Source organism: Nicotiana tomentosiformis, chromosome 9 (genome assembly GCF_000390325.3).
Source record: "Nicotiana tomentosiformis chromosome 9, ASM39032v3, whole genome shotgun sequence".
NCBI lineage: Eukaryota > Viridiplantae > Streptophyta > Magnoliopsida > Solanales > Solanaceae > Nicotiana > Nicotiana tomentosiformis.
Genome location: NC_090820.1, coordinates 51,779,371 through 51,923,549, shown reverse-complemented (window position 1 = coordinate 51,923,549; position 144,179 = coordinate 51,779,371). Strand labels below are relative to the sequence as shown.

Below are 144,179 nucleotides of genomic sequence, written 5' to 3'. Positions count from 1 at the left end.
AGGAACTCCTTGAAAAGGCTTTATTAGGCCTAGTGTGTCACCTTGGGGTGCACCGGTTCTGTTTGTGAAAAAGAAAGATGGTACTATGCGGATGTGCATTGACTATAGGCAGTTGAACAAAGTGATGATCAAGAATAAATATCCTTTGCCGCATATTGATGACTTATTTGACCAGCTTCAAGGAGCGAGGGTGTTCTCAAAAATTGATTTGAGATCTGGGTATCACCAGTTGAAAATTCGTGATTCAGTTATTCTGAAGACGGCATTTAGAACTCCTTATGGACACTATGAATTTCTTGTGATGTCTTTTGGGATAACCAATTCCCCAGCAACTTTTATGCATTTGATGAATAATGTATTTCAGCCATATCTTGATTTATTTGTCGTAGTATTTATTGATGATATTCTGGTGTACTCGCGTAGCCAGGAGGAGCATGCACAACATTTAGGTATTGTATTACAGAGGCTGAGAGATGAGAAACATTATGCCAAATTCTCTAAGTGTGAGTTCTGGCTTAGTTCAGTGGCATTCTTGGGACATATAGTGTCTAGTGAAGGAATTAAGGTGGATCCGAAAAACATAGAGGCAGTTCAGAATTGGCCTAGACCATTCTCAATTACTGAGATTTGGAGTTTTCTCAACTTGGCAGGTTATTATTGTCATTTCGTGGAGGGTTTCTCGTCTATTGCATCACCTATGACTAAATTGACCCAAAGGGTGCTCCGTTCAGGTGGTCGGATGAATGTGAAGAGAGATTTCAGAAGCTTAAGATAGCTTTGACTACAACTCCAGTATTGGTGTTTCCTACAGGTTCAGAGTCTTATATTGTGTAATGTGACGCGTCACGTATTGGTTTCGGTGCACTGCTGATACAAGATGGTAGGGTGATTGCATATGCGTCCAGACAGTTAAAGGTATATGAGAAGAATTATCCAATCCACGATCTTGAGTTAGTAGCAGTTGTTCATGCCTTGAAAATTTGGCGGCATTACTTGTATGGTGTACAATGTGAGTTATATACCGATCATCGGAGTCTACAACACTTGTTTAAACAGAAGGATCTTAACTTGCGGCAGCGAAGGTGGTTGGAGTTTCTTAAGGATTATGATATCACCATTCTCTATCATCCCGGAAAGGCCAATGTAGTGGCCGATGCCTTGAGTCGTAAGGCGGAGAGTTTGGGCAGCTTAGCATACTTACCGGTAGCAGAGAGGCGTTTAGCATTGGATGTTCACGCCTTGGCCAACCAGTTTATTAGATTGGATATTTCCGAGCCGAATCGAGTTTTGGCTTGTGTGATTTCTCGGTCTTCTTTATATGATTGCATCAAAGAGTGCCAGTATAATGATCCACATCTGCTTGTCCTTAAGGACCCAATTCACCATGGTGATGCCAAGGACATCACTATTGGAGATGACAGTGTATTACGGATTCAGGGTAGGCTATGTGTACCTAATGTAGATGGTTTACGTGAGCTGATTCTGCAGGAAGCTCATAGTCGCGGTACTCTATTCATCCAGGCGCCGCGAAGATGTATCAGGATTTGAGACAACACTATTGGTGGAGGCGGATGAAGAAAGATATAGTTGGGTTTGTATCTTGGTGTTTAAATTGTCAACAAGTAAAGTACGAGCATCAGAGGCCGGGCGAATTGCTACAGAGACTTGAAATTCCGGAGTGGAAGTGGGAGTGTAGTACCATGGACTTCGTAGTTGGACTCCCACGGACTTTGAGGAAGTTTGATGCTATTTGGGTGATAGTAGATCGGTTGACCAAATCTGCATATTTTATTCCAGTCGGTACTAACTATTCTTCGGAGCGGTTGGCTGGGATTTATATTCGCGAGATTGTTCGCCTAAATAGTGTGCTGATGTCCATTATTTTAGATCGGAGTATGCAGTTTACCTCACAGTTTTGGAGGGCAATGCAGCGAAAATTGGGCACACAGGTTCAGTTGAGTAAAACATTTCACTCTCAGACGGACGGACAGTCCGAGCGCACTATTCAGATATTGGAGAATATGCTACGCGCTTGTGTCATTGATTTTGGGGGTTCTTAGGATCAATTTCTGCCACTCGCGGAGTTTGCTTACAATAATAGCTAACAGTCAAAAATTCAGATGGCTCCGTATGAAGCTTTGTTTGGGAGACGGTACCGATATCTGGTGGGTTAGTTTGAGCTGGGTGAGGTTAGGCTATTAGGTACTTACTTGGTTCAGGATGCTTTAGAGAAGGTCAAAGTGATTCAGGAACGGCTTCGCACGACACAGTCTAGGCAGAAGAGTTATGCCGACAGGAATGTTCGTGATGTTGTTCACATGGTGGGGAAGAAGATTCTGCTCAAGATTTCACCCATGAAGGGTGTGTTGAGGTTCAGGAAGAAGGGCAAGTTGAGCCCTCGATGTATTGGGCCTTTTGAGATACTTAAGAAAATTAGAGAGGTGGCTTATGAAATTGCGTTGCCACCTAGTATATTAGGTGTTCATCCAGTGTTCCATGTATCCATGCTCCGAAAGTATGTCGGGGATCCGTCTCATATTCTGGATTTCACTACAGCACAGCTGGACAATAATTTGACTTATGACGTGGAACCGATGGTTATATTAGACCGGGAGGTTAGAAAGCTGAGGTCAAAGAGCATAGCATCAGTGAAGGTGCAGTGGAGAGGCCAGCCAGCCGGAGAACCTACTTGGGAGATTGAGCAGGAGATGCAGAGCAAATATCCACACTTATTTGGGACTCCAGGTATTGTTCTAAACCCGTTCGAGGACGAATATTTGTTTAAGAGTGGGGAATGTAACGACCTGACCGGTCGTTTTGAGTATTATAACCCCGTTCCCCCATTTACTGCTCAATTTATGCTTTATAGTTGCTTTATGACTTACTGGGTTAGTGAGTTCGGGTCCGGAAGGAATTCGGAGTGAATGAGACACTTAGTCTCATAATTGAAATTTTAAGTTAGAAAAGTGGATCGGATATGGACCTATGTGTAAACAACCCTGGATTTGAATTTTGATGATTCCAATAGCTCTATATGGTGATTTTGGGCTTAGGAGCATGTCCGTAATATTATTTGGAGGTCCGTAGAGGAATTAGGCTTGAAATGCCAAAAGTTGAATTTCTGGAAAGTTTGACCGGGGGGTTGACTTTTTAATATCGGGATCGGAATCCGATTTTGAAAATTTGAATACCTACGTTATGTCATTTATGAATTGTATGAAAAATTTGAGGTCAATCGGACGTGAATTGATAGGTTCCGGAGTCGTTTGTAGAAACTAGAAATTTTAAAGTTCATTAGGCTTGAATTGGGGTGTAATTCATTATTTTAGCATTGTTTGAGGTGATTTAGGGGTTCGACTAAGTCCGTATGATATTTTAGGATTTTTTTGTATATTTGATTGAGGTCCCGAGAGGCTCGGGTGAGTTTTGGATGGTTAACGAATCATTTTTGGCCTTGGTGAGATTGCTGATATCAGCTGCTACATTTTTCTAATTTTCTCTTACGCGTTCGCGAGTGGGCCCTCGCATTCGCGAAGAGTGTTTTCTGAGTGTGAGGTTTTGTTCTTCGCGTCCGCGAAGGGGAGAACGCGAACGTGAAGTTTTGGTCTGTGTGTGCATCGTGAACGCGTGAGAGGTGTCGCTTTCGCAAAGAGGAGTGAGGCTATTAAGGACCCCCGGGTCTTTGTTCTACGCGTTCGCGAGGTGGCGTTCGCGTTCGCGTTCGCGAAGGTCTGAGCTAGTAAAGCTTCGCGTTCGCAAAGCTGTGGTCGCGTTCGCGAAGCCGTGGTCACGTTCGCGAAGGGTTAAATTTGTGGGCAGTCGAGTTGTGCTTCGCGAACGCGAGAGACCTGTCGCATTCGCGAAGAAGAGAGGTTTGGACAAAGAGTTTAAGTTCTGAACAGTTTTTGACGGATTTGAGCTCGGGAAGAGGCAATTTTCGGGAGTTTTTCAAGGAAAACAACGGGGTAAGTATTCTTAACTCAATATTGGTTAAATTACCCAAATCCATAGTTATTTTTATCATTTAATTGGTGAATTAAGTTGGAAAAGTTTGAAAACCCTCTTAGTTTAAATTGAAAATTTAAAGGTCGAGTTGGGGTCGGATTTTGATAAAATTGGTATGGTTAGACTCGTGGTTGAATGGGCTTCCGGATTTTGTAACTTTTGTCGAGTTCCGAGACCTGGGCCCCACATGCGATGTTTGAGCTAAAATTCTGATTTTTATGGAAAATTAGTATTTTCTTATGGAGTTAATTGCAATAAAATTTATTGACTAAAACAAATTATTTGTGACTAGATTCGAGGCATTTGGAGGCCGATTTGCGAGGCAAAGGCATAGCAGAGTAAATAATTTCACGCTCTGTGGTAAGTAACCGTTATAAATCTGGTCGTGGGGTAAGAAACCCCAAATTTTGGTATCATGTGATTATGTTGAAGGTGACACACATGCTAGGTGACGGGCGTGTGGGCGTGCACCGAGGGAATTGTGACTTGGTCCATCCCGAGAACTGTAAAGTTGAATAATTTATTGTTAGCTATATGCTCTCTATGTGTTGATAAAATTTGACTGTAAATCATGTTAGAAATCATGCTTAGGCTATGTAATAGTATTGTTGGGACCTATAGAGGTCGCGTAATTGTTGAATTGCTTGTTAAATGCTATATGTACTCAGTCTCAGTTTTTACTTGCACATTTTATCTCAGTCTCTGTTATTATTATTGATACATCATATCATTGTTGTTTGGGCTGATTTCATGATTATTGAGAGCCCGAGAGACTGGAGAGATTTATGACTAAGTGAGGCCGAGTGACTGATTGTGAGATATTGATACTATAGCACGTGAGTTGTCCATGCATCACGTAAGTTGGCCGTGCAGATCCTTATATTATACTATAGCACGTGAGTTGGCCGTGCAACACGTGAGTTGATCGTGCGGATCCTTATATTATACTATAGCACGTGAGTTGGCCGGGCAGATCCAGATATTTATATTATGGCACATGAGTTGTCCGTGCAGCACGTGAGTTATCCGTGTAGATTATAGCGCTTGAGCTATAGGAGCTCCTTCAGAGTCTGTACACCCCTAGCAAGCGCGGGTACCTATTGAGTGTGAGTGATGAGGGCTGGGAGTCCAATGAGTGATGAGGGTTGGGAGCTAGTGAGTGATTGTTGTCCTCAAAGATTGTACTTGATTTCCGTTTGTTGTTGCACCTAGTTGCTATCTGTCATTGTTATGAAATCTCTGAAAGATTTTATATACGGATTACATGAACATGAACTGTATAAAAAATGATTTGACATTAAACTGCCAGATTTGAAAGCATGTCTATTCTTTGCTGGAACTACTGAATATGAACTGTAGTTCTGTAATTCGTCACTATCTTCAGTTCTTTATTTATTATTGTTACTTACTGAGTTGATTGTACTCACACTACACCATGCAGTTCGTGTGCAGATGCAGGTGTTCCCGGACATAGCGGGTGTTGATTCTTCCGTACAGTTGATTTTCAGGAGATTTTGAGGTAGCTGCCGTGTTTTGCAGACCTTGTCTCTCCTTCTCTATCTCCTTGTTTAATGTATTTGGTCTCAGACTATTATAGACCGTATTTTTCAGACTTGTATTCATATTAGATGCTCATGTACTCAGTGACACCAGGTTTTGGGGAGTATTCGTGTCAGTATTTATGGGATTTTGTATTGTATTAAATTATTGTATTTTAAAACTTAAGAGAAATTGTGGTTTATCAAGATTATCGGCTTGCCTCGTATTGAGATAGGCGTCATCACGACAGATTGAAATTTTAGGTCGTGACACAACTATCGACAAAATTGCACACGTTCCATCTCACTGTAAGAATATCCTCCAATTATAATCCAAACTGCTTGATATCTATCTAGATTGTATTAAGTTACTTGTCAAATCTTTCCAAGAAGTTCAATGAGAAAATTGTTGCAATATTTTGTTTTCCTCGTTAGTGCAGGTATGGTAAGATACAACCTTTTAGGAGGGGGAAAGAGAAGTAAGGGTCACCTGCAAATCAAATTTTATACTCCTTTTATTTGAATTTGTTTGAACCTTTTCGGCATGCGAGGATCAAATAAACTATTTTTTCATATGAATCAGTACATAAATTTTTTTAAGTTTCTTAAATAAACTTTACATATTTAGAAACTATATAAAAAATATTATATGTCACAAAAATTAACAATTCAAAATATTTAAAAACTATTTGTATAAACCATAATCAAAGAAAATATTATTGACTCCTCAAATAGCAATATGTTTATTTTTTTGAACGGGGAGTATATATAATCAATGCAGGTCTTGTAATTGAACGAGGGACAAGTCATCTCAATATCTAGCTTCATTCCAGTTAAAGGACAAATGAGTACCTCCTGGAATAGTTATTCTCGGCTTAGTACGTCACCATATGATTCTACCTCCCTTACGTAAGATTAAGTTTCAAATGATTATCTCAGATTTCCAACATCATTATTTAGTATTTTCTTACTTTATGTTTCTTTTTTCGATAGTCCTATGCAGTTGTTGGAAAATATATGTCAAGTTTCTTGACAAATATTTCCAAGATGAACGATGGGTATTTAAACTATACCATAAAATTAGAATGAAGGATTCGGTGAAGGTCCATCAATGGAGCTGCTAGTCAACTTTAACTTATATTATCAGAAAGCTGAAAGTAAGAAACAATTTATCTTTGTTATTTGAATTCCTTGCAGATTTCTTTTCCAGCAGGTACCTAGGTGTTCTTGTCTCCTACGAAATTATGGTGCAGTTGCCAAAAAGACTCAGGTTTGAACTTACGTCTTATTCAATATATTTCGTATAGTATAATATTTGTGTGGCTATCAGTCCTTGTGGTATTAATTATTTCATAATATGTGTGGCAATAAAAGTTTCTCATAAAGGTAATTGTTAAATTGAAAAGTTTAAGGTTATTTTTTCCAAATATAAATTATGTCTTTTTATGAACGAAACTTTCCTCTAATACGAAGAAAAAATAATTAAGTCTTTGAATTAACTAATTAGCAAAAAATTCATTTTCATCCTCTTCAAGTTCATCATATAAGTAGATTTATTTTGCAATTTGAGAAAACTCTTAGGGTACATAAATTTATTTTTATCAATAGCGTTGATAGTGGAAAAATTCAAAAAATAGAGCCAAATTGGTTATAGTATATTATTAAGAGTTAATTGAAAAAAAATACAAACTTGAAGCAATAAGAATGAATAAATAGAAGACAAAATCTATTTTGGATGAGTTTTCATTAATTATTATTTTTTTCTTTTTACATTTATTCCCACAAATAATAGCTCCTTATATTTTTTAATATATTAAGTTTTATTGTAAAATATTAACTCAATATTGATCAATTTTATACTTTTATACTTTTTGAGAATTATATTATATTACGATACACTTCATGTTAGATAAATATTATAAGCATAATTTTCTACTTTATTTTTTATGACAATCATTTTACATATTTCTAGAAACATATTTAGTTGGGTTCAAATATTCTTCCTATGATAATTAAACCTAACAATATAGAGTCTCTATTTGTTTTCGTTTTTTTCGATTTAAACTCCAATAGGAATAAGATAAAATTCCTATTAGTTATTTGAGCAGATAGAATTTATTTTTAATGCCACTGAGATCATCACAGAAACTCATCATCTTACGTGAGTGAGGAAATTAGAGAATAACATTTAGTTTACGTACTAAGTCAAGATTTAACTAATCCGGGATAATTATTGATTTGTTTCTTAGGTGGAAGGAAGATGGTCTTCAAATCATGGTAAATGACTTGTTACAAGAGGTAAAATTATATTGATAGTGTGAAAATATTTCACATGATCGATATATAAGTTACTCAAAAAGAGCACATGGGCGCAATATGAGGGCTGATGTTTGGCTATAGATGTATATTTTTAGTACATTACTTATCTTATATTTTAATATTTTAATGATTAAATGTGCGACGTTTGAACTTAATTGTGTTGTTTTTATGTGTATGATTGTTGAAGGATGAAAATGCGTGAAGGTTGCACACATGGATGTCAAAGATACACAAAAAAGCACGAAAAGGCAAAAAAATGGACCAGGCTCCAGAGTGGGCAACGCTGGCTCCCAGGCGCGTTCCAACAGGTGACAGAGTGGGCGGCGCCCAGCCAAACGCCCAATCCACACCAGGCATCGCGAGTTCTAAGGCCAAGTCCCTTCCCAGTTCATGCATTAAACATTTTCTACTTGGATTTGGGCTTGGGACTCCGACCTTAACCTATAAATTCCTCCCAAATCAACCAAACGTGATTATTAAGGGGTTGGCCAATTTTGGAGGCAAGAAAATGGAAAGGAACAAAAATAGAGCACGAGACTCATCAATCTTCCATCTTTCATCTAGTATTCATAGCTTCTATATTTAAAAACGATATTTTGATTATTGTCATGAACATGAGTGGCTAAGAACCTCATTATTCTGGGGTTATGTGTCATTATTGAATATTATAGTTTGATGGTTGATTGTTTTGCTTGAGTTATCATATTTATTTTCTTATTCAATCTTGCACTTAATTACTTCCTCTCTTCAAATTTATGTGAACCTGTTTGACTAGGCACGAAGTTTAAGAAAAAATGAAGACTTTTGGAATTTGTGGTCCTAAACAATTCAAAAAGGGGCCCAGAGTATTTGTATGGTTATAAAAGCTTCTCATTAAGGGTAGAATTGTAAGTTTAAGCAAAATTATTTCCAAAATTGTATGAGAAAAGAAGGATAGCAGCGATGACAACTTGGGTAATCTATATTGGAATTATATGGACATGGTGTCTAGACGAGTCATATTGAAAGAAATACCAAAGCATACAGTTTCAGTTGTTTGTATTGATCTCCTATAGGCATAATATCTAGGTGCAAGAAGTCCAATTAAGATCCTATAGGCATGCTATCTAACCATTCAAGTCATCATATAGACCCTAAGTCATCTTTTCTAAAGGGATAACATTGTGTGCATATAATTCCAGAGGATGAGGCATGATGAACAAACGAACAATTAAGATCCTATAGGCATGATCTCTACCCATTCATATAAAAGATAAAGTATCCCAGCTCTCCCTTTTCACTAATTTCCCCATCATTCAGTTTTACAAGTTATTATAGACCATATTGAACAGGCATAGACCCAATTACAAATATAGAATAACCGAGTAATACATATGGGCCTTCCAATATGCTTAGAACTTTGCACGGAGAGAAGGCCTAAACTCCAAATGCGAACATTGCATTTCAAACCTCTCGCACCGAAGAAGGCCCAACATACCAGGCCCAAATGAATAACTTACCCAAAGGGATGCCAAATTCAGCCTTACAAGTGACAAAATACTCATGGGATTGATTAGCAACTTTCCCACTTAACTTCTAAAGCTATAACTCAGCAATTCTAGCCGAAACACATGGGCAAGAATACACGAAATACAGACAAGTTCACAAGGCAGACTCATGTTTGCATTTTCGGAAACAAAGCTAAAGTAACATAATTGACCATCATAGGATAGTGAATTATTTCAAAAGAGTTGAAAAAGTAAACTGATTTAGAAGACCGAGAAACTACTGACGCTCTCTAATGCGATCATATAAAGAAGACCGAGAAACTACACAGGCCAAAACTCGATTCTGCTCGGAAACATCCAATCTAACAAACTGATTAGCCAAGGCCTGAACATCCAAGGCTAAAGGCCTCTCTGCTAACGATAAGTATGCTAAGCTACCCAAACTCTCCGCCGTACGACTCAAGGCATCGGCCACCATATTGGCCTTTCCGGGATGATAGAGAATGGTGATATCATAATCCTTTAGCAACTCCAAAATCCTTCACTGCCGCAAGTTAAGATCCTTCTGTTTAAACAAATATTGTAGACTCCGATGATCGGTATACACCTCACACTAGACACCGTACAAATAATGCCGCCAAATTTTCAAGGCATGAACAATAGATGCTAACTCAAGATCGTGGACTAGATAATTCTTCTCATGTACCTTTAGTTGTATGGACGCATAGGCAATCACCATACCGTCTTACATCAGCACTGCGCCAAGACTAATACACGACGCGTCACAATACAAAGTATAAGACTCCGAACCTGTAGGCAACACCAATACTATAGTTGTAGTCAAAGTTGTCTCGAGCTTCTGAAAGCTCTTTTCACATTCATCCGACCACCTGAATTGAGTACCTTTCTGGGTCAATTTAGTCATAGGCGATGCAATAGACGAGAAACCCTCCACGAAGCGACGATAATAACCGACCAAGCCTAGAAAACTTCGAATCTCAGTAACTAAAGATAGCCTGGGCCAACTCTGAACTGCCTCTATTTTCTTCGGATCCACCTTAATTCCTTCACTGGACACTATATGTCCCAAGAATGCCACCGAACTAAGCCAGAACTCACACTTAGAGAATTTGTCATAAAGTTTCTCCTCTCTCAACCTCTGTAATACAATACCTAAGTAATATGCATGCTCCTCCTGGCTACGTGAGTATACCAGGATATCATCAATAAATACCACGACAAATGAGTCAAGATACAGCTGAAATACATTATTCGTCAAATGCATAAATGCTGCTTGGGCATTTTTTAGCCCAAAAGACATCACAAGAAATTCATAGTGGCCATAACGAGTTCTGAATACCGTCTTCAGTATATCCGAATCCCGAATTTTCAATTGGTGATACCCAGATCTCAAATCAATTTTGGGGAACACCCTCTCTCCCTGAAGCTGGTCAAATAAATCATCAATACGTGGCAAGGGATATTTATTTTTGATTGTAACTTTGTTCAACTGATTATAATTGATGCACATCCGCATAGTACTATCTTTCTTTTTCACAAATAGAACCGGTGTACCCCAAGGTGACACACTAGGCCTAATAAACCTCTTTTCAAGGAGTTCCTGAAGTTGCTCTTTTAATTCTTTTAACACAGCTGGTGCCATACGATACAGGGAATAGAAATGGATTGAGTTCCCTGCACCAAGTCAATACCGAAATCGATATCCTTGTCGGGCGACATACCCGGCAGGTCTGTAGGAAATAGATCAGGAAAATCTCTCACTACCGGTACTGAATCAATAGTAGGAGTATCTGCATCAACATATCTCACAAAAGCCAAGTATGACAAACACCCCTTCCCAACCATATGTTGGGATTTCAAATAAGAAATTACCTTGCTCGGAACAAAATCTAGAGAATCTCTCCACTCAACCTTTGGCAACCCCGGCATGGTCAACATCACGGTTTTTGCTTGACAGTCTAGAATAGCATGACAAGGAGACAACCAATCCATACCCAGGATTAAATCAAAATCAACCATACCTCTAGTTCCCCAATAGTTACCACACACAACCGATACGCATGATCCACAGTAATAACATCACCCCACCGGTGTAGATACACTAATATGTGAAACTAAGGACTCACAGGGCATATCCAGATAATGAGAAAAATATGATGATACATATGAATAAGTAGAACCAGGGTCAAATAATATAGAAGCCTCCCTGCAGCACACTAAAACAATACATGTGATCACTGCATCTGAAGCAACAACATTTGGCGTAGTAGGAAAAGCATAGAATCGGGCCTGACCGCCACGTGATCGGCCTCCCCCTTTTGGGCGACCCCTAGCTGCCTGACCCCCACCCCGAGCTGGTTGGGCGGGTAGTGTAACTGCTGGTGCTGGTGCCGTTGGTCGAGAACTCTACTGTGGAGCCCCACTCAATAGCCTAGGACAATCTCTCTTGAAATGACCCAATTCTCCGCACACGAAACAACCCCTCCTCTGAGGAGATGAGGCACGATGAGAACTCTGCGCTGGTAGTGCACTGAATGAAGACTGGCCTGAGTGAGCACTGTAAGAACCATGGCTAGCTGATACACCACGATGAACTGGATGACCCGCCTGAGCGTGTCTGTAAGAACGACCCCTACCATGGTAAGACCGACTCCTTGAAGGAACAACGCTGTAATCACCCATACCATGAGGCCTCTTAGCCTCTCTCCACGTTCCTAGCTACGAACCATCTCTATCTGCCGAGAAATGTTCACTACCTCATCATAAGTAGCACCAGATACTCTCTCCATAGTCATAAGTAATCGCAACTGATATGTGTGGCCATCAATTAATCTCCTAATCCTCTCCCTATCAGTGGGAACCAACCAGAATGCATGACGAGCCAACAAAATCTCATCTCGTATCGTGTCACGGACATATCACCCTGCTCAAGAAAATCTCATCTTCTCTGCGGGACTGAGTATGAACTTCTCCAAAAAGACCACGGAGAACTGATTCCAAGTAAGGGGTGTTGTGCCAACATACATACATCTCTCGTAAGTCTCCCACCATCTGAGTGCAGATCCAAAAAACTGAAAAGTAGTGAATGAGACCCCGCTGGTCTCCAAAATACCCGCTGTCTGAAGCATCCGTTGACACCTATCCATAAAATACTGAGCATACTCTGACTCAGTAGCACTAAATGGTGGAGGTCGAATCCTATCAAATCTCTCAAGCCTCCTCTGCTCATCATCTGCCATAACAGGAACTACCGGGGCCTGAGCAGCTACAGTCAGTTGGGCTGGTAGCACTCCCGGTATCTGAAGTCCCTGTACTACCTGGTCTAGAGTACGGGAAAAAGGGGTGTGAGTACCTCCCCCAGTCTGAAAAGTGGCAGGTGCGGCCTGAGCCGAAACTACCTGAGCAAGACCAGTGCAAGCTGCCAATATCTTGGCCAAAGTCTCCTGAATGCCTGTAATCTCAATGGGCACAACTGGTGCGTGAGCTGATCCTGTCAGCTCAACTATATTTGGAATCTGCTCCTGAGCTGGAATAATTTGTGGTACGAGCTACACCTCGGCCTCGGCCTCTACTACGGCCCCGGAATCAACAAATTCGCACGACGGAATATAAGAAAGTGAAGATTTCCTACGGTTTCTGCAGTCTCTCAAAGATAAGTACAGACGTCTCCGTACCAATCCGCAAGACTCTACTAAACCTGCTCATGACTCTTGAGACCTATGTAACCTAGGCTCTATACCAACTTGTCACGACCCAAAATCTCACCCATCGTGATGGAGCCTATCTCAATACTAGGCAAGCCAAAAATGTCAATAAACCACAATTTCTCTCAAGATTGAAAATATAATATTTAAATACAATACAAACACTCCCCAAAACCTGGTGTCACTGAGTACATGAGTATCTAATATGAATACAAGTCTGAAAAATATAGTCTATATTAGTCTGAGACCAAATACAGTGAACAAAGAGATAGAGAAGGAGAGACAAGGTCTACGAAACATGGAAGCTACCTCAAAATCTCCTGAAAATCAATCGTGCGAAAGGATCAACACCCTCTATGTTCGGGAACACCTGGATCTACACACGAAGTGCAGGGTGTAGTATGAGTACAACCAACTCAGCAAGTAACAATAATAAATAAGGAACTGAAGATAGTAACGAGCTACACAGTTATGGTTCATTTCTAGTAATTCCAGCAAAAGAATATACATGCTATCAAATCTGGCAGTTTAATGTCAAATCAATTTTTTTATACAGTTCATGTTCATGTAATCCGTATATCAACAATCTTTCAGAGATTTCACAACAATGACAGATAGCAACTAAGTGCAACAACAAATGAAAATCAAGTACAACTTCTTAGGACAACAATCACTCATTGGGCTCCCAGCCCTCATCACTCACTCTTAATGGGTACCTTCACTGGGGGTGTACAGACTCATGAGGGGCTCCTACAGCCCAAGCGCTATAAGCACGGACAACTCACGTGCCATAATATAAATGTCTGGATCTGCACGGCCAACTCACGTGCAATAATAATATAAGGATCTGCACGGCCAACTCACGTGCTGCACGGCCAACTCACGTGCAATAATAAGCCATAGCAGGAAATTCAACATGTACACGACCTCTGTGGGTCCCAACAGTACCATCACATAGCTTAAGCATGATTTCTAATATTATTTACAGTCAAATCTTATCAACACATAGAGGGCATATAGCTAACAAAAAATTATTCAACTTTACAGTTCCCGGGCGGACCAAGTCACAATCCCCTCGGTGCACGCCCATACGCTCGTCACCTAGCATGTGCGTCACCTCCAAAATAATCACATGATACCAAAATCTGGGGTTTAATACCCTCAGGACCAGATTTAAAACTATTACTTACCTCAACCCGTGTAATTATTTATTCCGCTATGCCCTTGCCACGAGAATTGGTCTTCGAAAGCCTCATATCTAGCCACAATTAATTCAAATCAGTCAATACAAATTATTGTAATTAATTCCATAAGGAAATACTAATATTTCTAATAAAATCTGAAATTAACTTCAAAAATCGCCCGTAGGGCCCATATCTCAGAACCCGACAAAAGTTACGGAATATAAACGCCCATCTAACCACGAGTCTAACCATATAAATTTCACCAAAATCCGATACCAACTCGACCTTCAAATCTTCAATTAAAGTCTATGAAAATTTCTACCATTTTCAACCCAATCCTTACCCATTTGAACTTAACACTCTTTCCACAACCTTATTGGTATGTATTTATGATACTCTACACCCAAGAATCATACTATTAATCACCAATCTTTACTCCAAACCCCGAAATTGAAGAATTAGAGAAAGAAATTCTTACCTCTTTGAAGCCCTCGCAAGATCCTTGTGAAATTTTAAAACCTTGAACAAGAATTGATGGATAAATGACTAAGTCTTCACTTTATCTCTCTAAAATGATCTCACCTCTCTCTAAAATATCAGATTTTGGTTAAAAAAATGAGCTTCAAGGGCTATAAAATGAAGTTGGGTCGGGTCAAAAATTAGAAAGAATGGAAGCTCCGACGCAGTTGTGCGGTCGCATATGCAATCACATAACAGGTATATGGTCCGCATACCAACCGCATAATTTGGCCTCCAAAGCTAGGCGTTACTGACCTGTTCTGCGGTCGTTATGCGGTCTGCATACTTGTTCTGCGATCGTATAATGCACCGCAAAACAGGTCTGCGATCGCATAGTGTACCGTAGATTTTCCTCAAATCTTCCCTCCTCCTGCTCCACTTTGCGACCATTATGCGGTCCGCAGAGTGATTTTGCGACCGCATAGTGGTTGCAAAAAGGACCATTTTCCGACAAAAGTTTTCTTTACACATCGGTGCATTGTTCAACTCAAAAAGTCCGAGTCACGGCGAGCAAGCTTTAGCCTTATGCAGTATGGAGGAAGTGTTTATCCTCACGCAAAGAATGGAGACATTGCTTAGTCTCATGCAAGGAGGGCAGTGCTTTAGCCTTATGCAATATGGAGGCAGTGCTTAGCCTCATGCAAAGAATGGAGACAATGCTTAGTCTCATGCAAAGAAAGGCAATGCTTGGCCTTACGTAGTGTGGAGGCAGTGTTTAGCCTCATGCAACGTAAGGGCAGTGTTTAGCCCTATGCAAGGAGTAGAGACAATGTTTAATCTCATGCAAAGTAAGGCAGTGCTTAGCCTTATGCAATGTGGAGGCAATGCTTAGCCTCATGCAAGGTGAGGGGAGTGTTTAGCCCTATGCAATGATAAGGGCAGTGTTTAGCCCTATGCAAGAAATGCAACAACTAAGTGCGAGAGGATAAAGCATTTCTTAGTTTGACGTGTTTGCATTTGGTGACTTTTGTCATCATGAGGATAGTGATCTTGCTGTGTGTATGTATTTGCGGCCGTTCCTATTATGTTCATTGTGCTACGTCCAAAGCAAAATCGTGAGTTTTGCGGGGAAAGGCTGGTTCGTGCTCTCGATTTGCTTTGCTTTTGCTCTTGTCTGGAGGTCTTGCTTGAGTAACCCCGGGTAGCGTCTGGCTGCTACATATAAAAATAAAGTTATCGAAAAAAATGCATTTGTGATAAACTGCTTGTATAAAAATGTAGTTTTTTTGAAATATGTGATAATGCATGAGAGCAGATAGTTTGTTGAATTGATGACTGTGACACGCTTTTGAGACATTGCGACTTCCTTAACTCGGAATTTTGAGTATCCTCCTCAAAATTCTGCCCCTGTTTGAATGCGTACTTCTGGAAATACATTCCTTGGCGGTTCCAAGAATGATGAGATCGGGAAAACTCGAGTTTTTGCCCCAGTTTAAGACCATAGGGGGAATAAAGCTTTTATTATGATGTGACTGAACCCACAGGGCTGCCTACGTATCCCCTCTTAAATAGGAATCAGGTCAAGCGTAGTTCTGTTACATCAAATAGAGAATACAAACATAATCTTAAACATAGTATCTCTTGGCTGCGTCCAAATTGATAGGTTTTGGCCAAATCTCTCCATCCATTTCGGCAAGTATAAATGCTCCTCCTGTTAATACCCGGCGAACCATGTAAGGGCCTTGCCAGTTGGGTGAGAATTTCCCCTTTGCTTCATCCTGATGCGGGAAGATCAGTTTCAACACCAATTGCCCCAGTATGAATTGCCTTGTCCTGACCTTTTTATTGAAATCCCTTGCCATTCTGTTCTGGTAGAGTTTAACGTGACACACCGCATTCATTATTTTCCCATCAATGAGGGCTAGTTGTTCGTACCGGCTCTGTACCCATTTTTCGTCGCTAAGCTAGGCTTCCTGTATGATTCTTAAGGAAGGAATTTCTACTTCAGCAGGAATAACAATTTAAGTACTGTAAACCAGTAGATAGGGGGTTGCCCTAGTGGATGTACGAACTGTGGTGCGAAACCCGAGCAAAGCAAACGGTAGCTTCTCGTGCCATTGTTTGTAATTGTCTACCATTTTCCTCAATATCTTCTTGATGTTCTTGTTGGCAGCTTCTACGACTTCGTTTATTTGCGGCCTGTATGATGTAAAGTTTCGATGCTTGATCTTGAATGCTTTGCATATGGATTTCATCAAGTCGCTATTGATATTGGTGGCATCGTCAGTAATGATTGACTCAGGTACTCCAAATTGACAAACGATGCGATCCCAAACAAAATCTGCTACTACCTTTATAGTTATAGCCTTATAGGATGCGACTTCAATCCATTTCGTGAAGTAGTCTATAGCCACCAGAATGAACTTGTATCCATTTGAAGCAGCGAGTTCAATTGGTCTGATGACATCCATACCCAGGCCCTCCGCCTCAACTCAGTCATCGGGACCTGATGACTTGTCCCAATCTATTGCCCATATTGTTTATATTTATTCCTGTAAAGTTGTCTTCCAACTGCTTCCTTCGTTCTTCAGTAACTATAGGTGCTTGTCGAACCAAAAAATTGTTAACATGATCTTTTTCCTTTCTACTTGTGCCCAACAGATTAGTGTAGAACTCAAAAAATACCATGGCAATTCCTCCCATGTCCGTGACATTATTCCCATGAGAGTGATTTATAGAGAATATTATGTTCATATTTCTTCTAGATTTCATCATGCTATGAAAAAACTTAGTATTGAGGTCCCCTTATGCCGGCCATTATGCTTTTCTGCTTCAAGAACTGGTCCCTAGCAACAGTCAATCTAATACATTTTCTAGACAACCTTATACTTTCTTGTAATAAACTGAGTTAGTAGGACCTCTCTGAATAGTACCTTGAAATTATTTAAGCTTTCCCATCGCTTTGTTTGCCAGTATTTCAATATCACTGAATCTTTCTTTATTTAGCTCTTTCAGTGTTCTCTTGAGCTTGTTCAGTTTTCTTACTAGCTCAAATATATTTGTACCCTTCCTATCAATCTTCCATCATTTTATTACTTTTTAAAGTCTGTATCAAGCTCTACATGTTGAAACATATGAAACTTTTCTTATTCTGCTTGTTTTCTTCATCCCATCAGATTATTGTTAGGCAATGGTCAAATGGCCCTTTACTCATATAATGTGCTTCTGAGTTAGGAAGTATTGTTACCCAATTGTTATATACCAGTACCCTGTCTATTCTACTACATACTCGGTCTCCACCACTCTGCTTGTTGTTCCAAGTGTAAAATGCCTTAAAAGGTTGCAGTTCATGTGTGCAATCTTCAACACACTGCTTGAATTCCCTTATTTTTGACATTGTAACAAGACAGGCAATTATTTCCTCTCTATTAAATATACAAATTGAAATTACCCATTACTACCAAAGGCCCAACCGTTTGATCATGAATACATTTGATATCATACTATAGACTCCTTCTTAAAACAGAATCATTAAATCTATAACCCATTGTGACATAGAATTGTCTTCCTGTCCTCTTATGTTGTACCCCATAGTGAATGAGTTGCTCTGTAACCTTACTAATATTAGCATCAAAGATCATTAGCTTCCATATCAACCAAATTCTCTCCCTCGATACTGGCTTAAATTTATACTATACGACCACCCATTACATAGGTTAAGAGTAGCTCTTTGATCTTAAACTCTCTTAACCTTAGTTTTCAAGAGACCAAACTTGAGCATTATGCATAAACAAATGTATTTCCTTCTTTTTACCTAGATTTTTAGTCCCTTGGTGTTCTAGAATCTGATTCTATCCATGTGAATGTAGGGTTTTCTCACCCTTATCCTTTCCTACAGCAGTTACACCTTCAGGTTCATCCCCTAATTAGCTAGATTCCGCTTTGTAATACTTGTACTTCTACCCTCATCCCTCTGTTGTTGTCCTAATGATGCAAAAGTGTTGCCAATCTTGATAGAATTCTCTTGAATCACCACTCCTTTCTTCACATATTTTCCAGTTCTATAGCCATTATTATTGATGTTATTCCCAAGCCTTCCCGCCATATATTGTCTGTTCTCCCCACCTTTATCCTTCTTTTGTTTTTCCTCATCCTATGGAATGGCTTTATCCTTTTGCATATCTTTTCCCTCTCTTTGCTTAGCCTTCAGCGTAGGAACTGTTTTCTCTTATTGTTGTTCTTTCTTCAGATTTTCGTCCTTTATGTATTTCCGGCATTCAGTTATTGAATGCCCATAATTCCTACACTTTATACACAGCACATGTTTTCACTCATAGTGGACTTCTAGATCTATGTTTTTCTCACACTCATTATCAAATCTAATAGATGTCGGGTACGTTTGATTCAATTAAACTTCAACATGCACTGTTGCATATGTTAGCCTCTCCCTCTTTGTTGTAGCAGTGTCCGCCTTAATAGGTTTTTCTATAAATTCAGCTATTTTTGTTAGAGCTGATTGGCCCCAGTACTTAATATCCAACCCTCTCAGCTTTATCCAAATCAAAATTTTCTCCATCAGTTCCTTTATAACCTCCATTTCTGACTTCCATGGCTTCACAATCACTGCTTTTCGATCAAACATTTGGCTTCCTTCTTCCACCATTTTGCTTCTACTCTCAACACTATGGAACCTCACAAGGAACACGTCTATTAATTTGCGCTACTTTATCAATGCCCAAAGAACCCCATTTTCTTTTAAAATACCCATCCATAACCGTCTGTGATGGATTACATCCCAGGAGATAACACACCACCGGCGATGCCCAATATTTCACTTTCTCCTTAATATTTTCCATTAAGATTTTAACATTCATTTCATTATTAACTTCCTCATTCAGGCAGAGCGGATCCAAGATTTAAATCTTATGTGTTCAACAGTTAAGGTTTTTAGCATTGAACCTATTATACTTTTAAAGTAATGGGTTCATATCTACTGTTTATACAATTTTAATAAATTTTTGCATACAAAATTTTACTCCGCGTCGAAAGTTATGGGTTCAATTGAAACAGTCGGTTCAACGCTACATCCGCCCCTGCATTCAGGTCAAGCCCTTCCCCTACCTGAATTGCCCCCACACTATTACTCCATGATTTGGTACTAGAATATAGGGTATTAGTTGTTTCCCTCCATAGTTTCCTCTTCCACGAGATCAACCCACGATGCCTTATTTGACTCATGCACTTCACTATTTCTCTGATTCCTTGTCGACGGTGTTAACACCAGAGCTTTCGAACTGGACATCTGATTTAGATCCAAAGGAATAATCCCCTGAATCGCATTGATGTTTCACACTTTCTTCGCATCGCCAGTTTATGGCAGTTTCCTTTTCCCTATATTCACGATCTGATTTCCTCGGATCTTCTGATCTTCCTCTCCGGTCTTTAATTTTCTCGTCATTGTTTACCCAAAAAATCGGATAACGTTAAATTTAGATATGGTTCTAAAGGTATGCAAATTACTTTGATACAAAATTACAATACAAGTATTTTTTCTATAAAATGTGAATGATGGACGGGAAGGCTGAACTGAATTTAGAAAAAACAAGTACAGTGAAATATTAATGTATCTTGGAGGACCTGTGTCTATTGCAGTCTATCTCCCTTTTTATAGTAGAGGGTCACTGCTTTATCTATAACAACATAATAAAATAATACATATAGTGGAGAACCCATGATGGTTTGTCTCTTCCTTGATTCTCACCAAGATTCTCTCCCTTGGTGCGGTTGTAACGGCTCTTGTCTGCGAGCTTGGCACTGACTCGAGCTCGGTATTAGATCGAATCCAGAGTTTTGGTTCGAGCTCGGTTCTGCCTTGGGGCATAGATATTCGGGGCCTGTGTCGATCGGTGTTGTTCCGTAGTCCGATTCGGACACGGGCTCGATAATGATATCGAGTTTTACCGTTGATTGGTCTTATAGTTAGAAGCTCGACGTCTCTATTTCGGAATTCGTTCGAGCTTGTTATGTTGATACCCTTCGATTGAAACGTCATTGTCTCGATCGATCCTTATGAATGGGAATCGATTTTGCCCGTACACAGATAGTCCCCTCGTTTCTAGGAAAGGATGTGGTGAGGAACGATATGATTTCCCGCTCGATCAAATTTATGCTGACGTTTCTATCAAACCCGATCTTGACATTTGTTGTAGCTGTCCCATCGGCTCGGTTTTACCGAGGCATTTAATGTGTGTCAGACGGTGGTCGGCCATCTCTGATACCGAACCGTTATGCCTTAGTTTATAAATAGTCTTTCCATACAACCTTTACTACTTTTGTGCCTTCTCTTCTTCCAAACTTTCTTATTCATCCTCTCTACTTCGCTGCTACGGGGCCGCCCATACCAGAATTTTGGTGCTGTCTATTTCTTCACCTTCTTTTGCACTCTTTCCTTTCATATCGATGGCGAAAACTTCCAAAACCGTACCTCAGAAGGCAAAAGCTTCTTCCTCACGGCCGTCTAATAATAAGGCGCCGGTGGAGCCGTCAGTTCATGACTATATTCCTGGCCCGTGCATTTTGAAGACCGATTTTAAGGTGGAGAACCCTTCTTCCATTCCGGGTCGATGTGAACACGTACCGATGTATATGTGCTCTATAATGGAGGATCACCTTGAGGCCGTCATAAAAGACTGCAACTGGGGTTCGGAGCTCGTGTTGTAAATTTCGTCTTCCGATGAGAATGTTACCACTTACGTGGAGGAGTTTTTAAGTGTTTATACTTATCCTTTCACATTGGGGCCCGTCGACCCGGTGATTATTCATTTCTGCAAAAGGTATCAAGTCACCCTTGGCCAAATTCATCCCTCTTTATGGCGTATAGTGATCTTATCGCGCTTCTTCTCTATCAAATCCGGGGGGTTGGAGTTTTCTCTGAACCACCTCATACGACTGTATCGGCCTCAGATCTTTCGAGGACTAATCAGACTTCATCGTCGGGCATCGAAGGCATTGATGTCGAGCATCGATGAAGACAAGGATCGGGGTTGGATGGGTCGTTATATTCGAGTAAGGACCCGTGATCTCATTCTGGAGGAAAAGATGTCGTTCCCTGAAGAATGGAATTTTGACCGTAAGTGATTTTTGTTCACTTTTCAAGTACTTTTCCGATTTTTTCTAATGTCTTTCCCTGATGTTCAGCTGCCCCTTGGATGCCACAAGCGGTGCCTGACCTCGAGGACTGGGTTCGGAAGTTGGCCTCGACCTCCTCTTAGGCCGAGCACACTTGGCGTGATTTGGCAAAAGCCAGATGGGAGGCCAAGAATCATGGTGGGGTTTGCTTCTTGTTTCCTTCGAAGTATTCGTTGCGTTCTATTCGTTACCGATTTCCTCTTGTGCAGGCGTAACCAGGGATGCCGCTTTGAGGACTTCGAGCGGTGAAGAAGGAAACAAGCCCATGGTCGCTAAACAGGGGGAAGATAAGAAGTGAAAAGCTTCCTCTCTGTCAGAGGACCCCAAGCCCAAATCTCAAAGGGTGAGGAGAAAAGCAATTACCCTTTCGATTGACTCGGTCCAACGACTGAGAGAAGAAGAAGAAGAAGAAGAAGAAAATAGCTCCTCGACTTTGGTAGTCCGATCTACGGAGACCATCGAGGTTGCCAGAGCTCCCGAGACGATGGCGGTTGTGCCTGTTGGGGTTGTTTCCGAAGATCAGAATCTCGACCGGAGTACTCCAAGCAATTTGCTCGGGGCTATGACAATGGGTGACTCGCCTTCTCTTCCATCTTTTTCTGAGGAGGCGCTGAAGGAAGCTCGAGAGTTGAAGACTCCCGATATCGGCGCAGGCTCTGGTGCAGGGGATTCTTTTAGGGGTTGTTTTACTGGAGTCGATGATGGTTCCGATATCGGTGACGCTTATCTTTTATTAAAGGAGGCTCAGCATTTCATTACCCGGGTAATGATTCTTCCATACTTGGTTTCTTTGTTCTTTTATATACTTTACTCGTGTTTCTTACTGTGCAGGCCATTAGTAGGTTTTGAGTCGATCTTAGCCAGTGTGAGGCTGAGCTCCGGAAGGTCGCAGGTGAGAGAGATGCCCTGCGGCTTCTTTGCATCCAAAAGGATAAGGGTATAAAGGACCTCCAAGCGGATTTGGCTAAGGTCCGTGAAGAAGGGATCAAGCTCGATAAGCAGGTGAGCCTCGTTTTGTTAAAGTATGCGTCTGACTCAACCGTGGAAGTTAACCTTTCATTGTCTTAGTTGCAGTAAAAGATCGAAAAGATCGGGTTACTTCAAGAAGAAGTCAATCAAATTCGAGCTGAATGCAATCGGTGGAAGGAGACCCTCGACCGCCTGGCAGCAAAAAAAGAAACCATCTTAACAAAATTATTATCGGCCGACGTTCAACTTTGAAGTGTCAAGCAAAAGGGGTCGGTTCAAGCTAAGAAGATCGTGGAGCTTGAAACATGACTTGTTGAGGCTAAGGCGGAGGTTGAGTCGTCGAAACTCTTGGCGGATAAGTCCATTGCTGTATATCAGGCTGATGCTGAGGCTGCTCAGATGGAGGCCCGGGAAGCAGCAAAGACCGTCGATACTCGAGCTCATTGGTTGTCGAACTTGCTAAGTGTAGGTCTCGGAGGAAGACCCTCGAGGAGATACACGCTCGAGGTTTCGATCTTACCGAAGAGGTAAAAAAGGCAAAAGAGCTTGAAGCGGAAGCTGAAGATTTGGCTTCTGATGATGATGATGATGGTAGCGAACACGGATCCGAGAACGGGGAAGAGCTCGACCAGGAAGCTTCGTTTCTGAGTCTTCATGTTTGTATATTAATCTCGTAGGCAAGTTTTGTATATATATGTGTAATCAGATCGACTTGTTTTTGTTTTGTGAAGACTTTTAATCGAATGTTGACATTGTAGTCTCTCTGATCGATCAGATTTATAGCCCCTGGGTTTGCTTGTTGAGTCGATGATTCAAACTTTGAAGGAACATAATCCGTAGGTGTAATGTAATCGTTGAGTTAATGTAAACTCAGAGTAAAAGTAGCTATTTAGCCGTCGAGTGAATGTTTTGAACTTGAAATATATTAGCCCGTAGGCGTAATGGTTGAGTGAGTGCTTGCTCGAACTCGAGATAAAGGTAGCCTGTAGGCTTAATATTCGAGTGATTATTTCGAACTCGGTATGTAAGTAGCCCATAGGCTTTAATGGTCGAGTGAGTGTTTGCTCGAACTCAAAATAACAGTAGCCCGTGAGCTTAATAGTCGAGTGAATGCTTCGAACTCGAGATAATGTGGCCCGTAGGCGTAATGGTCGAGTAAGTGTTTCGAACTCGAGATAAAGGTAGCCAGTAGGCTTAATATTCTAGTGATTGCTTCGAACTAGGATTGTAAGTAGCCCGTAGGCTTAATGGTCAAGTGAGTGTTTGCTCGAACTCGGAATAACAGTAGCCCATAGGCTTAATAGTTGAGTGAATGTTTCGAACTCGAGATAATGTGGCCCGTAGGTGCAATGGTCGAGTGAGTGTTTCAAACTCGAGATAAAGGTAGACCGTAGGCTTAATATTCGAGTGATTGCTTCGAACTCGGATTGTAAGTAGCCCATAGGCTTAATTGTCGAGTGAGTGCTTGCTCGAACTCGGAATAACAGTAGCCCGTAGGCTTAATAGTTGAGTGAATCTTAATTCTGGTTGCACAATAAATCTCAAGTCATTGCACATGTGTTTATGTTTGGGCCAATATATATGAGCATGATTCATTTTGACCATTTGGCTCTTACAATTTTTCCTGTTGGAACCCTATTGTTGTGAGATGACTTTCTTGCATCTGAACTCGATGTATTTGATCTGAACTCAATGTATTTGAGGGCCCTGATGATCCCCCGGTATTCGAGGTCTGTCAGAAACAGGCCTCAAATATTGTTTAAAGTGCAGCACGATCGATGTTTGCCTCATTAAAAACCTTACCGAAAAACCCATTTGGGAGAAAACCGGTCTAAGGGAAAAAGAGTGCAACGCGTGCTCTTAATCGAAAGATCTTCTTTAGCTATTGTTCGGACTTCTGCATGCGTCAGTTAGATGAATATGTAAAGGTCATACCTTAGCAGTAGTACCGTTTTAGATGTGATACATTCCAACTGCTTGATAGTTGTTTGCCGTTTATGATGCCGAGCCTGTATGATCCTTTTCCAACGTTCTCTAGCACCTGGTATGGTCCTTCCCAATTTGGTCCTAATTTTCCTTCGTTTAGGTTCCGAGTATTGATGGTGACTTTTCTTAACACTAAGTCCCCGGGCTTGAAATGGAGAAGTTTAGTTCTTCGATTATAATACCTTTCGATTCGTTGTTTTTGGGCGGCTAATCGGATGAGGGCAGCTTCTCGTCCTTCGTCCGATAATTCAAGGCTAGTGTTCATAGCCTCGTTATTTGATTCTTCCGTCGTGAATCGAAATCTAGGTGTAGGTTCGCCGACTTCGACTGGTATCAATGCTTCGGAACCATATACTAAGGATAATGGGGTCGCCCCCGTACTGGATTTTGACGTTGTTCGGTATGCCCAAAGGACTTCGGGCAGGATTTCTCTCCATTTTCCCTTCACGTCGTTCAATCTCTTCTTCAGGTTTTGAAGATTAGACTTGTTAGTTGATTCGGCCTGACCGTTCCCACTGGGGTGGTATGGTGTTGATAATATCCTCCTTATTTTGTGATCTTCGAAGAATTTTTTGATTTTGCTGCCAACGAATTGCTTCCCATTGTCGCATACTATTTCGGCGAGTATACCGAATTGGCATATAATATGATCCCAAATAAAGTCTATAACTTCTTTCTCTCTTATTTTCTCGAACGCCTGCACTTCAACCCATTTAGAAAAATAGTCAGTCATAAATAAAATAAATTTAGCTTTACCTGGGGTCGATAGCAAAGGGCCGACGATGTCTATTCCCCATTTCATGAATGGCCATGGGGATAGGACCGAGTGAAGTTGCTCTCCGAGTTGATGGATCATTGGCGCAAACCTTTGATATTTGTCACATTTACGAACAAATTCTTTCGCATCTTTGCCCATATCGATCCAATAATACCCCGCTCTGATCACTTTTCGAACTAATGTGTCAGCACCGGAGTGATTGCCACAAGTGGCCTCGTGTACTTCCCGAAGAATGTAATTGGTATCTCCCGAACCCACGCATACCGCCATCGGTCCATCGAATGTTCTTCGATATAGTGTTCCGTCCGCAGCCAACGTGAATCGAGCAGCTTTAGTCCGTAAGGCCCTGGAATCTTTAGGGTCTGAAGGGAGCTTTCAGTTTCTTAAGTATTCAATATACTTGTTTCTCCAATCCCAAGTTAAGCTAGTAGAATTTATTTCGGCGTGCCCATCTTCAATTACCGATCTTGAAAGTTGAACGACAGTCCCCGAGCTCAAATCATCTACCTCGACCGACGATCCCAAATTTGCAAGAGCATCGGCTTCATTATTCCGTTCTCTTGGAACATGTCGTAGGGTCTATTGTTTGAAATGGTGTAAAGTGATAAGAAGTTTGTCCAAATACCTTTGCATCCTACCTTCTCGGACATCGAAGATTTTGTTTACTTGACTCACCACTAGCAAAGAGTCACAATGTGCCTCAATGACTTCTGCTCCTAAGTTTCTAGCTAGTTCGAGACCTGCAATTATGGCTTCATACTCGGCCTCATTGTTAGTTAATCTGATAGTTTTAATAGCTTGCCTAATAATGTTACCCTTGGGGGGTTTCAAAACTATGCCTAACCCGGACCCCTATATATTCGAAGCACCGTCCGTAAAAAGGATCCATACCCCGGACGATATACCCGATTTCAAAAGGAGTTCCTTTTCGACTTCGGGATGAGGGTTGGTGTGAAGTCGGCCACGAAGTCTGCCAAAATTTGAGACTTGATGGTCATATGAGGTTGATATTCGATATCGTACCCACTGAGTTTGATGGCCCATTTGTCCAATCGGCCTGATAGTTCGGGCCTATGTAAAATATTACGGAGTGGGCAGGTGGTTAATACGCTTATGGGGTGACATTGAAAGTATGGCCTTAGCTTTCTAGATGCGCTTACCAGCGCAAGAGCCAATTTTTCTTAGTGCGGATACCTAGTTTCCGCTTCTCCTAAGGTCCGACTTACGTAATAAACGGGAAATTGTGTACCTTGATCTTCTCGAACTAGGACACTGCTTACGGCGACTTCCGATACCGCCAAGTACAAGTATAGTTTTCTGTCGGTTTTTGGAGTGTGAAGAAGTGGTGGGCTCGATAGATATTGTTTCAAATCCTGTAACGCTTGTTGGCATTCCGGTGTCCAAGCAAAGTCGTTCTTCTTTTTGAGTAGGGAGAAAAATTTGTGACTTCGATCTGATGATCTTGAAATGAACCGGCCTAAGGCTGCAATTCTTCCCATTAACCTTTGTACAGCTTTCACGCTGTTCACGATGGTGATGTCTTCGATGGCCTTGATTTTGTCAGGGTTGATCACAATTCCCTGATTTGACACCATGAAGCCGAGGAACTTGCCCAAACCGACCCCGAAAGCACATTTTTCGGGGTTGAGCTTCATGTTGTATTTTCGCAGAATCTCGAACGTTTCCTGCAAATGGGCCTAATGGTCCTCTGCGCGCAGGGACTTAACTAACATGTCATCAATATAGACTTCCATTGTTTTACCTATTTGTTCTTCGAACATTCTGTTTACTAGGCGTTGATAAGTAGCTCCTGCATTTTTTAGCCCGAAGGGCATTACGTTATAACAATATGTTCCATGTTAGGTCACAAACAAAGTGTTTTCCCGGTCGTCCGGGTTCATCTGAATTTGATTATACCCGGAATAGGCATCGAGAAAGGTGAGGACCTCGTGGCCGGCCGTGGCATTGATCATGCGATTGATGTTGGGCAGTGGAAAGGAATCTTTGGGGCATGATTTATTCAAATCCTTATAGTCCACACACATTCTAAGTTTGTTTCCTTTTTTAGGTATTACAACTACATTGGCTAACCATTCGGGGTATTTTACCTCCCGAATGGATCCTATCTTGAGAAGTTTGGTTACCTCGCCCTTTATGAATGTGTGCTTTTCCTCGGACTGGGGCCTTCTTTTTTGCTTCACTGGTCTGAAACTAGGGTTCAAGCTTAGCTGGTGCGCTGTTATGTCTGGCGGGATCCCTGTTATATCTTAATGGGACAAGGCAAAACAGTCGATGTTATTGATAAGAAATTGAATGAGTTTCTTCCTGAGTTTGAGGCTCAAACCCGTTCCCATGTATACCTTTTGTTCGGGCCAGTGCTCGATCAGTATGATTTGCTCCAGTTCCCCAATTGTTGATTTGGTTGCATCAAAATCATCGGGGGTTACAAAGGATCGATGGATCCATCGGTCGTCATCATCTTCTTCAATGTTCTCCTTACCTGGCTGGGTCAAAGTCGATGTCTGTGATTGCTATTTGGCGCTCTGCTCTCCGATTGTGTCTCCTTCTGAACCTGATCCTTTTATCGGTGAAGACGAGGATATTGATTTTTCTTCTTTGACGGAGAACATTTCCTTTACGGCCGGTTGTTCTCCTTACACTATTTTGACACCTCCCGATGTTGGGAATTTGAGGACCTGGTGTAAGGTCGAGGGTACGACTCTCATGTTGTGGATCCACAGCCTTCCGAAAAGGGCGTTATATCTCATATCACCTTCGATCACATGAAACTTTGTTTCTTGGATGGTTCCGGCCACGTTTTTAGAACTAGAGTTGCGAAGTACAAATTGATCTTGCAGGCCGAGCTGTTCTACGACCATCGATCTGATGATATTAGCCGAGCTACCTGGATCAATTAATACACGCTTAATCTTAGTTTTATTCATGAGTACGGATATTACCAGTGCATTGTTATGGGGTTGGATGATTCCCTCTATATCTTCATCACTGAAGGACAAAGTCCCTATGGTGTATAATCTTGAGTTCGAGATGGCTTTTCCCTCACAATCGATGTTTTAGCGCATTTAAGCATCGGTCCCTGAGGGGCATCGACACCGCCGAATTCCTTGTTCCTAAAATGGTTCTTCGCCCTATCACTCAGAAATTCCTGAAGGTGTCCTTTGCTAAATAAGCGGGCCACTTCCTCTCTTAGTTGCCTGCAATCTTCCATTCTGTGGCCATGGGTGCCATGATATTTGCACATTTGATTAGGATTCCTTTGGGCAGGATCAGTCTGCATGGGTCGAGACCATCTGGTGTCTTTCATGCGTCCGATGGACGATACGATGGCGGATGTACCAATGTTGAAGTTATACTCTGATAATCGAGGGACTTCTATAGGATCGGCATATTTATCAAAGCCGCTCTTACTCATAAGTCCCCAAGAATTTTGTCCTCGATCAGTCCTTCGATTGTTTCGAACCTTATCACGTGTTGAACCGTTGTTCATTCGATCTGTGTCGTACGGTTGGTATCGATCTCTGTTTGACCTTTGTCCTCTATTAATTTCCCTATGGTTTTTAGTGGTTGTGTGGTCTTGACGTACGGGCCCATACGGAGCTCCCAATTGATCATCTTCAACCCTAATTTTTGATTGGTACCGGTTGTGTACATCTGCCAAAGTTATTGCTGGGTACTTGATCAAATTTTGTTTCAGCCGACGTGATGCTGTCGAACTTAGGTTGTTCAGTCCTTGGGTGAAAGCTTGTACGGCCCAATCGTCTACGACTGGTGGCAAGTCCATACGTTCCATTTGAAATCGGGATACGAATTCCCTCTGCATTTCGTTACCCTTTTGTTTTACTTTGAAGAGATCTGATTTCCTTGTTGCAACCTTTATGGCACCAGCATGTGCTTTTACGAACGAATCTGCTAACATGGCAAAAGAATCGATGGAATTTGGTGGTAAGTTGTGATACCAGATCATTGCTCCCTTTGCGAGGGTCTCTCCGAACGTTTTCAACAACACGGATTCGATCTCATCATGCTCCCAATCGTTGCCTTTGATGGCATGTGTGTATGAGGTGACGTGTTCGTTAGGATCGGTCGTACCGTTATATTTTGGAATTTCGGGCATACGGAATTTTTTGGGGATTGGTTTTGGGGCCGCGTTCGAGGGAAAAGGCTTTTGAATGAATTTTTTCGAATCGAGCCCTTTTATCATTGGCGGAGCCCCCGAGATTTGATCGACCCTAGCGTTATACATTTCTATTTTTTTGTCATTGGCTTCGACTCGTTTTGTGAGTTCCTCGAGCAATTTAGCAATTTCAGGAGCGGTCCCCGATTCCTTCTCGTTTGATTTCACTACGGCGGGCTCCATTCTGGGGGTGGCTTCTTGAGGAAGCGGATTGGAGTTCGGCCCGCTTTGCATATGAGTTCGGCTCTACAACTGAGCTATCGCTGTTTGTTGGGCTTGTAACATTTCGAAAATCATACGCAAGCTGACCCCGATTTCCCCTGTGCTGTAGGTGTCTCAGGCTATGGGTCGAGCACCGCCCTGAACGCTTCTTTCTGGTTCAGAACGTTGATTCGCTTCTAGAGCTATTTGTGAATTGATATCCAATGGTACTTCGGCTCAAATTTCGGGTTCTTCGATTCGAGCCTCGTTGCCGTCGTCAAGTGGCCTTCCGGCCCCGGGCGCCAAGTTGTTGGTTTCATCTTGAAGACCGGCTTCGAGGTCGATAGGTAGAGCCATTTTGAAGTTGTAAGCTGGAGTGTACTGTAGATTTATATCAAACAATCACTATTACCCTTAGCCCCACGGTGGGCGCCAAACTATTTACCCGAAAAATCGGATAACGTTAAATTTTGATATGGTTCTAAAGGTATGCAAATTCCTTTGATACAAAATGACAATACAAGTATTTTTGCTATAAAATGTGAATGATGGACGGGAAGGCTGAACTAAATTTAGAAAAAACAAGCACAGTGAAATCTTAATGTATCTTGGAGGACCTCTGTCTATTGTAGTCTATCTCCCTTTTTATAGTAGAGGGTCACTACTTTATCTATAACAACATAATAAAATAATACATATAGTGGAGAACCAATGATGGTTTGTCTCTTCCTTGATTCTCGCCAAGATTCTCTTCCTTGGTGCGGTTGTAACGGCTCTTGTCTGCGAGCTTGGCACTGACTCGAACTCGGTATTAGATCGAATCCAGAGTTTTGGTTCGAGCTCGGTTCTACCTTGGGGCATCGATATTCGGGGCCTGTGTCGATCGGTGTTGTCCCGTAGTACGATTCGGACACGGGCTCGATAATGATATCGAGTTTTACCGTTGATTGGTCTTATAGTTAGAAGCTCGACGTCTTACTTCGGAATTCATTCGAGCTTGTTATGTGGATACCCTTCGATTGAAACGTCATTGTCTCGACCGATCCTTATGAATGGGAATCGGTTTTGACCGTACACAGTCATGTTCAACTGCCGCTGAGAGAAAGTCTCATTCTAGAGAGAGAGAGTCTTTTAAATTAAGCATATGCTTTGGGCCAAGTTAATATTTGATTTTCTTATCCTACCTTATTCTACTCTAGTAAGATAAAATTACATCACTAACTTTTTACATGAGATATAACATCTATTATATTATTAGTTATACTTTATCTTGATTAGATTGTGCTGTTAAACATTGTCGGCGAAATGAAAATCAAAACATAGAAAAAGGCAGCTTTCCTAAGAAAGAATAAATTCATATTCATACTTAATGGAACTACGTACTTATCGAGCGACTTTGAAATTCATCTCTTTCATGCAAACAGGCCTGGCTCTGCGTTAATTCATACCATACACGGATACACATTGTCGACACGACTAATTTTCATTAATGAGAAAGAACCATGTATCAATTAGTTATCTTAATAGCTAAGTTAATATATACTACTACTACATATCATTAAGTGAATCTTAATATATACAGCAGTAGTTAAGTTAAAAACATACGTTTGGCTAAAACTTAGCTTACTAACATTTCTGTTCCATCAGTCCCATCGAATTAATACAAGGTCATAGTCAAGCAAGAGATCATCGTTTTTCCTGCGCTGTTAAATCCAAAACTAGAGAAGAGTTGAGTTGCAGAAGAATAAGCTTCTTAATTTACTCTTTAATGAAATTTTAGGGCTATTCTTAATTTCTTAGGTAAAAAGGAACATGACTTGCACATACACACGCAAACAGTAGGAATTTCGAAGTATAAACTTATTAGGTTTGAAGTATCATGTACTTCAATATTAAAAATAAAAAAGAAGGCAATTACTATACGCGCAAGGCATATATTCGGACTACGTTTTTAGTGCAGGAAAGTATACAAGAAACTACGAACGAATATTAAAACTTCTTTATATTTCTCTTCTTTCTTATAGATTCTATAAACACATCGGATCCACACAATTTCAGATTTGGTTGGGACGTTTTAAGTAATGAACTTTTCAATAGATAGATCATATAAGCAAGCACTTTATTAGTTTCTTTCTTAAGACCATTTTCAATGATTCGGTTGTTAAGAAGGCGAAAAGAAAAGAAAACACAGTTAAAATGATGAAAATTGGTTTTCTCTTGGACGGGTCGAAAGAGACTACAAAAAAAAATCGAACTAGCTACAAAATTCATTGCTAGTTGCTAAAAAGCCCGTATCTAACAATTATTTTTAATAATTTATCATCAATCAACTGTTAAATATGATTAGCGATGAATATTCACTGTTTAGCGACATAATTTATTCATTGCTTATTTCTGTTTATTTTGTAGAAACATAACTTGTCTCAGACGATGAAGTTAGAATTTGAAGATAAAATTTAAATAACTTTACTATACTAGTATAGCAATACTGTAGGTAAGATCTCAAATTTCACAATTGGAAAAATAGCTTAATCACTTTGGTTATAAAACTTGTGCACACCTGTTTTAGTTGTCTAACTAGACCGTTGTCTCAAGTTAAATACCCTATTATTTCTTTTATTTTTTATTTTCTTTTAAACGTTGGAGTAGGGACCCGGTCTAGGGAAGAGAACGATATGGTAAAGATCAAATCTTGCAGGCTTGCAGCTATAGGATATAGTTGATTTCTAAATAACAAAGCATTAAAATTCTTTTAGAGTGTTTTTATTGTTCTTAATCCTGTGGTGGATCATTGGCCCGCAATTTTTTTCGTATATATACGAAATTTTAAACTTATTTATTCGATTTATCTAAGTTTTCCTATTTACAAAAAATAACTAAACTATTTTATAATATATATATATATTTGGTCAAAATCTACAATTTCAATACATATTTTTTGTACGGAATCCGGTCAAAAACTATAATTTATATACAATTATATTACCAGTTGTATATATTTTGTATGCCGTTTCTACACCCTATATACAAAATATTTATAATTTGTTTATGTCTTTTTCTTCGAGTTTCAATCTAAAATTCCAACAAAAACCACCTCGAATCTTCACCAAATTCTTTCAAAATTGAGATATAAACTTCAAATGATATTCCCAATCATTTGCAATAATACCCAATCCAAACAAATAATAATTTCACAAAATTTAATTTTCTAATTCAAAGTTTCTAAGCTTTCTAATGATTGCCAATGGAGTTTAAGCTCATGTATACACGATCTAATTTAGTTTAGTTTCGATTATACCGTCAATTAGTTTCAATTTAGTTCCAAGCGCCACTCCTGTAGACAATGTCTTGGTTTATTCATTAAAAAAATCTAGTAACCCATTTTGATGCTTCATGTATGTAATCTATGGCTTTGAACCAGTTGAATCATTTTTCTTCACCATTCTTCAAAGCTCCGAGCATGTTCATCTGCAAAAACCGAATCGAAGAAGAACTGAGAGAGAAATTATATCTATACAGAGAAGAAAAAAATAAAGAAGAATAAAACCTAAAATGGATAAAATTGGAGTCTAATTTATTATTTTGTATATAAATGATAAATTGTGTATTCTAATGTAATTAAGTAATAACCTCGCAACGATGGGTAAATAAGTTTATAATGTAATGTAGGTATAAATTCCCGCAAGGATTGTTGATATTTTGTGCTATCTTGTGCAGTCTAGAACTTGCCTGTGTGTTAATCAACGCGGAATCATTAAGTTGTGCTAGTCTAGGAGATGCCATAGGCGTTTCTTGCTTGACCATAAAGGTGCTTGTCACTGACAAATAAAATTTTCCCATTGCTAGCCCCTTTGAGCCTATAGACCGTTTTCTTGGCACCCGCATTACAAGTCGTACTCCTACTTTGCTCTTAATGTGAGATTGTTGAACCTTTACCTCCTAAGGCACTTAGTCACTAGAAGAAGTAAGGTGAGAGATTGGGAAATGACTTTTGAGTGGAACCATGGAAGGGCCCTTAAGGTGCACTAAAATTGTGAATAAAGGTTACTGCCTTAAGAATTCAATGTATGGAGTGTGTAAAAAAAAAAAAAAAGAGGAATTTTTTTGCAAGAAAGAGCAAACAAAAGTCCAAATAATGTAGAAAGACATAGCTCCTAATCCTTCTCACTCGTGGTAGTGAAACCATAGATGTGCTTGATGGAAAAGAGGGTTATGTTGGTTATGGTGTATGACAAGTGAATAGGTTGAGAAGATATTGCGCTTGAATTGTGAGTGTAGTGTATTAAAGTGCTTAGGAGGGTTAGTTACTATTTCTAAATGTATCATACCCGTTCTTTAGCCTACATTGCAATCTTAAAGTCCTAATTGATCCTAAATTTAGCTAGCTTAGATTAGTAGAGATATACACTACGGGCAAGCTTATGGTACGACCACGGGATGCACATGAATTCTTTGCGACAGTGAGTAAATGTTGTTCAATTGTGTGATGTCCTTAATTTATGTTCAATGGCATATTTAAATTTGTGGACTACTTTGATATTCACTCTTTTGCTTGTGGTGAGGGCACTTGATCTCATGACGGATTGGTGATATTGTACACTTTCTTGTGTCTGGTGAGTGCGTGAGTTGAGGATGCTTAGTGGTAACGAGTCATCTCTTGAGGTAAGGTGGTTGTGGAGAGGTTGATTGAGTTGGTTGAAAAACATTGAGTATACTTGGGCTATTTAAAAATGGGAAGAATGTGAAATTTGTATGTTCATGCTTAATTGCCGACATCGATCATAGTCAAAAGGTAGGGTGTTTGATTGAGTTAATTGTGAGGTCCTCTTTCATAGTGCTAAGGACGTTTTGGGGGTGCTAATATAGTTCCATTGCTCGAGGACGAAAAAAAGTCTAAGTGTGGGGTGTTGATAATCGGCTTAATATATACATATTTTGATATATATCGCCTCACATTTTGCTCATGTCTCGACGATTTGAGATGTTTAATATGATTATTTGTGCTAATTTTTGGTATTTCTATGTGTAGGAATCATTCGGATACAATTTGGGACGAAAGGGCGCGAATTGGAGCAAAATTGGGACAAAATCGCAATAAGGGAGATTTGAGGGCCACAGCCAGCGTGGGGCGCTGGCTGTGGCGCAATTTACAGAAGCCAAAATGTTTGAGCGCCAGGGCCAGCGCCCCACGCTGCCCTGGACGCTCAAGACGGGAAAGTGTCCTTTTTCGACTAGGACTCGGTTATTTCGACCCTTAGACGCCCCCAACTCATATAAAAGCCAACCTAAACCTATTTTTGAGGGGAGGACGTGATTTAGAGAGAAGAGGGAGGCGCCAAACACTCGGAAGCAAGGATTTGATCAATTCTTCTACCCGTTCCTAGTATTCATTGAGTTTATGTTTGAAAACATTATTTTTGATGATTGTATGAACATGAATGGCTAAGAACCCTATTGTTCTAGAGTCATGGGTATACATGAATGTTGACGTTTGAAGTTTAATTTGACGAAGTTGATTTTATCATATTGGGTTGTTTATTTAATTCTGTTTTTAATTATTTTGCTGAGTAGCTAACATTGAAATACTATCTACGAATCTAGAGTTGAACTCGAAAGTGGGAACTCTAGATTGCATATAGAATTAAATAGAGCAAGTTTTTAAACCCGAGCAGAAAGCTTAGATTGGAAACTTAGAATCTTAGCTTCCAATCAAGAGAAAATAGAAAAGGCTCATATTCCATAATTACTTGGAAAGAAGTTAATATGTTTGTGCAGGGCGGCATGTGGAAACATCCCAAAAGTCAATAAAACAGTCATTCAACTAATTCCGAGGGGCATCGGGTACTATATAATGGAGCTAACTTTGTCAAATCAAATTCCAAACACAGTTCAGCCTTTCCAACATTTGTTCCTTTCTTTTGTGTTTTTCTTGATCATCATCCTATAAACACAATAATACCGTCTTTGCCTTATTTGTAGTTAAGGAAAGACAGCCACTCCATGATGTTTCAAGAAAACTTGCATTACCTCTGCATGAACATTGCAATTGATTTGCCAGCAGAAGTTGATGTCTCCAACAAAAAGAAATGGCACTTAGCTTTTGCTACCATCTATTGTTCAAGAGCTTTCAAAAATAAGACCAGCACAAAGGTACTATCACCTGTCCTTGTGCCATCCTACAGTCCAAGAAAAGTCCGCGTATCAACCGATACAATCGCCATTGATGTAGTTCAAGAACATCCTTTATTCTCAGGCATTGATCAGTCAAGTCTAGCTAAGCTTGTCAAAGATAAAAGTGCTGACAAGCTAGCTAATCTTGGAGGTGTACACGGTGTTGCTATTTCTCTCATAAGTGACACAACTAATGGTATAAATGGAGATCTAGAAGACGTTTCACGTAGACATGAAGCTTTTGGAAGCAACACGTATCCTAAGCCACCTACTAAAAGTTTCTTCATCTTTGTCTGGGAATCCTTCAAAGATCCTACCATCATTATTCTTTTGCTTTGCGCTGCTTTGTCTCTTGGATTTGGAATTAAGGAGCATGGACCAAAAGAAGGATGGTATGATGGAGGGAGTATTTTCGTCGCTGTGTTTCTTGTCATCGCTGTTTCGTCTATCAGTAATTTCAGACAAAACAGACAATTTGATAAGCTATCCAAAGTTAGCAAAAATATTCCAGTAGAAGCTGTTAGAAAGGGGAGGCGCCAACAGATATCTATATTCGAAATTGTGGTAGGAGATGTCATTTGCTTGAAGATTGGAGATCAAGTTCCTGCTGATGGGATTTTGGTAGAAGGTCATTCTTTACAAGTAGATGAATCTAGCATGACAGGTGAAAGTGATCACGTCGAGATTAACCTTAGCCAAAATCCATTCTTGATTTCTGGCACTAAGGTTGTCGATGGCTATGGCATGATGCTTGTAACATCGGTTGGCATGAACACGACCTGGGGTGAAATGATGAGCGAAATTAGCAGCGATTCTAACGAGCAAACACCTCTTCAAGAGCGACTCAACAAGCTTACTTCATCGATAGGTAAAATTGGATTGCTAGTTGCTTTCTTAGTTCTTGTTGTCCTATTGGTACGATACTTTACCGGGAACACACGAGATGAAAATGGGAACAAAGAATTCAACGGGAGCAAGACATCATCGGATGATGTGATCAATGCTGTGGTAGGAATTGTTGCTGCTGCAGTTACAATTGTTGTTGTGGCAATTCCTGAGGGCTTGCCTTTAGCTGTTACACTTACTCTGGCTTATTCGATGAAGAGAATGATGGCAGATCAGGCAATGGTGAGGAAGCTCTCTGCTTGTGAGACCATGGGCTCTGCCACCACAATTTGTACAGACAAAACTGGTACTCTTACATTAAATAAGATGACTGTCACAAAATTTTTCTTAGGCAAAGAGCACGTAAAGGCAAAAAATCAGACATCAATTTCAGCCAAAGTTCTTGAATTATTCCATCAAGCGGTTGGATTAAACACTACTGGTAGTGTTTTCAAGTCCTCCGATTCAGGTTCAAGCTTTGAATTCTCAGGCAGCCCAACTGAAAAAGCTATTCTTTCATGGGCTGTGCTGGACCTGAATATGGATATGGATCAAGTCAAGAGAAATTTCAACATTCTTCACGTTGAAGCTTTCAATTCAGAGAAAAAGAAGAGTGGGATAATAATCAAGAACATTACTGATGGAACAATTCATGCACATTGGAAAGGTGCTGCTGAAATGATTTCAAGAATGTGCTCCCATTACTACGATGCAGAAGGGAACATAAGAACTCTAGAGAAATCAGATAAGGAAGAATGTGATCAGATAATTGAAGGAATGGCTGCTAGCAGCCTTCGATGTATCGCCTTTGCACACAAGCAATTGCCAAAAACTGGGCAGGAGGATCATGAACAAATACATGGAAGTATTCCAGACAACTCTTTCATTCTTTTGGGCTTCATCGGCCTAAAAGATCCATGTCGACCTTGTGTAAAGCAAGCTGTGGAAGATTGCCAAAATGCTGGTGTGAATATCAAGATGATCACTGGTGACAATGTGTTCACTGCAAAAGCCATAGCCACAGAATGTGGGATTCTTCATCCCAATTCTGAAGTAGATGACGGAGCAGTCATAGAAGGTGAGGAATTTCGCAACTTAACAGATGAAGAACGGATGGAGAGAGTGGAAAAGATTCGCGTAATGGCAAGATCATCCCCTTTTGACAAACTTTTAATGGTGCAGTGCTTGAGAAAGAAAGGTCATGTGGTCGCGGTCACAGGTGATGGCACGAATGATGCACCAGCTTTAAAGGAAGCTGATATAGGGCTATCTATGGGGATTCAGGGCACTGAAGTGGCTAAAGAGAGTTCAGATATTGTCATTTTGGACGATAATATTGCTTCAGTTGTCACTGTTCTGAAATGGGGAAGATGTGTCTATAACAACATTCAGAAATTCATCCAATTTCAGCTCACAGTTAATGTGGCCGCACTTGTGATCAATTTTGTAGCAGCTGTTTCAGCTGGTGAGGTACCACTCACAGCAGTGCAGTTGCTATGGGTAAATTTGATCATGGACACATTAGGGGCACTAGCACTTGCAACAGAGAAGCCAACCGCGGAACTCATGAAGAAGCTACCAGTCGGTAGGACTGACCCACTTATCACCAACATTATGTGGAGAAATCTAATGGCTCAGGCCTTGTATCAGATTGTTGTTCTATTGACCTTACAATTCAAAGGAGAATCCATCTTTGGTGTCAACAAGAGGGTAAACGACACTTTGATTTTCAACACGTTTGTTCTTTGCCAAGTGTTCAATGAATTCAATGCGCGAAATCTGGAGAAGAAGAATGTTTTCGAGGGAATACACAAGAACAAGTTGTTTGTGGCAATCATTGGAATAACTTTGGCTCTGCAAGTGGTGATGGTGGAGTTTTTGAAGAAGTTTGCAGATACAGAGAGATTGAATTGGGGGCAATGGGGTATCTGCATTGGTTTGGCAGCTGCATCTTGGCCAATTGGTTGGCTAGTCAAGTGCATAACTGTCCCAGAGAAGCCATTTTTCAGTTATCTCAGGTTGAATTACTTGAAAGCCATGTTTAAGTGAGTAGATTTTGTTGTTTACTTTTTTTTCTTCTTTTTCATAAGATAGTTCCTTGCAGTAGTTTTAATTTGTTAGTATGACTGTAGTTGATTAAATGATTGATTGATATTGCATTCATTTATTACTCACTACTTGTATTTTCATGTGTTAATTTTTAAATAAAGAGTTGTACAGAATTCTTCTACTACATTTACAAGACGACTTAAAAAGTGTATATATGCATACACCTTTCATTACATTCTGGTAGTACAAATATAGTTTAACATAGAAGTCAGTTTGTAAATATGTCTAAAGTTCAATACTTTGTTTATGAGCGGTCACTAATGCTTGCATCATTAGAGTAGGTTGTCTACATCACATCCTTTGAAGTGCGGCCCTTCCCCGACTCAGTATAAACGCGTGATGCCTTGTGCACCGGACTGCCCTTTTTTTCCAGCAGTTTGTTCATGATTGTAGACACAACATTCCTTTTGAAAATGATAACAATCTAAAAGTTGTGAAGCTTTGGACTGGGATTTGTAATTTCTATGAACCACATCAAACTAATATGGGGATCTTCAGAATACACAATCTGATATTAAAAGTTGAATTCTATCAAGTTTAAATGTTGGATCCCCTCTGGCTAGACTTGTGTGTCTTAGCCTAGTGTTTCTCCCTTGCCGCTTAGCTTAAGTCGTGAAGATATTCTACAAATAGTTTTCAGCTCGATCGCAGGGTTCAGAACTAGAAAATGGAGAAGAGATTTTTGTTTCTTACCTGTTACCATGGGCGGCTCAATGATATTTGTGGCCTAAAACCAAACTTTAATAGGGGGCCCTAAGATTTTTGTTGTAGCAGAAAACTCATAATTTTATTTGAAATTTATTTTTCTAGCTTTTTGAGATGCGAAATTATTAATAATTTGTTTGTAATCGATTTCTTCTAATAATTCTTTTTCAATTGATAATATAGCTAATCCATTTAATCTATCTTGAGACATTGTTGATCTTAAGTAAGATTTTATTAATTTTAATTTTGAAAAACTTCTTTCCGCTGAGGCAACTGTTACAGAAATTGTTAACATTATTGTATAAGCAATATAAGCATTTGGAAAAGAATCAAGTCTTTTTATATGATTAAGTATATCGATTAGATTATCATCTTCTACGTGTATTATTTCCCTTAAAACTTTTAATTCATAAAATAAGTCTAAACCATCAATATCAGAGTTACTATTATGTTTCAAAGAACATCCAAAGTTAAGACAATTTTTATTTAAGTTCTCATGATCTAGAGATCTCAATGTTTTGCCACTAAATAAGAAACCAAAATATTTTCATACGCTTCAAATTGCTCAAATCTACTTTGAAGTGAAAAAATAGTTTGGTCTACTATGTATAAGAAGTAATCAACTCTAAATGATTCTTCAAGAGATTTTGTAATTTCATTATCAGCGTTCTCATCAAATTATTTCTTTCTATATATTACACGTTTATTACGAAATTCAGGTTCTATATTCAACTCATATGCAATTTCCTTAGCAGAAATCATGGCAGTTGCAAATCCTTCCTCTCTATATTTTTTGAAAAAAGAAATCAAACCCCTAAGTTGATCTATGGCAACATCAGTATGCATATCTTTTGATTGTAAATTTTTGCTAACTAAATTAACTGCAAATAGTATATCATACCAAATAGTCATACCCAGTAAAAACTCAAAATTTTCAAACTCATAAGTTGCTAAACAACTAGCTTCGCTTTTATTTTTTGGATCCTCACTAACTTCTACTAATTTCAATAAAGCATTTCTTATTTGTGGAGTTTGAAATCGTATTGCTTTAATACTTTCAATTCGACTTTCCCAACGCGTTTGTGATAATGATTTAAGAGTTAGGTTAGGTACATTATCTTTTAAAATTTTTCATTGCTTAGTAGAAGAAGAAAATATTGAATATATGCGTTGTACTACTCTAAAAAATGATATATCTTTGGTACAAGAATTAGCCATATCACAAAGTATCAAATTTAGATTATGACAACCACATGGTGTATAAAGGATCTAGAATTTATGTCGAGCAGTCTTTTTTGCACTCCTTGGTATTTTCCCTTCATATTGGATCCATTATCATATCCTTGTCCTCTTAAATTATCAATATCAAGTCCAATACTTTTTATCTCATCTACAATAACTTCAAAAAGACCTTTTTCACTTGTATCATCAACTTTTAAAAACTCTAAAAAAATATTCAGTAATTCTTACTGGAGTTATAGTGATGTCGACACTCCGTAATATAAAAGACATTTGTTCTTGCTGACTTGCATCTCGAGTGCAGTCAAGTATGATTGAAAAGTACTTTGTTTCTATAATTTTATTCTTAATTTTACTAGAAAATAAATTTATCAATTCATTTTGTATATTATGCCCAAGATAATGATTATGGATTTCATCATGCTTAATCCGGCGAACATGTTCCTGCATGATTGGATCAAATTCTGCAATCATTTCAATTAGACTCAAAAAAATTCCGTTACTTTCTTGATAGATCTTTTCATTTTTTTCCCTAAATGCCAAATTATTTTTTTTAAGAGTTTTTATCACAACAATAATTCTTGATAATACATTTTTCCAGTGCTCTCTATCTCTATTGATTTGTTCTTGAATATCTTTACAAATTGTTTTACTTTTGTGCAATATCATTTCTAAATCAATCCATGCACTCATATTAATAATATGCTCTTTTGATGTTTCATGAGCTTTGAGCTTAGCACACATATTTCTCTAATCATTACTACCATCACTAGCTAATTTACTGCTACAAAAGCTAGAAGTCGTATTAAATAACTTACAACAAAAATAAAATACCTTATCCAAATCTTTAGAGTAAACTAATCATCTTCTTTCATGTCTTTCTCCATTAGCCAATTTTTGAATATAATTTGTAGTAAAAAAATGTCTAAAGAATTTATCCTTTGAAAAATCTATGTTAGTAATTTTAATTGGCCCCTTTTTTACTAATAGATCTCTCAACTTTGTATCTATACTAGTCCATTGACTAGGATCATATATGTTCCTGAGAGTATAATTATCCAACTTATTTAGAACTTCTTGTTTTTCTTGAGGATATATGTTAGGTTTCTCGACAATTTCTCCTCCTTCCTCTTCTTCTTGAATTTTATTATTGTCTATCTCAATTATATTAGTGGTTTGTTCATCTATCATAAAATCTTCCACATTTTCTGATTTAGAATTTTTACTATTCGCTACAAATTTATCAAGTGCTCCTTTTTGGGATTGTACTAGAATTTCAATCCTTTTCCTTTTTTGACGTTTTGAACATCCGGATTCATATTTTCTAGTTGACATATTAAAACTCTAATAAATAACTAAAAAGACAATATATACTTACAAAGAAAATATATCCAAAAAAAATTAAAAAGTAGATGCAAATAATAAAATATAGAACGATCAAACATGATTCAACAAGACAACAAATAGATAATCTGATAAGCTTTTGCTACTTCAAAATTCTTGATGTAAGGCCAAAATACTTGAGAGCAAATCAAACAGATAATACTTGTGTAGTTGTGTTCTAGTATTTTATTTTGAGGTAGTAACCGAATGAGATTGGAATTTTGGAATATAGAGTCTAGAGAAGCTTTGCATAGAGAAAGATAAAAAAAAAAGATAAAGAATATGGGCCCATTTATAATAATAATGGTAGACAAATGACACAATGTTGGGACCAAACACACTCACGCAAGTATACGTGGTCGTCAAGTAATAGAGTAGTGAATAGAGTATCGTTCCCACGAGGACTTATGATTAACTTTTGACTAATTCAAACTCAAATAGCTTATCGATTCAAGCGATTTCTTATAAAATAGATAATTGTCTAATTTACTACCTAAAGACTATCAAGTAATGGAATACCAGAAAATAACACAACACTTATATAGTTTTAAATAACAATCAATGGGAGATAATATTCCAGGGTCACGGGTTATTTAACAATCATGTTGTATTTTTAGCTTAAAATAACTAATTGATTTATCTGGATTGTTGGTTGACAGGGTTGATATTACTCATAAGAATCTGTCGAGCCCTTACTCGCCTATTCAAGCTAACTTAATACCTATATGTCTATGAAATTAAATTTAACAAGAACGTATTTACAATTCCTGTATTGCAACCGAGCAAGGCAATTAGGTATATGTCTATCCCAATTTCAAATCCTTTCCCCGATGCCCGGGTTTAAGAACTTGCTCTATTTAATTCTATATGCAATCTAGAGTTCCCACTTTCGAGTTCAACTCTAGATTCGTAGATAGTATTTCACTGTTAGCTACTCAGCAAAATAATTAAAAACAGAATTAAATAAACAACCCAATATGATAAAATCAACTTCGTCAAATTAAACTTCAAACGTCAACATTCATGTATACCCATGACCCTAGAACAATAGGGTTCTTAGCCACTCATATTCAGGCAATCATCAAAAATTCACAAGAGTGCATAAGAATCATTAAAAGAAAGAGAGAATAGGAACTCAAGATGAATTCTGTGATTTTTGAACTTTGTTGTGTCTTTTTCCTCTTCTCCAATATGTTCCCTGACCTAAAGGAGGCATTTTTGGCTTATATATTGCGTATAAAAGTCATGGGCCAAAGCTCTCCTATTCCTAGTCCAAATCGGCTTCAGAGATTGATGCTAAGGTGGATGCGACGCATCCACCTCGTCCTCCATTTCAATTTTACCTGCGAAGGTGGATGCGACGCATCCACCTTGTCCTCGATTTCTCAGCTTTGCATGCGAGGGTGGATGCGACGCATCTACTTCTAGTTCCTCCATCACAGCTTTGCCCAGGTGCGGATGCTATGGCGGATGCTATGGGCTGACTTCACTGCTAAGGGTGCGCGAAATCTGATCTTTTTCTAGATTGGATGCGACGCATCCAATCTCTCTTCCTCTACCTAGAGCACCTTTTCTTCATATTTTTGCACTCCACACACCCTAATTCACCACACACAACTCAATTAGTCATAAAACCAATAATTAAACCATGTTGGGCATTTTAAAGATCAAATAACATCAAGAAGCGGTTAAAACATGGGTAAAGTAACATCAACACATATCGAAATATGCCAAACATCACTACCCCACACTTAAACCTTTGTTCGTCCTCGAACAAACCATCCTATAGTAGACGAAACAAAATTAAGCTCTTATCATTCAAAGCACACTGCACCTATGACCGTGGTTATTTGCAACAATTAGGCTCTAGGCTATGCATCACATACCCTTCCCTTTACTTATGCCATTCTTTAAACATATTCGAACAAAGACAACATGCTCACAACAATCCTAACCTCAAAAACTGACTCAATATCACAATGCACTCATGGCTTGAACAACCAACATCATAGAGAAGTCTAATAATGTTACCTATCCCTCGTGAAACCATGTGCCCTCACAACAAGAACAAGAGAGCGATTTCAATCCACACATTCGAATCTCATGATCAAATATTTTAATAACTCACATATATCAAAGAAAATCGCTCACTCTCACAGAGAAGTCACATGCATGCAATTAGTACCATAGGCTTGCCCTTAATGTAAATCTCTACTAATGTAAGCTCACTCGATCTAAAATCAAATCGGACTTTTTTCATGGTTGTAATGTGGGATAAGGGAAAGGTAGGATATATTTTAGGAATAGTGACTCAACCTCCTAAGCACTTTAACACATCATCAAATAACTTAAGCGCAAATTCTTCAACACCACTTCAATTTCACAAATAATATCACCCCAACAATATTTCCTCTTTCTTTAAGCACTTCTTTAATTCATACCCACTAGCAAGAACAAGACAACAATTTATTCCTCTATATTTTTCTTTTCTCTTTTTTTTTTAAAATTTTTTTTTCCAGGTTTTTCTCTTCTTTCCGCTAGTGGTGTATTATTTTACAAAATAAGTGCACCCTTCTTTCTTTCATTGGTTCCACTCAAAAGTCACCCCACACTTAGTCCCTTCTTACTTCTTTTAGCGCTCATCTAACAATTAAAGTGCTTTAAGAGGTAAAAGGATCAAAACAATGTCAATTAAGAATAAAAAGGGTATAGGCTTGTAATGTGGGTACCAAATAAAAGGTCTACAGGCTCAAAAGGGTTAACTAGGGATAGATTTTATTTGTGATAAGCAATAAGCTCAAAAAGATCAAAGAAAGCCTAAAATTATTTTTCAAACCGAGCATCACCTAAAATTTCGCTTCAACTCACATACCGGGCAAGTTCTAGACACAAGTACAATACATGGACTACACAAAAACCTCACCACACATGGCACATGACTCATTAAGGACGGTTACATTCCGACTCTCAAGTAATGCAAGTATTCACGGAGCCACGAGATATTAAGCATTAAGCGCAAAGTGAACACAAGTCAAGAAAATGAGAAATAAGCGCCACAAAACATGCTATCCATTTTAACAAGGCATCATCAATAATTTCAAATCATAGGAAAGGCACTACACATGCCAAAACCTGAACATGCTACTATCAAACAAGTCAAGAACCCCTATGAATCTCATATTTCTTCCTCTATTTATTTTCTAAACTCTAATCTATTCTCAAAGGAAAGAATTTACTACCCGGTTCAAAATACATCCCATGGAAAAGAACCGATGCACAAAGAAAAACCACAGGGCATTATTACTACCTACACAAAAATTTTACTAATTACTCAAGGCTACTACTCTAAATATTTTTTTTTTTTTACTAAACTAATTTCAAGAATCAACTCCGAGAGTTACTCCATATAGATGAATTTATTACTATTACATGCCATTAATCCTTACAGCCCCCAACAATCAAATTGTAATAGTTTAGTACATTCATCCATACAAAAAGAAAATATGAATAATGTTACACCCTATATTTTCGTACGTAAAAATGCGTCGTAAGAAAACTAATGTAGGACCAAAAATGAGATAATATTTAAAAGTATATAAAGTAAGTTAATCATGTTACCTCTGAGGTTACAAATATTGAAGATCATGAACAACAAGTACAAAGAGGGTTGGACAGTTCAGAAGCTAAAGCAATTAAATAAAACAATGTTTCGTCGAAAGTCGACAAGTTGGAAATGTTATAACATGTACCTTTGGGGTGAGACTAGGGTGATTAACATGATAAGGAGATTATGTTATGATTTATATTATTTGTATGACATCCGTGTGTTATGTTTTGATGTCAAGCGAGTTGTGGAACAAAAGTCGATGAAAGTCATCACAAGTTACATTCATAAGTTTTACTGAAACTTTGGGTCAAATGTAACTGCGATTTTCTCCCAATATACTTAGAGTTATGGGGTGTTCCACCCATCAAATTAAAGATATATGAGTCTATTTTCCAACGCATTAAACCATTTGTCAATACGACATCGGAGTAGAGATATATGTGCATTAAAATGGGCAATTTTGGGTCGTCCAAAGAGGCCTTTTAAGGGCCTATTTTCTTCATATATTAGACTTAAAATAGAGCATAATAACCAGACATAATCTCTGCAAAGAATCCTCCCAAAAATTTCCCACAAACCCTAATTGATTTTCTCTCCCTTTCAAGTTCCAATTGGAGGTAAAACTTAGAGTTTGAAGAACCAAGATAGGAGCTGAGTTATCCAACAAATAAGGTGAGTTTACTGCTCTCTTTCATCCATTTTTTCTGCTGTAAATTCATGGTAAGTCGTTCTATACTTGTAAGAACTCACGGGACGGTGATCGGAAGCCGTGAGTTCGAGTTATTCACTTGTAGCGGACTGTTTTGTGGACTGTTTTGTGTTGCTGTTGGGCTGCGTGTTTTACTACTATTTTGTGGAGTTTTGGAGGAGGAAGGGGGTTTATAAACACCATATAAATGTAGGGTGGTTGTCTGGTCGTTCGTCATAACATTTTCGGGTCGTTTGACACTACTACGGTGGTCGTTTTGTGTACGAAGAGATTGGGGTGTGTTGGGCTGTTTTGTAGTATTTGATGGTGTATATAGGGCTGGAAAATGATGTATATATGTTGTTATTGTTCTGCTCTTGTATTGTTGGTGTTATCTTGAATTTGGAGGAAGGGCATATTATAGGGGAGATGCTGTCCGTTTTAATACAAAATAGGTTTGTCGTTCGTTGTGCGATAGTTGTATCTTTCGTAACTTAACGATAGTATTATTATCATTCTTGTAGATTAAGGTGCAAAGAGGTGAGTTCAACTGGGTGATTGGAAAGATTGTGATAAGGTATGAAAATTCTAAGCCTTCCTTCATTTTGGCATGATCTCGTAGCTACATGTGTTAATAATGAGACATAAAGAGAAGTTCGTATTCATGAATTTATTCACATTATTCTAGTCTCATAAGTTACAATATTATTCCTTATCGGGACTTCATATTCAGTTTAGTTTTGTCTTTATTCAGTCAAGAGAGTAGAGGGTCTATATATATATACAGTATTACACTATTTTCACCACCATCGAGCTATAATCGGTGGGCAGGCCCCTATTGGGCAACCTCTGATCAGATGGAAAGTTATATACCGAGCCTACTGTGGCCGAGCGCCTATGAGCGAGCCCAGCATGGTCGAGATACATAGCCTAGTATGGCCGAGCGCCTATGAGCGAGCCTACTATGGCAGAGCAGTTATATATACCGAGCCTTATAAGGCCGTACAATTATTTTACTTACTATATTGAAGGAGTTGAGTCAGTATCAGCAGGTAAGTATATCTCCAGATCATCTTTGACTCCCAGTTACTTCCAGTTATTATATTATCAGTTCAGTTTCGATTTTCAGTTATGTTATTGCCTTACATACTCGGTACATTATTTCGTACTGACGTCCCTTTTCTAGGGACGCTGCATTTCATGCATGCAGGTTCAGATAGACAGACGAGTAGATCTCCTCAGTAGGTGTTTCCCGAGTTCAGCCTGATCGGTAAGCTCCACATCTTTCGCAGTTGCCAGGTCTAGAGTTTTATGTATATCTGTATATATGTTATGGGTAGGTCGGGGCCCTATTCCGATCACAGTACATCTATCAGTAGAGGCTTGTAGGCATATCCTGTTGGTTAGTGCAGTATGTTGGGTTTGTATAAATTGGTGGTTTGTCAGCTGTAGTAGCTATGACGGCCTTGTCGGCCTAGCTTTATATTGATATTTAGTTAGCGCTAGTTTCCATTCAGTTTTATATTTTGCTTCGCAAATTGTCTTGCAAGGTGGCCCCATGGCCAAAGTATGACATTATGTGTTCAGAGTCCCTTAGTCACAATTTGGTACGCCAGGTTAGGTGAGGCACCGGGTGCTTGTCTCGCTCCTAGGTTCGGGGCGTGACAAACTTGGTATCAGAGCAGTTCTATCCTAGGGAGTCTACAAGCCGTGTCTAGTAGGGTCTTGTTTATAGATGTGTTGTGCACCACATTATATAAGCAAGGAACTACAGGGCATTTAGGAGTTGGTTACACTTCTTTGAAATCTAAATCGTGCTATAGAACTGAGTTATAGGAAATTTGAATTAAACTTATGTGTTGGTGTTTGCATGCACAGATGACGGTGACTAGGAAGACTACGGCTAGCCAGAGGAGAGATACAGTAGTAGGTGAGGGGACCAGCAGGGTACCCCCAGTAGATGGGGCCCAGTCTGAGGCTCAAGGGAGACCCCTACTCAGCCATTACCGGCTCCTCCACCAACTACGGAGATTCCTAGGGAAACCGCACATCCAGTTCCCCCTCCACTTCCATCAGATCAGGACTTAAGGAGTGCGGTGCATTTGTTGACACAGTTGGTAGCTACCCAGCAACATGCTAGGGCATCAGCTAGTGCAGGAACTTCTGAGGGGTCTGGGAGTTCAAGGGTCCGAGAGTTTATTGCTTTGAGTCCCCCAGAGTTCACGGGGACAGATCAGAGGGAGGACCCGCAGGATTTCATAGATCAGCTTCACAGGATCTTTCGTGTTATGCATGCCACGGAGAAAGAGGCAGTTGAGCTAGCAGCTTTTCGACTCCGAGATATAGCCATCCTTTGGTATGAGGGATGGGAGAGGTCCAGGGGACGTGATACACCTCCAGCTATTTGGGAGAATTTTTCAGATGCTTTCCTTGACCAGTACTTACCGCGGGAGATCCGACAGGCTCGAGTCGATCAGTTTCTAGCCCTCAAGCAGGGTAATATGAGTGTTCGAGAGTATAGTCTCCGTTTTGACTCATTGGCCAGATATGCACCATCCATAGTTTCTACTATGCGGGACAGGATTCACAGGTTTATAGCAGGGTTAGCCCCAGAGTTAACCGAGGCATGTGCCACCGCTGCATTGCAGGATAGTATGGATATCTCCCGGATTCAGGCATTCACCCAGAATATAGAAAGGGGTAGGCATCGGCAGCAGGGTACAGAGAGGGATGAGCAAGGGCAACGTAAGAGAATGAGATTTCCCAGGTCTCAGGAGCAATATCAGGGTAGTTATAGGACCCAGTACTTCGGACGGCCACCTAGGCCTCCGCCACCTCGGTTACAGGGTTACAGGTATGACCGCTATACTCAGTCAGGACCAGGTGAGAGCTCACGGGTATCGGGTTTGCAGCGACAGCGAGGATCTGCGCAGACATGGTCATTTCCTCCACGGTGGGACATCTGTGGTAGAGGACACTTGGGCCAATGCCGAGCAGGTTCTGATGCTTGTTATATATGTGGGCGTCCGGGGCATATGATGCGAGATTGCCCAAATAGAGATTCGGGGGAATGGCACAACCAGCGAGTTCAGCAACAGGATCATCTATGTCCGTGCATCCTTCAAGGCGCGAGTCTCAGTCTTCGGCTGGTAGAGGTAGAGGTAGAGGTAGAGGTTCCAGTTCAGGTGGTAATCAGAACCGTATCTATGCTTTAGCGGGTCGACAGGACCAGGAGTCTTCACCAGACGTTGTGACAGGTATATTAACCATTTGCTCTCACGATGCTTATGCTTTGATAGACCCAGGATCTACTTTATCGTATATTACCCCATTTGTCGCGAGGAAGTTTGGTATAGTGCCTGAAATACTAAGTGATCCTTTTGCGGTATCTACACCGGTCGGAGAATCGATTATTGCTAGACGGGTTTACCGAGGTTGTACGGTGACAATTTGTAGTCGTCAGACCTCAGCTGACCTAGTTGAGCTAGAGATGATGGACTTTGATGCTATCATGGGCATGGACTGGTTGGCAGCTTGCTATGCCACAGTTGATTGCCGAGCAAAGGTAGCCAAATTTCATTTTCCGGGTGAGCCAGTCCTTGAATGGGTAGGTAATACACCAACACCTAGAGGTAGGTTTATTTCCTATCTGAAGGCGAGGAAAATGATCGCAAAAGGGTGCATTTATCATATTGTGCGAGTTAGAGATGCAGATGCTGAGATACCTACACTTCAGTCTATTCCCATAGTCAAAGAGTATGCAGATGTGTTTCCAGATGAGCTTCCAGGTATTCCTCCAGAGCGAGAGATTGATTTTAGCATCGATTTGCTTCCAGGAACTCAACCAATATCCGTCCCTCCGTATAGAATGGCACCTGCCGAATTGAAGGAGTTGAAGGAGCAGTTAAAAGATTTGCTGGAGAAAGGTTACATTAGGCCCAGTACCTCACCTTGGGGTGCACCAGTACTATTTGTGCGGAAGAAAGATGGCTCGCTGAGGATGTGTATCGATTATAGGCAGCTGAACAAGGTAACTATTAAGAATAAGTATCCACTTCCAAGGATCGATGACTTGTTTGATCAGTTGCAGGGGGCTAGATGCTTTTCAAAGATAGATTTGAGGTCGGGGTACCACCAAGTCAGAGTTCGGGAAAAAGATATTCCGAAGACAGCCTTCAGGACCCGATATGGCCACTTCGAGTTCCTTGTCATGTCCTTCGGGTTGACTAATGCACCCGCTGTATTTATGGACTTGATGAATAGCCTATTCCGACCATTTTTAGATCTGTTCGTGATAGTATTTATTGATGATATTCTGGTTTATTCCCGTTCAGAGGATGAGCATGCGGACCACCTGCGAGCGGTACTCCAAACCCTCCGTGATCGTAAGTTGTATGCTAAGTTTTCTAAATGTGAGTTCTGGTTGAAGTCTGTAGCATTCTTGGGGCATATTGTATCAGATGAAGGGATAAAGGTGGACACTCAGAAGATTGAGGCCGTGAAATCTTGGCCTAGACCTACCACTCCGACAGAGGTTCGTAGCTTTCTAGGCTTAGCAGGATACTATCGGAGGTTCGTAGAGGGTTTTTCTTCCCTTTCGGCACCATTGACGAAGTTGACACAGAAAGAAACTAAGTTTCAATGGACAGAGGCTTGTGAGCGGAGTTTCCAAGAGCTTAAGAACAGGTTGACCTCAGCTCCAGTTCTAACACTTCTAGAGGGTCTAGAGGGTTATGCCGTGTATTGTGATGCATCAGGTGTCAGGTTAGGATTTGTCCTGATGCAACATGGGAAGGTAATTGCTTATGCTTCAAGGCAGTTGAGGAAGCACGAGAGGAATTATCCGACCCACGACCTCGAGTTAGCTGCGGTTGTCCATGCACTTAAGATATGGCGGCATTATTTATATGGTGTTCATGTTGATGTATTTGCTGATCATAAAAGCCTACAATATATTTTCAAGCAGAAAGAGTTAAATTTACGACAGAGGCGATGGCTTGAGTTATTGAAAGATTACGATGTTAACATTCTCTACCATCCAGGGAAAGCTAATGTTGTAGCAGATGCCTTAAGTCGCCGATCTATGGGTAACTTAGCACATGTAGAGCCCGAGAAAAGACAATTAGCTAGAGAGATTCATCAATTGGCTTCGTTGGGGGTTCGGTTAGTAGATTCTGAGGATGGTGGAGTTGTAATCCAAAACAATGCAAAATCATCCCTCATAGCTGAAGTCAAGGAAAGGCAGTACAAGGACCCAGAGTTGGTCGAGTTGAGAGAGCAAGTTCCGCTGCAGAAGAAGCCATTGTTAGAGCTCAAGGGAGATGGGGTTCTCAGATACAGGGGTCGTTTGTGTGTTCCAGATGTAGCAGGGCTACGAGACAAGATTATGTCAGAGGCACATTATTCATGGTATTCCATCCATCCTGGATCGACGAAGATGTATCATGACATTAAGGATGTGTACTGGTGGAATGATATGAAGAAGAACATTGCTGAGTTTGTCGCCCAATGTACTAGTTGCCAGCAAGTGAAGATAGAGCACCAGAAGCCTGGAGGGCTAATGCAAACTATAGAGATCCCGACATGGAAATGGGAGGCGATAAACATGGACTTTATCACGGGTTTATCTCGTTCTAATCGTAAGTTCGATTCCATATGGGTGATAGTCGATAGGCTCACGAAATCAGCTCACTTCCTACCGGTCAGATCTACATATACAGCAAAAGATTATGCAAAGTTATATATTAAGGAGATAGTGCGGCTACACGGAGTACCAGTTTCTATTATATCTGACCGTGGGGCTCAGTTTACAGCACATTTTTGGAGGTCATTTCAGAGAGGTCTAGGGACTCAGGTGAATCTCAGCATAGCTTTTCATCCACAGACTGATGGACAAGTCGAGCGCACAATTCAGACGCTCGAGGATATGTTACGAGTATGTGTGTTGGATTTTAAAAGAAGTTGGGATGAACATCTACCTCTTATCGAGTTTGCATATAATAACAGTTACCACTCCAGTATCCAGATGGCTCCGTACGAGGCTTTGTATGGGCGTAAGTGCAGATCTCCTATAGGGTGGTTTGATGTTGGAGAATCTGGGTTACATGGGCCAGACCTGGTTCAGCAGGCCATAGAGAAAGTAAAGGTTATCCGGGAGCGACTGTTGACAGCTCAGAGTCGTCAGAAGTCATATTCTGACGTGCGGCGACGAGACTTAGAGTTCAGGATTAATGACTGGGTATTCTTAAAGGTATCACCTATGAAGGGCGTGATGAGGTTTGGCAAGAAAGGAAAGCTTAGCCCACGGTATATTGGGCCTTATAGGATCATTCGGAGAGTGGGCCAACTAGCTTATGAGTTAGAGTTGCCCTCAGAATTGGAGTCTGTCCATCCGGTTTTTCACGTATCTATGCTACGGAAGTGCATTGGCGATCCTACCCGAGTGGTGCCCACGGATGATGTACAGATTACAGAGGACTTGTCATACGAGGAAATTCCAGTTGCCATCCTAGACCGACAAATCCGCAATCTACGAAATAAGGAGGTAGCTTCCGTAAAGGTTTTATGGAGGAGCAAGAATGTAGAAGAGATGACGTGGGAATCGGAGGAAGAAATGAAGTCTAAATACCCCCACCTATTTCAAACTGAAGATATGGTTCGATATGGGACGCTACAACATAGCTCTATGTAGGCTAGCAGGTCATCAGGTAAGCTTTTATTTTTCACTTTCAATATTTATGATTTACGGTCGGTGAGGCAAATTACTGCTATTTATAAAGATTGGCCATATGTGGCATGCATAGTTTGTTTCTGGCTACGTGCAGGTTGGTTTTAACCTAGTGTACGAAGGATACTCTGGAAAAAGTTTCCAAAGTCTCCAAGAGTAAACATTCGAGGACGAATGTTCCCAAGGGGGAGTGATGTTACACCCTATATTTTCGTACGTAAAAATGCGTCGTAAGAAAACTAATGTAGGACCAAAAATGAGATAATATTTAAAAGTATATAAAGTAAGTTAATCATGTTACCTCTGAGGTTACAAATATTGAAGATCATGAACAACAAGTACAAAGAGGGTTGGACAGTTCAGAAGCTAAAGCAATTAAATAAAACAATGTTTCGTCGAAAGTCGACAAGTTGGAAATGTTATAACATGTACCTTTGGGGTGAGACTAGGGTGATTAACATGATAAGGAGATTATGTTATGATTTATATTAGTCGTATGACATCCGTGTGTTATGTTTTGAAGTCAAGCGAGTTGTGGAACAAAAGTCGATGAAAGTCATCACAAGTTACATTCATAAGTTTTACTGAAACTTTGGGTCAAATGTAACTGCAATTTTCTCCCAATATACTTAGAGTTATGGGGTGTTCCACCCATCAAATTAAAGATCTATGAGTCTATTTTCCAACGCATTAAACCATTTGTCAATACGACATCGGAGTAGAGAGATATGTGCATTTTTGCGATACTGCGCAAGCTGCTAGGTGACAAGTAGGTGTGTCACCTACTTGCTTAAATGAAAGCCCAAAAATGGGCCATTTCGGGTCGTCCAAAGATGCCTTTTAAGGGCCTATTTTATTCATATATTAGACTTAAAATAGAGCATAATAACCAGACATAAGCTCTACAAAGAATCCTCCCAAAAATTTCACACAAACCCTAATTGATTTTCTCTCCCTTTCAAGTTCCAATTGGAGGTAAAACTTAGAGTTTGAAGAACCAAGATAGGAGCTGAGTTATCCAACAAATAAGATGAGTTTACTGCTCTCTTTCAGCCATTTTTTCTTCTGTAAATTCATGGTAAGTCGTTCTATACTTGTAAGAACTCACGGGACGGTGATCGGAAGCCGTGAGTTTGAGTTATTCACTTGTAGCGGACTGTTTTGTGGACTGTTTTGTGTTGCTGTTGGGCTGCGTGTTTTACTACTATTTTGTGGAGTTTTGGAGGAGGAAGAGGGTTTATAAACACCATATAAATGTAGGGTGGTTGTCTGGTCGTTCGTCATAACATTTTCGGGTCGTTTGACACTACTACGGTGGTCGTTTTGTGTACGAAGAGATTGGGGTGTGTTGGGCTGTTTTGTAGTATTTGATGGTGTATATAGGGCTGGAAAATGATGTATATATGTTGTTATTGTTCTGCTCTTGTATTGTTGGTGTTATCTTGAATTTGGAGGAAGGGCATATTATAGGGGAGATGCTGCCCGTTTTAATACAAAATAGGTTTGTCGTTCGTTGTGCGATAGTTGTACCTTTCGTAACTTAACGATAGTATTATTATCATTCTTGTAGATTAAGGTGCGAAGAGGTGAGTTCAACTGGGTGATTGGAAAGATTGTGATAAGGTATGTTAAGTCTAAGCCTTCCTTCATTTTGGCATGATCTCGTAGCTACATGTGTTAATAATGAGACATAAAGAGAAGTTCGTATTCATGAATTTATTCACATTATTCTAGTCTCATAAGTTACAATATTATTCCTTATCGGGACTTCATATTCAGTTTAGTTTTGTCTTTATTCAGTCAAGAGAGTAGAGGGTCTATATATATATACAGTATTACACTATTTTCACCACCATCGAGCTATAATCGGTGGGCAGGCCCCTATTGGGCAACCTCTGATCAGATGGAAAGTTATATACCGAGCCTACTGTGGCCGAGCGCCTATGAGTGAGCCCAGCATGGTCGATATACATAGCCTAGTATGACCGAGCGCCTATGAGCGAGCCTACTATGGCAGAGCAGTTATATATACCGAGCCGTATAAGGCCGTACAATTATTTTACTTACTATATTGAAGGAGTTGAGTCAGTATCAGCAGGTAAGTATATCTCCAGATCATCTTTGACTCCCAGTTACTTCCAGTTATTATATTATCAGTTCAATTTCGATTTTCAGTTATGTTATTGCCTTACATACTCGGTACATTATTTCGTACTGACGTCCCTTTTCCGGGGACGCTGCATTTCATGCATGTAGGTTCAGATAGACAGACGAGTAGATCTCCTCAATAGGTGTTTCCCGAGTTCATCCTGATCGGTAAGCTCCACGTCTTTCGGAGTTGCCAAGTCTAGAGTTTTATGTACATCTTATGTATATCTGTATATATGTTATGGGTAGGTCGGGGCCCTATTCCGATCACAGTACATCTATCAGTAGAGGCTTGTAGGCATATCCTGTTGGTTAGTGCAGTATGTTGGGTTTGTATAAATTGGTGGTTTGTCAGCTGTAGTAGCTATGACGGCCTTGTCGGCCTAGCTTTATATTGATATTTAGTTAGCGCTAGTTTCCATTCAGTTTTATATTTTGCTTCGCAAATTGTCTTGCAAGGTGGCCCCATGGCCAAAGTATGACATTATGTGTTCAGAGTCCCTTAGTCGCAATTTAGTACGCCAGGTTAGGTGAGGCACCGGGTGCTTGTCTCTCTCCTAGGTTCGGGGCGTGACAAATAACCTCCACCCCACACTTAGAACTGTGCGTTGTCCTCAATGCACACAAATAAGGTAAAGTAGGGTGAGAATAAACTCCCTCAAGTCAAGGTGGAAGGCTCATCCGCAGTCTGTGGAAGAGCATCGGCATCCATGGCATTCATCAAGACCCCCTCTGGCCTTGCAACATCATCCTCACGCATAGGGAGAGTTGTCATTGTCCTATCATCACCAACTGGAGCTGATTCTGTAGCAGGTGGTACATCGACCTCAGTAGCCCTGGTGTGTGGAGCCTCAGGGACTATAGGAGGAATAGGAGTGGATGGTCCGTCAGTCGACGATGCAATCAGCTGTGAGATGTCTATATCTGCACGTTGAACCAGAGCTCTGAGGAGTAATGATATCTCCCTCATCATCGTTGCTTGCTCAGTCTGGACTCGGCTTAGATTCGCACGAGTCTGGCTCAACTAATCCCTGGTGGCACTCAACTCGACACGAGTCGCTATCAACTCAGCCCGATTCTCTTGCATATCTGCCTGCATCTACTCAAATAACTGTTGAATGGTGAGCTTAGAAGACCTTCCCTTGTTCGGCTCTAGAACATGAGTGACATCGTATGGTCCTGGAGCTTTAGCCTCAATGTCGTCATTCTCCTTGTCCCATAGTACTCCCATCTTTGTCAAGAAAGCCGATAGGGTATTTGCAAAGAACAACCTCCACTTGTAATTCATCCTGGTGCGCTGCATTTGATCATGCATGATGGCTCCTAAGTTGAGTGGTATCCCCTCCAATAAAGCATACAATACTAGTGCGCGATGACGAGGAACATCAGTTTTGTGTTGGCATGGCATCAGGCGGTTGCATATGAAATTTAGAGCCACACGTGCTAACGCACTCATGAATTCCTTGGCTATAGAATGGCACTCCATACTCCCATGCTTCCAATCTGCATCCTTCCTGGTAGGGCATAGGACAGACTTAATATGTGCATAATCCGGTGTTTTGCATATGGAGTCAAACCTATTTGTTAGTGTGTGTGGCACCCCTAAGAAATTATTCAGAGCCTCAGCTGACACATTAATATCTACCCCTCTTACTCTCACAATGTTGCCCCTGGCATGACGCCAATTGGCGTAAAGCTCTCTAACAATAGTGAGGTTGGCTTTGCCGTGACCCTTCAAGATGGGTCCCCATTATTGCACCTTGCGAATTGATTTCAGAAACTCTGGGTACTTTTTCTTAAGTGTTCCGATGTTGATCGGCTTTTCTGGAATGTACTTCTTTGAACCCAATATCTTATTATAGGCTCGGAATGCCTTCTCATTAACAAAGTTCTTCTCCCAGGCAACTCGGTCTATGGGTTCACCCTCATCTTCATCACTCATGTAGACATGTAGAAGGTCATTATCCGAATCGGATTTGGATTCAGATTCTGCAGTAATCTTCTCCTTTCCCTTCTCAGTCGGATCACTCATTTTGGAGGCTTTTCTCTGGTATGTCACAGGCTCTCTTATCTCTATCCCTTTGCTTAGTGGATTTAATGATGTTTTTGTAATACCCTTCTTCACAGTCCTCCTGACTAACGATTCCTCTTCTTCTTGCTCTGAATTATCACTTAACTGCCTAGGCTGCAGTTCCTTTTCCTTCTCCGTCTGCTTCCTTTTTTCTGTAGATTTGGGGCACCTGCTGCCTTTTCGGTAGGCTTTTTGGGCGGTTGTTTGTTATTATCTTTGTCTTGTTGCTTGGACGGTTTACTCATTGTTGCCATTTTACGAACCTAAGTACCTGCAATGCAAAGAAATCAACAATTAGTGTATAAAACAGTGAAGTTGCAACAGCTTACACTTCCAATTATTCGCAGAGTCATGCCATTCAATACTTCATGAAACTATAGCTCATGGCTATATAGATATCATTATGCGCAACATGAGGTGTATCCAAGCGACACTAACTAATCATGTTCAATTGCACATAGCACCTCCCTCGACCCCACACTTATTCTCACGACATATCATTACGCATAGCGCTCAATTGACCGGATGTTCAATTCATTTAGACAATATATCATAGGCTCAAAACATTGCTGTACATAATCAACACAAACAACCTCACACTTATACACAAGCATATACCAATGTTGCTCGGTTACTCAGACTTCACCGGCGCCCAAATTTACCTCACGGTCAATTCATCAGACATGTGATATGCAACAGTTGTGCCTAGTTCATTCTATCAGTTGGGTAATGCGACTACCCTCCCAAAATTACCGAGATGAAGGGAATTATAGTTTATCATCTCGCAACAATTACAACTAACAAGAACGATAGCCCTAAACCTCAGGCTTTTTTCAGTCCCTCTCTTAATCACATGTGTGATATATGAAATAGGCAAAACCTAACTTGTTGCTACCATTGAGAGAGGGAAGAGAGGAGAATTAGGAGAGAAGAAAAAGAAAGAACGAAGAAGATGATGCGTACCTGTCGCGTTTGGATGCGTCGCGATTGGGATTAAAGAAAGAACGAGGGAGACGGGCTTTTTATGTTAGGGTGTCGTGTTTGCTCTTATGTTTGAATTTTGTTTTTGGCCTACGATGTGTTAAAATATAGCACTTACCTATGCGTGCAAGCTTGGATGCGACGCATCCCCTCTGCTTTCTCCAAAAATTGGTTGGACGCGACGCAGACGCGATAGACAGACTTCACTGCCTTGAGCAATTGGTCCCCTCTGCTTTCCCATATCTAGACCAATTTTTTTTTTATATACATACAAGATCTAATTCCTACAAAACAATGAACTAACTAACTTGGGTGGCCTCCCAAGAAGCGCCTGATTTAACGTCGCGGCACAACGCAACACGTTCTTCATGCCTCCACTAAATCCATCGAGGTCTTGTGACGTGCAATGTCACCACCCCAATAGTGTTTTACTCTCTGGACATTTACCAAGAATGTTGTATTGGAACCTGTATCACGGAATTCTACCGCACCATGAGGTTTCACACTAACCACTTCAAACGGACCCGACCATCGAGATTTAAGCTTTCCTGGAAAAAGCTTTAGCCTTGAATTAAACAAGAGAACTTCTTGACCTGGCTCAAACTCACGATGTTGGATGCGCTTATCATGCCACCTTTTGGTCTTTTCTTTATACAATTTGGCATTTTCATACGCATGCAATCGAAACTCATCAAGCTCGTTGAGTTGTAGTAATCTCTTCTCACCGGCCAAGTCCATCTCCATATTTAGCTTTTTAATCGCCCAATATGCTTTGTGTTCAAGCTCGACAGGCAAATGGCATGCCTTCCCATAAACCAACCTGTACGGAGATGTAGCTATGGGGGTCTTGTATGCAGTGCGATACGCCCATAATGCGTCATCCAGCTTCCCGGCCCAGTCCTTTCTATTCCCACTTACTGTTTTTTCCAAAATCTGCTTTACCTCTCTGTTGGAAACTTCTACTTGACCACTCGTTTGGGGATGATAGGCAGTGGAAACCTTGTGCTTAACTCCATATTTTGCAAAAATATTGTTCAGCAATTTGTTACAAAAGTGAGTTCCCCCGTCGCTTATCAACACTCTTGGAGTCCCAAAACGTGTGAAGATGTGCTTCTTTACAAAGCTTACCACTACCTTTGCGTCATTAGTAGGAATAGAAATGGCCTCCACCCACTTAGAAACATAGTCGACCGCCACCAAGATGTACCTGTGCCCATTAGAATATGGGAATGGTCCCATGAAATCAATCCCCCAAACATCAAAAAGCTCTACTGCCAGAATATTTTACAAGGGCATCTCGTGTTTCCTTGTGATAGTTCCGGTTCTTTGGCATCTATCACAATTTTTAACAAAGGCATGTGCATCCTTAAACAATTTTGGCCAATAGAAACCTGATTGTAGCACTTTTTGGGCGGTTCTATCCCCGCCGTGATGACCTCCATATGGCGAAGCATGGCAGTCATGCAGTATAGCGTTCATCTCTTCCTCAGGAACACACCTTCTCACCAACTGATCTGCGCACTGCCTATATAAGAATGGCTCATCCCACATGTAGAGCCTTACATCATGTAAGAATCTTCTTCTATTGTCAGGTGTCAATTCTAGTGGTGTCACCCCACTTGCAATAAAATTCACATAATCTGCATACCATGGGGCTTCACCTGAGGTGACTGCTAATAATTGCTCATCAGGAAATGTTTCTTTGATTGACCCTCCTTCAGCTACATGGTTCCGACTTTCTAATCTGGACAAATGATCAGCCACTTGATTTTCTGTCCCTTTTCGATCTCGGATCTCTAAGTCAAATTCTTGCAAGAGGAGGACCCAACGAATTAGCCTCGGCTTGGCGTCTTTCTTTTCAAACAAGTATCTGATAGCTGAATGATCTGTGTAGATGATGACTTTGGTTCCCACTAGATAGGATCTGAACTTGTCAAACGCCCACACCACTGCAAGCAACTTCTTTTTCAGTAACTGTATAATTCATCTGAGCTGGATTCATAGTTTTGCTCGCATAATAAATGGAGTGAAAGAGTTTATCCCTCATTTGCCCCAAAACCGCTCTGATTGCTATGTCACTTGCATCGCACATCAACTCAAACGGTTGTGCCCAATCTGGGCCTATGATAATTGGTGCAGTCACCAATCTTCCCTTCAGCTCCTCAAATGCTTTCAGACATGCATTATCAAACTTGAAGGTGACATCTTTCGCTAGAATCCTGCACAAAGGAGAAGAAATTTTTGAAAAATCTTTAATGAAACGACGATAAAAACCTGCATGACCCAAGAAACTGCAAATGCATTTGACGGATGTCGGAGGGGGAAATTTCTCAATCGTCTCCACATTTGCTTTATCCACCTGTAGACCATCTTTTAACACCTTGTGCCCCAAAACTATACCTTCACGTACCATAAAATGGCACTTTTCCCAGTTTAACAGCAAGTTCGTCTCTTCACACCTAGCAAGCACTTTATCAAGGTTCATCAAACAATTATCAAAAGAAAATTCAAACACAGAAAAATCGTCCATGAATACTTCTACAAATGTTTCAACCATGTTAGTAAAAATAGCCATCATACACCTTGGAAAAGTCGCAGGTGCATTACAAAGACCGAAGGGCATTCTCTTGAACGCATACGTGCCATAAGGACATGTAAATGTAGTTTTCTCTTGGTCCTATGGGGCTATCGCAATCTGATTATACCCCGAATAACCATCCAGGAAACAGTAGTATTCCTGTCCAGCTAACCTATCAAGCATTTGGTCAATAAAGGGAAGGGGAAAGTGGTCTTTCCGGGTGGCATTGTTCAATTTTCTATAATCTATGCAAATTCTCCATCCAGTGACAGTTCTTGTAGGAATTAAGTCATTATTTTCATTAACTACTACAGTCATCCCCCCTTTTTTCGGCACACATTAAACGGGGCTTACCCATTTACTATCAGAGATTGGAAATACAATACCTGCATCAAGCCACTTAATCATTTTTTTTCTTACCACTTCTTTCATGATTGGATTTAGTCGGCATTGATGCTCTACACTTGGCTTATGTCCGTCCTCCATGAGGATTTTGTGCATGCAGAAAGCTGGACTAATGCCTTTAATATCAGACATTGTCCACCCAATTGCCCGCTTGTACTCACGTAGCACCCTTAATAGCTTTTCTTCCTACAATTTAGACAAGTGAGAAGAAACAATAACAGGTAAAGTGTCAGAACTACCCAAATAAGCATATTGAAGGTGAGGGGGTAGGGGTTTAAGCTCCAATTTTGGAGCTTCTTCAATTGACGGCTTTGGAGGGGGGTCACTTGGCCTATTCAGGGGCTCAAACAGGTGTATTCCTTGCATGTAAGCACATGATGCATCTAGGATATGCATCATTTTTTCAACCTCATCATCAATCATCAAGCTATCAAACAACATGATTGCTTTTTATAGAGAGTCCTCTAGATATACACTCGTGTCGAGAAGTTGCGCATCCACCTCCACAACACATATCATAGAGAGCTCCTCATAGTGGCGGGGAAGTTGTATTACTTTGTAGACATTGAAGACTGCTTCCTCGTTGTCCACCCTCATAATCATTTTCCCTTCCCTCACTTTAATTATTGCATCACTAGTAGCCAAGAGAGGTCGTCCCAATATGATTGGAACTTGTTCATCAACCTCGAAATCTAGAATAATGAAGTCAGCTGGGAAGATAAATTTCCCAATTTGCAGCAGCACATCTTCAATCACTCATTCGGGGTAGGCTATGGACCTATCAGCTAATTGCAACATCACCGTGGTTGGTCTCGGAGCTCCCAGACCCAATTGTTTAAACAAGGACAAAGGCATCAGATTTATGCTTGCACCCAAATCACAAAGAGCACGACCCACATCAATATTACCGATTCGCACTGGAATGGTGAAGCTGCCAGGATCCTTAAGCTTTTGGGGAAACTTGTTTTGGACCCTTGATGTGCACTCCTCAGTAAGTGCAACCGTCTCGAACTTAGTCAATTTCCTCTTGTGAGCCACTATATCTTTTATGTACTTAGCATACTTTGGAATTTCACGAAGTACATCCACTAATGGAATATTTAATTGAACCTGACTCAACATAGAGAGAAATTTGTTGAACATGCGATCGTCATTCTTTTTCTGCAATCTCTGGGGGAAAGGTAGTGGTGGCCTTGTAGCCTCCATTCGCTCTGAACTTGCATCATTTTCCTTTGACTCGTGTATTGCCTTAGGTGTGAGCTCCCCCTCAGGTATAGGTTTTTCCTTTCTCTTCTTTGGCACTTCCTCTAGTTCCCTCCCGTTTCTAAGTGTAACTACATTAACTTGAGGGTTCTTCTCTGTATCACTGGGAAGATAACCTGTAGGTCTAGTAATTTGATTTGCTGCTAACTGCCCCATTTGCCTCTCAAGATTTCTGAAATTGGTCCTGAGCTGTTGATTGTCTAGCAACAACTTTTTCACCAAGTCATTCGTACTCTCGTCTATTTGTTAGGGTGGCTTCTAAGGCTGATTAAAATTTCCTTGAGGCCTATTCTGATTCTGTTGATTTCCGCCCCATGAGAAGTTAGGATGATTCCTCTAATTTGGATTGTAAGTGTTCCCATATTGTGCGTGTTGATTCATAGGGCCTCTGTTTTGTTGCCCCTCATAGTATATAGATTCAGGATTCGTGGGGCACATGTCACTCATATGACTATCACCACATATTTCACAACAAATAGACATCTGTTGTACATGTTGCATTTGTTGTGTTGTCATTCGGTTCATTTGATTCGCCAGCTTTGCAATATCTGCTCTCATGGCTGAGAAGTCATCAAGCTCAATCAACCCGGCTGACTTCTGTTTAATTGCTCTTCTTGCATCCCTATCTCCTTGCCAATTATGGTCATTGGCAGTGAAGTTATTTAGCAAGAGTTGTATTTCACTATACGGCCTCGCCATGCAGCTACCCCCACAAGTTGAGTCAAGATTCATCTTTGATGCTTCATCTAACCCATCAACAAAAGTGTGACCCAATACCTCATCAGTCTGACAATGATGCGGACAGTCTCTGAGTAGCTTCTTGTATCTTTCCCAAGCTTGACGAAGTGTCTTGCCATCCCGTTGTTGGAACCCCAGAATTTGGCTTCTCAGCGATTTTGTCTTCTTAGTAGGGAAAAACTTGATTAGAAATTTCCTTGCTAAATCATCCCAAGTGTGGATTGAGTTTGCGGGCTCCTTTTGCAACCATTCCTAAGCTTCCCCCAACAGTGAAAAGGGAAATAGTGTCAGCCTGACATAGTCCTTGTAAACGTTCGGATAATTGTAAGTGTCCGTAATTTCCAAGAAGTTCTGAATGTGCCTCTGCGGGTCCTCATGCGATAGACCCACATATTGTCTTGTGGACTGAATCGGTTGTACCATGTACTGTTTGAGTTCAAAATGCCCAGTGATATCAGGATTCACAATAGCCTGAGTCATATTCGCAAGACTGGGCCTTGCGGCTTTAATCACCGGACGCTCTCCATTACCTGCCATCTCTATTGGCTGTGGTTGAACTACGATGTCCAACTCTCTTTCTATTCTCGTTCTAGCTTCGACTTCCTTTCTCACTCTATGAAGTGTTCGTTCAATTTCTGGATCAAAAGGAAGTAGGTTGTTTGCACTTCTACTCCTCCGCATTCAAGAGAAGAGCCTGTGAATACAAACAAGGCAAACTGAAAATTAAAACTTGAACAAATAAGTAATAATAGCTTAACTCAGTCAAGTAGCTAATTTTTAGGTCCCCGGCAGCGGCGCCAAAAACTTGTTGGGACCAAACACACTCACGCAAGTATACGTGATCGTCAAGTAATAGAGTAGTGAATAGAGTATCGTTCCCACGAGGACTTATGATTAACTTTTGACTAATTCAAACTCAAATAGCTTATCGATTCAAGCGATTTCTTATAAAATAGATAATTGTCTAATTTACTACCTAAAGACTATCAAGTAATGGAATACCAGAAATCAACACAACACTTAAATAGTTTTAAATAACAATCAATGGGAGATAATATTCCAGGGTCACGGGTTATTTAACAATCATGTTGCATTTTTCGCTTAAAATAACTAATTGATTTATCTGGATTGTTGGTTGACAGAGTTGATATTACTCATAAGAATCTGTCGAGCCCTTACTCGCCTATTAAAGCTAACTTAATACCTATATGTCTATGGAATTAAATTTAACAAGAACGCATTTACAATTCCTGTATTGCAACCGAGCAAGGCAATTAGGTATATGTCTATCCCAATTTCAAATCCTTTCCCCGATGCCCGGGTTTAAGAACTTGCTCTATTTAATTCTATATGCAATCTAGAGTTCCCAACGTGGGCGACATCAGAATTGCATCTATGCATTGTCAGGTCGTCAGGATTTAGAATCATCACCCAACGTGGTCATATGTATACTATTTATATTCTCCCTTAATGTGTATGCTCTGATAGATCCAGGATCCACATTATCGTACATTTACCCATTTGTTGCTAATAATTGTTGTACAAAACCTAAATTTCTACATCAACCATTCGAGGCATCCACGCTCGTGGGCGAATCTCTGGTAGTTAGGTAGGTGTATCGAGGTTTTGATGTGATGATTCATGATCACCATACCTTGGACGATTTGAGTGAATTAAAAAATGATAGAGTTTGATGTCATCATGGGCATGAACTGGTTGGCCTCTTGTTATGCTACAATAGATTGTTGGAATAAAGTTGTTCATTTTAACTTTCCGGGATAACCTGCTATCGAATGGAAAGGTGATGTTACATCTCAAAAAGGAAAGTTTATATCTTACCTTAAGGCCCGAAAGATGATCACAAAAGGAAATTTCTATCATTTGGTGCTGGTGCAAGATGTGGAGGCAAAAACTCCCTCCCTTTAGTCGGTACCGGTTGCAAGTGAGTTCCCCGATGTGTTCCCTGATGAGCTCCCAAGTATTCCACCTGAGAGGGATACCGAGTTTTCTATCAACGTACCACCCGATACATACCCTGTACGTACCCCCGTACATGATGGCTCCCACCGAATTGAGGGAGTTAATGGATCAGCTAAAGGACCTTCTTGATAAGGGATTTATCCAACCCAATACCTCTATATGGGGAGCCCCGGTGTTATTTGTTCAAAAGAAAGATGGCTCGTTAAGGATGTGTATTGATTATCGATAGCTGAATAAGGTAACCATCAAGATCAAGTATCTGCTTCCAAGAATCGATGATTTATTTGATAAATTGCAAGGTGCTAAGCATTTCTTATAAAATGATCTCATATCTGGGTACCCTCAGTTCAGGATCAAGGAAGAAGATGTTTTGAAGACAGTCTTTTGGACTTGATATGGCCATTACGAGTTTCTTTTTATGTTTTTTGGCGTAACCAATACACCAGCGACCTTCATGGTTCTAATGAATAGAGTATTCAGGCCGTATCTGGATATTTTGTAATCGTGTTCATAGATGATATCTTTGTGTATTCTCGATCCGAGGCAGAGCACACAGAACATCTGCAGATGGTTTTACACAAACTATGGGATCACAAGTTGTATGCCAAGTTTTCCAAGTGCGAGTTTTGGCTTAGCACGGTGACCTTTCTTGGGCACATAGTATCCAACGAAGGTATCAAGGTTGATAGCCAAAAGATTGAAGCAATTAAGAGTTGGACAAGGCCCATAACTCCTACCGAAGTACGTAGCTTCTTGGGCTTGGGTGGTTACTATCTAAGGTTTGTGGAAAATTTCTCATATATAGCCGCTCCATTAATAAAGTTGACGCACAAAACATATTCCAATAGACCAATGTTTGTAAGAAAAATTTCCAAGAGTTGAATAGGTTAACCTCAGAACTAGTCCTAACGCTCCCTGAAGGACCTGAGGGGTACGTGGTATATTTTGATGCCTCTAGAGTAGTATTGGGCAGTGTTCTAATGCAACACGGGAAAATTATCTCTTATGCTTCAAGGAAAATAAGGAAGCACTAGCAGAATTACCCAACCCATGACTTGGAGCTAGCAACTATTATATTTGCCTTGAAACTATAGTGTCACTACTTGTATGGAGTTCATGTTGATATATTCACTGACCACAAGATCTTGCAGTACATATTCAAATAAAAATAATTAAATCTGAGGCAGCGAAGGTGTCTTGAAGTGTTAAAGGACTACGATATTGACAATTTATACCATCCGGGAAAGCAAACGTTGTAGTTGATGCACTGAGTCAAAAGTCCATGGGCAGTACATGACATGTGGAAAAGTAGAAGTTGGAGATGACTAAAGAATTGTACTGGCTAGCAAACCTAAGCGTGCAATTGCTTGATACCAGCAGCGGAGAAGTCATAGTTCGAAATCTTGCCTAATCTTTGCTAGTGGCCAAGTGAAAGCACGACAATTTGAAGATACAACCTTGGTAAAAATAAGGGAAAGCGTTCCATCTCAAAAGAAGTGAGTGTTCGAACTATCTGATGATAGAGTGCTTAGAGACAAGGACTAGTTGTGTGTGCCCGATGTTGGGAAACTCCGAGTACAGATCATGGCAAAGATTCATTTGTCCCGGTATAATGTTCATCCAGGGTCAACTAAAATGTATTATGATCTTCGACAGTTATACTGGTTGAATGTCATGAAGAGATACATCGCTGAATATGTCGCTTGGTGTCCAAATTACCAGAAAGTCAAGGTTGAGCATCAAAAACCGAGAGGGTTGCTGCAGAATATTGAAATTCCGACCTGGATATGGGAAATGATCAACATGGATTTTGTTATCGGGTTACACTGATCGCGCCGAAAGTTTGACTCTATATAGGTTATCGTGGATCGACTCACCAACTCTATGGGTAGTCTACGACATGTGGAAACGTAGAAGTTGGAGATGACTAAAGACATGTACTGGCTGACAAACCTAAGCGTGCAATTGCTTGATACCTGCAACGGAGAAGTCATAGTTCAAAATGATGCCTAATCTTCGCTACTGGCCGAAGTTAAAGCACGACAATTTGAAGATCCATCCTTGGTAAAAATAAGGGAAAGCGTTCCATCTCAAAAGAAGCGAGTGTTCGAGCTATGTGAGGACAGTGTCCTTAGAGACAAGGACCAACTGTGTGTGCCCGATGTAGGGAAACTCCGAGTACAGATCATGGTAGAGATTCATTTGTCCCAGTATATTGTTCATCCAAGGTCAACTAAAATGTACTATGATATTCGAAAGCTATACTGGTGGAATGTCCTGAAGAGAGACATCGCTGAATATGTCGCTTAGTGTCCAAATTGCCAGCAAGTCAAGGTTGAGCATCAAAACCCGGGAGGGTTGCTATAAAATATGGAAATTCTGACCTGGATATGGGAAGTGATCAACATGGATTTTGTTACCGGGTTACACCGATCATGCCGAAAGTTTGACTCTATATAGGTTATCGTGGATCGACTCACCAAGTCTGCTCACTTTCTACCAGTTACGACTACCTTCTCAACTGAAGATTATGCTAAGATATACATTAAAGAGATAGTTCGACTCCATGGGATTCTAGTTTCCATCATATCAGACAGAGTTTCCTAGTTTACAGCTAACTTCTGGAGATCATTCCAAAATGGATTGGGAACAAAGATCAAGCTTAGTAAAACTTTCCATCCACAAACCGATGGCCAAGCTGAGCGCACTATTCAAACGCTCTAGGACAGGTTACAGGCATGTGTTCTAGACTTCAAGGGAGATTGGGAGGGTCATCTATCACTCATCAAATTTGCTTACAACATAGCTACCATGCGAGTATTAAAATGGCACCATATGAGGCCTTGTATGGGTTAAAATGCAGATCTTCTATTAGCTTGTTCGAAGTGGGCGAAGCAATATTGTTGGTGCTAAAGCTGGTACAAAAGGCTGTAGAGAAGGTGAAGCTAATTTGAAACCGGTTGTTGGTTGCCCAAAGAATATAGAAATCTTACTCGGATAACCGGTGGCGAGATTTAGAGTTCACAGTAGGAGACTGGGTGTTCTTGAAAGTATCACCTATCAAAGGCGTGATGAGATTTGGCAAAAGAGTGAAACTCATCCCCCGGCATATCGGACCATATCGAATTATACAAAAGGTCAGTCATGTGGCGCTCGAGTTTCCTATGGAATTCAAAGCAATACATCCAATATTGAACGTGTCAATGCTCCTATAGTGCTTAAGTGATCCATCCCATGTTACCTCTATTGAAGATATCCAAGTTATAGAAGACATATCTTACGAAGAAATTCCCATGGCTATCTTAAAATGATAGATCCGTAAGCTACGAACCAAAGAAGTGGCTTCAGTTAAAGTACTTTGGAGAAACAATAATATGGAATAAATTACGTGGGAAGATGAATAATATATGAAAGCTAGGTACCCCCATCTATTTCCCACTATGGAAGGAAACAATTCGACTGTCATGATAGGCCATGATTCAACATTCGAGGACGAATGTTCTGAAGGTGGGGATGATGTTACACCCCAAATTTAAATAAAGTGTGGCATATATGTATTCTAGCACAGCCAATTAGATGGAGGCACGTTCGAAGCCAGAAGGTGGTCACACGTTTCAGTAGGTCTACGCCAAATGTGTCACCGGGCGTGGCAACCGGGGAAGGGTGACCCATTTTGAATGTAGAAGCGGCAGAAATTCCAAGGTTTGGTAACTATATAAAATGACAGTAAGGCTCTTTTTCTTTCATTCTTAGAAGTATCACCAGAACAAGTCCCCTCAAAATACTCCACACGCCCGCTTAGAAATTCCTAGTCAATTTAGGCAAAGTCGAAGGTGAATCTGGATTTGGGAAGATTTAGCTTGAAGGAACTTGGAATCATTTCTATAACCCCCATCGTATGGTGGAATTGATTCTTAATATTCATTAAAGGAAAAAATTAACCACTATAGGAGTTTAAATAGTTCTCCAACAAGGTGTGTAGGGCAATCTTTTTTCTTGGCATGAGTTAATGTAAGTCTCTCCTTCTTTCTAAATGACTCTTGTAATGTAAGGTTTAGTAGTTCCAGGTTCTCTCAATGATGTTATCTTTTTCTTGTGTGTTGTTGCTGGTAGCATGTCTTTTAGAATCTACATCGTTCCGGTTGAAACTGCTACTACATTACACACACACACACACACACACATACACACACACACACACATACATATATATATATATATATATATATATATATATATATATATATATATATATATATATATATATATATATATATATTTTAATCCATCGAGTCGAGTTATAGTCGGTCGGATACGACACCTATTGTGCAACCAATGATCTGTTGGGTATGTTGAGGCATATTGTGAGATATTACCAATCCCATGTGTGCCCGGGTACGAAGAGATTAAAATTTTCCCCAAAGTGTGGTTGAATATATATATATATATATATATATATAGTACTAAACAATGTATGGCCCCAATGAGTCATGGGTTTGCAAAAGTTCGCATGTATTTACGACCTATGGTCCCTAGTTTTTGACAGTTTGTTTTACGCCCCCGGTGGCGTATCTTCGGTATTTAGGTTAAATCACATACTCACATTTCTAATTCTATAACTCTGATTTACTTGTGCTTCATAGTCTTACATACTCAGTACATTATCCGTACTCATGCCCTTTCTTTTTGGGAGATATGTGCATGCCCAAAGGTACAAATAGACTCAGTGACGCCCATCCCTAGTAGGTGTATGATTCAGCTATTGGTTGTTGCTCTCCACTTCTTTGGAGTAGTATTTCATAGGTCAATAGGTACTGAAGTAGATTTCATAAACGTTTTGGGTATGGTTGGACCCTGTCCCAACCAAGTTGTGTAATATGTATAACTCTTTTGATATTCTTAGAGGCTTGCAAACTAGTGTTAGTATTTGATTTCATGTAAAGTCCGAGTATAGCCACGTTAATGATAGTGATGATCATGTATAAAATGCCAATGTTTCCTTTGTTAATCTATTGTACTCATTTTAAATTTTGGTACTCGTTACTTGAAGGCCTAAACAACCCAGTTTTCTTATGAGTAAAAATATTGAAGACCACGTGTCGGTTCACACAGGCCTCCGAGCATCGTATGCCGGTCGCACCTCCCAAGGTTGGGGTGTGACAGTATGAGACCATATTTGTGGATTTATCATTACATGTATCTATCCTAAACCCTACTGAGAGGGAAAGGGTGCAAAGGTTTATAGATTTCCTTACATATGGTATCATGCTACAAATGGAATGAGAGATCGAGGATGATATTTCTTTTACTCGGGTTGTGGAGATCGCTAGGAGGATCGAGAATTAGAGGTCATGTTAGGGAGACGACCTCTAGCAAGCTGCCTCATTATTTTGGAGGATTCAGTGGTGCCACGACTGAAGGTCGAGGTCGGTTTGTTAGGGGCTAGTCCAGCAGACCGGGTTATCATTCACCACCACCTAGCCGAGGAGCTTTAGTATAGTCTTCTTTTAGTGCACTCCTAGCTCAGAGCTCTTATCGCACTCCATCAGTTTAGGATTCGTCAGTACCAGTCTGTTCTAGTTACTATTCTGGTTCACGGGGTCCGACTCAGGCCTCGCAGTCATTCCTAGTTCGAGGTTGCTATGAGTGTAGGGAGTTCGAGCATGTGAGGAAGTATTTCCCCCATTTTCGCAGAGGTCTAGTGTAGCAGGGAGGACAGACTATGACTCCTGCACTAATTACTACAGCACCGAGTCAACCAGTTTAGAGTAGAGGTCATACGAGATGTGGTCGTCCTAGAGGAGGAGCTCGAAGTAGTGGAGGTCAAGCCAGATGTTACGCATTCCCAAGGAGGAATGAGGTTATTGCTTCAGATTCAGTGATTACAGGTATTATTGTTTTATGCCACGGAGATACTTCTATATTATTTGATCCTGGTTCTACTTATTCATATGTGTCATCATACTTTGCTTCTTTTCTGGATATGCCTCGTGGTTCTTTTGATACCCCTGATCATGTGTCTATGCAAATTGGGGATTCTATTGTGGTGGATCGCGTGTATCGATCGTGTATGGTCATTATTTGTGGTTTTGAGACGACAACGAACCTCCTATTATTAGATATGGTGGATTTTCATATGATCTTGGGTATGGATTAGCTATCCCCACTCTACGTTATTCTTGATTGTCACGCTAAGACCATGACGTTGGCGAAGCCGGGGTTTCCTAGGGTGGAGTGGAGAGGTTCTCTTGGTCACACTTCCAGTAGAGTGATTTCATATTTGAGAAGGGACGTTTGGCGTATTTGTCCTACGTGTTAGATATTTGTGTTGATACTCCTATTGTCGAGTCAGTTCAAGTAATGAGAGAGTTCACAGAAGTGTTTCCTGTAGACCTGTCGGGCATGCCACCCGACATAAACATTGATTTGGTGTCGCCCTCAGCCCATCTATATTCCACCATATCGCATGGCACCAGCGGAGTTGAAGTAAATGAAGAAACAATTATAGGAATTTCTTGATAAGGGTTTCATCAGGCCTAGTATGTCACCTTGGGATGCACCAGTGTTATGTGTGAAGAATAAAGATGGTTCTATGAGGATGTGAATTTACTACATAAATTTGAACTAGGTTAGAATCAAGAACAAGTATCCACTACCGCATATTGGTGATTTATTTGATCAACTTTAGGGAGGTAGGGTATTCTCGAAGATTGACTTTATATCAGAGCTTCAAATCTTTTGAAGACTACTTTCCGGACCAGTTAGGGCCATTATGAGTTTTTTGTGAAGCCGTTTGGGTTGACAAATACCCCCAGTAGCTTTCATGCACTTGATGAATAGCGTGTTTCAGCCCTATTTGGATTCCTTCTCTTGTATTTATTGATGATATATTAGTGTATTCTTGCAGCCAGGAGGATCATGACCAATATTTGAGGATCCTACTCTAGACTTTGAGAGAGAAGAAGCTATATGCTAAATTCTCCATAGCGAGTTTTGGCTAGCGGTGGCATTCTTGGGTCACATGGTGTCCAATGATGGGATTAAGGTGGATCTAAAGAAGATTGAGGTAGTTCAGAGTTGGACCAGACTTTCTACCGCTAATGAGATACGGAGTTTTCTTGGGTTTTCTAGATATTATTGCCGGTTTATTGAGGGGTTTTCATCTATAGAAGCCTCATTAACGAAGTTGACTCAGAAGGGTAGCCCATTCAGGTGGTCTGACGAGTGTAAGGAGAGCTTTCAAAAGCTCAAGACTACTTTGACTACATCTCTAGTTCTTTTTTTGCCTTCGGCATCGGGTTTATATACAGTCTAATATGATGATTCATGGGTTGGTATTGGGTTTGTATTGATTCAAGATGGTAGGGTGATTGATTATGCTTCGCATCAGTTGAAGCCCCATGAGACTAACTACCAAGGGCACGATTTGGAGTTAGTAGCCATTGTTCACGTGCTCAAGATTTGAGGCACTATCTTTATGGCGTGTCTTGTGAGGTGTTCGTGGATCATTGGAGTCTAAAATACCTATTAAAGCAAAAGGACTTAAATTTAAGGCAACAGAGGTGGTTAGAGCTACTAAAGTACTATGATATCACAAGTTTTTATCATACGAGGAAGGCCAATGTTGTGGCCGACGCTTTGAGTAGGAAGGCAAAGAGCATGGGGGTCTTGATTTTATCCCATATGGAGAGAGACCATTAGCTTTGGATGTGCAGGCTTTTGCCAACACGTTCGTGAGGTTAGATATTTCGTAGCCTAGAAGGGTTCTTTCTTGTGTTGTATCACGGTCGTCCTTGTTTGAGCGCATCAACGCACATTAGTATGATGATATTCACTTGTTTTTCCTTAAAGAATTTTTGCAGCACGATGAGGCTAAAGAGGTGACCATTGGTAATAATGGGGTATTCAGGCTTCAGAGATGGATTTGTCTGCCTAATATGGATGGATTGCGGAAGCTGATTCTTGAGGAGCCCCATAGTTCATGGTATTCCATTTATCCTGGCTCTATGAGGATGTACCATGATTTGAAGCAACACTACTGGTGGAGAAGGATGAAGAAAGATATTGTTGAGTATGTGGCACAATGTTTCAACTGTCAGTAGGTTATGTATAAGAATCAGAGACCTGGTGGTATGCTTCAGAGGTTAGATATACCGGAGCGAAAATGGGAGCGTATCAATATGGATTTTGTGGTTGGTTTGCCATGGACCTTAAGGAGATTTGATGTTGTGTGGGTCATTGTGGACAGATTCACCAAGTCTGTACACTTCATTCCAGTAATGACTACCTACACTTCAGAGCGGCTGGCTTGGATTATCTTAGAGAGATTTTTCCCCTTCATGGAGTGCTTATGTCTATTATCTCGGATCGGGGCACTTGGTTTATATCGCATTTTTGGAGAGCCATGCAGCGTGAGTTAGGAACATAGGTCAAGCTGAGTATGACATTTAATCCACAAATAGATGGACAATTCGAGCGTACTTAAATTTTGGAGGACATATTACGAGCTTGTGTCATTGATATTTGGGGTCAGTGGGATTAGTTTCTACCATTAGTCGAGTTTGCCTACAATAACACCTACCATTCAAGCATTCAGATGGATCTGTGTGAGGCTTTATATGGGAGACGATGTCGTTCTCTGGTTTGTTGATTTGAGCTTGGGAAAGCTAGATTGTTGGGCACTAATATGGTTTGTGATACTTTTGAGAAGGTGAAATTAAATCTAGAGTGGATTCATACAACGCAGTCCAGGAAAAAGAGTTATATTAACAAGAAGGCACGCGATGTGGCATTCATGGTGGGTGAGAGGTTCTACTCAGATTTTCATGCATGAAGGGTTTGATGAGATTCGAGAAAAAGGTCAAGTTGAACCATCAGTATATTGGTCCTTTTAAGATTCTATGGAGAGTTGGTGGAGTGGCCTACAAACTTGCTTGGCCACTTAGCTTATTGGGGGTTCATCCAGTGTTTCACGTTTCAATGCTCCGGAAGTACTATGGGGATCCGTCACATGTGTTAGATTTTAGCTGGGTGTAGTTGGGCAAGGATTTGACTTATATTGACGAGCCGGTAGACATTTTGGACAAGTGGGTTCGAAAGTTGAGGTAAAAAAAATTGCATTGATGAAGGTCCAGTGGAGAGGTCAACTGGTCGAGAAGGAAACTTGGGATACCAAGCATGATATGCGGAACCGGTAACCTCATCTTTTTGTCACTTCCGGTATGTCGCTATATTCGTTCGAGGACGAATATTTATTTAAGAAAGGGAGAATGTAATGACTCGGTCGGTTATTTTGTATATTTCATCCTCGTTCCCCTATTTGATGCTTCCTGTGTGCTTAGTTGTGGTTATGTGACTTGTGGGGATGGTTTGTTTAGTTTCGGGAAAGTTATGGATTGAATTGGGACACTTAGTCCCTTGGTTGGAGGCTTGTATTGTAAGAGTTTACTGGAGTTTGACTTTTGTGTAGATGACCCCGGAATAGTGTTTGATATTTCCAATAGGTTTGTATGGTGAATATGGACTTAGTCGTATGTCTGGATTTGGAGTTGTATATTCCTAGATTGATTTGGTTGTATTTGGTGAAAGTTGAAGGTTTGGAAGGTTCATAGGTTGGATCGAGAGTTGACTTTGTTGATATCAGGTTCGGACTGTGGCTACGAGAGTTTGAATAGTTCCGTTGTTTCATTTGGGACTTGTATGCAAAATTTGAGGTCATTCCGAGTTGATTTGATGGGGTTCGACATGAGTTTTGGGAGTTAGAAGTTCATTGTGTTCCTTAGGCTTGAATTGAGGTGTGATTCGTGATTTTGATGTTGTTTTGTGTGATTTGAGGCCTCGAGTAGGTTTGTGGTGTGATTTGGGATTGGTGGGTCTTATTGAACGGAGTCCCGGGGGCCTCGGGTGAGTTTTGGATGTCCACTTTGAACAAATTTAAACAGAAAAGGGGTGTATTTGAACCAATAGTATAACGATTGGGGTATATATGGACTCAAAGTATAACGAGGGGTACATTTAAATATTTTCTGATAGTACTGTTACATCTCGCATTTTTCGTGCATTAAAGTTTCGTCTTTAGTTAATTAACGTAGACTCGGGGATGAGATTTTCTTGAGATTATAAGCATTATGCTATTTCAAATACATGATGAGTAAATTCGTGAAGGAGAGAAGGTAAGCAAATAGAAGAAAATGAGTTTCGTTGAAGGTTGCCGATTTTGGATAAAACACGGTCCGAGCTATAATACCTGATATTTATTGACTAGCACCATACAAGGTACCATATGACAGTGATAGTATGATGTATAAAGTATATTAAAAATGAGTAATAGTTTTAGGTAATTTGAGATAATTTTTAATTATGCGGGTAATTGATTAATTACCGGGTAACGGAACATTACCTAATCACCTATTAAGTGGATAAAGATTTAATAATTTCTACCCCACCTACACGTGGCAGAAAGCCACTACTATGGCCTATGACACTTAGACATAGTGTCTTAGTGTCCATTTAAAGTTACAAGACACTTACGTGTAAGTAAGTGTAAGACCTTATAAAACTTAGTTTCATAACATTACAAGATTTGGTTTTCTTCCTAAATAACTCCTATTCAACACATTTCAAACCAGAATTTGGTTTCATAAACATTACGTTCAAACTCCATCCAGCAAGATTTCAATAAAATTCTTGCAGCCAAACAATTCCAACGAGAATTGTTAGAACCATAGCAACGTAAAATATTGCGGTTCTAAAGGATTACGGTGCAATATTTTTCAAGAATATTATACGAATTTTTTCCTACTCCGGGTATGTTAAGGCTAAGCCCTTCTTTCATTTTGGCATTATCCCGTAATTACACGAGTTTAATAACGAAGCATAAAGAAAAATCCATATCCCAGAATTTACGTATATTTTTCTAGTTTTGTAAGTTACAATATTCTCTTTATCGGACTTCATATTCATTTGAGTATTTCCTTTTTCCAGTCAAGAGAGCAGAGAGTCTATATAGAACATATCAAATTTCAAACCAATCTATATGGAAAAAACTAATGCTAAATGCTAGTCAATATTTTTACCAGATATATAGCTTGTGTCTCCATGAATTGTACGTCATTCAAAGAAATTATAAGGAATAAGCAGGTATTGCTTGGTCTATTACATTTGGTATGTTTATTATCTTATCAAATCAATTGTGTTTTGTGGTCACTAGAATTCGTTTGAATTACATTGCATTTCCTCAATAAGTGTGCAACACATATTACGTGTACAAATTAGATTTTTATATATCTTCCACACTGTAATAACAATATAGCAAAACATTATTATATAATAAGACATGGCTTATAATACCGTGATTGTGATTAGCAACATCAAGAACTAGCTTCATCATGATACATTAACACATCTATTCCAATTCTACATCTAACCGTCATAAAATATATATGGATTCTGTTGAGGTAAGTTGGATTACTAACCATAGTTAGCTAAGGTGGTTAAGAGAAGCGTTAGCTAACTTATTAGAGTGGTTAGTTAGAAAGTTAGTTAGGAGGACACCATTACAGTATTTTCATTACCATCGAGCTATAATCGATGGGCAGGCCCCTATTGGGCAACCTCTGATCAAATGGTAAGTTATATACCGAGCCTACTGTGGCTGAGCGCCTATGAGCGAGTCAAGTTGGCCGAGATACAGAGCCTAGTATGGTCGAGCGCCTATGAGCAAGCATACTACGGCAGAGTAGTTATATATATATATATATATATATATATATATATACCGATCCTTACAGGGCCGGACAACTATTTTACTTATTATATTGAAAGAATTGAGTCAGTATCAGCTGGTAAGCATATGTTTAGACTATCAGCTCAGTTTCAGCTTTCTGTGTATTGCCTTACATACTTGGTACATTATTTCGTACTGACGTCCCATTCTAGAGACGCTGCATTTTATGCGTACAGGTTCAGATAGACAGACGGGTATACCTCCTCGGTAGGTGTTGCCCGAGTTCAGCTTTATCGGTAAGCTCCCCATCCTTCGGAGTTGACGGGTCTAGAAGTGTTTTGTACATCTTGTGTATATATGTAGATAGGTTATGGGTAGGTCGGGGCCCTGTTCCGATCACAGTACATCTATCAGTAGAGGCTTGTAGACATATCCTGTCAATTAGTGCAGTATGTTGGGCTTGTAGGTCATGCACGTATATTTTGTTGGCTTGTCAATTATAGTGGTTATGACGGCCTTGCCGGCCCAGCTTTATGTTGACATTTACTCAGCGTTAGTCTCTATTCAGTTTTATATTTTGCTTCGCACATTATCTTGTAATGTGGCCCATGGCCAAAGTATGACATTATATATTCTGAGCCTCTTAGTCACATGTGGTACGCAAGGATAGGTAAGGCACCAGGTGCCGGTCTCGCCCCCAGGCTCTGGGCGTGACAAAAGTGGTATCAGAGCAGTTCAGTCTTAGGGAGTCTACAAGTCGTGTCTAGTAGGGTCTTGTTTATAGATGTATGGTGCACCACATTATATAAGCAGGGGACTACAGGGCATTTTGAAGTTGGTTACGCTTCTTTCAAATCTAAATCGTGTTGTAGCACTGAGTTATAGGAAATTTGAGTTAAACTTACGCATTGGCATTTGCATGCACAGATGACGGTAACTAGGAAGACTACGGCTAGCCAAAGGAGAGAAACAACAGTAGGTGAGGGGACTAGCAGGGTACCCCCAGTAGATGGGGCCCAATCGGAGGCCTAGGGAGAGACCCCTACCCAGTCATTACCGACTCCTCTGCCACCTGAGGAGATTCCTAGGGAGACCGCACATCCAGTTTCCCCTCCGCTTCCATCAGATCAGGACTTAAGGATTGTGGTGCATTTATTGGCACAGTTGGTAGCTACCCAGCAACAGGGTAGGGCATCCGCTAGTGCAGGCCCTTCTGAGGGATCTGTGAGTTCAATGGTCCGAGAGTTTATTGCTTTGAGTCCCCCAGAGTTCACGGGGAAAGATCAGAGGGAGGACCCACAGGATTTCATAGATCACCTTCACAGAATCGTTTGAGTTATGCATGCCACGGAGAAAAAAGCAGTTGAGCTAGCAACGTTTCGACTCCGAGATATAGCCATCCTTTGGTATGAGGGATGGAAAAGGTCCAAGGGATGTGATGCACCTCCTGCTATTTGGGAGAATTTTTTAGATACCTTCCTTGACCAGTACTTACCACGAGAGATCCGACAGGCTAGAGTCGATCAGTTTCTAGCCCTCAAGCAGGGCAATATGAGTGTTTGAGAGTATAGTCTCCGTTTTGACTCATTGGCCAGATATGCGCCATCCATAGTTGCTACTATGCAGGATAGGATTCATAGGTTTATAGTAGGGTTGGCCCCAGAGTTGACTGATGTATGTGCCACCGCTGCATTGCCGAATAGTATGGATATCTCCCGGATCCAGGCATTTGCCCAGAATATAGAAAGGGGTAGACGTCGACAGCAGGGTACGGAGAGGACTGACTCAGGGTAGCGTAAGACGATGAGATTTGCCAGGTCTCAAGAGCATTCTCAGGGTAGTTACAGGACCCAGTACTTCAAACAACCACCTAGACCTCCGCCACCTCAGCTACATGGATCCACGTATGACCGTTATACTTAGTTAGGACTAGGTGAAAGCTCCCAGGCATCAAGTTTGCAGCGACAATAAGGTTTGGGGCAGATACGGCTATTTCCGCCACGGTGTGCTATCTACGGTAGAGGATACTTGGGCCAATGCCGAGATGATTCAAATGCTTGTTATACATGTGGACGTTTGGGAAATATGATGCGAGATTGACCAAATAGAGATTCTGGGGGTATGGCGCAACTAGCAAGTTCAACAACAGGATCATCTATGTCCGTGCATCCTTCATGGCGCAGGTCTCAATCTTTGGCTAGTAGAGGTCAAGGCAGAGGTAGAAGTTCCAGTTCAGGTGGTAACCTGAATCGTAGCTATGCTTTAGCGGGTCGACAGTACTAGGAGTTTTCACCAGACGTTGTGACAGGTATGTTGACCATTTGCTCTCATAATGCTTGTGCCTTGATAGACCCGGGATCTACTTTATTGTTTATTACCCCATTTGTCGCGGGGAAATTTGGTATAGTGCCTGAAATACTAAGTAAACCTTTTGCGGTATCTACACCGGTCGGAGAATCGATTATTGCTAGACGGGTTTACCGAGTTTGTACGGTATCAGTTTGTGGTCGTCAGACCTCAGTCGACCTAGTTGAGCTAGAGATGTTGGATTTTGATGTTATCATGGGCATGGACTAGGTGGCAGCTTGCTATTCCATAGTTGATTGTCGAGCGAAGATATCTAGATTTCATTTTCCGGGTGAGCCCATCCTTGAGTGGGTAGGTAATACAGAGACACCCAGAGGTAGGTTTATTTCCTATCTGAAGGCGAGGAAAATGATCGCAAAAGGGTGCATTTATCATATTGTGCGAGTTAGAGATATAGAAACTGAGATACCTACACTTCAGTCTGTTCCAATCGTAAAAGAGTACGCGGATGTATTTCCAGATGAACTTTCAGGTATTCCCCCAGAGCGAGATATTGATTTTGGCATCGATTTGCTTTCGGGAACTCAACCAATATCCATCCCTCCGTATAGAATGGAACATGCCGAATTGAAGGAGTTAAAGGAGCAGTTAAAAGATTTGCTGGAGAAAGGTTTCATCAGGCCCAGTACTTCACCTTGGGGTGCACCGTTACTGTTTTTTCGGAAGAAAGACGGCTCGCTGAGGATGTGTATGGATTATAGGTAGCTGAACAAGGTAACTATCAAGAATAAGTATCCACTTCCAAGGATCGATGACCTGTTTTATTAGTTGCATGGGGCTAGATGATTTTCAAAGATAGATTTGAGGTCGGGATACCACCAGGTCAGAGTTCAGGAGAAAGATATTCCCAAGACAGCCTTTAGGACCCGATATGGACACTTCGAGTTCCTTGTCATGTCCTTCGGGTTGACGAACGCACCTGCCATATTTATGGACTTGATGAATAGCCTATTCCGACCATATTTGGATCTGTTCGTGATAGTATTTATTGATGATATTCTGGTTTATTCACATTCAGAGGGTGAGCATGTGGACCACCTATGAGCGGTACTCCAAACACTCCGTGATAATAAATTGTATGCTAAGTTTTCTAAATGTGAGTTCTGGTTGAAGTTTGTAGCATTCTTGGGGCTCACTGTATCTGATTGAGGTATAAAGGTAGACACTCAGAAAATTGAGGCTGTGAAATCCTGACCTAGACCTACCACTCCGACAGAGACTCGTAGCTTTCTAGGCTTAGCAGGATACTACCGGAGGTTCGTAGATGGATTTTCTTCTCTTTCAGCACCATTAACAAAGTTGACGCAGAAAACGACTAAGTTTTAGTGGACAGAGGCTTGCGAGCAGAGTTTTCAAGAACAGGTTGACCTCTGCGCCAGTTCTAGCACTTCCAGAGGGTCTAGATGGTTATGCTATGTATTGTGATGCCTCAGGTATCGGGTTAGGGTGTGTCCTGATGCAACATGAGAAGGTAATTGCGTATGCTTCAAGGCAGTTAAGGAAGCACGAGAGGAATTATCCGACCCATGACCTCGAGTAAGCTGCGATTGTCCATGCGCATAAGATATGGCAACATTATTTATATGGTGTTCATGTTGTCATATTTACAGATCTTAAGAGCCTGCAATATATCTTCAAGAAAAATGAGTTGAATTTGGGACAGAGGCGATGCCTTGAGTTTTTAAAAGATTACGATGTTAACATTCTCTACCACCCAGGGAAAGCTAATGTGGTAGCAGATGCCTTAAGTCACCGATCTATGGGTAGCTTAGCACATGTAGAGACCGAAAAAAGACAATTAACTAGAGAGATTCATCAATTGGCTTGTTTGGGGATTTGGTTAGTAGACTCTGGCAATGGCGGAGTTGTACTCCAAAATACTGCAAAATCATCTCTTATAGCTGAAGTAAAGGAGAAGCAATATGAGGACCTAGAGTTGGTCGAGTTGAGAGAGCGAGTTCCGCAGTAGAAGAAGCCATTGTTAGAACTCAAGGGAGATGGGGTTCTCAGATACAGGGGTCGTTTGTGTGTTCCAGATGTAGCAGGGCTACGGGGCAGGATTATGTTAGAGGCACATTATTCATGGTACTCCATTCACCCTTGGTCAACGAAGATGTATCATGACGTTAAGGATGTGTATTGGTGGAACGATATGAAGAAAACATTGCTGAGTATGTCACTCAGTGTCCTAGTTGCCAGCAGGTAAAGATAGAGCACTAGAAGCCTGGAGGGCTAATGCAGACTATAGAGATCCCGACATGGAAATGGGAGGCGATAAAGATGGACTTTATCACGGGTTTACCTCGTTCTCATCGTAAGTTCGATTCCATATGGGTGATAGTCGATAGGCTCACGAAATCAGCTCATTTCCTACCGGTCAAATCTATATATATAGCAGAAGATTATGCAAAATTATATATTAAGGAGATAGTGCGACTACGCAGAGTACCAATATCTATTATATCTGACCGTGGGGCCCAGTTTACAACACATTTTTGGAGGTCATTTCAGAAGGGTCTAGGGACTCAAGTGAATCTCAGCACAACTTTTCATTCGCAGACTGATGTACAAGCCGAGCGCACAATTCAGACACTCGAGGATATGTTACGAGCATGTGTATTGGATTTTAAAAGAAGTTGGAATGAACATCTACCTCTTATCGAGTTTGCATATAATAACAGTTACCACTCCATTATCCAGATGGCTCCGTACGAGGCATTGTATGGGCGTAAGTGCAGATCTCATATAGGGTGGTTAGATGTTGGAGAATCTGGATTACATGGGCCAAACCTGGTTCAACATGCCATAGAAAAATTAAAGCTCATCTGGGAGCGCTTGTTGATAGCTCAGAGTCGTTAGAAGTCATATTCTGACGTGCGGCGACGAGATTTAGAGTTCAGGGGTAATGACTGGGTATTCTTAAAGGTGTCACCTATGAAGGGTGTAGTGAGGTTTAGAAATAAAGGCAAGCGTAGCCCACGATATATTAGGCCTTATAGGATCATTCGGAGAGTGGGCCAAGTAGCTTATGAGTTAAAATTGCCCTCAGAATTAGAGTCTGTCCATCCGATTTTTCACGTATCTATGTTATGAAAGTGCATTGGCGATCCTACCCGAGTGGTACCCACGGATGATGTACAGATTACAGGGGGCTTGTCATAAGAGGAAATTGCGGTTTCCATCCTAGACCAAAAATTCTGCAAGCTACGGAATAAGGAGGTAGCCTCCGTGAAGGTCTTATGGAGAAGCAAGAATGTGGAAGAGATGACGTGAGAGGTGGAGGAAGAAATGAAGTCTAAATACCCCCACCTATTTCAAACCGAAGATGTGACTCAAGATGGGATACCTCAGCACAGCCCTATTCAGGCCAGTAAGTCCTCAGGTAAGCTCTTGTTTTTGATGTTCCGAATTTATAATAGACAGCTATGTGGGACCAAGTGTGGCATGTATAGTATGCTTTCTAGCTGTGCACAGGGTGGTTTTAGTCTAGTGTACGGAGGAGACTCTAGCAAATTTTTCCAAACTATTTAAGAGTAGACATTCGAGGACAAATATTTCTAAGGGGGGAAGGATGTTATATCTCGCATTTTTCGTACGTTAAAGTTTCGTCTTCGGTTAATTAACGTAGACTCGGGGATGCGATTTTCTTGAGATTATAAGCATTATGCTATTTCAAATACATGATGATTAAATTCGTGAAGGAGAGAAGGTAAGCAAATAGAAGAAAATGAGTTTCGTTAAAGGTTGCCGATTTGGTATAAAATACGGTCCGAGTTATAATACCCGATATTTATGGACTAGTACCATACAAGGTACCATATGAACATGATAGTATGATGAATAAAGTATATTAAAAATGAGTAGTATTTTTAGGTAATTTGAGATAATTCTTAATTATGTGGGTAATTGATTAATTACCGAGTAACGGGACATTACCTAATCACCTAATAAGTGAATAAAGATTTAATAATTCCCACCCACCTACACGTGGCAGAAAGCCACTACTATGGCCTATGACACTTAGTCATAGTGGCTTAGTGTCCATTTAAGGCTACAAGACACTTACGTGAAAGTAAGTGTAAGACCTTATAAAACTTAGTTTCATAACATTACAATATTTGGTTTTCTTCCTAAAAAAATCCTATTCAACACGTTTCAAACCAGAATTTGGTTTCATAAACATCACGTTCAAACTCCATCCAGCAAGATTTCAATAAAATTCTTGCAACCAAACAATTCCAACGAGAATTGTTAGAACCATAGTAACGTAAAATTTTGCAATTCTAAAGAAGTACGGTGCAATCTTTTTCAAGAATATTATACGGATTTTTTCCTACTCCGGATATGTTAAGTCTAAGCCCTTCTTTCATTTTGGCATAATCCCGTAATTACACGAGTTTGATAACAAAGCATAAAGAAAAATCCATATCCCGGAATTTACGTAAATTTTTCTAGTTTTGTAAGTTACAATATTCTCTTTATCGGGACTTCATATTTATTTGAGTATTTCCTTTTTCCAGTCAAGAGAGCAGAGAATCTATATAGAAAAACTCAAATTTCAAACTAATCTATATGGCAAAAACTAATACAAAATGCTACTCAATAATTTTACCTGATATATAGCTTGTGTCTCCATGAATTGTACGCCATTCAAAGAAACTATAAGGAATAAGCAGGTATTGCTTGGTCTATTAGATTTGGTATTTTATTATCTTATCAAATCAATTGTGTTTTATGGTCACTAGAATTCGTTTGAATTACATTGCATTTCCTCAATAAGTGTGCAATACATATAACGTGTACAAATAAAAATTTTATATATCTTCCACACTGTAATAACAATATAGCAAAACATTATTATATAATAAGACATTGCTTATAATACCGAGATTGTGATTAGCAACATCAAGAACTAGCTTCATCATGATACATTAACACATCTATTCCAATTCTACATCTAACTGTCATAAAATATATATGGATTCTGTTGAGGTAAGTAGGATTACTAACCATAGTTAGCTAAGGTGGTTAAGAGGAGCGTTAGCTAACTTATTAGAGTGGTTAGTTTTAATGTTAGTTAGGAGGACAATATTACAGTATTTTCATTACCATCGAGCTATAATCGATGGGCAGACCCCTATTGGAAAACCTCTGATCAAATGGTAAGTTATATACCGAACCTACTGTGGCCGAGCGCCTATGAGCGAGCCCAGTTGGCCGAGATACAGAGCCTAGTATGGCCGAGCGCCTATGAGCAAGCCTACTACGGCATAGCAGTTATATATATATATATACTGATCCTTATAGGGCCGGACAACTATTTTACTTAATATATTGAGGGAATTGAGTCAGTATCAGCAGGTAAGCATATGTTTAGATTATCAGTTCAGTTTCAGCTTTTTGTATATTGCCTTACATATTCGGTACATTATTTCGTACTGACGTCCCTTTCTGGGGACGCTGAATTTTATGCGTGCAGGTTCAGACAGACAGACGGGTATACCTCCTCAGTAGGTGTTGCTAGAGTTCAGCTTTATCGGTAAGCTCCCCATCCTTCGGAGTTGCCGGGTCTAGAAGTTTTGTGTACATCTTGTGTATATATATGTAGATAGGTTATGGATAGGTCGGGGCCCTGTTCTGATCACAGTACATCTATCAGTAGAGGCTTGTAGACATATCCTGTCAGCTAGTGCAGTATGTTGGGCTTGTAGGTCTTGCACATATATTTTGTTGGCTTGTCAGTTATAGTGGTTATGACGGCCTTGCCGGCCCACCTTTATGTTGACATTTTGTCAGCATTAGTCTCTATTCAGTTTAATATTTTGCTTCGCACATTATCTTGTAATGTTGCCCAAGGCCAAAGTATGACATTACATATTCAGAGCCTCTTAGTCACATGTGGTACGCAAGGATAGATAAGGCACCAGGTGCCGGACTCTTCCCCAGGCTTGGGGCGTGACACTTACAGGGGTATATTTGGCCCTTTTTCGTTTGTTCTAATATAATTTTGCATTTGAATTTTTCTACTTGTTCAACTACGTACTTATTTTAGTTAATTGAAGAGCTCTCAAATGACTGTGCCTATTTATTATGTATTGCTTGAGAATGAATGCATATTTAGGTTGTTGTTGAAAAACAGCACTCACATGGTATATGAGAGATCAATACGGCGGGTTTAAAAGATACATTAGAGATAACGAAGCTTTGACGTGGTCATAGTGAGCAGCGAGAAAGTTCAAATTAGGATAATTCGATAGAATATAACTAGTATATTATTGTAGTTGCTCGAAAGCGAATTACGATAAGTCGAGTGCTCACGATCAGTAAATAATACTTAGCCGAATTATAGGAGGCATAACGGGAAGGATTCCAACAATTGGGGAAATCACAACTCTAGGCTTTTCCAATCTTGTCCCCAACCATTAGTTTCTATAGTCGATAATTTTACTTCTTTAATATTTGTTCGTTAATTATCTAGAAATAAAAATCTTATTGAACAGTTGTAGCTAAATCTTAGTTCTCCGTGGGATTCGACTCCGGACTTTTAGACTGAATTATATTGTAGCGGCCGCTTAGTTCTTTTATTATGCTTAGTTGGGCGTGATTGATAAGAAACTGTATATGCTGACTAGCTGAATTGCTAATAATAACTCATTGCTTATAATTATATAAAGATGTATGTTTAATCCTACTAGGAAGAACTTTTTGAGACTGATAATTTTGGATCTTATAGCACCTCAGGAGAAAAATAATATTGAACTTGAAAATTCATATTGGCTTTGTATTTAGCAATGCCTACTTTCATGTTATTGGTCATGTAGTACATACTCTTTTTTCAACCATCCAATGAAATTTTTTAAATTCTTGGTAAGAACGTAAGACTGTTGGTTGTAATCTTTAATATCTAGAGTCAAGTTGATCCAATATTTAACAATAATACTTATACGGCATGATTTTTGTTGATAACTTGTGTGCATGGCTCTTTAGTTCATGCATTAAAGATTGATATTCTTTCTAAGTGTAAGATATCTATGTGTCACACTTTGGGATCACATCGCCAGAATTATTTCTATAAGGTTAGAGTTGCTTTAATTTCTCTTTTTATTGTGGTCTAGGTGAAACTTCGATAGTGAGAACAACGAAATTCAAAAAGGAGACGAATATGTTGAACACGTCTTTGCTGCAAGATATAGGAAATATTTTCAGGATGCTATAGAGTAAATAATTTTAGAGAATATTATGTGCTGAGTCAAAGTTAATTGTTTCCCTTTACTGACTTCACACTTCTTCCAAGAAAGACCTTAAGGATGTAACGATACCTGTTAATCGGATCGGACCATCCCAATAACAGCCTGATTCGACCCAGTTACTAGGTTGTTGGGGGGAGCCGGGCTTGAACGAATATTTTTTGGTAACCGGTGCCCTGGAACCCGGTTATCCTTTACCGGGTTTTTACCGGGCTACAGCCTGGTCCAGCCCGATTATCGTTGTCAATTATTTTATTTTTTTTAATGTTTTGACCGTTGTCAACGGTCACATTAAAAAATGACTGTTGGGCAACGGCCATTTGTTTTGCAAAAATAGCCATTTTGGCCTACCCTCTTAAGAAAATAGGCCCCCTCCCCTCCCCCGCCCCTAATAATTGATAATTTATAATTTTAACCTTTTAAAAACTATGAATAGCCCCCCTTCTTCTTCATATTCTTTTATACAATTTGCTCTCTTACTACTCTAATTCTCTCTTGATAATATTGCTTATTGCTCTTAAATTCTCAATTACTTATTATTTCATGTTTCATCAAATATTTACTTTAGTCACTACAAAATTATAATTGTCAAATATCACGTATTCAAGTAAAGTGTGGTATCAATATTAAATATCATCAAATATCAAGTATCAGTTTATCAATTGAAGTTTGATATCAAATTTAGTGCGGCATTTGAAATCCCGGTACACTCGTTCTATTTCTTTCTCTTCTTTGGTATATATTTTTATTTTATTATTTAGAATTATTAATTTAATTTACATAATGGATATATTTAGAGGAGCCAAAAAAGCGTGTACTAGTAGGGGTAGTAGTAGTAAGAGTAAAACTTCTAAAATATCAAGAGGTGGTGCTGGTTCTTCTAGTAGCTTTACACATATTTCCGAAAGTTCACTTAAAAATTTAAATGTAGATTATGAGCAACCTCAAGAAAAGTATGGTATAGATGATAATTTAGATGATATTCAATCACTTGATATTCTTGAAACACCACCAGTTACACCTGGTAATGCTAGTCAAACTCAAAATACTAGGGGTGGAGACTGTGGTAATACAGGTAGGCCTCCCCTCCCTATTAAGGGGAATCGAAGATTAATAAGTAAGTGTTAGAATATTTTTGAAAAACTAGAAAAAGATAAAAATTATGTAAGATGTCAAAATTTGTAAAGAAGTTTATAAACATGAGACCAGAGGTAAGGCAGGGGGAACAGGTCAACTTCATAGACACATGGTAGATAACCACGCTATTGCATGGGGTGCTGATGAGGAAGGTGGAAAACAAAAACTTAATCCGGGTACTGGCGGTTTAATGGGTAAATACGATATAACGAAAGATCGGGAAGAATTAGCTAAATGATTGTTTTAGGTTGTTTACCTTTTAGTTTTGCCGTTTCATCATATCTTGTTACTTATATTCAAGGAATTTATAACCCTTTGTTTATAGGTATTCCTAGAAGTACTTGTAGAGCTGATATCTTTCGTCTTTTTGGACAATATCAAACATATATTTGCTATTTGTTCGCCAGTCTTTCTTGTAGAATTTCTCTTACTTCTGATATTGGTCGTGTTGTTAATGAAAATGATTATTTGACTGCTACATGCCATTGGATAGATGATAATTTTTGTATGCAAAAACGTATTATTACTTTTAAATATGATGAAGATCAAAGTCATACTGGTACATTTATAAGTAATACTATCCATGAAGTTGCTATATTTTACAATCTTTCAGAAAAAGTTTTGTGTGTGTCATTTGATAATTCTTCTAACAATAATTCTGCTATTACAATATTAAAATTGCATCTACACCACCACTTCCTGAAATTATTCATGTTAGGTGTGCATGTCATATATATAATTTAATTGTGAAGAGTGGCCTTGATTTATTTATAGCTGAGATCATTTGAGTTAGAAGAGCTGTTGGTGTAATTCAAGAAAATAATAGAAGTGCTAGATTAAATGCATTTAAGGAAAAATGTGTACAGTATGGACTAAAACCAAGACTCACGCCTGAAGAAATAGTTACTAGGTAAAATTATACTTATTTATTCTTAAGATGTTGTCATAAATATAAAATACCTATAACTGAAGTTGTAAATTCTCATTGTACCGATCCTAACCGTTTGTTAACATCTAGAACTTGGGATGTCATTGCAGATATTGTAAAATGTTACAAAACTTTTACCTGGCTATACTTGAGTTTTCTGGAGCTTATTATCTTACTATTGCAAATGATTTAGTTCATATTGCTAAAATTTCTCTTTTACTCCATAATTTGAAGAAGAAAAAAGGATATTCTTCTGTTGTTGAATCTATGCTAGATAAATTTAAGAAATATTTCTACCGAATTCCCCCCTATTTACCTAATTGGTGCTATTTTAAATTCTTCTATCAAAATGGCCACTTGTCGCCAATTAATCACTGTTTTATCTGTTTATATGGATATTGGACCAACTGAAACCCCTGATATTGAAACTTGTATTTCTGATCTACATAGATATTTACAAACTTTATATAATTATTATGCTAACATTGTTGATACTTCTGCTGCTGTAGATGCAAATATTCCTTCAAGTTCAATTTCAACATTTGCATCAGGTGGTTTGGAGGATAATGATGGTGTTGAAGATTATTTGATTTGGTCTACACTAGGAGAGCATTAACAAACCAGTAGCAGGAACATTGATGAACTCCAATTCTACTTGCAAAAGTCACCAAAGCCCCGCACAAAGGAATTTCTACCGCTGGATTGGTGGAGGAGCAACTCAAATCAATTTCCTGTTTTTTCGGCCATGGCTCAAGATGTGCTAAATGTGCCGATTTTAACAGTCGCATCAGAGAGTGCATTTAGCCAAGCAAGTCAGCAACTAGGAGATACTCGTCATTCATTGGGCAGCAACGCTTTGAAAATTCTAGTGTGCTTTAGAGATTTGATAAGATCAAAACGGCAAAATCAAGGGCGTGAAGAGGTAGATGAAGCGGAGGACCAAGAAATTGAAGATATAATGGTTTATGGTTCCGATTCAAGTAATGCCGGAAGTCAAGAACCTCATGTTGACATGGATGAACTTATAAAAATGATGCAAAGCATGTGATGTACTCTTTCTTATTTTTTATAATTGTTGTAAACTTTTAATTTGCAAGTTCAAAAATAAAAAAATCAAAATAGAACTTGCAAATTAATTTGAAGTATTATTCAATGAAAATATAAAACGAAAGCCTTTGGAGTTTGATCATTACATATTGCTTATTGGTCTTATTAAATAAATATTTGTAGCCACTTACTGTAACGACTCGGCTGGTTGTTTTGATTATTATAACCCCATTCCCCCATTTACTGCTCAATTTATGCCTTGCTATTGATTTATGACTTATCGGGTTAGTTGGTTCGGGTCCGGAAGGAATTCAGAGTGAAATGAGACACTTAGTCTTATAATTGAAAAATTAAGTTAGAAAAGTGGACCGGATATGGACCTACGTGTACATGGCCTTAGATTTGAATTCTGATAATTCCAATAGCTCTGTATGGTGATTTTGGATTTAGGAGTGTGTCCGGAAGAATTTTTGGGTGTCCATAGAGGAATTAGACTTGAAATGCGGAAAGTTAAATTTTTGGAAAGTTTGACCGAGGGGTTGACTATTTGATATCGGGGTCGAAATCCGATTCTGAAAATTTTAATAGGTATGTTATGTCATTTATGACTCGTGTGAATAATTTGAGGTCAATCGAACGTGATTTGATAGGTTTTGGCGTTATTTGTAGAAATTAGAAATTTCAAAGTTCAATAGGCTTGATTTGGGGCGTAATTCATTTTAAGCGTTGTTTGAGGTGATTTGAGGATTCGACTAAGTTCGTATGATATTTTAGGACTTGTTGATATATTTGGTTGAGGTCCTGATGGCCTCGAGTGGATTTCAGATGGTTAACAGATCAAAATATTGAACTACAACAGCTGCTGCAATTTCCTTCTGTTGGAAATATCTTCTCCTAGATTCAAGCCCAGAAATCTCTCAGAATTAAGCCCAAAACCAGCCAGAATCGAGCCTAGATCTAGCCCAAGGTCGAGGGCCACGATCAAAGCCATGATCGAGCCCAGGGTCGAGAGCCACAGTCGAAGCCACGATCGAGGCCCAGGATCGAGGCATAGGATCGAGGACCAAGATCTAGGGCCAGGATCGAGGCCCAGGATCGAGGCCTAGGATCGAGGACCTCGATCGAAGGCCAAGATCGAGGCAGAACCAAGGTTGTCTGGGCAGAATTATAAAAAACAGGGACTTCGTCCCATTGGCCATTTTTAACAAATTGGAGCTTGAGGTGAGGCGATTTTTGATATATTTTCAAGAAAAACTTGAGGTAAGTCCCTTGTGATCATTTCTGCTTCATAATATTGAATTATCATCGAATAAACCGACTAGATTACATGATTTTGAGGTGTAAATCGGAGATTGGAACTTACAAATTTAGATTTGTCGATTTGAGGTCAAAATTTGGTAAAACTTGTATGGGTATACTCGTAGTTGAATGGGCTTTCGGATTTTATAACTTTTGTCGAGTTTCAAGACGTGGGCCCCACGTACGATGTTTGAGCTAAGATTTTTATGGAAAATTAGCATTTTCTTATGGAATTAATTTCAATAAATTTTATTGACTGAAACGAATTATTTGTGACTAGATTCGAGGCATTCGGAGGCCGATTTGCAAGGCAAAGGCATAGCAAAGTAAAGAATTTCACCCTCTGAGGTAAGTAACCGTTTTAAATCTGGTCCTGAGGATATAAAACCCCAGATTTTGGTATCATGTGATTATTTTGGAGGTGACGCACATGCTAGGTGACGGGCGTGTGGGCGTGCACCGAGGGGATTGTGACTTGGACCGTCCCGGGAAAATGTAATATTGAAATAATTTATTGTTAGCTATATGCTCTCTATGTGTGGATAAAATTTGACTGTAAATCATGTTAGAAATCATGCTTAGTCTATGTGATATTACTGTTGGGACCCACAGAGGACGCGTACTTGTTGAATTGCCTGCTAAATGCTATATGTACTCAGCCTCAACTTTTACTTGCACATTTTATCTCAGTCTCTGTTATTATTATTGATACATCATATCATTGTTGTTTGGACTGATTTCATGATTATTAAGAGCCCGAGAGACTCGAGAGATTTATGAATGAGAGAGGTCGGGGGCCTGATTGTGAGATATTGATACTATAGCACGTAAGTTGTCCGTGCAGCACGTGAGTTGGCCGTGCATATTCTTATATTATACTAAAGCACGTGAGTTGGTCGTGCAACACGTGAGTTGGCCGTGCGGATCCTTATATTATACTATAGCACGTGAGTTGGCCGTGCAGCACGTGAGTTGGTCGTGCGGATCCAGATAGTTATATTATGGCACGTGAGTTATCCGTGCAACACGTGAGTTGTCCGTGAATATTATAGCGTTTGGGTTGTAGGAGCCCCTCCGGAGTCTGTACACCCCCAGTAAGCGCGGGTACCCATTAAGAGTGAGTGATGAGGGATGGGAGCCCAGTGAGTGATTGTTGTCCTCAGAGGTTGTACTTGATTTTCATTTGTTGTTGCACTTAGTTGCTATCTGTCATTGCTGTGAAATCTCTGAAAGATTTTTATCTACGGATTACATGAACAGGAACTGTATAAAAATTGATTTGACATTAAACTACCAGATTTGATGACATGTCTATTCTTTACTGGAATTACTGGAAATGAACCATAATTGTGTAGCTCGTTTCTATCTTCAGTTACTTATTTATTATTGTTACTTGCTGAGTTGGTTGTACTCATACTACACCCTGCACTTCGTGTGCATATCCAGGTGTTCCCAGACATAACAAGTGTTGATCCTTTCGCGCAGTTGATTTTCAGGAGATTTTAAGGTAGCTGCCGTGTTCCGAAGACCTTGTCTCTCCTTCTCTATCTCATTGTTTACTGTATTTGGTCTCAGACTATTATAGATCATATTTTCCAAACTTGTATTCATATTAGATGCTCATGTACTAAGTGACACCGGATTTTGGGAGTATTTCTATTTGTACTTGTGAGATTTTCTTCCGCTGAAATTAATCAATATGTTTTCGTATTTAAAAGATATGTGATTTATTGAGATTGTGAGCTTGCCTAGTATTGAGACAGGCGCTATCACGACGGGCTAGGTTTTGGGTCGTGACACTTACTTTCAAATTTCAATTTTAAAATATTAAAATTCAAATTTCAAATTTAAAACTTTAAACTTTAAAGTTTAAAGTTTAATTCTAAGCCTTAAAAGTTTACAAATACTTAAGTATCAATAATATTGAATAAGAAAAATAAAATATACTTTAAAAAAAAAAAGTAACCCGACCAGGTCCGGACCCGTTAAGCCCAAACCCGGACGGGCCCTAATTAGACCAGACTTTCCCAGCCCGGTACTAGCCCCTTTATCCCGCCCACTACCAGCCCGGAATAATAACCGGACGGGCTATTTATTTTCGTGTCCTGCCCGGACCAGCCCATCCGGTTAACACCCATAGATGTAACTGATGTTTTCGCTTTTTAAGCGCGACTGTTGGATAGATTTCACTTTACGCAAGCTATTTCATTTATTAAAGTTTGGATTATTCCTCTTATCTAAATAAACAAAATAATTCATTTATGCGGGTAGGTTCTTTCTCATTATAACCTTGTGTGTCCACTAAAATTTTTAGATTATGATTTTGGGAGGCTACAATTTTCTTAAACACATGAAAAAAACTTTAAGACGTGAAATATTTGTAACTATAATACGTTACTCATACTCACATTTCTAATGTATTGCTGAAATATCTAAAAACAAGAAAATAGTCAAGCTAAATATTTGATATAATAGAAGAACCTTAATTTGTCGTCTGAATAGTATTTTATTTCATTGAGCTCCACATTGATAATTCACTAAAAATTGTACATTATTCTTCACGTGTAATTATTTATTCAAAACTATTGTTTTGTTAGTATGGATATTATTTTACAAAGTGCTTACTATATTGGCACTTTGCCAAGAAACTAATAACTAAAATAAAAAAGAAGCAAATAACTTTTACAACAGATCTGAATTTGTGTGAAAATTCAGTTACACTATCCTTGGGAGGGAAGATAACTCAGTATACTCGAAGAAAGTGTGTAACTATGCCCGAAAACTTATTGCACAAGTATTATAGTCAACTTGCGTAGAGTTTGTTGACGTTAGGCTACACGTATTATATCAATTACTGGAAACTTCATTAAGGTTTGCCAAATAGAAATATGGCAATAATGAGCTTTCACACCACCACTGGGCTAACTTTTTATCCTTTCTCTTTTTGTCTTTTGGAAAAGTCTTTTGCTGCATGCACACACTTCATTTCATGATAATCCAATCATTTTTCATTTTCGATTAAAGACTCGTTTATTACGACAGATAAGTGATAGTTAATTCCGGTATTAAATTTGAGATGAGTTTATTTCATATTTGATTGAAATAAAATCGTGGTAGTTATTCCGGAATTGTAGTATTTTTTTATCCCTATGGTAGGGTGGGATAATTAATCCAAGGATTACTAATACCGAAATAATTAATTATGAGATAACTTATTTTCCCGATAACCGACCTAAGTGATAAAATTATAGCCAAGCTGGAATACAATACTCTGCTTAAGCAACAACCACTGCTTAAGTGAACAGAATGGAGAAAGTAGGATTTTTCAACAACATCCACTTTCAGTGCAACTTCCAAAGATATATTTGTTTTTTTTCCTATAAACGTTTGTCAGCTTTTATTCTTTCAAAGATCTCATCGATCAGTATATCTCACACACATCCAAGTTTATTTTTTACTTTTTATTTTCTGTTGAGTTGAGGATAGAAATTTTGTTAATGTTAGAAATGTCATATATCTTCTTTTTTTGCATTTATAACTTCGAATTTTTCAGCATTTGTCCACCCCCTAAATTTATCGATTTAATTCTGCACCTATATCTTCATTTCTTAATAAAACAAACTAGTGTGACATATACAAATACAAAAAAATGAAAAAAGATAGAATAATAAGATACTACCAAAGTAGGGAGAAAATCAAAAGTTCTAAACTCTGGCATAAAAGCAACAAAGAAATAATTACAACTCTTGATAAGAGGTAACAAGATATCTGATACAGGGATTCACAAATCACAATCCAAATATCCAATCATGTGCGTATGTCTTCAGTTTATACACGCGTATTCCCTATTTTATTTTTTAGTAAGAAGGATAATATTGCATTAACTATTAAATATTGTTGTTAGGGAGAGGGTGGTGCTCGGGGGGCACCACATTGCTAGAACTAGAGTGATTACTATTACAACGATTACTAGTACATATGTTGGAGTGAAAAGTTAGAGGATCACTAGACAAAAAGGAGTTCGCTACTATAGTAACTCCATTATCCGCTATATAAGGTGGCGTCACGTGGCGTTGTGCAAAAATTGGTGAAGTTGCTGCTGCAGCAGTTGCCTGGCCTGCCCGTGTTGGTTTCACATTCCGAATTTTTGTTGCTCCTGATTGATCCTCTTGTAACTTGTCTAATACAAAAGTGGGGGGTGATGCAAAAACAGTTGGTGTCATAGCATACTCCATCGAACAACCTTCCTTGGCTAACCTGTCAGCTACCCCATTTTCCTCTCTATAAACATGATTGACTGGTGGATTATGTAGCTGGTTCAGGAGGTGCCTGCAGTCAGAGATTATGTTAGTGAAATGTATGTTACCGTTATGTATCAGATGCGTCTACATTCACTTTGAGTGGTACCAAGCTAGAATTGTAAGCTAATTGTAAACCATGAAAGAGTGCTTGAAGTTCAGAACTCATGCTGTTATTTGTAGAGATGTTGCCAGCAACACCCTTGATCCAATTTCCTTGTGCATCACGAATGAGTCCACCTATACCTGATGTCGGTGTGAGGCTTGAAATAGCTCCATCTGTATTTAAGTTGTAATAATTTAGTTTTGGTGGAATCTACTTGATAGCAATTTGTATTGATGGAAGTCTTGCCATTGTTTTGGAGGGATATTGTGATGGCAATGATTAAAATTGTTGTCATTTCGGGTAGTCCAAATGTTCCACAGGGTAAATGAGAGGAATGTGTGTGGGTTAATTTTATGAGGCATGAGCTTTTTTCTATCTTTGTATAGATGCTGTATCCACTGTGAGGGGTTGGAAAATCGATTTATAGAATTAATTATACGTTGTAAGCCTATGTTTATCCAACATGTTTTAACGTTAGGACAGTGTAGGAAAATATGGTTGACTGATTCATTTGATTGTAGGTAAAATAAACAAGTTGCATCCGGTATTACACCTATACGGTGAAGATGTTGGCGTGTAGGTAGGCGGTTATGCGCGAGTAGCCAATAAAAATGACCTGATTTTTGGTGGCACTGGTAGTTTCCAAATCCATGTATAAATATTTGTATGTATTGTATTACACTATTACCTATGGATTGATGAAGTATAGTAGCATACATTGATTGGACTGTAAATAGTCTGTTGTTGGTCAAAGCCCAGAAAATGCTATCGACTTTGTTGACGTATATAGGAAGGCGATGGCTTTGCATTAAAGCTTTAAAGTGTGGTGGCAAATCAAAAGGAAATTTTGCCCAGTCCCAACTTGTGGTAGTCTTATATGACGAAAGTGTAGTTGTGAGTTAGTATGCTGGCAATGGCCCTGAGATGAAGGAACGCATGGTAGCGGCTGGTGCAATCCAAGCATCCTTCAAAAATTTAATGTTGGAACCATGGACAATGTGCCATTGTAGGCCTAATTGACAATGCGTCCAACCAAATAGGATGTTTTTCCATGTACTTGAATACCCCTTTTGTTGGAGGATTTTTAATATATTTGTGTAATAGGGTTGCTGCCCAAAGAATTGTGGGTGAATTAAATAGCCGCCTAGATAGGCTAGCTAGTAGAGCAGCATTTTTTTAGTTCCAGAAGCTGTATTCCTAAACCTCCAAATTCCCTAGGTGTTGTAATTGTGTTCCAATTGACTAAGTGAATTTTCCTTCTTATATTAGTAGTACCCTAGAGGAAATTGTGCATGTATTGTTCCATTTTATGATTAATTGATTTAGGGATAGAAATATATTGCATTATATGATTGGGGAGACTATTTAGCATGGGTTTAATTAGAGTTGTTCGTCCTGCTAGGGAGAGAAATTTAGTTTTCCAACCGACAAGTCTAGCTTTTGAAGTTATCAAGTAAAATTGAAAGTCTGATTTATTAGATCCTGTAACGAACATGAGAAAACCTAGGTATTTCCCAAATCTATTGCACTCGGTCATGCTGGAGCATGATAATGTATAGTCTTTTTCATTTGTAGTGCAATTCTTTGAGAAAAAAGTCTTAGATTTCTGGGAGTTTATAGTCTGCCTCGATAATGCAGTGAAGCCATTGAGCGTGTCAATGATAGCATGACAGCTGGTGATGTTTACTTTATAAAGGAGGATGATATCGTCTACGAAGAATGTATGGGATAATTGGGGTTCTTTTTTTGAAATTTGTATTGGTTTTCATAGTAGGTAGTCAATTGATTGAAATATGGTACGAGATAATGGTTTGATGCACATAATAAAGATATATGGGAAGAGGTGGTCTCCTTGTCGAATACCCCTGGATGGTTGGATGAAATTTGTCCTCGTGCCATTGATCAATATAGAGATCAAAGTGGTCATAAATGCAAGACATAATCAAAGAAATAGTTGAGCTTGGGAAGTCAAAATATCGTAGAGTACTTTTAATAAAAGATCATTCTAACTTATCAAATGCTTTTTCTAGGTCTAATTTGAGAAGTACGTGGCTTGTTTTTCCCCTTTTTTTCCTGGAAATGTGTATGAATTTCTTGCACAATGATAGCATTATCAATAGCTCGCTTTCCTTATTGGAAATTAGATTGGGTAGGGCCGATAATTTTATGTAAAAGAAGCTTTAAGCGATTAACAATAATTTTGGTGATCAATTTATATATGGTATTACAGAGGCTAATGGGACTGAATCGAGTAATCGAGATGACATTTTTTATCTTAGGGATGAGGCACAAGTAGGTTTGATTAATATCTGGCGGAATAAAATTTTCTATACTATCTTTTAGAGCATTAATACGATTACGTTTACGCCTTTGTAAAGTTGTCATGTGGAAGAATTTTATGTTAGCATTACCATCATTTAGCCAATTAATATGAGATTTTAACGTCCAAAAATCTTCTTCTAACCTAAGAACTCCACTGTATTCGTTAGTAAGTTGACCCTCAAGATTTTGTAATAACCTACTAGTTGGATAGTAGATGGACGATGGGATGCCATTTAATTTGGCTAGCAGTTTGCGTTTTTAACAAAAATGTCGCCAAAAGTTTGTTTATTCCATTCAAAGACATTTTGTTGGAATGTGTTAGTGGCCTCCAAAAATGTGGAATTATTATTCCACGTTTGGTGCACTAAAGGCCGGAGAAAATAATGGGTTGTCCATATTGTTTCAAACCTAAAGATTTATTTTTAGGGGTTCTATTAGGTTGAAGTGATACAAGCAAAGGACAATGGTCAGAATGTGTTCGAGGAAGATATTGTACCACTACTTCCGGAAATAGGTTAATCCAATAATAATTGGTGAGAAGACAATCTAGTCTTTCAAGAATGGTGTATCCATGCCGACGTGTGTTACTCCACGTATAACGACTACCCTTGAATCCTAAGTCGATTAGTTTACAGTAGTTAATGTAATTTGCAAAAGCATCTGCACGTCTATAACTAATAGGGTTTCCACCATACTCTTCAGTAGCCCTTAGTACTTCATTAAAATCTCCTCCGATAAGCCAAGGTTCCGAGTATTGATGGTGACTTTTCTTAACACTAAGTCCCCGGGCTTGAAATGGAGAAGTTTAGTTCTTCGATTATAATACCTTTCGATTCATTGTTTTTGGGCGGCCAATCGGATGAGGGCAGCTTCTCGTCCTTCGTCCGATAATTCAAGGCTAGTGTTCATAGCCTCGTTATTTGATTCTTCCGTCGTGAATCGAAATATGGGAGTAGATTCGCCGACTTCGACTGGTATCAATGCTTCGGAACCATATACTAAGGATAATGGGGTCGCCCCCGTACTGGATTTTGACATTGTTCGGTATGCCCAAAGGACTTCGGGCAGGATTTCTCTCCATTTTCCCTTCACGTCGTTCAATCTCTTCTTCAGGTTTTGAAGATTAGTCTTGTTAGTTGATTCGGCCTGACCATTCCCACTGGGGTGGTATGGTGTTGATAATATCCTCCTTATTTTGTGATCTTCGAAGAATTTTTTGATTTTGCTGCCAACGAATTGCTTCCCATTGTCGCATACTATTTCGGCGGGTATACTGAATCGGCATATAATATGATCCCGAATAAAGTCTATAACTTCTTTCTCTCTTATTTTCTCGAACGCCTGCGCTTCAACCCATTTAGAAAAATAGTCAGTCATAAATAAAATAAATTTAGCTTTACCTGGGGTCGATAGCAAAGGGCCGACGATGTCTATTCCCCATTTCATGAATGGCCATGGGGATAGGACCGAGTGAAGTTGCTCTCCGGATTGATGGATCATTGGCGCAAACCTTTGATATTTGTCACATTTACGAACAAATTCTTTCGCATCTTTGCCCATATCGATCCAATAATACCCCGCTCTGATCACTTTTCGAACTAATGTGTCGGCACCGGAGTGATTGCCACAAGTGGCCTCGTGTACTTCCCGAAGGATGTAATTGGTATCTCCCGGACCCACGCATACCGCCATCGGTCCATCGAATGTTCTTCGATATAGTGTTCCGTCCGCAGCCAACGTGAATCGAGCAGCTTTAGTCCGTACGGCCCTGGAATCTTTAGGGTCTAAAGGGAGCTTTCCGTTTCTTAAGTATTCAATATATTTTTTTCTCCAATCCCAAGTTAAGCTAGTAGAATTTATTTTGGCGTGCCCATCTTCGATTACCGATCTTGAAAGTTGAACGACAGTCCCCGAGCTCAAATCATCTACCTCGACCGACGATCCCAAATTTGCAAGAGCATCGGCTTCATTATTCCGTTCTCTTGGAACATGTCGTAGGGTCTATTGTTTGAAATGGTGCAAAGAGACAAGAAGTTTGTCCAAATACCTTTGCATCCTACCTTCTCGGACTTCGAAGATTTTGTTTACTTGACTCACCACTAGCAAAGAGTCACAATGTGCCTCAATGACTTCTGCTCCTAAGTTTCTAGCTAGTTCGAGACCTGCAATTATGGCTTCATACTCGGCCTCATTGTTAGTTAATCTGATAGTTTTAATAGCTTGCCTAATAATGTTACCCTTGGGGGGTTTCAAAACTATGCCTAACCCGGACCCCTATATATTCGAAGCACCGTCCGTAAAAAGGATCCATACCCCGGACGATATACCCGATTTCAAAAGGAGTTCCTTTTCGACTTCGGGATGAGGGTTGGTGTGAAGTCGGCCACGAAGTCTGCCAAAATTTGAGACTTGATAGTCATATGAGGTTGATATTCGATATCGTACCCACTGAGTTTGATGGCCCATTTGTCCAATCAGCTTGATAGTTCGGGCCTATGTAAAATATTACGGAGTGGGCAGGTGGTTAATACGCTTATGGGGTGACATTGAAAGTATGGCCTTAGCTTTCTAGATACGCTTACCAGCGCAAGAGCCAATTTTTCTTAGTGCGGATACCTAGTTTCCGCTTCTCCTAAGGTCCGACTTACGTAATAAACGGGAAATTGTGTACCTTGATCTTCTCGAACTAGGACACTGCTTACGGCGACTTCCGATACCGCCAAGTACAAGTATAGTTTTCTGTCAGTTTTTGGAGTGTGAAGAAGTGGTGTGCTCGATAGATATCGTTTCAAATCCTGTAACGCTTGTTGGCATTCCGGTGTCCAAGCAAAGTCGTTCTTCTTTTTTAGTAGGGAGAAAAATTTGTGACTTCGATCTGATGATCTTGAAATGAACCGGCCTAAGGCTGCAATTCTTCCCATTAACCTTTGTACAGCTTTCACGCTGTTCACGATGGTGATGTCTTCGATGGCCTTGATTTTGTCAGGGTTGATCACAATTCCCTGATTTGACACCATGAAGCCGAGGAACTTGCCCGAACCGACCCCGAAAGCACATTTTTCGGGGTTGAGCTTCATGTTGTATTTTCGCAGAATCTCGAACGTTTCCTGCAAATGGGCCAAATGGTCCTCTGCGCGCAAGGACTTAACTAGCATGTCATCAATATAGACTTCCATTGTTTTACCTATTTGTTCTTCGAACATTCTGTTTACTAGGCGTTGATAAGTAGCTCCTGCATTTTTTAGCCCGAAGGGCATTACGTTATAACAATATGTTCCATGTCAGGTCACAAACAAAGTCTTTTCCCGATCGTCCGGGTTCATCTGAATTTGATTATACCCGGAATAGGCATCGAGAAAGGTGAGTACCTCGTGGTCGGCCGTGGCATCGATCATGCGATTGATGTTGGGCAGTGGAAAGGAATCTTTGGGGCATGATTTATTCAAATCCTTATAGTCCACACACATTCTAAGTTTGTTTCCTTTTTTAGGTATTACAACTACATTGGCTAACCATTCGGGGTATTTTACCTCCCGAATGGATCCTATCTTGAGAAGTTTGGTTACCTCGCCCTTTATGAATGTGTGCTTTTCCTCGGACTGGGGCCTTCTTTTTTTCTTCATTGGTCTGAAACTAGGGTTCAAGCTTAGCTGGTGCGCTGTTATGTCCGGCGGGATCCCTGTTATATCTTAATGGGACCAGGCAAAACAGTCGATGTTATTGATAAGAAATTGATAGAGTTTCTTCCTGAGTTTGAGGCTCAAACCCGCTCCCATGTATACCTTTTGTTCGGGCCAGTGCTCGATCAGTATGATTTGCTCCAGTTCCCCACTTGTTGATTTGGTGGCATCAAAATCATCGGGGGCTACAAAGGATCGAGGGATCCATCGGTCGTCATCATCTTCTCCTTACCTGGCTGGGTCAAAGTCGATGCCTGTGATTGCTATTTGGCGCTCTGCTCTCCGATTGTGTCTCCTTCTGAACCTGATCCTTTTATCGGTGAAGACGAGGATATTGATTTTTCTTCTTTGACGGAGAACATTTCCTTTACGGCCGGTTGTTCTCCGTACACTATTTTGACACCTCCCGATGTTGGGAATTTGAGGACCTGGTGTAGGGTCGAGGGTACGACTCTCATGTTGTGGATCCACAGCCTTCCGAAAAGGGCGTTATATCTCATATCACCTTCGATTACATGAAACTTTGTTTCTTGGATGGTTCCGGCCACGTTTTTAGAACTAGAGTTGCGGGTACGAACTGATCTTGCAGGCCGAGTTGTTCTACGACCCTCGATCTGATGATATTAGCCGAGCTACCTGGATCAATTAATACACGCTTAATCTTAGTTTTATTCATGAGTACGGATATTACCAGTGCATTGTTATGGGGTTGGATGATTCCCTCTATATCTTCATCACTGAAGGACAAAGTCCCTATGGGGTGTATAATCTTGAGTTCGAGATGGCTTTTCCCTCACAATCGATGTTTTAGCGCATTTAAGCATCGGTCCCTGAGGGGCATCGACGCCGCCGAATTCCTTGTTCCTAAAATGGTTCTTCGCCCTATCACTCAGAAATTCCCGAAGGTGTCCTTTGCTAAATAAGCGGGCCACTTCCTCTCTTAGTTGCCTGCAATCTTCCATTCTGTGGCCATGGGTGCCATGATATTTGCACATTTGATTAGGATTCCTTTGGGCAGGATCAGTCTGCATGGGGCGAGGCCATCTGGTGTCTTTGATGCGTCCGATGGACGATACGATGGCGGATATACCAATGTTGAAGTTATACTCTGATAATCGAGGGACTTCTATAGGATCGGCATATTTATCAAAGCCGCTCTTACTCATAAGTCCCCAAGAATTTTGTCCCCAATCAGTCCTTCAGTTGTTTCGAACTGTATCACGTGCTGAACCGTTGTTCATTCGATCTGTGTCGTACGGTTGGTATCGATCTCTCTTTGACCTTTGTCCTCTATTAATTTCCCTATGGTTTTTAGTGGTTGTGTGGTCTTGACGTACGGGCCCATACGGAGCTCCCAATTGATCATCTTTAACCCTAATTTTTGATTGGTACCGGTTGTGTACATCTGCCCAAGTTATTGCTGGGTACTCGATCAAATTTTGTTTCAGCCGACGTGATGCTGTCGAACTTAGGTTGTTCAGTCCTTGGGTGAAAGCTTGTACGGCCCAATCGTCTACGACTAGTGGCAAGTCCATACGTTCCATTTGAAATCGGGATACGAATTCCCTCACCATTTCGTTACCACTTTGTTTTACTTTGAAGAGATCTGATTTCCTTGTTGCAACCTTTATGGCACCAGCATGTGCTTTTACGAATGAATCTGCTAACATGGCAAAAGAATCGATGGAATTTGGTGGTAAGTTGTGATACCAGATCATTGCTCCCTTTGCGAAGGTCTCTCCGAACTTTTTCAACAACACGGATTCGATCTCATCATGCTCCCAATCGTTGCCTTTGATGGCATGTGTGTAGGAGGTGACGTGTTCGTTAGGATCGGTCGTACCGTTATATTTTGGAATTTCGGGCATACGGAATTTTTTGGGGATTGGTTTTGGGGCCGCGTTCGAGGGAAAAGGCTTTTGTATGAATTTTTTCGAATCGAGCCCTTTTCTCATTGGCGGAGCCCCCGAGATTTGATTGACCCTAGCGTTATACATTTCTATTTTTTTGTCATTGGCTTCGACTCGTTTTGTGAGTTCCTCGAGCAATTTAGCAATTTCAGGAGCGGTCCCCGATTCCTTCTCGTTTGATTTCACTACGGCGGGCTCCATTCTGGGGGTGGCTTCTTGAGGAAGCGGATTGGAGTTCGGCCCGCTTTGCATATGAGTTCGGCTCTACAACTGAGCTATCGCTGTTTGTTGGGCTTGTAACATTTCGAAAATCATATGCAAGCTGCCCCCGATTTCCCCCGTGCTGTAGGTGTCTCAGGCTATGGGTCGAGCACCGCCCTGAACGCTTCTTTCTGGTTCAGAACGTTGATTCGCTTCTAGAGCTATTTGTGAATTGATATCCAATGGTACTTCGGCTCAAATTTCGGGTTCTTCGATTCGAGCCTCGTTGCCGTCGTCAAGTGGCCTTCCGGCCCCGAGCGTCAAGTTGTTGGTTTCATCTTGAAGACCGGCTTCGAGGTCAATAGGTAGAGCCATTTTGAAGTTGTAAGCTGGAGTGTACTGTAGATTTATATCAAATAATCACTGTTACCCTTAGCCCCACGGTGGGCACCAAACTGTTTACCCGAAAAATCGGATAACGTTAAATTTTGATATGGTTCTAAAGGTATGCAAATTCCTTTGATACAAAATGACAATACAAGTATTTTTGCTATAAAATGTGAATGATGGACGGGAAGGCTGAACTAAATTTAGAAAAAACAAGCACAGTGAAATCTTAATGTATCTTGGAGGACCTGTGTCTATTGCAGTCTATCTCCCTTTTTATAGTAGAGGGTCACCGTTTTATCTATAACAACATAATAAAATAATACATATAGTGGAGAACCCATGATGGTTTGTCTCTTCCTTGATTCTCGCCAAGATTCTCTTCCTTGGTGCGGTTGTAACGGCTCTTGTCTGCGGGCTTGGCACTGACTCGAACTCGGTATTAGATCGAATCCAGAGTTTTGGTTCGAGCTCGGTTCTACCTTGGGGCATCGATATTCGGGGCCTGTGTCGATCGGTGTTGTCCCGTAGTCCGATTCGGACACGGGCTCGATAATGATATCGAGTTTTACCGTTGATTGGTCTTATAGTTAGAAGCTCGACGTCTTACTTCGGAATTCATTCGAGCTTGTTATGTGGATACCCTTCGATTGAAACGTCATTGTCTTGACCGATCCTTATGACTGGGAATCCGTTTTGACCGTACACAGTCATGTTCAACTGCCGCTGAGAGAAAGTCTCATTCTAGAGAGAGAGTCTTTTAAATTAAGCATATGCTTTGGGCCAAGTTAATATTTGATTTTCTTATCCTACCTTATTCTACTCTAGTAAGATAAAATTACATCACTAACTTTTTACATGAGATATAACATCTATTATATTATTAGTTATACTTTATCTTGATTAGATTGTGCTGTTAAACATTGTCGGCGAAATGAGAATCAAAACATAGAAAAAGGCAGCTTTCCTAAGAAAGAATAAATTCATATTCATACTTAATGGAACTACGTACTTATCGAGCGACTTTGAAATTCATCTCTTTCATGCAAACAGGCCTGGCTCTGCGTTAATTCATACCATACACGGATACACATTGTCGACACGACTAATTTTCATTAATGAGAAAGAACCATGTATCAATTAGTTATCTTAATAGCTAAGTTAATATATACTACTACTACATATCATTAAGTGAATCTTAATATATACAGCAGTAGTTAAGTTAAAAACATACGTTTGGCTAAAACTTAGCTTACTAACATTTCTGTTCCATCAGTCCCATCAAATTAATACAAGGTCATAGTCAAGCAAGAGATCATCGTTTTACCTGCGCTGTTAAATCCAAAACTAGAGAAGAGTTGAGTTGCAGAAGAATAAGCTTCGTAATTTACTCTTTAATGAAATTTTAGGGCTATTCTTAATTTCTTAGGTAAAAAGGAACACGACTTGCACATACACACGCAAACAGTAGGAATTTCGAAGTATAAACTTATTAGGTTTGAAGTATCATGTACTTCAATATTAAAAATAAAAAAGAAGGCAATTACTATACGCGCAAGGCATATATTCGGACGACGTTTTTTAGTGCAGGAAAGTATATAAGAAACTACGAACGAATATTAAAACTTCTTTATATTTCTCTTCTTTCTTATAGATTCTATAAACACATCGGATCCACACAATTTCAGATTTGGTTGGGACGTTTTAAGTAATGAACTTTTCAATAGATAGATCATATAAGCAAGCACTTTATTAGTTTCTTTCTTAAGACCATTTTCAATGATTCGGTTGTTAAGAATGCGAAAAGAAAAGAAAACACAGTTAAAATGATGAAATTGGTTTTCTCTTGGACGGGTCGAAAGAGACTAAAAAAAAAAATCGAATTAGCTACAAAATTCATTGCTAGTTGCTAAAAAGCCCGCATCTAACAATTATTTTTAATAATTTATCATCAATCAACTGTTAAATATGATTAGCGATGGATATTCGCTGTTTAGCGAGATAATTTATCCATTGCTTATTTCTGTTTATTTTGTAGAAATATAACTACTCTCAGGCGATGAAGTTAGAATTTGAAGATTAATTTAACTAACTTTACTATACTAGTATAGCAATACTGTAGGTAAGATCTCAAATTTCACAATTGGAAAAATAGCTTAATCACTTTGGTTTTAAAACTTGTGCACACCTGTTTTAGTTGTCTAACTAGACCGTTGTCTCAAGTTAAATACCCTATTATTTCTTTTATTTTTTATTTTATTTTAAACGTTGAAGTAGGGACCCGGTCTAGGGAAGAGAACGATATGGTAAAGATCAAATCTTGCAGGCTTGCAGCTATAGGACATAGTTGATTTCTAAATAACAAAGCATTAAAATTCTTTTAGAGTGTTTTTATTGTTCTTATATTCTGTGGTGGATCATTGGCCCACAATTTTTTTCGTATATATACGAAATTTTAAACTTATTTATTAGATTTATCTAAGTTTTTCTATTTACAAAAAAATAACTAAACTATTTTATAAAATATATATAAATTTGGTCAAAATCTACAATTTCAATACATATATTTTGTACAGAATCCAGTCAAAAACTACAATTTATATACAATTATATTACCAGTTGTATATATTTTGTATGCCGTTTCTACACCCTATATACAAAATATTTACAATTTGTTTATGTCTTTTTCTTCGAGTTTCAATCTAAATTTCCAACAAAAATCGCATCGAATCTTCACCAAGTTCTTTCAAAATTGAGACATAAACTTCAAATGGTATTCCCAATCATTTGCAATAATACCAAATCCAAACAAATAATAATTTCACAAAATTCAATTTTCGAATTCAAAGTTTCTAAGCTTTCTAATGGTTGTCAATGGAGTTTAAGTTCATGTATACACGATCTAATTCAGTTTAGTTTCGATTATACCGTCAATTAGTTTCAATTTAGTTCCAAGCGCCACTCCTGTAGACAATGTCTTGGTTTATTCATTAAAAAAATCTAGTAACCCATTTTGATGCTTCATGTATGTAATCTATGGCTTTGAAAGAGTTAGAATCATTTTTCTTCACCATTCTTCAAAGCTCCGAGTATGTTCATCTGCAAAAGCCGAATCGAAGAGGAACTGAGAGAGAAATTATATCTATACAGAGAAGAAAAAAAATAAAGAAGAATAAAACCTAAAATGGATAAAATTGGAGTCTAATTTATTATTTTGTATATAAATGATAAATTGTGTATGCTAATGTAATTAAGTAATAACCTCGCAACGATGAGTAAATAAGTTTATAATGTAATGTAGGTATAAATTCCCGCAAGGATTGTTGATATTCTGTGCTATCTTGTGTAGTCTAGAACTTGCCTGTGTGTTAATCAACGCGGAATCATTAAGTTGTGCTAGTCTAGGAGATGCCATAGGCGTTTCTTGCTTGACCATAAAGGTGCTTGTCACTGACAAATAAAATTTTCCCATTGCTAGCCCCTTTGAGCCTATAGACCGTTTCCTTGGCACCCGCATTACAAGTCGTACTCCTACTTTGCTCTTAATGTGAGATTGTTGAACCTTTACCTCCTAAGGCACTTAGTCACTAGAAGAAGTAAGGTGAGAGATTGGGAAATGGCTTTCGAGTGGAACCATGGAAGGGCCCTTAAGGTGCACTAAAATTGTGAATAAAGGTTACTGTCTTAAGAACTTCAATGTATGGAGTGTGTAAAAAAATAAAAAAAATAAAAAAAAAGAGGAATTTTTTTGCAAGAAAGAGCAAACAAAAGTCCAAATAATGTAGAAAGACACAGCTCCTAATCCTTCTCACTCGTGGTAGTGAAACCATAGATGTGCTTGATGGAAAAGAGGGTTATGTTAGTTATGGTGTATGACAAGTGAATAGGTTGAGAAGATATTGCGCTTGAATTGTGAGTGTAGTGTATTAAAGTGCTTAGGAGGGTTAGTTACTATTCCTAAATGTATCATACCCGTCCTTTAGCCTACATTACAATCTTAAAGTCCTAATTGATCCTAAATTTAGCTAGCTTAGATTAGTAGAGATATACACTACGGGCAAGCTTATGGTACTACCACGGGATGCACATGAATTCTTTGCGAGAGTGAGTAAATGTTGTTCAATTGTGTGATGTCCTTAATTTATGTTCAATGACATATTTAAATTTGTGGACTACTTTGATATTCACTCTTTTGCTTGTGGTGAGGGCACTTGATCTCATGACGGATTGGTGATATTGTACACTTTCTTATGTCTGGTGAGTGCGTGAGTTGAGGATGCTTAGTGGTAACGAGTCATCTCTTGAGGTAAGGTCGTTGTGGAGAGGTTGATTGAGTTGATTGAGTTGGTTGAAAAACATTGAGTATACTTGGGCTATTTAAAAACGGGAAGAATGTGAAATTTGTATGTTCATGCTTAATTGCCGACATCGATCATAGTCAAAAGGTAGGGTGTTTGATTGAGTTAATTGTGAGGTCCTCTTTCATAGTGCTAAGTACGTTTTGGGGGTGCTAATATAGTTCCATTGCTCGAGGACGAATAAAAGTCTAAGTATGGGGTGTTGATAATCGGCTTAATATATACATATTTTGATATATATCGCCTCACATTTTGCTCATGTCTCGACGATTTGAGATGTTTAATATGATTATTTGTGCTAATTTTTGGTATTTCTATGTGTAGGAATCATTCAGATACAATTTGGGACGAAAGGCCGCGAATTGGAGCAAAATTGGGACAAAATCGCAATAAGGGAGATTTGAGGGCCACAGCCAGCGCGGGGCGCTGGCTGTGGTGCAATTTACAGAAGCCAAAATGTTTGAGCGCCAGGGCCAGCGCCCCACGCTGCCCTGGATGCTCAAGACGGGAAAGTGTCCTTTTTCGACTAGGACTCGGTTATTTCGACCCTTAGACGCCCCCAACTCATATAAAAGCCAACCTAAACCTATTTTTGAGGGGAGGACGTGATTTAGAGAGAAGAGGGAGGCGCCAAACACTCGGAAGCAAGGATTTGATCAATTCTTCTATCCCTTTCCTAGTATTCATTGAGTTTATGTTTGAAAACATTATTTTTGATTTGTATGAACATGAATGGCTAAGAACCCTATTGTTCTAGGGTCATGGGTATACATGAATGTTGACGTTTGAAGTTTAATTTGACGAAGTTGATTTTATCATATTGGGTTGTTTATTTAATTCTGTTTTTAATTATTTTGCTGAGTAGCTAACAGTGAAATACTATCTACGAATCTAGAGTTGAACTCGAAAGTGAGAACTCTAGATTACATATAGAATTAAATAGAGCAAGTTTTTAAACCCGGGCATCGGGAAAGCTTAGATCGGAAACTTAGAATCTTAGCTTCCAATCAAGAGAAAATAGAAAAGGCTCATATTTCATAATTACTTGGAAAGAAGTTAATATGTTTGTGCAGGGCGGCATGTGGAAACATCCCAAAAGTCAATAAAACAGTCATTCAACTAATTCCGAGGGGCATCGGGTACTATATAATGGAGCTAACTTTGTCAAATCAAATTCCAAACACAGTTCAGCCTTTCCAACATTTGTTCCTTTCTTTTGTGATTTTCTTGATCATCATCCTATAAACACAATAATACCGTCTTTGCCTTATTTGTAGTTAAGGAAAGACAGCCACTCCATGATGTTTCAAGAAAACTTGCATTACCTCTGCATGAACATTGCAATTGAATTGCCAGCAGAAGTTGATGTCTCCAACAAAAAGAAATGGCACTTAGCTTTTGCTACCATCTATTGTTCAAGAGCTTTCAAAAATAAGACCAGCACAAAGGTACTATCACCTGTCCTTGTGCCATCCTACAGTCCAAGAAAAGTCCGCGTATCAACCGATACAATCGCCATTGATGTAGTTCAAGAACATCCTTTATTCTCAGGCATTGATCAGTCAAGTCTAGCTAAGCTTGTCAAAGATAAAAGTGCTGACAAGCTAGCTAATCTTGGAGGTGTACACGGTGTTGCTACTTCTCTCATAAGTGACACAACTAATGGTATAAATGGAGATCTAGAAGACGTTTCACGTAGACATGAAGCTTTTGGAAGCAACACGTATCCTAAGCCACCTACTAAAAGTTTCTTCATCTTTGTCTGGGAATCCTTCAAAGATCCTACCATCGTTATTCTTTTGCTTTGCGCTGCTTTGTCTCTTGGATTTGGAATTAAGGAGCATGGACCAAAAGAAGGATGGTATGATGGAGGGAGTATTTTCGTCGCTGTGTTTCTTGTCATCGCTGTTTCGTCTATTAGCAATTTCAGACAAAACAGACAATTTGATAAGCTATCCAAAGTTAGCAAAAATATTCCAGTAGAAGCTGTTAGAAAGGGGAGGCGCCAACAGATATCTATATTCGAAATTGTGGTAGGAGATGTCATTTGCTTGAAGATTGGAGATCAAGTTCCTGCTGATGGGATTTTGGTAGAAGGTCATTCTTTACAAGTAGATGAATCTAGCATGACAGGTGAAAGTGATCACGTCGAGATTAACCTTAGCCAAAATCCATTCTTGATTTCTGGCACTAAGGTTGTCGATGGCTATGGCATGATGCTTGTGACATCGGTTGGCATGAACACGACCTGGGGTGAAATGATGAGCGAAATTAGCAGCGATTCTAACGAGCAAACACCTCTTCAAGAGCGACTCAACAAGCTTACTTCATCGATAGGTAAAATTGGATTGCTAGTTGCTTTCTTAGTTCTTGTTGTCCTATTGGTACGATACTTTACCGGGAACACACGAGATGAAAATGGGAACAAAGAATTCAACGGGAGCAAGACATCATCGGATGATGTGATCAATGCTGTGGTAGGAATTGTTGCTGCTGCAGTTACAATTGTTGTTGTGGCAATTCCTGAGGGCTTGCCTTTAGCTGTTACACTTACTCTGGCTTATTCGATGAAGAGAATGATGGCAGATCAGGCAATGGTGAGGAAGCTCTCTGCTTGTGAGACCATGGGCTCTGCCACCACAATTTGTACAGACAAAACTGGTACTCTTACATTAAATAAGATGACTGTCACAAAATTTTTCTTAGGCAAAGAGCACGTAAAGGCAAAAAATCAGTCATCAATTTCAGCCAAAGTTCTTGAATTATTCCATCAAGCGGTTGGATTAAACACTACTGGTAGTGTTTTCAAGTCCTCCGATTCAGGTTCAAGCTTTGAATTCTCAGGCAGCCCAACTGAAAAAGCTATTCTTTCATGGGCTGTGCTGGACCTGAATATGGATATGGATCAAGTCAAGAGAAATTTCAACATTCTTCACGTTGAAGCTTTCAATTCAGAGAAAAAGAAGAGTGGGATAATAATCAAGAACATTACTGATGGAACAATTCATGCACATTGGAAAGGTGCTGCTGAAATGATTTCAAGAATGTGCTCCCATTACTACGATGCAGAAGGGAACATAAGAACTCTAGAGAAATCAGATAAGGAAGAATGTGATCAGATAATTGAAGGAATGGCTGCTAGCAGCCTTCGATGTATCGCCTTTGCACACAAGCAATTGCCAAAAACTGGGCAGGAGGATCATGAACAAATACATGGAAGTATTCCAGACAACTCTTTCATTCTTTTGGGCTTCATCGGCCTAAAAGATCCATGTCGACCTTGTGTAAAGCAAGCTGTGGAAGATTGCCAAAATGCTGGTGTGAATATCAAGATGATCACTGGTGACAATGTGTTCACTGCAAAAGCCATAGCCACAGAATGTGGGATTCTTCATCCCAATTCTGAAGTAGATGACGGAGCAGTCATAGAAGGTGAGGAATTTCGCAACTTAACAGATGAAGAACGGATGGAGAGAGTGGAAAAGATTCGCGTAATGGCAAGATCATCCCCTTTTGACAAACATTTAATGGTGCATTGCTTGAGAAAGAAAGGTCATGTGGTCGCGGTCACAGGTGATGGCACGAATGATGCACCAGCTTTAAAGGAAGCTGATATAGGGCTTTCTATGGGGATTCAGGGCACTGAAGTGGCTAAAGAGAGTTCAGATATTGTCATTTTGGACGATAATTTTGCTTCAGTTGTCACTGTTCTGAAATGGGGAATATGTGTCTATAACAACATTCAGAAATTCATCCAATTTCAGCTCACAGTTAATGTGGCCGCACTTGTGATCAATTTTGTAGCAGCTGTTTCAGCTGGTGAGGTACCACTCACAGCAGTGCAGTTGCTATGGGTAAATTTGATCATGGACACATTAGGGGCACTAGCACTTGCAACAGAGAAGCCAACCACGGAACTCATGAAGAAGCTACCAGTCGGTAGGACTGAGCCACTTATCACCAACATTATGTGGAGAAATCTAATGGCTCAGGCCTTGTATCAGATTGTTGTTCTATTGACCTTACAATTCAAAGGAGAATCCATCTTTGGTGTCAACAAGAGGGTAAACGACACTTTGATTTTCAACACGTTTGTTCTTTGCCAAGTGTTCAATGAATTCAATGCGCGAAATCTGGAGAAGAAGAATGTTTTCGAGGGAATACACAAGAACAAGTTGTTTGTGGCAATCATTGGAATAACTTTGGCTCTGCAAGTGGTGATGGTGGAGTTTTTGAAGAAGTTTGCAGATACAGAGAGATTGAATTGGGGGCAATGGGGTATCTGCATTGGTTTGGCAGCTGCATCTTGGCCAATTGGTTGGCTAGTCAAGTGCATAACTGTCCCAGAGAAGCCATTTTTCAGTTATCTCAGGTTGAATTACTTGAAAGCCATGTTTAAGTGAGTAGATTTTGTTGTTTACTCTTTTTTCTTCTTTTTCATAAGATAGTTCCTTGCAGTAGTTTTAATTTGTTAGTATGACTGTAGTTGATTAAATGATTGATTGATATTGCATTCATTTATTACTCACTACTTGTATTTTCATGTGTTAATTTTTAAATAAAGAGTTGTACAGAATTCTTCTACTACATTTACAAGACGACTTAAAAAGTTTATATATGCATACACCTTTCATTACATTCTGGTAGTACAAATATAGTTTAACATAGAAGTCAGTTTGTAAATATGTCTAAAGTTCAATACTTTGTTTATGAGCGGTCACTAATGCTTGCATCATTAGAGTAGGTTGTCTACATCACACCCTTTGAAGTGCGGCCCTTCCCCGACTCAGTATAAACGCGAGATGCCTTGTGCACCGGGCTGCCCTTTTTTTCCAGCAGTTTGTTCATGATTGTAGACACAACATTCCTTTTGAAAATGATAACAAGCTAAAAGTTGTGAAGCTTTGGACTGGGATTTGTAATTTCTATGAACCACATCAAACTAATATGGGGATCTCCAGAATACACAATCTGATATTAAAAGTTGAATTCTATCAAGTTTAAATGTTGGATCCCCTCTGGCTAGACTTGTGTGTCTTAGCCTAGTATTTCTCCCTTGCCTATCCACATTTGCCGCTTAGCTTAAGTCGTGAAGATATTCTACAAATAGTTTTCAGCTCGATCGCAGGGTTCAGAACTAGAAAATGGAGAAGAGATTTTTGTTTCTTACCTGTTACCAGGGGCGGCTCAATAATATTTGTGGCCTAAAGCCAAACTTTAATAGGGGGCCCTAAGATTTTTGTTGTAGCAGAAAACTCATAATTTTATTTGAAATTTATTTTTCTAGCTTTTTGAGATGCGAAATTATTAATAATTTGTTTGTAATCGATTTCTTCTAATAATTCTTTTTCAATTGATAATATAGCTAATCCATTTAATCTATCTTGAGACATTGTTGATCTTAAGTAAGATTTTATTAATTTTAATTTTGAAAAACTTCTTTCCACTGAGGCAACTGTTACAGAAATTGTTAACATTATTCTATAAGCAATATAAGCATTTGGAAAAGAATCAAGTCTTTTTATATGATTAAGTATATCGATTAGATTATCATCTTCTACGTGTATTATTTCCCTTAAAACTTTTAATTCATAAAATAAGTCTAAACCATCAATATCAGAGTTACTATTATGTTTCAAAGAACATCCAAAGTTAAGACAATTTTTATTTAAGTTCTCATGATCTAGAGATCTCAATGTTTTGCCACTAAATAAGAAACCAAAATATTTTCATACGCTTCAAATTGCTCAAATCTACTTTGAAGTGAAAAAATAGCTTGATCTACTATGTATAAGAAGTAATCAACTCTAAAATATTCTTCAAGTGATTTTGTAATTTCATTATCAGCGTTCTCATCAAATTATTTCTTTCTATATATTACACGTTTATTACGAAATTCAGGTTCTATATTCAACTCATATACAATTTCCTTAGCAGAAATCATGGCAGTTGCAAATCCTTCCTCTCTATATTTTTTGAAAAAAGAAATCAAACCCCTAAGTTGATCTATGGCAACATCAGTATGCATATCATTTGATTGTAAATGTTTGCTAACTAAATTAACTGCAAATAGTATATCATACCAAATAGTCATACCCAGTAAAAACTCAAAATTTTCAAACTCATAAGTTGCTAAACAACTAGCTTCGCTTTTATTTTTTGGATCCTCACTAACTTCTACTAATTTCAATAAAGCATTTCTTATTTGTGGAGTTTGAAATCGTATTGCTTTAATACTTTCAATTTGACTTTCCCAACGCGTTTGGGATAATGATTTAAGAGTTAGGTTAGGTACATTATCTTTTAAAATTTTCCATTGCTTAGTAGAAGAAGAAAATATTGAATATATGTGTTGTACTACTCTAAAAAATGATATATCTTTGGTACAAGAATTAGCCATATCACAAAGTACCAAATTTAGATTATGACAACCACATGGTGTATAAAAGGATCTAGAATTTATGTCGAGCAGTCTTTTTTGCACTCCTTGGTATTTTCCCTTCATATTGGATCCATTATCATATCCTTGTCCTCTTAAATTATCAATATCAAGTCCAATACTTTTTATCTCATCTACAATAACTTCAAAAAGACTTTTTCCACTTGTATCGTCAACTTTTAAAAACTCTAAAAAATATTCAGTAATTCTTACTGGAGTTATAGTGATGTCGACACTCCGTAATATAAAAGACATTTGTTCTTGCTGACTTGCATCTGGAGTGCAATCAAGTATGATTGAAAAGTACTTTGTTTCTATAATTTTATTCTTAATTTCACTAGATAATAAATTTATCAATTCATTTTGTATATTATGCCCAAGATAATGATTATGGATTTCATCATGCTTAATCCGGCGAACATGTTCCTGCATGATTGGATCAAATTCTGCAATCATTTCAATTAGACTCAAAAAAATTTCGTTACTTTCTTAATAGATCTTTTCATTTTTTTCCCTAAATGCCAAATTATTTTTTTCAAGAGTTTTTATCACAACAATAATTCTTGATAATACATTTTTCCAGTGCTCTCTATCTCTATTGATTTGTTCTTGAATATCTTTACAAATTGTTTTACTTTTGTACAATATCATTTCTAAATCAATCCATGCACTCATATTAATAATATGCTCTTTTGATGTTTCATGAGCTTTGAGCTTAGCACTTATATTTCTCTAATCATTACTACCATCACTAGCTAATTTACTGCTACAAAAGCTAGAAGTCGTATTAAACAACTTACAACAAAAATAAAATACCTTATCCAAATCTTTAGAGTAAACTAATCATCTTCTTTCATATCTTTCTCCATTAGCCAATTTTTGAATATAATTTGTAGTAGAAAAATGTCTAAAGAATTTATCCTTTGAAAAATCTATGTTAGTAATTTTAATTGGCCCCTTTTTTACTAATAGATATCTCAACTTTGTATCTATACTAGTCCATTGACTAGGATCATATATGTTCCTGATAGTATAATTATCCAACTTATTTAGAACTTCTTATTTTTCTTGAGGATATATGTTAGGTTTCTCGACAATTTCTCCTCCTTCCTCTTCTTCTTGAATTTTATTATTGTCTATCTCAATTATATTAGTGGTTTGTTCATCTATCATAAAATCTTCCACATTTTCTGATTTAGAATTTTTACTATTCGCTACAAATTTATCAAGTGCTCCTTTTTGGGATTGTACTAGAATTTCAATCCTTTTCCTTTTTTGACGTTTTGAACATCCGGATTCATATTTTCTAGTTGACATATTAAAACTCTAATAAATAACTAAAAAGACAATATATACTTACAAAGAAAATATATCCAAAAAAAATTTAAAAGTAGATGCAAATAATAAAATATAGAACGATCAAACCTGATTCAACAAGACAACAAATAGATAATCTGATAAGCTTTTGCTACTTCAAAATTCTTGATATAAGGCCAAAATACTTGAGAGCAAATCAAACAGATAATACTTGTGTAGTTGTGTTCTAGTATTTTATTTTGAGGTAGTAACCGAATGAGATTGGAATTTTGGAATATAGAGTCTAGAGAAGCTTTGCAGAGAGAAAGATTTTTTAAAAAAAGATAAAGATTATTGGGCCCATTTATAATAATAATGGTAGACAAATGACACAATGTTAGGACCAAACACACTCACGCAAGTATACGTGGTCGTCAAATAATAGAGTAGTGAATAGAGTATCGTTCCCACGAGGACTTATGATTAACTTTTGACTAATTCAAACTCAAATAGCTTATCGATTCAAGCGATTTCTTATAAAATAGATAATTGTCTAATTTACTACCTAAAGACTATCAAGTAATGGAATACCAGAAAACAACACAACACTTAAATAGTTTTAAATAACAATCAATGGGAGATAATATTCCAGGGTCACGGGTTATTTAACAATCATGTTGTATTTTTAGCTTAAAATAACTAATTGATTTATCTGGATTGTTGGTTGACAGGGTTGATATTACTCATAAGAATCTGTCGAGCCCTTACTCGCCTATTCAAGCTAACTTAATACCTATATGTCTATGGAATTAAATTTAACAAGAACGCATTTACAATTCCTGTATTGCAACCGAGCAAGGCAATTAGGTATATGTCTATCCCAATTTCAAATCCTTTCCCCGATGCCCGGGTTTAAGAACTTGTTCTATTTAATTTTATATGCAATCTAGAGTTCCCACTTTCAAGTTCAACTCTAGATTCGTAGATAGTATTTCACTGTTAGCTACTCAGCAAAATAACAGTGATTTTCATCTACTATCATTTCTACCGTTGGATGTAGACATTCCCAATCATCTTGAATTGGTGCATTAAGATCACGTTCATCCTCTATTATCATATTGTGCAGTATAATACATGAAGTTATTATATCATGTAACACTTATTTTCTCCAAAAACGTGATGGTCCTACAACAATTGCGACATACCTCCTGCGTAGACATTCGTATTTCATCCACTGTAATTAAATAACGATGCCACATAATAACTAGGCCACCTGAGAGTCCTTGTGCAGGCACTTGGGACATATCAGAGAATTGGAAATCATCTCTAAGGATAGTGTGATCTTGCATGTGAGTTTCAAAAAGAACTACAAGAACTGACCTATAGTTATTTAGAAGAGAGCCAAATTGTCTCCTAAATTTCGCATTCTCTAATCCTCTACAATTACATCCTATGAGACTCATGATGGGTTGTTTTGGGAGATCTGTAATGGGAAGGTCAATCCTCTCTCCCAGGGGAGAGGGGTGTGTTACATGAACCGGATCGGTTACTGGGTTGTTCTGACGAAGTTTTAGAATTATGAACACGGCATATTTCCCAAATTCATGATTTGTAGTTGCCCTGAAGTTGAGGCTGCAAGAGGCTAGGTCTGGAGGGCATTCAAGTATGAATGTTTTTTGCGTACTACTGTTTGAGGTTGTAAAGGTAAATTCCCTTTAGCCACATGAATTTTGTCTTGGTTTCCCTCATTTCCTCCATAATCTGAGCTAGTTCTATGCGGGTCTATTTTTTTAGTGCGTTGGGAGAGGAATGGGGTGTGGGTGGGGGACTGTGCATGGGAGAGAGTTGTTCTTAGGTTCTAGTTGGCGACATTGGGAGGTATGGTGGTGCGAAGGAGCTCATGTGTTGTAACCAGGAGGCATAAATTGTCTTCGCATCATGTGGTGGGTAAAAGGGAAGTAAACCCATCGTCTGGTTCAGGTGGTCGAATGGGGAGGTCATCAGGTAGTTCCACATTGGTGTGTTGGAGGAAGATGGTCTATGGTGATCTATTAGTAGAGGTATTTGCGTCAAGTACCACTGAATTTGTGCATATACCTCCATTCCCAGACAAATTCCCTCGATTACTATCTCCTCTAGATGAGTTGGGTTTTGAACAAAGAGAACTATTTCCTCGTTGTTGATTTCCATTGTAAATACTAGTGTATAACCCTGTAAGCCCATCTCCAGCCATGAATGGAGTGGGAAATCCAGGGGAGGAATTTGTGAGGTGTAAATGAGTGGTATTGTTGGGTTGGGGTGTGGTGGCCCGCTCATTGTTAGACGTGGAAAGTAGAAGTGTTGGTTGCGTTGCATTTAGTTCTATAGGATGGAGTGGTGATATAGAGTTGTTGGAGTAGATTGAATGGGATAGGAGTGGTTGTGGAGGGTCTTGGTCATGATTAATAGATGTATCTAATTTTTGAGTAGAAGATGGTGGTGTAGTGAGTGTTGTAGCTTGAGTAGACTTATAGGTTGTAGAAGGTAGTGCACATGAGCAGAGATGTGTGTGCTTGGTGTAGGAACGCTTTTGATTGGATGAGAGTGATAGGCATGCAAAGAGACGGCGGAGAAATCAGAGGAGATTGAGTGTGTGGATATTGTTTCTGACTGGGTGGCTGAGGTGTCATGTAGGGCAGTGGGTGAATTGCCAAATGGGCCATATTTAAGCCCTATTGGTTGACGTGGTGAAGTAGGGTGGGTTACTAGGTTCGTGTGAATTACTTGAATGATATTGTTAGATTGTTCTAATTTTGTGAAGGTGATATCCATAGCATGTATCTCTAGGGCTAACTGTGTGGGATGGGAAACCTGTGGGTGGGCTGATGATGATGCATCCATTTGCTAGTCTAGCAGAGGTAAAGGGTGTTGGGCCATTGTGGGGAAAGGCAAGATAGTGGTTTGTTGTGGTGGGGTTACATGCCCACTATTGGTTTCGTCGGGGATATGTTCCAGTTCTTTGAGAAAGGAGAAAGAGATTTCAGTAATTAATTGGGTTGGCCCAGTATTTATGTTTGTGTGTAGAGTGGTGTGGGGCCATTGTGGTGTAGTAGAGTTAAAAGGATTACCTATGATTACCTGTTGTTCTGACGTGGTTGTCTCCTTCCCCTGAATTATTGTTGGGCGGTGTGTTGTTGAGGGAACTCGTGGAAGGTCTGGTGGTTGTCTTCCATTGCTGCTGTCACGCCCCAAACTCTAGGAGCGCAATCGGCACTCAACCGAGTGAACCCAGTCGAGCAAGCCTATTAGATTTTCTTCTACCCAAACTCATCCATGTATAAAGAGGAGATGCACTCCATTAATCAAACACTGAAAATATTTCAATAACAACTCCCATTTTATTCCATTAGCAGCTTCGTTTATAATTTTCAAATTATTACAAGTTTTTTAATATAATGAAAAATATGTTTGTAAAATACCAACATTTCTAATTCAATTCCCAACATTCGATTACTACCCACAACCTGTCTACAGAGCCTCTAAGTATAACACAAGAGTAGTATGGAAGTGCCGGCAACAAAGCCCTAGCTATACCTCAAAACACAATGTACAACTCAAATGACACCAGTCCCGGAATAGAGTAGGGCTCACCAAAACCTGCTGAATAGAGAGTGACTGCTAACGAGTACCAAAGCTGCCTGCTGATAAACTACCTGCATCCATTGAAGATGCAGCGCCCCCGACAAAAGGGACATTAGTAAATATAGAATAGTACTAGTATGTAAAGCTAACTGTCGTCTTTCAAAATAGAATGCCAATATAAGAAATGGAAAATCATAGAAGTAGCAAGTCACAACCAACAATATCCATATGCCTAGTTAAAACATAACAATTTTTAAAATACGAAATTAATATATATTTTTGGTTAGGAGATCTTTAGCACCAAAATACTATCATTCACAGTACCAATATTCACAATACCAATACCACCGTACTTTTAGCACGGAGTCCGATCACGACCCGATCGGCTAGGCCATCTTATTTGAAGACATCAACCACAATCACAATCTCAAGCACAATCACACTCTCTATGCAAATATACCACCATGAATCTAGCACGGATTCCGATCATGACCCGATCGGTTAGGCCGTCTTATTTGAAGACATCAACCAAAATTACAATTTCAATTACAATTTCCAGCATGATCACCACCATATGTGCTGCATGGCGTCCAATCACGACTCGATCGGCTAGGCTGTCTCATGTGAGACATCATCGTTTTCTATCATCAATCTCATCCCAAATAAGGGGAATAACTTTGTCATATCAATCTCATCCCAATTAAGGGGGAAAACATTTTTGATTTGCATACAAATAAAACATAAATACAGATTTCATTTACCTCATGACCTTTCACATCGTATATAGCTTCACTGGTACTTTTAACCACTTAAAACATCATTATTTCATTGGCTCTTCTTCCCTTTCATGGATCATCATCATAAACATCAATAAATAGAATATTCTAGAAATCACAACTTTAGGTTCATTAGTAATGAAGGCTTTAAACACAATGTATTTCTTTCCAAGAAATAGAGTAAAATGATTGGCAATTGAAGCACAAGTAACACATCATTTATTCTTGAAATACTTTTTCCCAAAAAAGGCAATACACAATTTCAACTCACGAATATGTAAAAACGCAAAACACATCGAAACTACTTACAAAGCATAGAATTAGCTAAAACAACCACACATGGGCATCAATTGAGTTCATAAGCTTTTAGGTAATTCTATTTTTTAAGTCAATTTTAGAATAGTTGAATCAAGGCTCATTTCATGACCTTTTTCACATCATTTCATTTCATTGGCACCATTAGCCACAAGTAAAACTTTCATTCTTGGCACAGTGCCACACTTTATAAGTATTTTCCAGTACGGCAGTACCCTCATCATTTCATGATAATTCAATCATTTCCATTTTCTGATATAATACAATTATGGCCAAGCTGGTATCCAATACTGTAGTTAGCTTTAAACAAAGACCACTGCTCAAGTCAGGAACAAAAAGACAAGCATGCAAAAACAAAGATCTTTAGTGACCTTAACTTTCATTGCAACTTCCAAAGGTATATCACTCCTCACTCTTATCATCCTGTCTGTACGGTACACGGTGCAGACACGGTTTAATTTTGACTATGAACTTCGTACTATATAATCGGATTTTCGATGCAGCAAAAGAATCCATTTTTTCCTCTTCAAAAATATACATTTCAAGAATATTTTAAGCTCACCAGATTCTCAAACTAGAAACAACATCTTCAGTCACCCATTTGGATATTATACCAAAATCATGTGTGACATCTTGCAAGTGCAGTTATCAGTACCTACTTTACGCTCCCCCGCCAGGAAGAGATGGCACTGGGCCTTTAAAATTCTCTATACTGCCAGAGCATTGCTATCTTCTGCCAAGAAGATTGTTGCTGAAAACAAGACTGAGCTCTTGAGCAACTTTTCACGCTCTCGATCTTATACAGCAGTTGATATCGAACCAGAATGTTTTTCGAACATCAGCAAGCCGACCTTGGCAAAACTCGTTCGATTGAGAGACGTGGAAAAGCTCGATCAGCTTGATGGGGTAGAAGGATTGCTTTCTACTCTCAAAGCAAATCCTGAAAAGGGAATACTAGGTGATGGTAAGGACATTGCTTCCCGACGCAAACATTTTGGGACCAATACATTTAAGAAGCCACCAATAAATCTATTGCAAATGCTGTTGAAGAGCCTCAAAGATCCCAACACCATCATTGTACTACTATATGCTGTTCTATCCCTTGGTTTTGGCGTCAAAAAGCAGGGGCTGAAAGGATGCTTTGATGGGGGAAGCATATTAGTTGCCTTGTTTCTTGTCATCAGTCTCTCAGCTTCTTGTAACTATTGGCATAAACGGCAACTTTATGAACTTTGGAGGCCTATTGAAGCTGTCCCAATTCTTGTCATTAGAAACGGAAGGACACGCGTATCTCATTATCTGCTGCAGTTGTCGGAGATGTCATTCGCTTGAGAGCTGGAGATCGGGTGCCTGCTGATGGGCTCTACATAGATCAAAATTCCCTGCAAATTGATGAATCAACCATAACAAGGAAAAATGACCATGTGGAGGTCAACAATAGAAGCGACCTGTTCTTGCTATCCGGTAGCAAAGTCTTGAAGGGTAATGGTCGAATGCTTGTCACAGCAGTAGGCATGAATACAGCATTGGCAGAAATCATAACTCCAACTTGCTTCAATCATGATCATAAATCACCTTTGCAAAAGAAATTGCACAAATTGACTTCACATATAGCAAAGGTTGGTCTGGCATTCAGTTCATTTGTTCTCATAGTGCTGTTGGTCCGCTATTTCTCAGGGAATATGCGAAACAATGGCAGAAAGTTGTTCATCGGAGGTAAGACGAGCATACAAGATGTATGGAAAGCCGTTATTGGAATTCTAGCAACTCCAGTTGCAATTTCATCGGGAGCCATTCCAGAAGGATTGACACTAGCTTGTGCGTTAACTATAGCTTACTCAACCAAGAAGATGATCGCTGATCAGGCACTTGTCAGAAGTCTTTCAGCTTGTGAAGCAATGGCCTCCGCAACAGTGATTTGTACGAATAAGGAAGGCGTACTGACTGAAAGTTCTCTGCAGGTCAGCCAATTTTGGCTAGGCCAAAAATATATTGGAAGAGGTACTTTCTCCTCATTCGCACCAGAAATTCTTGATCTGCTTCAGGAGGGAATGGCTCTGAACAATACCAAGAGCCAACCAGGAACTTCATTTGAACACATTGAGGAGCAAATTCAAAATGCAATTTTGGCCTGGGGCATCAAAAGCATGAAGATGGATGTAGAACAACTGAAAAACAGCCGTACAGTTGTCTACGGCGAAAGCTTCTACTCAGAATACCAAGGGCGTGTTTTGATCAGGAGGAATGCTGACAGCAGAGTCCATATGCACCACAAAGGAACTCCAGAGGCAATACTGAGCATGTGTTCACGTTACTATAAGGAGACAGGGGATATCAAAGATATAAATGGTGATGCTAGAGCAGCTTTGCAGCGAACAGTTACAAGGATGAAAATGGATGGTCTGCACTGTGTTGCTTTTGCATATAGAAGTGTACCAGAAGAACATCCGATTGATTGTGAAGGGCATTTCCATCCCAAGATCAAAGAAGATGATTCGATCTTATTAGCATTTGTAGGTCTGAAAGCTCCATGTAGAGAACAAGCAAGGAAAGCTGTGATGAACTGCCAAAATGCGGGTGTGAACATCAAAATCATTACAAAGGATGATATCCACACAGCTCGTGCATCAGCTGTCGATTGTGGTATACTTGAGCCTAATCATGACATATCCACTGGAGAAGTCATAGAAGGAACAGAATTCCAAGAATATGCTGAAGATGAAAGATTGGAGAGAGTTGAAAACATTCGTGTGATCGCAAGAGCCTCAACATTGGACAAGCTTCTGATAGTACGATGCTTGCAAAAGAATGGTCATGTTGTTGCAGTTACTGGAGAAAGTGTGGGTGATGCAGAAGCACTTAGAGAAGCCAATGTGGGGATTTCACTGGGTAATCAAGGAACTGATACCGCAAGGGACAGCTCAGATATTGTCATCATAGATGATAACTTTGCTTCCGTAGCCAGAGTTCTAAGTTGGGGAAGAACCACATATAACAATGTTCAGGTATTCACACAATTCCAACTAACAGCAACTATTGCTGCTTTGGTGATAGACATTGTGACAGCAATTTCAGCTAGCGAGCCCGTGGCCATCAACATTGTCACAGTAATTTCAGCAGGCAAAGTTCCCTATGCAATGCTTCAGGTACTTTGGGTAAAGCTGATGGTGGGCACATTAGCAGCTCTGGCTCTCACTATAGATGAGCCTGGAACAAAGCTCATGCAACAGCCACCAACTTACCAAAATGAGCCATTTATAACCAATATTATGTGGAAGAATATCTTGGGCCAAGCTCTGTACCAGATCTCGGTTTTGCTGACCATCCAATTCACAGGTGAATCAACATACCAATTAAGTGACAAGGAAAAAGACACCATGATATTCAACATCTTTGTGCTCTGTCAACTCTTCCACATATTCAACATGAAAAAGTATGAAGGAGATCTGGGGGAGCTAAGAACAAAGAGGTTATTTTGGGGGATAGTGAGAATGATAGTCCTTATCCAGGTTGCAATGGTAGAAATGCTGAAGAAGTTTGCATGTACAGAGAGGTTGAATTGGCAGCAGTGGAAAGTGTGCATTGGGATAGCTGCTCTGTCATGGCCAGTTAGTTGGCTCATAAAATGCTTACCTGTTCCAGGAAAGCCTTTGTTTAGCTGTAGGAAAAACCAAAACTATAGTTATTCCAGATTTGGATCAAGTGCTAGGTTATAGACAAGTTTGCATTGTCAATTCCTAGCTATCTGCTTGTATATTCTATAACACTTGAATCTGCTTGTACATTCTAATTCATTTATTATTGGCAGTTCCCTTTTATCAACAACAACAACAACACTAGCAAGATAGCAAGATAGCAAGAAATCGAAGCGAAAGAAACAACAGATAGTAATAGAAATCAAAAAAAAAAAAAAAAAGTACAAGGCTAACACTAGTACTACTGGTATGGGCAAGGAAAACGCACGACTACTTACTAAACTTCTATCCTAATTCCCGATCTCCACACCCTCCTATCAAGGGTCAATGTCCTCGGTAAGCTGAAGCAGTGTCATGTCCTACCTAATCATCTCTGCACAATACCTCTTTGGCCTACCTCTACCTGTCTTCAGACCCACCAAGGCCAACCTCTCACACCTCTTCACTGGGGCATATATACCTCTCCTCTTCATATGCCCGAACCATCTAAGATTCGCTTCCCGCATCTTGTCTTTCATGAGGGCCACGCTTACCTTGTCCCCAATATTTTAATTCCTAGTCTTATTTATCCTGTTATGTCCGCACATCTATCTCAACATTCTCATTTTTGTTTCTTGACTGGCCAACATTCCGCCACATACAACATAGTCGGTTTAACCACCGCACTGTAGAATTTACCTTTAAGTTTTGGTGGCACATTTTTACCACATAGAACACCAGTTGAGAGCCTCCATTTCATCTACCCTGCTCCGATACGATGTGTGACATCCTCGTCAATCTCTCCATTTCCTTGGATTACTGACTTAAGGTACTTGAAACTTCCTCTCTTGGGGATGACTTGAGTATCAAGCCTCACATCTACATCCGCTTCCTGAGTCGCGTTGCACTCTCAGTATTCTGTCTTGGTCTTGCTCAACTTAAAGCTTTTAGACACTAGGATCTATCTCCAAATAGGGTATAGAGCATCCAAAAAACACATATTGCACAATCATTTGCTATATTAAACCACAGACTAACCGACAAGCATGACTAAAGAACTGATCCTGCTACACTATAATACAATATTTTGGAAACCCCAATCCACAATTGCAAGAATAAGCACACAGCATGATGTGAAGATAATCACTCAACCATCTGGTCATAAAAAAGAAGGAACAAAATGGCAAGTGATTCCTGTCAGTTATTAACCCTATTATGTCTTTCTTTAGACTAGACCCTACCATTGTGGCTTTAACCTGGTAGGAATTAGCAAACGATCCGATGCTTTTCGGAAGCTGAAAACAACAGTAGAGAAAACCACAGAAAGGTGAGACTGGTATCATGCAGTTAGTTTCTTTACAAAAATAGAGCACTCTCTATGGCAATTGGTGAAAGATTATAAGATTATACATAATTCAAAAGGAAATCCCGCTTATGGGCGTAAGTCTTATGCCATGATATATAGAGCTATTATAAGTAAAAGTAAGAGATATTCGACACCAAAATGAAGTTAAACTTGAATAGCAATGGACAAAAGTATTCCTCATGGATAGAATTTATCTAACTTGATAAAAAGTTAGACATAGAAGCTGACAACAGTAAAGTTCCCTTGAAGGAATATATGGTCATAAGCATGTCCGGTCCTACTATCGCCCGAGTTAGTGGGCAACTTTACGCATTATATTCTTATAGCTTGCAAAGAAAAATGGTTCTTGCAGAAGTACCATGTTCATTGTTTTTCAATAGCTACCCAATAGCATTCCCAAAAGTATGCTGATTTCTCTTCAATAAAGAGAAATCTGATTGCTTCACAATTAGCAATATACATTACTCTTTTAGTTCTGTTTCTCTTCAGAATAAAACCAACTTAACCATCTTCAGCTTTATTAGCCTTTTCCAACTGATTTCAACTATAGGGAAGCCTACGCATTATATTCTTATAGCTTGCAAAGAAAAATGGTTCTTGCAGAAGTACCAAGTTCATTGTTTTTCAATAGCTACCCAATAGCATTCCCAAAAGTATGCTGATTTCTCTTTTAGTTCTGTTTCTCTTCAGAATAAAACCAACTTAACCATCTTCAGCTTTATTAGCCTTTTCCAACTGATTTCAACTATAGGGAAGCCTATTGTCTAGGAACTTACTTCTCCAATTAACCTGACATTCCATCTCACTCAAAAAGTGACTCCTTCCTACCAAAATATCAATCTTACAAAATCCAAGTAAATATTTCCTCAATCCAATCTGATTAATAATCTCTGCATTTCCTATTAGACAAAACTTTTAATTGCTACAAGCCTACAACCATTGAGCCTAGGTTTAACAGTATCTCTATAATCTATTACTCCTTTTATCCAAACTGCATAATGATCCTTTGAGTATCATCTACTACAAGGATAAAAAGGAACAAAATCAAAGTGGCAAATCTCAGCTAACTGCTTATCCAAAATATCAAAAGAAAATATGTAAATACATACACACAAACACCAGTGACTGATCTAGCAATGGGCTCGTGGGTTCAGAAGAATCAGTGCTTCAACGTCGAACTTTATAACTGTACAAGAAAAGTAAATATAGAGTTAGTTATGCATTTTCAGATTCACTCTTTCAACTCAGAACCCACATATTATAAATTCTAGATACAGACACAGAAGTAAATATTATAATTTCATACAGACATGATACAAGTTGCAAGTGTTGTACCAAGCTGTCAGCTTACAGTGTGAGTCAGGTATATGTCGATTAGAGATTTTCCTTTTCTTTTCTCCTATAATTTTTTGTTTAAAAAATCTTTTAATGGACATCCACCTGCTTCAACCTCTAAATTAATAGCTTGATACAACACTTGCTGCAGCAGCTATGATATATATGACTTGCAATTTTGTCATTTGAAAACAGAAAACCCATCAAAGGTAGTCACTTGAAATATCTGAAATAGTTTTCCACACTATAGAAAATAAAAAGAGAACCCAAAAAAACAAAAAACAAAAAATATCTATGGTTACGCTTTGTGAGTTTAATTCTCAACAGAGACAAGGAAAAGAAGAGTTAGCTGCTCTGCGATACTAACATTGCAGACCACAAGTCAAGATGCGCTCCAGCTCAACTGCATATATTATATAATTACTCTGTTTCAATTTATGCTAACACGTACTTTTAAATTTATAGCATAAAATAAGATATATATATTTTATGTGACTATAAATTATTGTATAAAGATAAATTATTTTAAAATATGAAAATGAATTATTCTTTTTGGCACGATTATATAAATTAAAATGAAGGGATTATATTATATATTTCTGTTATATTAGAAGTGCGAGTATATCATGTGACACAGACACGTCTTCTGATTTCAAAAGGAAGGACTAATATGTTGGTAACAAAGATCTTTACTCTGTCACGGTGGAAAAGTAGGGAAATTATGCGCTTGTCGATGGGTTAATTTCTTCGCTCTTGTGTTATTCAAATTCCTGTTGTATCCCTATACTAATTGACTTGGTTTGTTTAGAGAAAGACTAGATAGGTAATTTCTCAAGCCACTCTCACTCCCACCTCTTAAATCTCTACTTTACCAAAATTTCCTCCACATCTCCCTTTCGCTTTCTCAAGATTTCCTTCGCTTCTCCGCTGAATTTCTATTTTTTCTACTATATTAGAAGTGCGGGTACATCAGGTGACACAGACACGTCTTCGTCGAGATGTCTGCTTGCTGATGGGGTAATTTCGTCGCTCTTGTGCTATCCAAATTCATGTTGTCTCCCTGTACCGGCTTACTTGGTTTGTTTAGAGAAAGACTACATAGGTAATTTCGCAAGCAACTCTGACTCCCACCGCTTAAATCTTTACTTTACCAAATTTCCTCCGCATCTCCCTCTTCGCTTTCTCAAGATTCCCTTCGCTTCTCCGCTGAATTTCTGTTTTTTCTACTATATTAGAAGTGCGAGTACATCAGGTGACACAGACATGTCTTCGTCGACATGTCTGCTTGCCGATGGGGTAATTTCGTCGCTCTTGTGCTATCCAAATTCCTGTTGTGTCCCTGTACTAGCTTACTTGGTTTGTTTAGAGAAAGACTACATAGGTAATTTCGCAAGCCACTCTATTTTTCTACTATATTAGAAGTGCGAATACATCAGGTGACACAGACATCTCTGCTTGCCGATGGGGTAATTTCGAAGCTCTTGTGCTATCCAAATTCTTGTTGTGTCGCTGTACTGACTGACTTGATTTGTTTAGAGAAAGACTACATAGGTAATTTCGCAAGCCACTCTGACTCCCACCACTTAAATCTCTACTTTACCAAAATTTCCTCCGCATCTCCCTCTTCGCTTTCTCGGGATTCCCTTCGCTTCTCCGCTAAATTTATGTTTTTTTAATGTTGCACATCAATTTCTACTATATATTGACAAGAGATTGTGGTGTTTGATGAGTTTTTGCAGTTCTATATTTGCTCCGTTGGTTAGTTTTACTCTTCTGTTTCTTTTCCTTCAACTGTTGTTGGGTTTGGATTGTTTCCTCTAGGATCCACGTAAATTGATTCAATTTAGCAGTTTAGGCTACTATTTGTGTGTTTGTCAAAGCTAAATTTTCAGTATATTTTTTTCTTTTTGATATAGAAATACCCAGAATCTCTTGGGTGTTCTCTTCTCGAAAAATATTCAACTGCTTATATATCCTTGTCCATTTCATTGTATGTTCTTCAACTTCTTCGTGCTTACCTTTTCTGATCAAAGTTTAATTGTTCAACACCTCAGTAAGAAGTTGTTGTTTGAATTTAAACATTGTCAACAGTTTCTTTGTTGGTATTGAAGCACGGTGCTTTTTAATCCTTTTGTTTTAGTTGGGGTTGATAATAACACCAACTGATCTACAAGCCTTTCTTGGTTTATACTTGCTATCTGTTTCAAAATGTTCGTAGTTTGGCGTTGAGATATGATTGATTTGCTCCATTGTTTTGTCTCTTCAATTCTAGAATTTTCTTAGCTTTGGTGTTTTGTGGGACAAAAAGTTTGTGCAATATAATATAATGGAGAGTGGAGGTGGGGAATGCTTCCATTTACAAAAATATAATTTTCACTTCTAGACAACCAAATACAAAGAATTTGAAAGAAAATTATTTTACATCATCCCAAATAGGGCCAAGTATTTTATGTTTTACAATCAGATTTGTTCTTGTATCACTGGGCATCCCACTATAGTGGTCCATTTGTCATATGATGTGTTATTTGTATTAAAAATGTCCATCAAAAATGGGTTGAAGGATCCATGTTATAGCTTCTGATGGCTGAAACAGGTGACACAGACACGTCTTCGTCGACATGTCTGCTTGTTGATGGGGTAATTTCGTCGCTCTTGTGCTATCCAAATTCATGTTGTGTCCATGTACTGGCTTACTTGGTTTGTTTAGAGAAAGACTACATAGGTAATTTCGCAAGCCACTCTAACTCCCACCGCTTAAATCTCAACTTTACCAAATTTCCTCCACATCTCCCTCTTCGCTTTCTCAAGATTCCCTTTGCTTCTCCGCTGAATTTATGTTTTTTCTACTATATTAGAAGTAAGAGTACATCAGGTTACACAGACACATCTTCGTCGACATGTCTGCTTGCCGATGGGGTAATTTCGTCGCTTTTGTGCTATCCAAATTCATGTTGTGTCCCTGTACTGACTTACTTGGTTTGTTTAGAGAAAGACTCCATAGGTAATTTCGCAAGCCACTCTGACTCCCACCGCTTAAATCTCTACTTTACCAAAATTTCCTCCGCATCTCCCTCTCCGCTTTCTCGAGATTCCCTTTGCTTCTCCGCTGAATTTATGTTTTTTTTGTATGTTGCACATCAATTTCTACTATATACTGACAAGAGATTGTGGTGTTTGTTGAGTTTTTGCAATTCTATATTTGCTCCGTTGGTTAGTTTTACTCTTCTGTTTCTTTTCCTTCAACTGTTGTTGGGTTTGGAACCCGGGATCAATTTGAAAGAAGGATTCTTCTTTTAGAAGCTTAAACGGTAAGAGTTGACCAGAGTTTGAATTTTGTGTAGACGACTCCAAAATGACATTTTGATGATTCCAATAACTTCGTATGGTGATTTTGGACGTAGGCATGCGTCCAAATTTAGATTTGGAGGGCCGTAGGATAATTTGAAGCATTTTGGCGAAAATTGGAAAGTTGAAGTTTTGGAAGGTTAAGAGGTTTTACCGGGAGTTGAATTTATTGATATGGGACTCGGATTGTGATTCCAAGAATTGAATTAGCTCTGTTATGTCATTTGAGACTTACATGCAAAATTTGACGTCATTCCGGGTTGATTTGATATGTTTCAGCGCGAGTTGTAGAATTTGAAAGTTCATAAGTTCATTAAGTTCGATTTGAGGTGCGATTCATAGTTTTGATATTTTTCTATGTGATTTAAGGCCTCGATCAGGTCCGTGTTATATTTTAGGACTTATTGGTATGTTCGAACGAGGTCCAGAGGGGATCGGGTGAGTTTCTGATAGGTTTGGGTTGTGTTGTGCTCGTTTTTTATTTTTCGACGTCATTTCTTCAAACATAAATGGTACTACATTAAGAAAATGAGCTCCAATTTATGTGTTGATTGAAGCATTAGATCTGTATCGTAATTACGGAGCCATAGCAAAAAGAATTGTCGAATTTGGACATCATATGTGGGAGTTATTCTCATTTTAGTGTCGGAGAAAAGAGCTGGTGTTGGTGCTTCGCAGATGCGAAGTTGGGTCCGCATCTACGAAATATGATCTGCAAATGCGGAAATTACAGCTGGCAGACCGCAGGTGCAGAGTTTTGGTTGCAGAAGCGAATTTTCCTATGTATTAAAAAAATCAGACTGCATTTATTTAGTATTTTGAGCATATCTTGAGTTCTAGAGCTCCGATTGAGGTGAATTTCGCGGCGTTATTTTCGTCTTTTCATGGAGGTCAGTATATAACTATAATTTTTGTATTTTATTATTATTATTACAGAAGTTTATTTTTGAATTAATCCATGTTTGGATTGGAGAATTGGGATTTTTTATCAAAACACTTTTCTAAAGAGAATAATTGTGTTTTGAACATCGATTCGGAGTTGGAATTGGATGAAATTAGTATGGTTTGACTCGTAATTGAATAAGTGTTCGGATTTTATAAATTTTGTCAGTTTCCGAGGTGCGGGCCCGGGGTTGACTTTTTAGTTTTTGTTAAAGATTGAAGCTTTATTATCCGGAATCATTTCCTATAAGTTTTATTTATGATTTGAAGTTATTTTTGGATAGATTTGAGTCGTCCAGAGGTTGTTTCCCTCGAGAAGGTCATTTTAGTGTAACGGTCTAGCTACTTTTAGGTAAGTAACTTTCCTAACTTTGTGTGGGGAAAACTACCCCTTAGAATTTAGTCATATGTGTTAATTATGTCATGTGAAGGCCGAGTACGCGAGGTGACGAGTACGTACTCGTACTTATTTGTGGAAAATTGATCGTTTAGGGTTCTTAGGTTCTTATGTTTATTAGATGTGAAGTTGTTTTAGTATGTTAAATCCTTCATTTACTAAATTTACCCTTACGTGTCTTATTTGAAATTAATTGATTCATGTTTTACCCTTGTTTCCAATAAAATACTTATGTGCCTTAATTGAAGATGTTGCCTCTTTTATTGCCATGCTATCGTTTTCGTAATATCTTATCCTTAATTGAAGTTATTATTATCCTTTCTGTAATTGCTTATTCTTAATTGAAGTTATTATTATCCTTTCCGTAATTGCTTATCCTTAATTGAAGTCATTATTATCTTTTTTGTAATTGCTTATCCTTAGTTGAATTTTCTTAATTGAAGTCATTATTATCTTTTTTGTAATTGCTTATCCTTAGTTGAATTTATTAGTATCTTTTCCGTAATTGCTTGTCCTTAATTGAATTTATTAGTTTCGTTTCCGTAATTGTTCAACCTTAATTGAAGTTTTGTTATCCATTTCATTGTTGAATTATCCTTATTTAGAATCATTGATTCATGCCATCTCTCTTACCGCCTAGTTGTACTTATGTGGAAATCATTGTTGCACGCTATCTCTCCCCTTGTTGAGCTATTCTTGTTGAAACCATTATTCTCTGTTGTTTCTTTCATTGTGATCTTGTTCATCCATTTCTTTGTGTTCTGAAGTTCTTGAGTTGATTTACTTGATGTATTCTCGTGTTATTGTTGTTGTTGTTGTTGTTATTGTACCAGTATTATTGAGCCGAGGGCTATGCGTGGTTGTGGTATTGACACTATTTTGAGGAAATGTTGTGGCATATAGGCACATGTTGTGAAAGTTATTTTATTGTGTTGTTATGTTTTGGCACACGTGGTATTGTTGAGAGGATTATTGGGGTGTTTTCACGTGAGTTGTTTGTGCTATTGTTACTATTGATATTTGCACATGCGACGTGACAAGGCGGGCTATATATGTGGGTTTGCGCATGTGGCGAGACAAGGGAAGAATATTATTATGCGCGTGGCGAGACAAGGCGGACATTTACTTTATTATTGTGCACGTGGCGATACAAGGGGTGTTATGTCGGAAAATGATTTGTGATGGCCTGGGGGCATTGTTATTGTTGTTATTTGTGTAGTGGTGTGCCTACCCTGTGTGAGTTATACCGTGTACATTTTGTGATGATCGTTTCTTATGTGTCATTCATTGTCTCTACTCTTACTTGTTGACTTGAATTGTGGTAGAACACTTGCACAAGCATACATATTAATAAATCACCCATATCGGTTAAGAAGATGAATCCTGATGTTATTGACCATTTACATGTACTCCCGTCTACTTGCCTTCTGTGTGAGAGTTATCGTGTTGGCATATGAGTCGTTCGTGCAGTCATGAGTCATTGTTATTATTGGCACGTGAGTAGTCCGTGCGGATATTAGATATTGTCACTCTCTTGGCACGTGAGTCGTCCGTGTGGTTATGATTTTGTAATGTGGGAACAAGAGGTCAAGTGATTAGGGTTCAAGAATTGGGACTCGTGATTTGTGATTATGAGGTACCTCGTGAAAATTCCTGAATAGATCTGGTGTAAAAACGGTTGTTCTTGTTGAGTTGTTACTTGTTTTCCTTTATTTGGTTTCATCGGACTTAGACTGTGTCCAACTTATTCTACTGCATTACTATCCGTTTGCTTCTTGTTGCTAATTGTTGTTTCTAGTGTTTCATTGCAAGTATTGTTTTTTCTTCCTTACCATGCTTAGCTTTATATTAACATTGTTTCCCCGTTATTTCACCTTCGTACTTGTTCAGGTTGTTTAGTCCAATAGGTATCTTGACTATCCCTCGTCATTACTCCACCTAGTTTAGTTTTGATACTTACTAGGTACCGTTGTGGTGTACTCATGGTACGTTTTCTGCACATTTTTGTGCAGATCCAGGTATTTCGGAGTTGGTTGATCAATAGCTAGTTGTTCGGGTTTTGCACGTGCTACAGCTAGAGCAGCAGTTGAGGAGCCTCCAGTGGCTCATGTTGGGGACGGGCATCGAAGGCGCCTGTTGTTTCCCCTGGACATCAGGAGACCTTAACAGTTTTTGAGCATGTTTGGTACATTGGCTCAGACGGGGTTGATTCCGGTTGCACCGACTACTTCACAGACCGGGGGATGAGCTCAGATTCTCGTCGCCCGCACCTTAAAGTAGTGGGCTCACATTAGTCAGGTTCCGGGTGTGGTGTCGGCTCTGCCAGTTATTCCAGTTCAGCTCGTTATTAGGGTAGCATCATCTAATAAAGAACAACTTAGACTTGCAAGGTTCAAGAAGTATTACCCTCTGTAGGTTCATTGAGGGGCTCAGTCATGATATCCGGTTCAACGTGGCTCGGGAGTTGGAGTCAGATGATCAATTTCAGTAGGTGGTAGTGATCGCTCGACGACTAGAGGGCATGCGAGACCTGGAAGGAGAGGACATGCGGGGTTAGTAGAGAGATGACATAGAGGCTAAGAGGCCTCGCAGTTCGGGAGGATCTACTCGTCCCCATTTTGGAGGCAGAGTACGCCATGGTAGAGGTTATATGGGTTAGTTAGTTCAGTTTGCACTTCAGGCTTCGCGCGGTGCTTCAGAAATCAATGGGTCTCAAAGTGCCCGTGTTTGACAGCTTCAACAGCCACGCCGACGGATAGGTTATTTTAAGTGTGGATATACCAGCCACATGGTGAGAGATTGTCCCAGACTCCGGACAGATTTGTCACAGCGGGGTATTCATGCTATGAGTTATACTCCAGTTGCTGATATCCCTACACTGCCAGCTTGAGGTGCAGGTCAGGCGGGTAGAGGGCGCCCAAGAGGAGAGGCACATCCATTTATGTGCTTTCTACGGTAGGGATGGGGCCGCTGCACCACATGATGTCGTACAAGTATGGTTTCTATTTATTATAGAGGAGCATCATTCGTATTTTGTTTCGGTTCTGCTTATCAGGTTGAGTCCTCTTATGTTGCTTCACATATGGGTGAGTTTCATGATTTTGTACTATGCTTATGTGTTTACCTATGTTGGGAGATTCTATAGTGGTAGCCTGCGTCTATCGTTTTGTTTTATTCATTATTAAGAGCTATGAGACTAGGAATGACTTTTTGTTACCCATTATGGTAGGTTTTGATGTGATTTTTGGGTGGTTGGTTACGGTTTGTAAATTAGATGCTCTACCGGTGTGGGAGTTTAGCATGTGTTGTTAGCGGAAATTGAATTAGTGGAAGGTTTCGGTTGGTATGATGTGTAATGTACTTGTGATTCAGAGATGAGGATGCGATCCTCGCGTTTCCACGAAGTTTGTTATGTTTGGACCGGGCTGCGTGCTGCGTTGAAGTTATATTAGGATGAGATCCTTGTGATTTGTTCATATACTTTGATTCTCCCTTGTGGAATTAATTCATAGTATGCTACTGATAGGGAGTTGTGCTTGTCGGGCTTGTTTGATAGTTCTTTCTTGTGTTCCCTTGTATATTCAGTCATATTCGTGCTGTGCTTATAGGGTTTTAGCTTGCAAGGTGTGTGCCCAAGTGGTGTTGGGTGTGACTTTTTGATTTAAGTGAATAGTGATGGCGTCTTCGTGTTTCTTGCATCGTTGTCGGTGTTGTGGAAGTTTGGAATAAGGTTCTAGCTTATATGAGGTTAATTGCCGGTGCTGGGTTTAAGTATGGACGACTATTGTGATCAAAGATGTTGTTATGGACATATGTTTAATGTGTTACGTCGTGTGTTTGTATCTGGTGAGTGTAGACATAGGTTATTGTAGCTGGTTGAGGCTGATACCGTGTGTTGATGTATGAATCAGGACTTTTGGAAACGATCGGATGGTGAGAAATTTGGTTCTAAGCCCTATTGGTATTGGTGGAAGGGAAAATCTTCAGTTGAGGTGGTGTTGTTAGGCTTACGTTGATTTGGGGTGACGTGGGGTCACCCGCGGGTGCATTTATGGTATGTTGACACAATGACTGATGACTTCAAAATCGTTCTTGGCACGCTCGAGGGCGAACATTTGTTTAAGAAGGGGAGAATGTAACGATCCAACCAGTTATTTTGAGAATTAACATCTCGTTCAGCGGCTTAAGGTCTCGAGCAACTTCGTATTATGTATTATGACTAGCGTGTGTTGTTGAGTTCGGATTTCGGATGATTCAGGATCAATTTGAAAGAAGGATTCTTGTTTTAGATGCATAAATGGTAAAAGATGACCGGAGTTTGAATTTTGCGTAGGCGACTCCAAAATGACGTTTTGATGATTCCAATAGCTTCGTATGGTATTATGTTAGACTTAGGCGTGCGTCCGGATTTTGATTTGGAGGGCCGTAGGATAATTTGAAGTATTTTGGCGAAAATTGGAAAGTTGAAATTTTAGAGGCTTAAGAGGTCTAACCGGGAGTTTACTTTTTTATAAGGGGCTCGGATTCCAATTTCGAGAGTTGGATTAGCTCCATTATGTCATTTGAGACTTGCATGCAAAATTTGACGTCATTCTGGGTTGATTTGATATGTTTCGGCGCGAGTTGTAGAAGTTGAAAGTTCATTAAGTTTGATTTAAGGTATGATTCGTAGTTTTGATGTTGTTTGATGTGATTTGAGGCCTCGAGCAAGTCTGCGTTAGGTTTTGGGACTTATTGGTATGTTCGGATGGGGTCCCGAGGGGCTCAGGTGAGTTTCAGATAGGTTTGGGTTGTGTTGCTCTTGTTTCTTTATGTTTCGATGTCGTTTCTTCATGAATAAATAGTACCAAATTAAGCAAATAAACTCCAATTTCTGTTTTGTGAAGCATTAGATCCGTATCATAATTACGGAGCAATAGCAAAAAAAAAATCGTCGAATTTGGATATCGTATGAGGGAGTTATGCTCATTTTAGTGTCAGAGAAGAGAGCTGGTGCTGGTGCTTCGCAGATGCAAAGTTTGGTCTGGTCCGCATCTGCGACCCCGTATGTGCGAAAATGGTTCGTAAATGAGGAAATTACAGCTGGCAGACCGCAGGTGCCGAGGTTTGGTTGCAGAAGCGAAATTCCCTCTGTATTAAAAAAAATCAGACCGCGTTTATTTAGTATTCTGAGCATATCTTGAGTTCTAGAGCTCCGATTTAGGTGACTTTCACGGCGTTCTTCTAGTATTTTCATGGGGGTCAGTATCAAACTACAATTTTTGTATTTTAGAATGATTATAAAAGTTCATTTTTGAATTAATCCATATTTTGATTGGAGAATTGGATTTATTTTATCAAAAACATTTCTAAAGAGAATAATTGGGTTTTGAGTATCGATTCAGAGTTGGAATTAAATAAAATTAGTATGGTTGGACTCGTAATCGAATGAGTGTTCGAATTTTGTAAATTTTGTCGGGTTCTGAGATGCAGGCCCGAGGTTGACTTTTTAGTTTTTGTTAAAGATTGAAGCTTTATTATCCAGAATCTTCTTCTATGAGTTTTATTTATGATTTAAAGTTATTTTGGCAATATTTGAGCCGTCCAAAGGTTGTTTCACTCGAGAAGGTCATTTTAGCGTAACGATCTAGCTTCTTTGAGGTAAGTATCTTTTCTAACTTTGTGTGGGGGGGGAGGGGAGGGAACAACCCCTTAGAATTTGAGTCATTTGTTCTAATTGTGTCATGTGAAGGCCATGTACGCAAGGTGACGAGTACGTACTCGCGCTTATTTGTGGAAATTTGATCATTTAGGGATCTTAGGTTCTTATGTTCATTAGATGTGAAGTTGTTTTAGTATGTTAAATCCCTCATTTACTAAATTTACCCTTACGTGTCTTATTTGAAATTAATTGATTCATGTTTTACCCTTGTTGCCAATAAAACGCTTATGTGCCTTAATTGAAGATGTTGCCTCTTTTATTGCCATGCTATCTTTTCCGTAATATCTTATCCTTAATTGAAGTCATTATTATCTTTTTTGTAATTGCTTATCCTTAGTTGAATTTATTAATGTCTTTTCCGTAATTGCTTATCCTTAATTGATTTTATTAGTATATTTTCTGTAATAGCTCAACCTTAATTAAAGTTTTGTTATCTCTTTTATTGTTGACTTATCCTTATTTAGAATCATTGATTCGTGCTATCTCTTTTACCGTAAAGTTGTACTTATGCGGAAATCATTGTTGCGCGCTATCTCTCCCTTTGTTGAGATATTCTTATTGAAACCATTATTCTCTGTTATCTCTTTCATTGTGAGCTCGTTCGTTCATTTCTTTGTGTTTTGAAGTTCTTGATTTGATTTACTTGACGTATTCTCCTGTTATTGTTGTTACTTCTGTTGTACCCAGTATTGTTGAGCCGAGGGCTATGCGGGGTTATGGTATTGAAACTGTTTTGAGAAAATATTGCGTCATATGGGCACATGTTGTGAAAGTTATTTTATTGTGTTGTTATGTTTTAGGACATATGGTATTGTTGAGAGGATTGTTGGGGTGTTCGCACGTGAGTTGTCCGTGCTATTATTACTATTGATATTTGCACATGCGACGTGACAAGGCGGGCTATATATGTGGGTTTGAGCATGTGGCGATACAAGGTGAGAATATTATTATGCACGTGCGGTAAGACAAGGCGTGCATTTACTTTATTATTGCGCACGTGGCAAGACAAGGTGGGCTATGTCGGAAAATAATTTTTGATAACTTGTGATGGCCTGAGGGCATTGCTATTATTGTTATTTGTGTAGTGGTGTGCCTACCTTGTGTGAGTTATACCGTATACATTTGGTGCTGATCATTTCTTGTGTATCATTCATTGTCTCTACTCTTACTTGTTGACTAAAATTGTGGTAGAACACTTGCACAAGCATACACGTTAATAAATCACCCATATCGGTTAAGAAGATGAATCCTGATGTTATTGACCATTTACATTTACTCCCGTGTACTTGCCTTATGTGTGAGAGTTATCCTGTTGGCACGAGAGTTGTCCGTGCAGTCATGAGTCATTTTTATTATTGGCACGTGAGTCGTCCATGCGGATATTAGCTATTGTCACTTTCTTGGCATGTGAGTCATTCGTGCAGTTATGAATTTGTAATGTGGGCACATGAGGCCAAGTGATTAGGGTTCAAGAATTGGGACCCGTGATTTGTGATTATGAGGTTTGGTACCTCGTGGAAATTCCTGAATAGATCTGGTGTAAAAGCGGTTGTTCTTGTTGAGTTGTTACTTATTTTCCTTTATTTGGTTTCATCGGACTTAGACTGTATCCAACTTACTCTACAACATTACTATTCGTTTGCTTCTTGTTGCTAATTGTTGTTTCTAGTGTTTCATTACTAGTATTGTTTTGTCTTCCTTACCATGCTTAGCTTTATATTAACATTGTTTTCCCGTTAGTTCACCTTCATACTTGTTCAGGTTGTTTAGTCCAGTAGGTGTCTTGACTGTCCCTCGTCACTACTCTATCGAGGTTAGTCTAAATACTTACTGGGTACCGCTGTGGTGTACTCATGCTACGCTTTCTGCACATTTTTGTGCAGATCCAGGTATTTCGGAGTTGGTTGATCAATAGCTAGTTGTTCGGGTTTTGCCGTAGAGACTTAAGGTAAACTTGTCGTCACGTTCGCAGGCCTCGGAGTCACCTTCTAATATTGTACCTGTATTGTTTATTTCTATTCTGAAACAGTTGTATTTAGTAATTTTTCTAGCAAACTATGTAGAGCTTATGACTTGTACTACCGGTTTTAGGATTGTTGGCTTGTATGGAAATTTCCATATCAAAATTCAATGTTGTTGGCTAAATTTTTTTATTAATTCAGGAAGTGTTAGGCTTACCTAGTCTTAGAGACTAGGTGCCGTCACGACATCCTACGAAGGGAAATTGGGGGTCGTGACAATGTGATAAGTTGTTTGAACTTTTCGAGACATACGTCATTTCAACTGCCAAAGTTAGAAATCCACAGTCTTATTCAATACACATCAGCCAATTTGAATGGGTCGTCCATAGGTTCATTATTGTGGAGTCTATTCCAAGGAATAAAAAAAAAAGGAGGCATCGTTACCTCCTCCGACGAGACTAAATACAATTTCCTTCATTGACATCGAATAACAACCTTGCGGTGTTGAATTTGGTATCTTTCAAATTAGTCTATGTCTTACAACAACTTTATTACTTGAAACTCATGGTGGATCCTAAAATACTGGTTTTACCTACATTTGTTTTTTATTCATAATAATAGATCTACCAGTTGTTATGGCAAACTGTGGGGCAATGCAATACACCACCGATCCAACTAAGAGATTTCAAGAGGCTATAGTTATGGACAACGGGAAAGTCATTTAATCTTCTATTACATAAGAAAATGTCTAGCTGATACTCATAAATATACAAGAAGAAACCTATTTTCTTCACTATATGGGAAGACTTGGCAAACAATGAAGGAATTGAGTTAGTGAGGCAAGTTAGGCAACTACAAGAATACCCGGTTATTGTTGCGAAGCGAATAAATACCACCAAATACCGTGGTGGTAAGATCATGCTCGTCAATATTTCTACATATGAATAACGATTTCACTTTGTTTACTAACAAAATTTACAAACACAGTTTCTCGTTTGGCAACAAGATACAACTCGACAATCTTAATAAATACCCTATATGTGGAAGCAACTGAATTACGGAATTGGTACAACACAAACTGCGTTTAAACTGCATTACATCATCATTTAACTGTTGTTACTTATATCAAAAAATAAATTCATGATATTTACTGTGCCAATTACAGGGAAAAGGACAACAAACAAATGCTAATGGCATACACTTTGAAAAGTTCATCGGACTCACCTTCATTATTGAATCTTGCAGTTGTTGACGACGAAATATTATCCGTTTCAGCTACTACTATGCAAACCTCCACTGTGAGTTTATTAAATTATAAGACAAAATATCGATAACTGCCACGCCAGAGGCTTCAGTTGTGCATCTTTTATACTATTTAGCTAATTGTCCAACACACTCTAATATGCTAATGTTCATGTCAGCTCAATAGCACTGTGCTCTAAACAGTATTGGAGTAAGAAAAATATTTATACGCTTTTCTGTTAGACTTCAACTATAAAACATTTAAAGAAAAAAATATATCAAACAAACTATATGAGTTCATTGAACTTATATTTTGCTCCATTTATAAATAAATTTATTTTCAAGTAAAGAAAGATATAGTGGAGTTTGTAGCTCGGTGCTTGAATTGTCAATAGGTGAAGTACGAGCATCGGCGGCTGAGCGATTTACTTTAAAGGCTTGAGATTCCTAAGTGGAAATGGGAGCATATCACCATGGACTTCGAAGTTGGGCTCCTACGGACTTTGAGGAAGTTTAATGCTATTTGGGTGATTGTTGACCGACTGACGAAGTCCTCATATTTAATTCCAGCTAGGACTACCTATTCTTCGGAGCGGTTGGCTGAAATCTATATCCGTGAGATTGTTCACCTTCATGGTGTGCCGATGTCAATTATTCCAGGTCGAGGCACGCAGTTCACATCGCATATTTGGAAAGCAGTGCAGCGAGAGTTAGACACACTTGTTGAGTTGAGTACAACATTGCACCCCCAGACTGACAGACAATCCGAGAGCACCATTTAGATATTGGAGGGCATGTTACACGCTTGCGTCACGAATTTCGGGGGTTCTTAGGATCAGTTTCTGCCGCTTGTAGAGTTTGCCTACAACAATAGCTACCAATCGAGTATTCAGATGGCTCCGTATGAGGCCTTGTATGGGAGGCGGTGTCGGTCTCCGGTTGGTTGGCTTGAGCCGGGTGAGGCTAGGCTATTGGGTACTGACTTGGTTCAGGATGCTTTGAAAAAGTTTAATTTGATTCAGGATCGGCTTCGCATGGTACAGTCTAGACAGAAGAGTTACGTCGATCAGATGGTTTGTGACGTTTCTTACATGGTGGGGGAGAAGGTACTGCTCAAAGTTTTCCCTATAATGGGTTTCATGAGGTTACGGAAGAAGGACAAGTTGAGCCCATATTATATTGGCCCTTTTGAGGTGCTTGAGAGGATTGGAGAGATGGCTTACAAGATTGCATTTCCACCTAGTCTATCGAGTGTTCATCTAGTGTTTCATGTTTCCATGCTCCGGAAGTATTTTGGTGATCCGTCTTATGTTTTGGAGTTCAGCACAATTCAATTAGATGGGGATTTGACTTATCATGTGGAACCGGTGGCCATTATGGATCGGCAGGTTCGAAAGTTGAGGTCAAAGAATATAGGTTCAGTGAAGGTGTAGTGCATAGGTAAGTCAGTCGAGGAGGCTACCTTGGAGATCGAGCACGAGATGAGGATCAACTATCGACACCTATTTGATACTCCAGGTATGATTCCAAACCCATTCGAGGACGAACGTTTGTTTAAGAGGGGGAGAATGTGACGACCCGGCCTGTCGTTTTGAGTATTGTAGCCCCATTCCCCTATTTATTACCTATTCTATGTTCGTTTGTTGTTATGTGACTTTTCAGGATGGTTGCTTTGGTTCCGGGGATATTTCGGAATGAATTGGGACACTTAGTCCCAAAGTTGGAAGCTTAAGTTGAAAGAGTTAACCGGATATTAAATTATGTGTAAATAACTCCTGAATAGAGTTTTGTTGGTTCTAATAGTTCTGTATGGTGATTTTAGACTTAGGAGTGTGTCCGGATATTGATTTGGATGTCCGTAGGTCGTTTTGGCTTGAATTGGCGAAAGTTGGAAAGTGAAGGTTTGAAAAGTTGAGACGTTTGACCGAGAGTTAACTTTATTGTTATCGGGTTCGGATATGGGTTCCAGAAGTTGGAATAGGCCCATTTGTGTCAATTAAGACTTGTGTGCAAAATTTGAGGTCAATTACAGTTTGTTTGGTATATTTCGGCATTAGTTTTAAAAACTAGAAGTTCATGAATTCCTTAGGCTTGAATCGAGATGCGATTCGTGATTTTAGAGTTGTTTGATGTGATTTGAAATTTTGAACGAGTTCGTATCAGATTTTTTTACTTGTTGGAATGTTCGGACGGGGTCCTAGGGCCCCCAGATGTGTTTCGAATTGAGTTCGGACCAATTGTTCTTGAAATGGGATTGCTGGTTTGTGCATTCTAGTTTCCTTCATCGCGATCACGAGGAAAGGTTCGCGATCGCGAAGGGTCTTTGTGGACTGCTGGGATTTTACTCTTCGCGTTTGCGAAGTAAGGGGTGTGATCGCAGAAGTTGATGAACTTGTGCTTTGTTAACACATACAGTGGATCGCGTTCATGTATAAGGAAAGTGAGGCACCTGGGGGGGAGGGCACGCGATGTTCTTCGCGTTCGCATGTCATGGAACGCGATCGCATAAGCTTGGGAGGGTTGTTCTCTGCATTCGCGTCTGAGCTTTCGCAATCACGAAGGAGGTTTTGTGAGCTGGGGAGAGTTTGTTCTGTACGATCGCGATTGTTTGTCCGCGATCACGAAAGCCAATAACTAGGCAGCAATGTTAAATTTCAAAAGCGATGGTTTTATTTCATTCTTCATCTTTTGGACTTAGAGAGCTCGGTTTGTGGCGATTTTAAGAGGGATTTTCAAGGAATCGATTGGGATAAGTGATTATAATTCGGATTTGATTATTTTACATGAACCCATCATTGTTTTTACCATTTAATTGGTGTTTTGAGTTGGAAAAGTTGGGAAATATTTGTGAAAACTTCATCGAATGTACTGTGATGATTTGAAAGGCGATTTGAGGTCGGATTTGAATAATTTTAGTATGATTGTACTCGTTATCGAATGGGTGATCGGATTTTATAAATTAATTTGAGTTCCGAGACGTGGGCTCGGGGTTGACTTTTTGACTTTGGTTAAAGATCTTTATCATTTGGAATCAATTCCTATAAC

General features: G+C 39.3%; 2 protein-coding genes and 1 long non-coding RNA gene across 3 annotated transcripts; all 3 read left to right on the top strand.

Moving 5' to 3' along the window:
* Positions 1-35,905: 35,905 nt before the first annotated feature.
* Positions 35,906-39,299, top strand: LOC138899632 (putative calcium-transporting ATPase 13, plasma membrane-type). The gene has a single exon (XM_070186270.1). It carries the CDS (start codon positions 36,035-36,037, stop codon positions 39,137-39,139), a length of 3,105 nt encoding a protein of 1,034 aa, XP_070042371.1. The 5' UTR covers positions 35,906-36,034; the 3' UTR covers positions 39,140-39,299.
* Positions 39,300-49,599: 10,300 nt separating this feature from the next.
* Positions 49,600-141,093, top strand: LOC108948961 (uncharacterized). Its single transcript, XR_011410868.1, has 3 exons — positions 49,600-49,611; positions 140,880-140,958; positions 141,058-141,093. It is a non-coding gene; the product is annotated as an uncharacterized lncRNA (long non-coding RNA).
* Positions 109,904-113,287, top strand: LOC138899631 (putative calcium-transporting ATPase 13, plasma membrane-type). Its single transcript, XM_070186269.1, has one exon. It carries the CDS (start codon positions 110,023-110,025, stop codon positions 113,125-113,127), a length of 3,105 nt encoding a protein of 1,034 aa, XP_070042370.1. The 5' UTR covers positions 109,904-110,022; the 3' UTR covers positions 113,128-113,287.
* Positions 141,094-144,179: the final 3,086 nt, after the last annotated feature.

Excerpts from the sequence above, each read along its gene's own strand:
- LOC138899631 (XM_070186269.1), top strand. The coding sequence starts at position 110,023 with ATGATGTTTCAAGAAAACTTGCATTACCTCTGCATGAACATTGCAATT.
- LOC138899632 (XM_070186270.1), top strand. The coding sequence starts at position 36,035 with ATGATGTTTCAAGAAAACTTGCATTACCTCTGCATGAACATTGCAATT.